At 39.3% G+C, this 114750-nt stretch overlaps 2 protein-coding genes across 2 annotated transcripts in view; one reads left to right on the forward strand and one right to left on the reverse strand.

Annotated features, from left to right (window-relative positions):
- Positions 1–488: 488 nt before the first annotated feature.
- On the reverse strand, positions 489–90666 carry LOC134645424 (NALCN channel auxiliary factor 1). The gene is made up of 3 exons (XM_063498851.1): positions 89243–90666; positions 8250–8421; positions 489–5954 (listed from the first exon to the last, which is right to left on the reverse strand). The coding sequence occupies exons 1-3, from the start codon at positions 89966–89968 to the stop codon at positions 5653–5655; spliced, it is 1200 nt and encodes a 399-aa protein (XP_063354921.1). The 5' UTR covers positions 89969–90666; the 3' UTR covers positions 489–5652.
- A 23452-nt stretch (positions 90667–114118) lies between these two features.
- Positions 114119–114750, forward strand: part of abhd13 (abhydrolase domain containing 13) — a 5463-nt gene continuing 4831 nt past the window's right edge. Inside the window, exon 1 of the mRNA XM_063499872.1 lies at positions 114119–114373. The gene's annotated coding sequence lies outside the window, so the exon portion shown is untranslated. The remainder of the gene's footprint in view (positions 114374–114750) is intronic.

Here is a 114750-nt window from a genome sequence, read left to right on the forward strand (position 1 = left end):
TAATGAAAGATCTTATACATTTTGGTGGATTAACCATTACAGAAACATAAAAACAATTTTGAAAATTACTGATGCTGTTCATTTAGGGCAGCTGTAGCATTAACTTACAATGGTTGGTCTAATTAATCTGTTAAGCAGTGTACATATCCTTTGCTGCACACATCAGCAGAGTGCTTTATTAGACGCCACAGTTAGCTGCTGTCAGCACTGTTACTTTCCAGCGAAGTTCTGTTATTGCAGCCAGTGTCGTCAGCTTAAAGGTTGTGGAAACTGCCTGTTCAGAGATCATTTTAGATGTTAACTCGTGTTTTTTGCTTCTCCTACTGTCCTTGCTTTTTCAAACATGTCTTTATGTCTTTATGAAACCCTAAATATGAGTTTTGTATGGTTAGTGCGTCGTGTTCACCACTACTTTTGTACATTGATCGGAAGCAAGTCACATCATGCAAAAGCACCACAGAGGAACAGATTATATGTCTGTATTTATTTTCATCAGAACACAATTTTAATCATTGTAGCAGTAGTTTTCATACTTTTCGAAAAGATCATGACTTGTGAGACTGTTTTATAAATCATTTCATCAAAGTTGTTTGTAGAAAAATTAAAGAAGTTACTTGAACTAAAGCATCTATAATATTACAATATACTGGTAGTATAATAGTAATAATAATAATCATAATCGCAATGATATTTCTATATGCCTTTGAACCTTTTTCATCTCTATAATCATAAATCATTCACTTATGCACACACAAAGCCACAACCTTTCACAATAAGGTTGCAAAGCTGAGGACAAGTCTATTGGTTAAACCTCACCACACTCTCTTTTAACATCAATGATCTGAGACGCTTAAATAAAAAAAGGATCAGAAGTAGAAGAAGGAGAAGAAGAAGAAGAAAGTAACAGCATGACATCAACTCAAAGTACACAAGGAGAGACATACATTGTTCAGCATACTAGGGAACATATTTACAACCAAAAAAGGAATGGGCTTCTGCATAGATCCACAGGATAGAGAACAGAACTATTGTGAAAACAGAGAGAGGCTGAGAAAGAGTGAAAGAGGGCAATATTTGTGTACATATTATTTAGTGGTGGGTGCACAGGGTGGTAAGGGCAAGAGGCATAAATACTCTATATGTGCAGGGGTAAAACACAAAATTTGATTTTGTACGTCAGTGTGTAATGGAACGTGACAGACCGTAACCTATGATCGCTACAGACCATTGTCTGGGATCTAGTCTGAATCTATAAGACCCTACACAATTTCTTCTCATTATAATGCAGTAAAAAATTTGACGAACCAATACATACAAAAAAATTAAATTATCACAGAGTAACTGTTGCGTGCAAGCCTGCATTACCAACAAAAGTCAAATCAGAGATTTACATCAGTCAAATCTAATTCTTTTTTTGTTTGTTTTTGGAAGTAATCTTGCACAGAAATGTCCATACTTGGTGCAAACATGTGTGAAGGCGTGTGATGGATAACACATATGCACAGCATTCGCACCCATGCAACCACAGTCAGGATGCTCTGCTGCGTGTAAAGCAAACATGCTCTCTGCGTGACTTCTGAAAGCAGGTTTATCGAATAGGCGTGTCCGCCGGTTGGCTTTTGGTGGCTGTTGGTTCGCAGCATGACCGCCGGCCATTAACGGCAGGATGAAATCACAATCTGCTGAACATATTACACTTCAAGGTGGACCCATCTCTTACCTGTGCTTGTGACAAGGCTTGCATGACACTTGCGGGGCAATCTATGTATTGCTAGCATTTCTTGCAGACCCTGTATTCCTTCTTATGTCCATTATGTGTCATTATGAAAAGCACTATGTCATGCTGTATTTTAAATTTTATTTATTTATGCTTGGGCACCATTAACCGCTGCCTGGCCTTGTCTGCACATCCTCTACTGCATTTCATGTTATGGAAATTTGGGGGAAATATTTCCTTAAGACGAGAAAGGAAAAATACAAATAATACAGAGTCTGTTTTGGAGCAATGACACAGTTATTACACACTCTACTGTGCAATCACTGTACTGATTTCACACTAAAATGCATGCTTCAGGACTGCAGCTAATATCAGATAGGTAATGTTGCAAGACCCTGTGTGGTGAAAGACAGCTGCGGTTTGCCACATCTGTCCCACTGCCACGAGGTCATTTAAACACAAATGAGCTCTCCAAAGAGACTCAGAGACATTAACCTACATCTATGTATAAGAACAAAAGAAGAGCACACAGCAGCAGCACACATGGGCCCGAGCCAGTTTTTTCAAGAGCTCTGCCTTCCTGGTTTCCGTGTATCTGTCAGACCTTTTGTGGTAGGTCTTTAGCAGAAGTGTCAGTGGAAATGAATAAATCTATTGCCATCTAGTGGTGGCCAATGGTATAGCAGCATTGTTCTGAAACCGGAAGCAGTCATTTATGATGGGCATGGGTGTGCCGTGCCACATGACCATGAAACAGTTATGTATGCATTTCATGCAAGCAGCAATGGTAATGAGACTGGGGCAGGGTCTAAACAGTAAGTGCCAAAATAAGCCAATATACTTATTATATAGAAATTGTGTGAATAATGATGAATTTTAAATCCTCATATAAGGTTAATAATAAAAGTGTTGACATCAGATATCAGACTGGACATCTCATATAAGTAATAAACATATTCGAGAGTGGGGGGGAAAAATTCATCCAGCAAAAGCTGTTTATCTGCTCATCTTTACCAGGTACCTGATCTCACAGCCTTGTTCATCAAAGAGACAAAAAATAAAACCAGAAACAAAAGAAGAAGTCAGCCCTTAAGGTCAAACCATTCCTCTCTTTTCACACACAGGTCAACATTTATAAATCAAAGTGTCAGCGGACCTAGATGATCACAGATAATGCGATTGGTGCAAACACAAACAATGGCATGCTCCTCTCTCTGTGTTTGTTTCTGTTTCTGCTTTCCAGTATCAGCTGGCGGAATACCTTTGTACTGAAACCGCATGAGTTCAAAATAATAACAATAACAGTAATAATAAATGAGCCAGGTTTTTACCTTTTGTCTACTAACAATTTGGATGCAACCTTTTTGAATGTGCTTGATGTCTGTTTTGATGGCGTTTGATCTGTATATCTTAATAAGCCCTTTACTTAATGAGACAGGAGTTTGACGTGTCAGGAGAAAAAGTACAAGACAGTGGGCATGCTACAGGAGCCGATTTGGGATAAGATGTGGTGCATTCAGGGAGTGGGGCTGAAGACAATCAACAAAAGAGGCTTTCATAACCTTGCAGCGCCTCCACATGCAGTTCATGTAATACACATTTGGATTCAACAGAAACGTCAGAACTGCGCTGTGCTAATCAGATGGGGAATGTCAGTCTGTGTGTTGTATGGGACCAGCTCAGCACAAGGGGCCGGGGAGCAGGAATACAGTGTAAGAAACCGGAGTAGCTGCAGGTAGTGAGCTACCGTGCCTAATGAGATGTTGACATTTTATCCTTTTTATAATTGCATGGGAATTATAGTTTACAAATTACGAAAGGTCATTAAAGGTAACATCCAGTCACTGTGTTTCCTTTGAATAAAAAGCCTGAGGTTAGGTTTTGGTTCAGGGGCAAACAGCAAATTGAGTTTTTGTTTTCAAGTAGTATTCAAAGCATAGTGATTTATTAGTCATATTTCTGTTACATTTTTATTATGAACCCACGTCAAGGTGAAGAAGCTGATCCAAGGCTTAAGGGGAAAGGAGCGGCCTTCAGAATAAATGCTGTTTGTATGCTGCAGACACTATTTGACTGGATGGCACCTTAAAAAAGAGCAAGTCTTTTTATGTCTGGTTTAACAGTGCTAAATATACTGATCTAATGTTTTTTTTATCCCAGCATCAGCCAGCTTTGCTCAGCCATGCTGCTGACAAGTGGAGTATGTTTAGAATAAGAAATAATATCCTTGATTAAGACAAGCATAGGCTTAATTTCATTTGGTGAGATAAAATTGCCCGAGCTCTGAATCTTACAGTTTTGTGTGTACTAACAAAGGTGATCATTTTTCCAGGTATAATAATTCATCAGGTTTACATCCACTATAAAAAGCTGACAAAAATGAACTTTTCACTCGCCACCCTGCTTTACTTGAATCACCATTGTCATTTTCACACATTAACTCCAGACAATGTTACGGCAGGTTAAAAACTATTTAATGAGGACATCTGCATTCTGCATGCAGCCCAGTAACCGGATGTCCAGAGAAGTTCATCGCTGCAGTGAAAGTGTGAAAACAGCTCATGTTTACTTAATATTTTCCCTGCATTAAAAACATGATGATTTTAAATCCAGTGATCCAAAATCCTGGAAGTAACCCATAAAAAACTTTTAACCTTTTAAAATTCTAATCATTTGTAAATTTTGTCCACATGGCTCAGCCCTGTCACAATAGGAACCTAAAGCTTTCATCTGGCACACCACAAAATGGATTTCATTTTTGTAGTTTTGACAGTCGGTTCTATTTGTCAAGATGACACTTAGTAGTAATGATGCTACAACATTCGCTGAGGTAACAAAGACAATGGAGAGCAGATAAGCACATTTTCTAATCCATTTCTTTGGCACCTGAAGTCTTCATGACAGTTACCTAAATGCAAAGAACCATGCATACACATATGGCCTAAATTTTACATTTTATATTTGATCAAACCTATTAGACTGAATAGTCAAAAATAAGGAATTATGGTCAAAGCTAGTAAAAAGACCCACGTTGTATTAAAAAGAGCTCATCTGAGATTTAAAGCATTGGAAAAACAGAACGGGCCCTGGTTTCTAATGCCAGGTTTTGCTATTTTGGATTTAAAAGCAATATTAATGGGTCAATGTTATCTCACAAAACAAATTAAGGGGAAACTGTAAACCTGCGTTAAACACTGTATTTATTATGGACATCAGAACCACATTCAAAAAAGTCAGTGATGTTTGATGAGATTGTGGCCATCAAAACACCATGGCAGAGCTAAGTGACATCTGAGGGGGCCTCCATAAAAAATATCTGCTGTACCAGCCTGTTAGGTAGACTTTTGTGTCCGCAACACACACTCATTCTCTTACACACACATGCTCACACGCACACAAGTAAATCTAGAAAACGCACACACAGACAAACTTGCAAGATATTCCTCTTTTTCTTTACACGTTGTCTGTCTTATTTCAAGGCAGACACATTTCCTTCCTCTATGAGAGACTCAGAAACAAAGACAAAGGATGAACATTAAAAAGTGAATATGATTGTGTTATTCCATAGTTAGCCAGTGCAACAGAAACCAATAATTGGAACACAGTGTAAAAAAGCGTAGTGAGAGAAACTCAGCCACGAGGAAGCTGACCTTCCCTCTCAACAAAGGCTGTGGCATTGTCCCCTTTCCCTACAGAAGGGACTGTTTGAACCCCGCGGTATGTCTGTTTGTTTAGTTATTCATTTGTCTTGATTGATTCCTGTGTCTTTTAATATCAAAGCGTCCCACATTTTCCATTTGCCAGAAAGCGTTGCAGGATGTCCACAGGCGTACAGCTCCAGCCGCTCGCACAGCTGTGGCTGTATTTTTCCACATCGGTTGCCATGGTGAGGGAATCCCCCACCCCAACAACCTCACCTTCTCCTGGCAGCTCTATCACTCCTCGTTGGCAGGGCTCTCCTCCAGAGGCGTGATGGTGGGGAGGCCCAGTCCTGTTGCATTGTGGGATGCTGTGAGGCTGGCAACAGTGTGTAGGAGGACAAGGACCAGCAGGCAGAGTTTGAGCCGGCTGTTACACAGTCTGCAGGCTGCTGAGGAGCTGAGGGAGGTACGGTGCTGGCATGGTGGGTGAGTTCTTTTCAGGGTCCCCCGGGAACGGTTGTCTGCTTTCAAGTACCACCGTACGTCACAGCACTCTGCATCTGGGTCCACACCTGATGGATAGTCTTCCAGCAGCCCTGGAGGTTGTTTTTGGGGTGGGAGGGGTGTAAAGAAAAAAAGAGTGAGAAATGCACTTTTCTGTGTAGCATTTTTAATAAATTCATACTTGTTTTTGCTTTTTTTTTTAAAAAAAAAAAAGCAAAAGAAAGAAAAAAATGTTTGCTGCTTCCTGTCTACAACCTACCTGCAAGAAGAGGAACAATGTAGTTACTGCCTGTCTCTGACAAAGCCCCCATTTTTGGATTACAGTTGACACACATATGCATATACAATGCAAAGACACAGCAGATAAAACTGAAAGAGCTCCAGAAGCTATAACCCTCTCACTCACTTATTTATGAACTCCCATAATCAGTCACTCCCGCTGTACAGAGCACATATTTAATTTGCTGCCTCTGGTAAGAAAAAAAGTCCATAAACTCTTCTGGATCCATAAATACTCATTAGTGCAAAAAATGCAGTTATTAACCAGTATCCAAAAATATTTACTGAATGTGTATTATTAACTTTTAATTTATTAAGCCACAAATAAATAGATGAATAAATAAATAAATGAATACAGTTCCCAGCTGTTTGAGGAGCATACTACTTTCTTTTTAACAGATATGTAAAGTATATTTATAAAAATTTCTCCAAATAAATTGTTTTAGAAGGGGACGAGAAAAAAATGGAGCGAGGCTTTTTATAAGACACATTGACAATGAAAAGAAAAGAATACTGGTTTGAATTTACTGTGAAAAAAACGGCCATATTGATTGTTCTTTATAATCATATATGTCTCAGTAAAAACTGGCACAAACTGGCAACTGATTCATCACATCTTATTCGTCTCTGTTGTAAAGTAACCTCATGCTCAACATGACCACCAGAGGGCAGCATCAACATATGATGCCAGTGGGGACTCAACCCACATAGAGTTGTGTTCAAAGAAAAGTGCATCATGCTTTAATCCTCTGAACTTTTGGCATCTTGGGGCATCTGTCACTCGTCACAGAGAAGAATCAGAAACTACTGGTTGATTATCTTCAGTATTTGTTCCTGTCAATACCTCAACATTATGCTGCTGTCATGGGAACCAGAGGTGATTTGACTAAAAATTAGGTTGTGCTTGGTTAATTTTTGATTGGGTTTTCTAGTTAAACTGAAGCAACTCGAGGGCTTCTGGTTAGGTTTCAGTCATTAGTTTTATGTAAACCACTATTGGTGTGTCAAGGCTGCAAGATCCCTGTTAGCTCTTAGATAGCTTGACCTTAAATATCCATGCAGATCTTCAGTTTATATTTGCATTAACATAATATACACAAGTTAGTGAAATAAAAGGTTCCGATTTAAAATTCTTACAAAATGCACTTTTGTTGAACAGCAGTATGTGGGGAAAAAGTGCTATTTTAACATGGTTAGCTATTATATTATGATTTAGAGCAGTGCATTAATAAAAAGTGCATTCGGTATTGACACACACTAGTGATAAACGTGTTTTTCCCCCCACTAGAATCTTCTCAGGAACTCTGTCTTTCTAACAGAATAAACAGGCTCTCAGTTTCTGGTGAGACAGTTCCTGTGCCTACTCAGGAGGTAGCAGTTTCTGAAGGATGAGAGACTGTCGGTGATTGGTCAAGTAAGCACTCTCATACATCTGCTGTTTTTTTAAACCCTGCTGCTGCAAACACCGATCAGGACCAGTAAACAGAATCCGGCATTTTTTCCAGTGGACGACATTTTGAAACATCAGACTTTTGATATACAGCAGCGTGCTTTGCTTTAAAATCCCAAAGACATGGAAATGCAAATCACTTTTATCCCTTCGGATGACTCCGGTACATTCACGTCTCACAAATGAAAGCACCTTAAACTTCCACTGAGAAGCATTTAAAGCGCCTTGTATTGTTCAGGACAGACGGAGCATATGGACCTATTGTCTCAGTGCTGTAACGTGCAGCTGCCTCGTGGAGCTATGAGTAATTGGCAGCAATTTGTTGTTATGGTGTATCTCCCTGTCAGTCTGATGATTAGTCAGAACATCCTGTAAGTGTAAATTCATACGTGTTTTCTGCCTGTTCTTCTGCGGTTGTGTGCCTGAAGGATTACTGAGTGAAACGCTAAGCACATGTGCTTACTCATTGTAATCAGGCTGAGAGCGTGGCCTGCGGTAAATGAAGTAGGTGGGAGGTTAAAGGAAATTGATGTGTGGCTTTGAATCCCAGAATAGCAATACCTTAGCCCGAAATTTCACTGAGCACCTTAAAGCTTAAGCACACAGGATAAAATTACAAACACCACAATATATCAAATGCACAATGATTATTTTGTACCTGTGCATATAAAACTGGGGCTGCCTCCGTGAATGAGATCATCATTGTCGGGCAGGACAAAGGGGCACCGCTGTTGCACCTCCAGGCAGTACTGACCACAGGGGATTCGATTGCTGCAGTGCATCTGGGTGGTCTGGAAGTACTGAGAACACAGCCAAGGCTTATAAACCATCTAGGTGGAAGACAAAGAGGTGAGAGGATATTGATGAGTTAGTAAGGCTTTTGCTGGATGACACACACACACACATACACACACACATGCTCACACGCTTGCATTGATGTGAATCATCATGACCTCCACATCTACTGATCCACACGGGAATGAGCAGATATCCTGGCGATCCTGATATCCACTGTTTGTGCTGAATTTAGTTGTTGCTGGGCAGTCATCACTTTGTCAGTCAATACTGAGATTTGTCCAGTTATGTTGAAATTGAGTATTGCTCTGCACTGAAACTGCACCTTTTACTGCTCTTATGCGAGCGGTCTTTAAGTAGAGCAACACAGGACAGCAGACAAATGAATACCTTTTAAAATATTTGAGCTCCATTAAAAACAAAAAAGATAACATGCATGCTTAAATTCAAATATTGTGCCAACAAATTACTGTAGGACCATCACCAGCAAACTTTAACACAAAATAGCATGGCTATTATCACTACCTGTACAATATTTGGATTGGGAACACCATGTGTCTGTTTATAGTACTGACTATATAAAAGCCTTTTTTTACAGTTCAAGAAATTCAAGTGGGCTAAATGTGAACTGCACTGAAAAAGAATAATAATATAACATTTTTTTAAAGATAAATTTGCTTTGTTACACCTAACGCTGGATGAAAATGGTGGGTCTGCTTTGCATTTACCTGTTGCTATGGCGAACTGTAATGATGGAGCTCCTTTGATAATAACGTTTTTCATTCGCCATGCACGCACTTAACCCAGAGAGAGTATAATCAGGGTTGATTTAACTGACTCTGATCAGTCGCTCTGCAGCCAAAAACTGGTATTATTTGTAAACACGGTCGATAGAAATCAGTTCGCAAACACTCGATAACGCAAATACTCCTGTTTTCGAGCCACAGTGTAAAGTAGTCATCTTCTCGGGTTAGCTCAAATACATGGAATCTGGTCAAAGCCTTATATTACATAATGCTTTTGCATTGGCATTGGTAAAAATGTTCTCGCCCATTTTCTCAGCTCAACAAGTGCACAAGTGGGGAAAAATGATTTACCTAGCACATTATTTTATCTTTTTTTTCACGTGATAAGTCGGTCGCCTCATTGTGTGGTATTATCACCTGCAGCAATTAGATGGTATTTCCTGCAGCACCACTCCAGGGACTATGAGGCAAGCTAGCACCTGCTGTGCACTAATCATCACACCTAAAAGCAGTGCACCAAAGCACAGATCATATCACTTGTCCATGCGGACAGAATATTTACATGTTGCCAGTATGTATGTGTGTGTGTGTGTGTGTGTGTCTGTGTCTGTCTGCCTGTATGTATAGGTGTAGGTATAGGTGTAGGTATACATGTGTGTTTGTGATATATCCAGATTAACAGTAAAGAGTGTGTTGTGAATAACAAGAAAATATACCTAATATGACTAATATCTGCTTTACAAAAGTGATATTAGCTAATATACTGTTAATTAGATATACAGATGAACACTAGTCAGTTAAAATGTCCTTTTCAGTCCAATCAGGAACAATACTGCTGGCTGAAAAACATTTGCCGTTTTGTTCCACTACATTGTATTTTTTTACAGAAAGACCTGGTTTCCCAGCTGAATAACAGTATTGTAGATCAAGCATGCCCAGCCCCAGTGGGAATGGCACTCCCTGACAGCAGCATCCTCCCTCAGCAGGACAGTGCACCATGACACACTCAGAATGATTCGAAGAAAGATTCACAAAGACCCAGAGCCTGATGTGCACAGGACCAAAAGGATCTGCTGCTAACATCCTGTGTCCAGACAGCTAAGGACATTCTCAGAGTGTCCAGTGTTCGTGCCCTGACAGGCCATGCTGTTGGCTTCAATTAAGGGGCTGCCTGAGGTAACTGCTAAACCTGAATAATATTTTACAAATTTGGTGTGAATATTAATATAAATTCAAGATAAATAAATAAAAAAACAACAAAAGGAAAAACATGCGCCAACATTGCCCTTGTTTAAATAAAGCTAGCAAATATTTCATACTTGGGGTGGGGGGATTAGCGTCAGTCTGAATGTCACATTTGTTGTGAGAAGAGATTATTTTGTTTGCTGCTCAAATATTCTTTTAAGTTAAAACATACAATCTGCAATATAATGATGTTGAATCAGAAATAACATGATTAAAAAAGCCCGGATGGTTCCACCATTTGCAATGCATATTTCAGACTGAGATATAAGTATTGGTGAATATGTTCACATTCATAGACACTATGCAGTAAACTTCTCTGCACTAATACTTATATTTACAGCATGAGGCTTTTCATTGATACCACACACACTATTAAACACACACACACACACACACACACACTGTCCTTCTCTGTAACCTGGTAGGGCAGCAAAAATATGGGCACGTGACCTTGAGTCCTATCTTGCACACATTAAGCTAATATTTCTAATATAATAACACATTTTATGCAAATTTATGTGCATTTAAATGAATGTGCATATTTTTTTGTACAGTTTAGATTTGCTTACACACTAAAGTCATGAAGGTCTATCTTCAGAGAAAAGAAGAACAAAGAGTCCAGTGACAGATGGTACAGCCCCCGGAGAGACCTGATGTCAACATCATCAAGCCAGTCATGGATTGCATTAGAAGACACAAACAGTTGAGACAGCCTAAATTGAAAGAACAACCTTAGAAGAACCTTTAGTTGTTCATCCTGTAGCTGTCAGTGTGGAGAGATAAAGATAAACTGGATGCCAGGTTGCCTCTCATTCAGCGATGTATCACATTACATTAACAATGTAAGAGGCAATGACTGATAAGCAGTGTCTCTTTTGGTATTCATGATACATTTTCCCTACTCAGTAGAATCTGAAAAAACAATGTTAAAGTCAAGGTCTGTCTGGTCATTTGCACTGCATCCCAAACATGAAGCGAAATCAAAAACTAAAGAATGTATAGCACCAGCGAAGGAGCGACACCATCTGAAGTGCCTTCAGAAGAAAAGTATATTAAGTATAGTATAAAGTATAGTATGGTAAAACAGACTCAGTGAGTAGTGATGCTTATTTGTAAGACAAAGGACAGCAGTGTAGGTTAGATCTAGGTGATACCAACACATACATGGAGACCTCTAAACACATCAGTCAGCAGAACAGCTGCCAGAAACGCAGGAGATGTGACAAATGTGGTGTAAGGACTACAGCACGCTTTGGCCCTTTGCCACACAGTTATGTCCGTTTGCACTCAGTCCCAGTTAGAGCAGCCTACTGCTGTTGCTGCATGTGAGAGCTCTACTCCCTCAACTATGAATCTGCAGTGGAGCTTTGACTGGTAATTTATCATGTCAAATCGCAGAGTGGAAGTTAGACACAGAAAGTGAAAGCGATAAGGAGAGCAGTGTCTTAATACAGACGGTGGTAGGATGGACTCTTTCTGTCCTTTATATAACTTTTGTGTTCTCTCAGTCCCCTTGGGGAGCGAATAAAATACAGCCTTCTCTTCAATCACAGGCTGTTAGTTAGAGGTCAGCCAGCTGGCTCTCAAATTTTTACGCTCCTTTTTTTCCATCACTTTGCACATGCTTTACATCTCTTATTCAAGACTGTTTTAATGGTTTTCACTGCGTCATCTCCCTTTGAGCAAGTGTCTCATACAGTCTCACAACACACACGTCATGGTATACGTTTACAAAAAACATAGCTGGACTATTGCAATTCATGAATATCAGGTTGTTCTAAAGGTTCTCTGAAAAGCCTTTAGTTGATCCTCAATGCTGCAGAAAGAGGACTGACAGGGACTAAAATGAGAGGACATATTTCCCATATGAACTTCTCCTTAGTGGTTTCCTGTTAAATCTAAAATCAATTTTAAAGTCCTTCTCCTCGCATACAAGGGCTCGAATAATCAAGATAATCTGATCTTAAAGACCTCATAGCACCGTATCACCCCAATACAGCACTTCGCTCTGAGACTGCAGGCTTACTTGTGGTTCCAAGGATATTTTAAACGAATAAAGTCAAAATCAAGTAGATGAAGAAATAGAAGAAGAAGCAAGTGAAAAGAAATACACTCAGTGTCCACAATTTTTAATAACAAAGGTAAGTAATCACGCTCTACTTTTTCAAAACAAACTAAATCCAGCTAGTTAATTATAATGCTGCTGGCCTAATGGCAACAACACTCCACCTCCTAGAGGCAGAAAGTATCATAAAATGAAGCAAAATAAGACAAAATATGACTCTGAATATTTCTTTGTAATTAAAAAAATAAACATTAAAGGGACTTGAGTTACAAACGATAGTATGAGAACTGAGGCATTACAGCAAAAGTTAGCTGTGTTTCTTTCCTTAAGTAGTCAAAGCAGGCTGAAGATTGGCTTCTAGAATTTGAAAAAGAAACTATAGTAGATTCAGTGATTTTGCCCTTCATCTCTGCAAATACGACTCAACTATTTTTAAAGAGAAAGAACCATGCCGATCCCTCCCCTCCACTGTTTTACTTGCCTGTTGGTGATCTGCAGAGTTGAGACTCAGCTGTCTCCTGAATTGAATTATTTCATTACGATTAGTCTAATAAGGTTGTAATTGATGGAAGGCCTTATAGCCTGCCCCGTGGTATTGGTTTTAAGTGGCCCCGGATGGCCCTGCCTTGTCAGTGCCTTGTCTTTAATGTTTTATCTGGACTTGTGGTTGCAGCTGAACTGCTGACAAGGAGACTCGGGGAGCTTGTAGCAACAAACCAACTTGCTGCAACACATTCCTCTTTAAGCAGCAGTGCAATGCAGCAGATACCCACACAAACATATTTGGGGTCTCATGAGCAGCTTTGTCACTCAACTACCAGCTTTACACTGGTTCATTCCATTTAGGCTCTCTCATTTTATCCTCTCTTCTGCTTCGTTTACTTTAAATGATCCTCATCTTCAATAATAGAACAGTTGAGGACAGTATAATAGCTTATAATTGGATTATTTTCATGTTCGATCAAACTGGGAGCACAGGAGTACAGTAAATAGCACAAAGAATCTTTTTCTCTTTCTTTTGCACTGGTTTTAATTGATTGTCATCCAGATTTTGTCTCCAGTTTTCTGTACAAAGAGTGCAGAAAGAAAACACAAATGCACCATATTCCCTTTGGATATGTTAGAAAAACTAGAGCTTAAGTTTAAATGGAATAAAACTATATACCGCATACAGACCACACAAAAAATCCCATATCCTGTAAATTCAAGCACATTTTCTACTTTAGTATGCTTTCCACATTGTTGTATGAAATGAGCAGTCCATTCAAGAAGTGACACTGAGGCAGTCAGAGCCATAAAGGGTCAAATAGAGGATATTCTTTAGTAGGAGCTAGCGTGTAAGCTATTCCCTTAGTTCCTGCAGCAGCAGCAGAAGCAGCAGCAATGCCTCATGGGACTCCCATGATAACATGGAGCTGAAGGGTAAAACAGCAAAGGTTATGCCAAATATAATCTGTTAAACAACATGTAACACAGTGTAAAGCAAACCAGTGGTCTCTGCAAAGAAAGAAAGCGCATCTATGATCAGTCTAATATGACTGCATTCCTATTATGCTACAGTATGTGCATTTCCTTGTATGTGCACTGATTTAATTCATGCATGCATACTGACTAGCCTGCGGCGTCTCTACATGGCAAGCATAGAAACTATGTCAGCTGCAGCTATGTAGAGAAAATATAACGTAACTAATGATCTGAACGACAAGACATTAAATAAACAGACACGGTTAGCAAAGGCGTTAGAGGAGCCAACAAGAATGTGACACAAAAGCACAAACAAGGCAGGCAGCAGACTGAAGCCCCATCACAATCAGTTGATTAAAACCAAGTAGAAAGCACTCACACAACTCAAAGAGAGTAGGCTATTCAATTACGTTCATGCTACATTTGAATGGCTGTGCGGACACTTAAGGGCCGGTTTCTTAACGATCTGCTTGTTGTTTTCGGCGGGCCCACTACGGTACAAGCACATTTTCACATCCACACAGGCACACACACACACAAACTTCACCACCTCATGTCTTTTAAATATGGGCTGCTCGTTTAGAAGACTGCAGTGCTAACGTAATTACCACACAGCAAGGGTGTACAGTATTACATTAAGGGAGGTTTGGTTTTTAAAAGGAAGAATAAAGACACTCGAACAAAGAGAAAGAGAGGGCAGCTGAGGTAAAAAAAAAAAAGGGGGGGGAAAAGGAAACTACAGACGGTACAAAGTTCACCAGGCTGCTATGCTAAGGAAGTTTGATAAGCCATATTTCAATGCAAGCGTTATGCTCAGTGAAAAGGGAAAACTACAACACACATTATGAGCGCTGAATCATAAAACAGCAGTACTACAGGGTTGTATGAAAAATGAATGAATGAAAGGTACGGTCATGGCAGTGTCTGAATTAATAATGACAGAATTTATTCCATGCAGGAGGTGTCACTGACTTCAAGAGTGTGTCAGGTGCTGCTCTGCACCTTCCGAGCGTCCCAGTTGATCCCGTTCAGGTGGTTTATCGGGGTGTCGCCGCGTCTGGACAACTTGATAAATTTATCTCCAAGCTTCCAGCACACACATCGTAAATAAGAACAGTGCTAGAAATTGTGATAATTTTTTGAGCAGAGTCTTTCGTTGTAAGTGTGTTAAGGTGATAACTGCATTAGGTTTGCTAGTCTCCCTCTCTGTCTGCTGTAGCTGTGCTTGCTGTGACCCAATGGGAAATGGAAAGAAAAGCAATCAGAGTAATTTATGTCTCAGCCTATTTAACTAGGTTCACTATCAAGCTATTTTTTCTTTCTTCTTTTCATTTGGAACCTTTCCACTCACAGGTTTGCGTTAACGTTTTAGGTTTTTTTTGCATTGTTTGCACGTACACATTTCTGACTACTCTGCATCCAAACGTCATTAAGATTGAATTTATTGCTACTTTTTCTCTATTATTTTCTTTGTGTGCTACATTTTGTACTATTCCTTTGCTTTTATTTACCAAATGCTGATCTTGATCTCTGACCCACCTACAATCAACACAACAAACAAAACAGTTACATAGATTTAATTCATTACATATAGGTACCTAAAACAGAACCAGAATTGCCGCTTTCTGTGTTTATGCTGCCAACTCTATTGGGTTGCAAAGAAAGGACAGCAGTGAATGCAGTATAATGTAAGTAGTGAAGATTTTGAAGGAATTTAATTGGGTGAGCAAAGTTGATGTAAAAAGATATAAAAGACATTAGTTGTGGCATGCAAGGACTACCAGGAAAGTGCTTTCACAGAGTGTTATGATTGCAGACTGAGGTTGGACTTTCCTTTTTAATATAAAATGTCACCAATTCATCTTTTTACCCTATTAAAGTTGAAAGTGTGAAAATTGTCGATAGCAATTAAATGAATTCTTGAGTTCTTGAGAGGCCTTTGACTATTGAACCAAATCAGTTTGTCACTGAGTCCAAATGATCATTTGGACCAAATAAGTAGACATTTCTAGAGATTTTCTCACGGCACGAGAAAGAAAATGACAATTTTGCTAATGTCTACCTAAGCACAAAGTTGCTTTGACTTAAGAGTCAAGATTAGTAAGCTGAGAATAAGCAGCATGGTGCTGTAGTGGTTAGAACTGTTGCCTCATGGCAAAAGGGTACTGGATTTGAATATGCCAGTTGGCTGGGGTCTTCCTGTGTGGAGTCTGAATGTTCTTCCTGTGCCTACATAGGTTATCTGCCAGTGCTTTGGCTTGTTCCCATGCTCCAAACACATTAATGTACAAGTATGTCATACGAGTATGTCCAGGGTCTACCTTGCCTTTTACCCTATGACAGCTGAGATATGCCTCTAGCACCCTTCACTGGAAAAAGGTGAATAAATGGATGGATGGTGGTATGCTACCATGCTAGTTTACCATATCCGCCTTCTTTGTTTAGTGTGCTAGCAGGGTACTCATTCAACCCAGTCATCAATAGATGGAAGGCAGTTCACCCATCAGAAGTTTACCTGTGCCATTTTAAAATCATCAGTTGACAAGTTAATGTAACATGTATGTCTTTGGACTGTGAGAAGAAACCAGAGCACCCTTAGAGAATTGAATCAGGCACAGGGAAAACACCTATTGGACAAAAAAAGGAATGTCAGTGGATCACCACTCGTGAGACATATATAGGCAGTGTTCCTGTGTACTGTACACAATTTCAATGCAATTCATCCAGTAATTGCTCAGGTATTTCAGAATGGACAAAAGCTTTCACAAATTGTACCTACTATGAGCAGACAGCAGCGGTCTTAGAAAGAGATGGTAAGAGCAAAAATCTATGAAAATAAAATAAGTTGAGACAGTGGTGGAGGGGGGTAGGCTATGAGAAATTGTGGATGTGACGAGATAAAGATGGATGGAAATTTGAGAAGACATTTTCCACAGGGAGGACATCCATATGCAAAAAGCATTTGCCCAAAAACTCATTTTGTTGATTAATCAAGGTTATCTGGATGTAATTCATCGGCACTGTCATGCTGACACTTACACTGATAATTAACTTGACAAAGATAATTATCAGCAAGATGGGCCTACTGCGAGTGAAAGTGATGAATCAACACCCACTGCAGTTATGCAGCCTGCTGTTGGCTCTAGCAGACCATGCTTGCATGCTTGTGTATGTACCTGTAACTCAGTTATGAAGTCTCTCTGTCTCTGTGGTGGCCCATTACTGTATCAGCACCCATGCAGAGTTCTTAAATAATCCCAGTAAACAATATCAGAACAGCAAGGTGTCACAACAAAAACTTTTTTTTCTGTTGCAACACCGCAGTCTCTCCTGCTGATATCCATGCAACCTCTTACCATATCCTATTCAACTCTACCCCTCTTGCTTCCCTTTGCAGTGTGTACTGCAGCAGCCGGATGAAAAATGGCCTGGAAGGGGTGGCTGGTGCGAGGCTGCCAACAGAGACATAGCCGATATATGCACACTCACCTTCAGACACACGCTGTCTAACCAGCTTTGCCGTGCTATTTCTCTGCCTTGCTCTTATCAGACACACACAGTCAGGTAGAAGGGTTGAAAAAGTATGAATGAGAGAACAGTTTTAGAGAAAGACATTGAGAAATGGCGGTGTCATATAATAAACTACAGTTGTCAGCAGCTTGCTATGAGAGTGCTGTCCACCTACAGGTGCTACTGACCCTACCAGACCATGTCAGGCTTTTGGAGAGGGTTGGCTAAAAATGAAGCCAAGGTTAAGCTTCTATTCTTACAGCTAAAGCTCTGTTGATTTAAATGAACAGAAATCAGACAGACACACACAGTGTATATGCAAGTATCCTACTTGACACATATAAAAGCACACTTGTGTTTTCCGTGTTTTCCTGTGCATACCTGAACACAAAGCCACTGCTTTAGCAACTAAATGAGAGGTATTGCAAGTCGCATTTGCATAAAAACTAATCCATTTCATCCATGTTCATCTGTCACAGACTTAAGAGATAAAGTCATAAAGATAGGAGAGAGTAATCTTCAGAAGTGGTACTGAATCTTATCTGTACATTTGGTTGGGGGAGGGGGAATCAAGGCTTTCTTCAAAGCAACCAAGGAGAAAAAAATACAGCTTTTAATTAAATGCAACTATAAAGGTAGGGGTTGACTGAAGAAAAATAAGGTAAAGGAAAATGTTGAGACATCTGCACAAGTTATCAGAAACGCTGGCTATTACTCTGCAGAAATGTAAATGAAGAGGCAACATGACACAACAACTCTAAGCAGAGAGTTGGAGGGGATAAAACCCCCATCATATCTAAAAATGAAGATATCCTGCTCCTTCTGTTAAATATGCCCTTTATAGCAGGCAGTTCCCATCAGACCTACAGAGCTTTAGAGAAAGAAAAACGCCGCCTGCTCAGCACATCTGTGAATGCAGAAAAAAAGCTTGTGCCCATTTGCAGTGCTACTGAGCCACTGAGAGCCAGTAAAGACAACTCAGAAAATTCTTAGTGGTTCAAACCCAATTTTGGAAATAACCAAATTATACGTTTTATCTCACTTTTTTAAATCACAAATTAGCCGCTTGCATTATGGTTGCAGGCTTTTTAGACCAAGGTGTAATAATGGTCCTGAAGAGGAAAGATCCACCTGCGGCGCATCATTCACACTAGAGCAGGGCGGTATGACCAAAAATTTGAAAATTTGCGATAACGATATAACTGACGATATAATTGACACTAGACAAAACACTTTACAACTCCACAACTTTATTAGTGCAAAAAAACCCAACCATATTTTCACTTAAACAAGCAGCTTTTTGTATGTGCATTAAAGTTATAAAAATTTAACCGTGCAAATGTAAATTCCTTGCTGGCAGTTTAACCAAAAGGCATTTCCAGTGGAAATTGGCCGACATATCCTCAGCATAACCACGTATAATATCCACAAAACTTAAAAAGAGGTTATACACACACAATACGGTAATATTATGTTGAAGCACAGTACGTATCACTCCGCGAGGCTCCTGCCTACGATAGCAGTAATGCTCCGACAATCCATCAAGCGGTGTGGGTTCGTAGCTTAGCAAAGTTGTACTAAAACATTTGACAGATTTTCGAGCGCTGTGTACCACATAAAATCGTTTCGAGGTCAGTAAACACAACCAGAATTCATACATAAGGCACACGAGATTATAAGGGGCACTGTTGATTTTCAGAAAAATCAAAGGATTGATTTTAAGTGTGCCGTATTTACCAAAGAACACGGTAATAACAACGGCCCACTAGCATGCTCTACCAAAAATAGTGCTTTGTTGTGTATCTGACGGACGAAAGCTAAACCAGTTCCACACCACTGAAGTTGCAGCATTTTTACAAACCAATTCTGGTTCATCTGTTTCATTCAACGATCCGCTTTTGCCCTTCTCATTCTCCGTCGCCGTCATGCACATATGAAAACAAAGGCACTGCGCATGTGCGTTTTACCCATATTCTATTGCGATATTTCATTTTCTTATCGTTGCCCAACATTATACCGGTATTACCGTGAACGGTATGATATGGCCCAGCCCTAATTCACACAAGGACCAATCAAGTTCTTCCCTTGTCACCTTACTGCATAATGACTGAAGTTAAAGGAACTGAATTTGTTTTAAATCTTTAGTGATGATGATTTCAGAGAGGACATTATGAAGAGCACAGCAGCAGTTAAGAGATGCTTTTCACCTCATTGCTAGATAACTTATAGCATAGACAATGGATACACAGTAAAAAATAACATTTTACAGTAATTACGTTGGAGTACTGCTTCATGGTGCTGCTGTTTTTGTTTTGGCTGCACAGGTAATGATGTGGTGATTAAGTATACTGTAGTAGTAATAATATTTTACATCTGTCCATTAAGAGTCCATCACTGTCCCGTGCACCTCTGGACCATTTTGGGTTGGACTGCATTTTTATTTAGATTTTCCAGTCGCAGTCCCATTATGCCCTCTTTCTCTGGCGCGTCCTTGATTGAATCAGCTCCTGTGTGTCAACATGACATCCCTTCCACTTGATTTTCATTTTCATTTTCAAGTTAAAGGGAACCAAATCTGTTGAGTGGCCCACATGGGACGCGATTACATTTGTGTGACCAAAAAATAAAAAATACAAAAATCTTGCATTTGTAATGCATTCTGAGCCATCATAAAAAGGCATAGTGGCACCCACCACAGTTCACATATTTTCCACAGAATTTTCTCCCTTACCTCAGGATGTTACTGTAGAGCAGTGTTCATGGTGCACAACTCGATGGAAGTTAAGAATGCCGCCTTCAGGCATGGAAACTGTGGTGTCTTTAACTGAAAACAGCTGAGATCTGCTCAGTCATAGAGGCAGACCCAACTCTTATCACAGTCAGTTTGAAAAACAAGTTGACTTTTGTCCTCTGCACAAGCTTGAGATGTGTAAAGCAACATAAAAACCGAAGTTATACAGATAAAGGCTTGGCAGGTTTGCTTTTTACTTTGCAAACTCAATAATCAGCAATGACATTTTATAGTTATTTGCACAGCAAAGCACTTGTGTAATGTAGTTTGTTCACATTCTCATAAGGAGGCACTAAGTGAAAAGTGGCACAGATATGGAGTAGTTAGCACTAGGACCTCAGCTTGGCTCTCCAGGTCAGCTGCAACCTTTTTATATGGGGTTTGCAGGTTCTCCATGTGCCACTGTGGGTTTTCTGTGGGTCGTCCGGGTTCTGTCCAGAGACGTCCATGCTATGTTAACTGGTTTACCCTGAATTGGCAATAGTTCTGGAATTAAGGCAGATAAGGAGCTTAAGTATAAATATACATGAGTAGGTGAAAGCAGTTCATAGTGCAAACATCTTTAATTAGTCAGAATGATTAGATTGATGAAGACAATTTTGAAGTGAAGGTCTTATATGCATACACAGACACACACACAAGCACACACATGTACAGCGTCTCTTGGTACACAGCAGATAATCAGAACCATCCACTGTTTAATTAGCAGCTGACCAGCTAACACAGTCGAGAAGCTGTTATTATTGGACGTCTTGTCTGGGCTGGTCTAGTCATAACCTGCTGTGAAACCAAGACTTGCTGTTAAAGTACATCACACAGACACAAACACACCATGTGCTGAGGCCAGCCACACTGACAGCAGGTTTGCCCCTTAAGTTTGCTAACCCTTGTGTTGTCCTCGGGATTCCCTTGTTTGCCATACACCTAGGGGTCATTTTTGACCCGAGGACAAAACAAATTCAAGGCTGCTGACACAAAACAAAGAGTTTAGGTAATTGTCCAGGATAAAATCCAACCCTTTTAGCATATTTTCAGCACTGTTTATATAAAGCTTAGAGTGTTTTTGATAATGTCACTGAGGTAAGTCAGTTGAGGTTAAAGCATTGTATAGGACCTCAGTCTGCAAATGCCACTTTTGGCATTAGATATGATCAAGCTTTAATCAAGCAAAAATAAAAAAAACAATCTTAAACCCCCACTATAAGATAAAAACTATATATATATCTATCTATATATATATAGATAGATATATATAGATATATATAGATATATATATATATATATATATGTATATGTTTCTTGTTGATTTGTTACATAATTTTAAGATGTACTTGAATATTTACATGCAAACACAGAGTAGAGGAAGTAAACATTTACAAATTCAGGTACACCTTTTTACACTCAGAGGTGAAAAGAATGATAGATTAAACAAGGTTTTAATTAAAAAAGCCAGCAAATTAAAGGGTGAATTAAATAAAATGCTATCATATTGAACGTTGAATGAAATTAAAATGCAATTAAACTAAATACTGATGTGATAGAACCACTTATCCAAATTATGTAATTTCACAGTGTTAAAATGAACTCATTAACAAATCATTTCATGATTAGATTTGATCAGCCTGACATTTATTTATTTACAAAAAGTCTAAAAAGACTAAAAAAAGTTGATTTAGTGAAATTTTACTGATTTTTAAAACTCACTGCTGCATTTCATTTTATACATCTTATTTAAATATGAGCTCAGTTCTGTGGGTATCTTACCGCTTTTCACTGTTCACATGCAGTGAGAAGAAAATCAGGCAATGGAAAATGTGATGGAAGTGTTATCATGCACACACAGGTTCACATCTAAAATATGGCAGTGATGGAAAGTCCAGGGAAAACTAGCATCTTTAGCAGCATGACAAACCGTATGGACAAACCAGTGAGGCGGACTAATTCTTTAAACTTTTGTGCTTTTGGCAGGGCTCAAAGCTAAAGTGAAATATGATGTAAGTGCTGGTGACTTTCACTAGCCTCGCAGGATTAATTTAATCATAACATCTGATACTGATCCAAATATCTGATTATATACTTGATAGTACAGACACATTCGGACCAAACCTTGGCTACTTTGAGCTCTTATAGCTCAGATACATGTGGCCTGATTGTAACTATGCATCTGCATCTGCTTCATATAAAAAGGACACGTGGGTGGATGAGTTATGGCAAATGTAAATGTAGGCAAAACATTCATTACAGGAGTTAGCCCATAGGTTTAAAAATTGGCCCATTTTTATTAAACACTTAAGATGTGGTTGGGGTGTAGATTTCCATCTTTAATTCAAGGGATTTAACAAATTTATTGCATCAACCTTTAAGAAGTTACAGCCATTAATACATAGTACCCCATTTTCAGTGGGACAAAAGTAATTGGACAATTGGCTGACAAGTAGTTCCTTGGTGAGATCGCAGGTGAAGTGAGACCTGTTGTCTCATTATTTCATGAAAAATCAAACGGATATAAAATCTGGAGTTGATTCCATGAGTTTGCTTGTCATTTTGTTTTTTCCCCACTCTCAATATGAGTTGCAGAGATGTCGATGCAAATGAAAGATGCAAGAGGCAACTCAAACAAACCTACCGAAGAGGTATCAAAAACTTTAGGGTTGACCAAATCAACAGTCTGGAATGCCCCGGCCAACTCAGCAACACCAAAATGCCTTTCAGTGTCAATCGTCATTCAACTGGCTATTTTATTCTCAGTGCAAAACAGCATGCTCTTGCAAACCACGATGAATTAGCAGTGACATATCAATACATGGATTTGTCACTCTCCAAATAGTTATGGATCTAACTGCATATGGTAATTAGCATATAAAGCCCATGTCCTTGTAACAAGAGGCCTTTTTTTTGTTTGTTTTTTTTTATACTGTCATTTCAAAATCTAGGCAAAACCCTGATACTCAACCTCTGGACACTAACAAGGTTAATTACTTGTGTATCCACATTCATTGATAGTTATATGCATGAACACAGTATTGAAACAGCCAACTGTAATTTATAAAATGAAACCTAAACAAAGTGGAGGCAGGGAAATTGGGTCACTGTGTGTACTTGTGTTTTTAATACAGTGCATACCCGACTCTGTAGGCTCGTAGTTTCAGAGTAACATACATGTGCACAACTAATCCTCTGTTAACAAACCCTATTGTATTTGTGCAGGTTTATGAATGAACACACAGTTACACAAGCATACATGTGTGGAGCAGATTTTTGCACCTTTTCTTGCTGTCTGGGGATTTGCGTCTAGTGGTGGAGGGTCTTAACGGAGCAAAGGTTCAACAGTGGCTGTTTGTACTTTAGTTATTCATGAACTTGATCTGCAACACCCTTATTCCTTTTGCAAACCATTCTCATCTGTAGTGTGCCATCTGCTAAAACATCACTGACTTTTTTTTCTCTTTCACACATTATCCTCATCCACAGCCTCCACACATGTATTGGCTCGCACATACAGTAGGCAGTTCTCTGTCTATAACATTCTTACCCATCTTCCTCTCCATCACTGCTCTCCATCGTTTTATGTTCTTTCAGATGGCATTGTTTTATCACACATATGGACAGGAAATTGGGCCAGGATTTGGACAGCATTTGAAAAGCGGGCCAAAATTAGAAAAGGAAAGGCAGAATCCGATGGGGTCGCATCGTCTGGGCCAAGCCTTAGACGTAGCTGCTTTGCTTCTCCCAATTAGACTAAAAAGTACGGGGAGAAAGTCAGTCTGATATATTCAACCAGGCCACATTCCACCCCTGTGCTTCTATCTGTCAGCGAAAGAAAGGAAGTGGGAGAGCAAGAGAGAAATGGGGAGATGCAAACATTAGAAGAGGAGGAAGGAGAGAGTGAAGATAAATTGGTCAGCCCTCCCCCCACCTCCCTCCTTCTCTCTGCCTCTCTCTCAGGACTACTGTGTGCGAGACTGCAGATAGATTCTGATGTTCTCATTTATGTCTTAATGATTGGGTTAGTATGCAGCTTGTGCTCTGCAATGCTGTGCTTAGACAGAAAGCAGGATCACAGAGGCACACAAGCATACATGGATACTCATGCACACATACACGCCAGATGAAAGGATTAACGCTGAAATTTAATGCATGCATTGGCAAATGTGCACATGTATGTTTCAGTGAAAGAGCGGAGATGACAGTGCATACCTCAGAACACCTCAGCATACATTATCATAATAAATTTTAAGCGATGCATCAGTTAAAATCTCCCAAGATGATTCTGAACTATAGCATAACTGGGGGAATGTACAGGGGTGTTACACCGTGTGTGTAGCAGGGATTCAGGGCATGAATTAAAAACAGACAGAGACTGTATTCTTGTAATGACATGTCATATCATCAAGGGTGGTTAATGCTTGAAATTCCAAAATGAGTATCCTTTTAGCAAACAGCCGTATCATTTGAATATTTCATTGAGGCCAATTACTAGCTTGTTTACTTATTAATCTGATTGCTGCTGCCAGAATGAGCTCCAGCCCTGTATCAAGGAGAGAATGAGAGTTTGTGCAAAGCAGAGGAGAGCAGAACAAAGCAGCCCCCACATTGCTTTTAGGTCTACTGCAGGGGAAAGCACTGAGTTTACAATGAATTCTAATGATAGCTTAGAGAATATCATCATGAAAGAGTTAAGCATTCAAGGTCCTGGAAGCGTCCAAATGCATATTTCTGTGAACAGCTGAAATAAGATAAAACACACTTTATTTATTCCAGGTTTGACACAAAATTACACAAATTAAACAGATATTTTTGCTTAAACCCGTGAATGTTGATTGTCCAGTTGTAGTTTAATCTTCATAAACTGTTTAGCAGCTTTTTTGAGCTCCAACTATGTCAGAGAGGTGAGTGTGGATTTTTTTTTTCATCAGTATAACTTTTCCTTTTTTTAAAGATCAGTTTTATGCTGTTTTTATCCTGATTTGATACAGATGCTCACTACTGCATTAAAAACCCAAATGAGAGAACATCTTTCAAACAATGGAGTTTGAATCCTTCGGCAGAGCTACCAGACTTGTAGGATCATTGCCAAAGCACACTGAATATGTTCTGGTGGCTCAAGGCAGTTGTAAACGTGGAACATATGCTCAGTGACAGGTCCATTAATCTATACTATATATCCCATAACAACAGGCTATCTGTGAACATAGTCGGGTCCCGTTCTCTTCTGGCTTATTACAACTCAAGGGCCCACTCAAATATCTTGCCAGTCATCTTATAGCGGCCTCTTCTTTGGTATCGCATCTACTAAACCAAACATGTATCTCACACTTACATGTGGTGCTTATGGGAGCAAAACAGAGACAATCGAGTGGCAGAAGAAGACACACTAAGCTGTTTTCTTTCGAGCCATCCTTATTCACAACCAATATTTGTCTGAATTTGAACATGGCTCTAATTCCATTGGGCTGTGATGACAAAATGGACCATCTAATAGCTTCATTGGCTAGACGGGAGCTCGCCTCGGGGCCCAGTTCACCACTGCTTACAAAAGTTGATATATGAGAGGATGAGAGGAGAGCAGAAGGGAGGAGAGCACCTCAGGGGCAGTAGCAGTTTCCTATTATGGCAACACTGCAGTACCTGCAATACCCACGAACACTACCTAGAGTGTGCAACGCAGGTGCATAAGAATAACAGATTGTCCATCAATAGGTTGGGTGGAGCATGTTTGTAGTGCTGTATGCTTATGTGCACCTGCACAGGCTCTTTGTAATCCAGAGATTTTCCTCTCCGTTGAGTCCATTGTGAGAAAGAGTGAACACAGGAACTTCTCGTGAACTCGGCTCCACTCCCAAACATATTATCCATCTAACAAATGCTAATACTACACTTCAGCCTCATCAAGTATATGTGTCCTCTCTTCAGTGCTAATCACTGTCACCCACTCATAGTGGTCCTGCTTAATGAAGAACATTTTCACCAACTGTCTGTTATGACAAAAGTACAACACAGCAATAATAGATAACCCATATCACACTTCAATAATTGATAGACTATATCTCATTGCAGTTCAGGGCCCGCTCAGCGCTCAGGGCCCTCTCACATAAATCTTCTACGAAAATGGGTTAGTGCCAGGCTGTAGTAGGATTATAGTTCCAGCCATATGACCAAACTCAGTTCAGACTTCACTTTGCCTTGGAGGATAAGTCTTGTGATATTCTATTATTGTTCCTGAAATATGGTGAAAAGACCAAAATCTTTCCTTACTTTTCTGTGGCATTTATCTCTTCTGGAGATGACCACGGGTGTCCTCACTCCCAAGTTGTAAAACAGGAGGAACATGGTAATTAAAGGGATACTCTTTTTTTGTTTCATTTTTAAGTAGGGTAATCCAATAGCGTCATAGGAGTACCTCAAAAAAAGAAAATGTCAAAAAGTAAAGTAAAAGTGAATGTCTGCCATCCCACCTGTCTCCTAACACAATTTTTCTTCTTCTCCTCAGGCAAAATGATATCTGGGAGCAGTATGAAAGGACAATGTCACCAATTTTCATCACAGGGTGTCAAAAACTGTGTTTCTGACAAATACCACTGCTCAAAATTATGCGCAAGGTGTCACATGGCATCTGCAACAGGAAGAGATGGCCACAGAAATATTGGCCACCCGGAATTAATGAGTCTCTTTTAGAGAGCTAAAAGTCCACATTGTTAGTTTGGACTGAGTTTGTCACTATAGCGACTGTCTCAATGGGCAACTTTGTATTTAGCACTTTGTTTTCATTTACTGCGTTTTTACTTTTGGCTTGAACTCACTGGTTACATTTAGACACCAAAAAGTACCAGGCAGAGTTTAGGTAAATACTGAGCTTTAGTTCACAACACTGACCCTGCACATGAAGAGGTGAAAAATAATGCATACCCATATTCGTGCAACACACTGCACAGAGAAGTTTTAAAAAACTGCTATATTTTGTGGTAATGACAAAAATCTAAAAAGTCATTCTGGAAGTGAGAATGTGTTAATAAATAGTAAATAGCTTATAGTTTGTCACAATTTTGAGTTGTGGGTTTGAGGCAAACAAGTTAACATCCTCTGCCACAGTTGCTGCCTTTAAGAATTACACGAAATCTGATCAGTTACTTAGACTGTAAGGGTTTGATTAGTTATTAAGACCTTTAATAATCCTTGTAGGAACTGTGGTAGGCACGATGCTATGCTACCTGTAAGGCTAATGTTCTGACTCCAGACAATCGATTAAAAATTAGCCTTCTGGGCCTGATACTGTCAAAGGTGCTGTGGCGGCAGACCTTATATTTTTTTAACAGACCCAAAAGCAGACACGCAAGTCAGGGACAGGGTTTAAACAAAAGGCAAACCGTTTATTAGGCTGGAGAAAATAACTAAGACAAGTAGGAAAACGCCAAGGCAAAGCATAACTAGAGATACACTGGGAAAAACTAAATGCTGAACTCAAGGAACATAGAACATCGAAAGATTTCCAGAACGTTGAGACCAGGAAACATGGAAGCTAGGGAACTTGACATGAATACAACAGATGACTCGACAACGAATGATAGAAAACTCACACACTAAATACACAGAGAGGAGACGAGGGGAGTGGCAACACCTGGGGAGGAAATGAACGCAACGGCACATGGGAAGCAAAACTTAACGCACAGAACATGGACACGAGACTATCAAAATAAAACAGGAAACACTATGAGACGTGGACTGGTACATGAACTTGACACAGGAGGAAAGGCAGACAAGAGAAGGGGCAAGGGAACACGAGAGAGCATGCACGAAAGCGCAACACAACAACGACGCGACACGGAAGACAGACTCAAAAAATGACACAGGGATAAGTAAACAAAGGCTAAGAGTAATATTAACTAAACATGAAAACCAAGAACTAAACTAATGACATTTTTCAAAGAAATCAGGAAAACCTCACAAACTCACAATGCTGGGTCAAATGGCGCAGAAGCATGCCAAATACGCTGTAATGTACATTCAGCAAATTGCAATTAGTTGTCTGAGTGTGTGTGTGTGCTGATGACTTTTCTGGGTTTGTTACTCTGACCGTGTGTCATCTCCTTCTTGTTTTCCTGTGTTTCCTTTTCTCACTCACTCCCATAAGCTGCAACTTCATTCAGTTCTACAAATAAAAGTGGGCATAAGTATGACAAATTCTGTGGGGCTGAGGAGCATTTGAGTATTGAGATATGGCTTGCTTAGTCACGATGTGTTTTATGAAACTCAAAATATGGGGGAAGGTTCTTCATTGTCACAATCCCCAGTGCTATTTTATTTCATCATATAAATGAGTCTGTGAGAGTTACCACTGGGAGTTTATGAAAGAGTGAGATATGCTTATAAATACCATACATACACCTATTCTGTGCCCCACACTGGGTTTAGAAGCTGTACGCAGTGATAGAGTTGCCATGACATTATGAATGAACAATAGCCAGCAGTGTTTAAAAATGCCGCACATATTGCTATTACCACTAAAACAATGCTGACCTTATTGAGGTCATTCTCTTGCAGATGTAATGATCCCACCACATCTTGCCCTTAAGATATTACTAGCAATAACCAATAATAGGTAATACACTGGGGCTCTTAATGTTGCTGTGTGCACAATCCACTTCCCTCTGTTCTTAGTATCTCTGCACATGTTTAGATGCTCGCATTTCCAAAATTTGTATTTAAATTGAAAACAGACTAAGTAATTCCTTATTTCCCTGAGTAATCACAGTCCCAGTGACCCGCCCACTCCACAGTGTCCTCCCACACACACATCTACAAGAACAGAACAATCTTTTCCTGGATACCACTGTTCGCTTGACACCTCCTCTTCCTCCCCCACATGCAATTCACAAAAGGGTGCACATACATGTGTGCACATGCAAGAACACAAACAGACTGGACACACTGGTTCACAAAAGCAAAGCCATGTCAGGAGAGGATCTGTGCTGTTTTTAGGGGGAACGCAAGGACTCCTGGAGTACTGTATAGTCTTTTCTTTCCTGGTCATGGCATTGTTATGTGGGCAGAGGGTCTGAGCACTACCTTTGTCCCTGAATTTCATCAGCCAGGGAAATTATGTGAAAGCATCATTAACTGAGATATTAAATGTTTTTGATATGTTACCTGGTAAACTGATACATATGACCACTCAAAGCAATGTGCCTTTTGAGTCAGGCATTAAATATGGTGCACTTTAGATAGGAGGTCACCTGTCACCTGTGTATTAATCAATCTTTATGCAATTTAAACTTGTAACGATATATTTCACATGTAGTCACTTTAAGGAAAGGAGAAGGAGAAAATACAAATGAATGGACAAATAACTTAGTCATTAAAGAGAAGTAAAGCTATTATTTGTGGTGAAGTGTGAAGGATGAGTTCAGCAGTCTCACAGCCTGAGGAAATAAACTGCTCTGAAGTCTGGTGGTGCAGCAGCAGATACTTCTGTATCACATGCCAGATGGCAGCAGGGTGAACATGCTGTGGCTGTGGTGGAGTATTTTTCTTTAGTATCCTTTGGAAAGACCAATATCCCTGATGCTGGTATAAATGGGTGGTGGTGATGTTGACGTCAATTTCAGTCACCAACTGCATAGCTTTTCAGTTTATATGAGGCACATACGATACCCAGGATGTTTTCTTTAGTCCTTTTTGTTCTTAGTGTCTTGGAGTAACTGTTACCACCATAATTTCCTCTGGTAATGATAAAGTATTCAGATTCTATAAAATTATCTCGAGTTTCCTTAAAAAGTACAATAATTTCTGAGTTGCCTTGAGCTAAGTTGAAATGTGCGCTTGCCACAAAGGTTTTCTGTGATATTTATTCCAGACACCCTAATCTTGTTTACCTTCTAAACTCTAAAATCAGCTCCTCATTTGTTTATGCTGGGCCGTTCCCTGAGCACCACACTGGTGATTTCCTCCTGACATTAACACTCACCATTATTTGTAATCCTGCAGATAATGGTGATGTAGTCACAAAGTTCACAACAGAGGTCTAACCATGTCTGGGAACAGAATCATGTGTGTACCACGTGTAACGGGGGGGATTAGCACACAGGAGCAGTAGAGAGGAGGAGGTGTGACTGCCAACCTGAACTGTCTGAGCTTTGCTTGGTTGATAGTCTAATATGAAGCTGCAGAGTGTTGTACTCCCATCCAAAGTTCACCATCAAGTTTCATGGATTTGTACTGAACGCTGAGCTCGAAGCTCTCACATGGATAAAACACACATTATTATATGGATCTGTGACTGAAGGGTCAGTTTTGAGTGGAGTGGGCTTGTGACATAATTCTTTTAATTCTCACTGGGACACCAAAAATATGAAGAACATGTTTGAAAGCATGCATATTGGCTGCCTCAGGTGTCGCATGGCCTTAAATCTTCCACAGTTTACAAGGAGTTACATAACATATAAATAAACCATCTCCATGCCTGCTGGTCTTTACCAGTGCTAGCTTAGTGGTATGGCAGGTTGTGTCATCTGTATGTGATTCACTATCACTGTCCGACCTGCAGGCCTACTGATCAGCATACTGGAGAATAAACACCAACAGGCTGTGCTGCCCTATTGTTTAATGGCACAACCACGCTGCATCTTATCCTCTGACTTACCATCATATTATACAGCATATGTGCAAGAGATGCCTGAGATATCTGAGATCCCTTCAGACTCAATGTATTTCCACCAGTCTGACAAAACACATACTGAACAGATGTATATGATTTAAGTAGGATGCGAAAGCCGACAGTAACTTAAAACAAAACAAAAAAACAACACTGAATTATTTTTTATCCATAATTGAGCTTCTTTTTTTTTTACAGCACCCAGTGCTGACTGTATAATAATAGAGAAAACAAACATGTCTCTTGAGGATCCCCTCTACTTCTCTACATTAGTCAGGTGGATATTATGACATTTTTTTTCTGCCAGCTTACAAACATGTCTTAATGTCTTCATCATCTAAATAAGGTCCCCTGACTCCCTCCTCAGCTAAATGTCATCAGCATGCGAATGCAAGTAACCGCAAACCGCCCATAAGTGGCTTCTGCCTCTAAACTTTGAAGGAAAAGGTTTCCAGCCTTAATATTCTTAGTAAAGATGAGCGCCCCAGCCTGTATCACTTATTAATAAAGCAGCTAAGAGGTCAACTCTCTGAGGTATTGGTCAATGCTGAATCGCTTAATGTGCTTTAGTATGCCTGTGGTTGTTCATGTCCTTAGCCTGTAGATGTTCATGTCTGTATATGAATATCTGTGGGCTGTATGTTTATGCTTACTGGTTCAAATATAAATATATATAAAACAGAAATATATTACAGAAATAGAAATAACCTGTGATAACTTCAATAATCATATTTAAAGGTATATTCTCTACTCCAGTCTTTCAGTTTAAGTTTAAAATATTAGATTTACATTTTTAATGCAGTTTCATTATATTTGTTTTTTTATTATGTGGTTTTGCACCTTGTAATGTTGGTTTTAAAGTGCTTTACAAATAAATGTAATATTAATAATAATAATAATAATCATCATCATCATCACCATCGTAAAAATTTTAAAGGGAAATAGAAAAGAAGTATGTAATGGGTATAAAAGGAAGAATCTGGCAGGTGAATCTAATCAGAATCACTGGTTTAGATTTAAGTTGATGTCTGATACAAACACTGACCCACCACAGCCACATACAATGCCATAGTGTAACTTCACCACAGTACTGCAAACTAACAAGTTTACTGTGCACTGAACTGTCTAGTACAGTATTTTCATGCCACATTTCGAAAAAACAAAATTATTATACCTGACTTTGTTTTGCAATATGGATTCAAAGGGGGGAAAATGCATCAAAGAAATGATATACGCTGAAGGTGTAAGCAAGACCGTGGGATGTCATTTTCTCATTACGGACCAACTATACGCATCCTGTCAAGCGTGCATATATGCTGGAAGTAATACCAGGCTGCATACATGAAAAAATATTTCACTCAACACTATAATCTCTCTGTCAGATTTAATTACTCATTTATTAAAGGTGCTGGAACTCTGTTCGTGAGAGCCCACTTAAACCACTGTCTATATGTATACACACACAGACACACACATACAGGGCCGATACTGATTCATCAGTACCAGTGAACATTTAGAAAGTAAAGATGAGACAACCTTCAGCCCTGTTATGAGCATTGATTTTGTATTGATTTTGTAGAGTGTGTACACCAAAGGGCACTTTGCAAATTCCCTGTTGACAAAACTCATGTATGTACAACACCATAAATGTACATAAAGGGATATCTAATCTAAATCAGCAAATGTGGGTGAAGCTATTTTTGGCTGCTTCCTCACTGCGACAGCAGTCATTTGCCAAGTTAACTACTACACCATTGGAGGCACAATTAAAATCACAGAATGTCGGTATCCTGTGTCAGTCAAGCTGCATTAATTTGCTACCAAAAAGATTCTTTTGGGTTTAATCTCCACACTTAAATCTTGTTTAAAGCACTGCAATAATGAGGGTTGTTATAGGAAGTCTGTAAATCATTACTTCCTTAACCCCATCACATCACTGATAGCATGTCCTAACTTTCTCTTTGGTGCTGTCAGTTATTCTGGTGCATAAACACTGGTTGTGCTTCCACAAATACACTGTAAACAATAAAGTTGTTTTTATTCTTTCTTCACAGTAAAAATATGTGTATTGTGTGTTTTAGAATTTTTTTTATGCATGGATCAGATTTTGTTAACCTCTTTGTAAAAGACATTACACAGTTTACTTTGGAACAGTCTATTCCTTTGTGTTTCTTTATAAAGTGCTTTATCATTTATTTTCTAATTTCTTTTAACAACCATCCCAAGGTTCTGTTTTTTTAACTCATGGCTGTTATTTTTTGCTTGTTTCGCTTTATTCACGCTGGGAAGGAAAATAGCATAATAGCTTCAAAAAGTTGGCTTGATGAATTTCTTCATAAACAACAAGCAGTGTTGGGAAGGTTACTTTTAAAATGTATTCCACTACAGATTACAGAATACATGCCCCAAAATGTATTCTGTAACGTATTCCGTTACGTTACTCAATGACAGTAACGTATTCTGAATACTTTGGATTACTTAATATATTATCATGCTTTTTACAACTACGTGAATGTACTATTGCTGTGTGATTTATTACTGTTACTGAAGGTCCGCGGCTCCGAACCGTAGTAAAGGGACCTCTGACTAATACGAGTTCCGTGTCGGGCTCGTAGCCGAAAAATAGCTTTACTTTGTTGTCTGGGTCAACTTTGCTTGCGAGAGACAGAGAAAGGCGTTGAAAGGCTGCTCCAACGGAACTTATTGTTTCGGAGGAAAACACGAACACAGTGTACAGTCGAGTATTAATAGTGTACTTACAACTGGGCTCCTCAGGCACTCTTCTTGGCTGCAGTGGTTATTATTATATTTACATGCTTCCAGCTCCCGTTTTTGCTCGATGACAGCTCGTACTTTTCCACTCTCCTTTTTCTCTCTCCTCGCGCTCACAGACACATAACGGGTATGGCAGTCCATTCTCCCTGCAGCACGGACTACACTGCCCATGAGGCTACATGCTTTAGAGCAGTAGCATTCTGTCTATTAGCTTAGCACAACAACAACAAAAAGGCGTTCTCTCACCCAGGAAACACGCAGAGAGAGAGAGAGCGTCACCGTGTAACCATGGCAACCGTAACGCTGCCGCCTGGAACAACAGAGCGTAGCTGTCAAACAAAACCCAAACACTATGAATATGAAACAGGGAAGTACCGCCGTGTAACCCATTTATTTCAACAAAGTAACTGTATTCTAAATACCACCTTTTTAAACGGTAACTGTAACGGAATACAGTTACTCATATTTTGTATTTTAAATACTTAACGGCGGTACATGTATTCCGTTACTCCCCAACACTGACAACAAGGCAACAATTTTTTCATAAAGGATGTTAACTGAAGCTAAATTTTTATACTTCCAGATTTTTAATTTAGCAAAAACAAAAAAAAAAGAATTTTTAAGGCTATGTTACACCCATTCAAAAAAAAGGCTATATGTCTCTTAACCACTACTACACTAAAGATAACAACTTTTGAGAAGTAGAGAGTGGTGTGATGTGGATGAGAAGAGACTAAAGAACCAGCACGGTGGAGGTAAATAAACCCACGGGTGTGTTTAGCTGACAAAGAGACCAGCTGCTGCGAAGACGTCTTTTCGCCAAAAAAAACCCACCTCAGGTGAAATTTGACCATTCATTTTCTCAGTGTAAGCTGCAGCTGGAGCTGTTTTAGAAATGTTGCCAGCAGGTTATCGCTCCCTTGGCACAAATAAACAAACCAACATCACAGGCCAGCATGATGCGAGTAAGCTACATTGCTTCCAGCTCCTGAAGGTGTGCAAATGTGTGTTTGTGTATTAGCAAACTAGGTCTGTTTGGATGCTTTGAATCCCAGTTTCTTGATCCATCTTATAAAATTCTTCGCCAATTTATTGTGATATTTATTTTATATATTTACGAGTTTACTTCTAGGAACAAAATAGTTAAAAAACAGTTTGAAATTGTCACTGTGTTATGAAAGAAAATTAATTTTTTATGTTTACTTGTGTGAATTTTCAAACAGCACTTATAGCCCTGAAAAAAAAGAAAGAAAAAGGAAAAACAGGCAGCAGTTGCTCATCTGCTGCCTCTTTGTCTCGGAGCTGAGATGAAAACAAGCAAACAAATACAGATCATGGTTCCTGGAACAATATTTGTACAAGTGTGTTTTTTCTGTTATTTTGTGACTTTCTGTGTCCCAGTTCTCTCGTGTCATTGTTGGTCAAAGCTACTATGACTACACTACAGTCTCACTTTGGGTTTACCTTGGTTGGTAAAACATTTGCTTACCAGAGCAGCTCCTCAGTTGATGTGCAGAATCCAAAATATCCCAAATAAAAGGTCAAATTTAGCTTGAACCTGGTAAAGTTTCTTCAAATACCCGCTTCTTCTTCTCAAAATAATACAAAAAGGTGTTTCTCTTCATTTGTGCTTAATGGAAGACCGCATTGCCACACTTTGTAGTACAGTAATCCTGTGTATGTTGGTCATGTAAAGATTTCTCAGCATCAGAGTCCTCTAAATAAAAAGATTCTTCATGACTGTAAGATGTTTGTTGTTTTATGGCATTTTCATAAGGTGAATAAATAAAGAAACAAAATCCCGGGACAGATTGTCTTTGTAGACATGTATCTCAAGAGTAAGAGCTTTTTCTTTTTTTCCAGAACATTACTGACAACCGTGAAGACACAAAGAAGGTGTTTGTTTGTTTTTTCCTGCTTAACAAAATTACTCACACAGAACAGCGTTTATGACAGCCACTCTATGGCAGGTTTTGTCTAAGCCACATTTTGCTTAGCTATCCTAAACACTGATATGCAAGCAAAAGAGAAACTTTTGGTATTTGGCAGGTTTACCTAAGCTAACAATGTGGCTCTAGGAATGGTGACTAAAATATCTAATTTGACACATTTCCATAAAGGTCACTTAAAACTTAAAAGTTGTCCTTGCAATAGCACAATCATCAGATCAAAGTTCCAGATCTAATGCATATAATCATTTGAAAAAAGAAAGTTTTCACAAGACTGTTTGGTCATGTGAAAAACTAGGTACAACCCATAATTGAATATCTGGTAGAACCAAGTTTAGTGGCACTAACTTGAGTAATAATTTTCTATATAACATTGTTGGAGAAATTCTGGCCCACTCTTCTTTACAACTTTCGAGTTTTGCAGGCATTCATTCATGCACAGCTCTGTTAAGATCTCTCCACAGCATGCCATTTTTGGTTGAGTGCTGGACTTTGACTGAATCTTTGCAACACCTTGATTATTTTCCTCTCCATTGTATATTTGCTGCTGTGCTTGGGATCATTACCCTGTTACATGGCCCAATTTTGGCAAAACTTTAGCTGTCAGACAGATGGCCTCACACTGACGCGAGAATACTTTGGTATACAAACGAGGTCCTGTGGCTATAAAACAAGCCAAATCATCACCCTTCCACTACTGTGCCTGACAGCTGGTATGAGGTGTGTGTGCTGATATGCTGTGTTTGGTTTTCTCCACACATGGCACTGTGTATTATGGTCAAATATTTCCACTTTGGTCTCATCTGTCCTAAGGATGTTGTTCCAGAAGTCTTGTGGTTTGCTCTGATGAAGCTTTCCAAACCTAATCCATCCTGCCATATTTTTTTGAGAATAAAAGGCTTTCTCCTTGCACCCCTGACAAACAAGCCATACTTTTTCAGTATTTTTCTAATTTTACTGTCATGAACTTTTAACATTTATCTTTCTAACATGCTAGGCCTTGAGTTTCTTTTCTTTTTTTTGAGCCTTGGGGTGAATCGTTGGGGCCAGCACATGAATGCTTCTTGTCCTCTCAATTTCTATGGAAACAGTAAGGGTGCACTCAGTTTTTCACACATATTCTTGTCTTGTCAAACTTTCTTTTTTCACATGACTACACATGACATTTGCAACAGTGCCGGCAAATTTTTGGGTTAACAACTAGTTATTACCCTGCCACATGCTAAGACAGTGACACTTGTAAATTAATATGCCTGCTCTTAACTAACTTAAAAGTACTGCGTCATGGGCAAATTAGCCTGATGGACACAGAACCCAGCTGGGGGGGTAGTATGGATGTAAACCAGGGGTGTCAAAAATTGGGGTCCAAGGCTTATTAGACAGTTTTGAAATGTCTGTGGAGAGCACAAATTTTAGACTTTTAACTGTATTTTCACAATTCCTTTTCCTAATGTTAAAGATTTCCTCCATGGCCATTCATACTGACCAAAGTAATTAAAAAATAAATAAACAATTAAATTACCTATAATAGAAAAATAGTAAAAATTAAAAAAAAAACAAAGGAGCATTTCTTTATCATGTAGAAAAACTAAGATGCATCATTGAAATTGCATGTATTTTCCTTATACTAAATATCTCAGGTAGGTAGTACATGTATAGTTGAACTTCTTTACACCACCAAAAAAAAGGCGCATCACTGGTCCGACCCCCTTAAGATCACAGTGAGCTATATGTGGCCCAAAGTGTAAAATGAGTTTCACATCCCTGCTGCATACTTAGTTTAAAGAGTGATACCAAACATTGGCACTAGTGTTGTCAAAAGAGAGATTGGCATCATGATTAGCTGACATACTGACAAATCAGTTATAATAATATTCACAAAAATAAGGGTATTGAAACAATGAATCTTTCAAATATTGTCTCTGCTCAGTAATCACTTTGTGTGCTTCCCTGTGTGCTTGGGCTTGTTTTATGCATTGCCTTGCTGTGTACCAAAGCGGAGTATGAGTGGGGATAATAAGTCTGATGCCCTGAAGAGTGAGAGAGAGACAGAGAGACATACAGAGGCTGAGAGAGAGGAAGAGAGAGAGGGATTGAGGGTTAGCTCTCACAGAATGCACAATGGAGCAAGCAATGAGACAGGAATGTCAATATACCCTGTGAGCACTGCCTGGAATACCTAAACGTGCTGCCACTGTAGAGACACAGTAGGACAGTCTCTGCCTTGAGGTAGTGTGTTTGTGTTGGAGGGTGTGTTGCAGTAGTGTGTTTTCTCCCTGTATATGTCAAGAGCTACTAGAAGCCATTCCTGGACTCTCAGAAGTCACCTGTACGTGCACAAAGATGGAGGAACATCCAGGACTCTCCCAGAAGCTCGCAAGGTCAACTATCAATTTCGTCTTCATCAAGTTGTAACAGATTCAAACTGCAGGACAAACTGTATTAAAGAAGTGCTGAACAAAAAGAGTTTATGCTGATAAACACACACACACACTCAAATCGAAACACGCATGTGCAGCGCTTGTGTAATGACTGAGTGAGGGAGACAGATGGTGACTCATACCCCACTTTAGATTGCCAGCACTACATTTCCCATGAGGCCACTCGTAACGCCTGCTGTCAGAGGCAATGTTCTTCCTGTTTTTCTGTGATTGGAGTGCAGCCTCATGGGGAAAGGTCAGATGTCAGAGCTAAAGAGGGTGACCAGAAGCAATACGTCACAGAAGAAGATTACAAATAGCATCAGCTTCCTGTGTTCTCTGGGGTCCAGATGATGTTTCAGACTTAATAATCTGCTGTATTTTTACTGTCGGCATTTCTAAGAATGATTTTCATTAACTTCTAAAGAAAGATTGCTGCACTTTGATGTGTTTAACTGTGAATTTGATCCGCTTTAGATACATTTTTTGTTAAGAAATCAGACATTTATAACTACTTAGCAATTGTATTCTTTTCATAAATACATACATAAATAGGATAAGCCTCAGATCTTAATTAGAATATTTGTCCAGAAAAGCAAAGGTCATGGGTCATGGGTAAATCATTTTAAGATGCCCTTCAACAAAGCTGTCAAAGGATAGCTCAGGATCACGTCCTTATTCATGATGAATTTGTCCCTGCTGAAGTGTTTATGTTCTTTATTTTTATTCCTTTTTATTCTATATTTAACTATTTTTTGGAGTTCTTGAAGTCTTAGTTATCTGTTTTGAGTTTGATCCTTTGCATTATTACCAAAGTCTTTGGTTCCTATGTTTTCTGTATTTTAGCAATGACTTTTTGTTTGTTTTTTTCATCCATATTATTATTACTTTCCCCACTGTTCCTGTCTGTGTTCCCCTGTCCCTGACTTCTTGCTGGTTTTTCCCATTTTACTTTGAAGGTTAATTTTCTGCTGTCTCCTGTGTCAGTTTGGCTTCCTGTCTGTTCTCCCTTGATTCCCTGATTTTTTTTCACCTGTAAATTGCTTTCACCTGCATCTTGTTCCTCATCTGTTTATCTTCCCCAATAACTTCTCAGTATATTTATAGTCCTGCCTCCCTTTGTGACTTTGTCAGACTGTCTGCTCTTCTGCCTCTGGTTTCCCTCGCAGCTCTGGTTCCCATCTTTTGTTAGTTTTGGCAGTTGTGGATTATTGTTATGTTGTTGCTTTTGTAATAAAGCTTGCCTTAATTTGGATCTACTTGTGAACTGAAATCGTAACAATATTTTAATGTTGGTCACCAGCTAATGATGATTACCACTGCAAAATGAACTGCTGGGTATATTTCGTTCTGTACTTCCTGTCACATTGACAGTTAAAGACATGCAGCGAAGTCTGCAAGCTGGTTTCAGGCAGACGTGAGCTGGGCACATGCCTCTCTCTCCTTATGTCATATACCAAACACACCCTTCCAATTTGGCAGTCTAATTATGCTGCAGAATCTCCCATCTCTCCTTGTCAGTGCTGCCGCTGCCCTGCATTTCTGCTTTATGTTTTAACTCCTACACCACCTCAGTGTCACGCACCAATTTTTATATGTAACATATTTGGGGAGCGATTAGACTGGAACTATTTTGCTGCTTTAAAAAAAATCCAATTTGGATTTTGTGACTGAAATCAATCGTGCAAAACAAAGAAAAACAGCAACAGTGACAAACGTCTGACTTTTATTCTTAAACTGTTTCCAATTATTAAACCTGGAAAAGAACATCTCAATACTCTGTTACTTAATTAAACCAGGAAAACAGATTGTAACATATTACCTACAAACAAGTGGGTTATCATGCTGCCTAAAAACATTAAATAACGTCTAAATTAAAGACAGCATATTAGCATTATTTCTCTGATGTCAGTCTTCTTTGAAAATGTAACATCTTTAAGATGCTCTTATGATTAACTGCAGCATTTCTTTGAAAACAATAAAATCAGCTACAAATGTGAAGTTTCTGTCTTTTTGTGCTGTAATGTTGTCTTCAAGTTTCTTTTCATATCATTTGCCCATTTTCTTTCATGCCACAGCACACTGTATTGCGCTGTAGAACAGTTTCCTCAAAGTCTTATGTTATCACTCTGCACTTCTGCCTGTTATGAAAGAGAATCCAGCAAACAACATCATCCAGTGGCTTTTTTTTTGTTGTTGTTGTTGCCAGCGTTACAATCGTAAAAGTGAGGCATCCATTTCGAACCATTTATATTCTCATGTTTTAGCCTATGGAATCATACTGACATGTTGGCCATGGAGAGGCTGAAGGCAGCCTGAAAGGCCTTTCTAACCACTTTGTAAAGCTCAAAGCGAAAGCCCTGAGGGTATAGCTTAGAGCTTAGACAGACAGATCTTCACCTTCAGAACTAAGAGCTGACAGCTGCTGGTCAGATACTGTGAGCACTGAAGACAGACATCATGTCTACCTCTATTAAAGAAAGCGAGCCAGCTTGAGACAGGAGAAAAAGCTTCTACAATAACCAACAGAATCAGAGCCGTGCAGCTAGAGCTCATCCAAATTCATGTGTGTTTAAAATTCACTGCCGATTTAGTCTCATATTTCATATTTGGCCCATTTCCAGTCGATTGAGCTGAAATGTCCGAGGGGAGAGCAAACAGGAAGCAGTCATACATCACCCGGCATGAATAGAGTGGTTCCTATGGCAACCGCAGACCCATTTCCACCAACATTGCTTGTTAAGTCTGAGTGTAACCACATTCTCCATGGTTACGTGCTAAATTTCTAAATATAGATGTGGATATAGCAAAAGAGATATTTTTGGTTTCATTATGATGTTCTGTGAACTTTCATCCATTGAGCTCAAGACTTCCAGCTTTCACACGGTTGACACTTTTCACACGCTTTCACGCAGCACATCTATTTTCTCTTGCAGTGAGAAACAAATTCAAAATTAACAATAACGAAAAGGCAGCACGTTGCTCAGACCAGTGTGAGAAAAAAGAAATCAAATATGTAGAATACGTTATATATATACATATATATATATATATATATATTATATACACTTTTAAAAGTGTAGAGCTATAAAAACTCCCTCCCAGTTGTTTTCTTGCACTGCGCAAACTCAGCATTTGCTCTGTGTATGGCACACCGCTTTATTTATTTATTTTTCTTTCATACTTGGGATACCGACTTATACCGACTTCCCACACATTGTGAGCACAGAATGCAGTGATTTCATCTGCCAAGAAAAATACAAACCATTTCAATCACCAAAAAGTGAATATGTGCGCAAATACTCTGTGGCAGTCATACAACCGGAATTCCTGCAATCTGAGTAAAGTTTGGAAAAGATCAGTGAAAGAGAGGTTTCGCTTGGCTCAGTTCTAAAAACAAACAACTATATTATGACAGGAGATTTTCTAACAGATTCACAGAATGTATTCTTTCTTTGTGCTGTAAATTAGATGCAGTCAACCATGTGCCACAGTGAGACCACGGCCTGCAAGCTTTCTTTCCTGAAAAGGGGAGACGTTGTCAGGTGATTACTGGGTAAGCACTGCTCACTGCCATTGCAATATATATATATATATATATATATATATATATATATATATATATATATATATATATATATGTATATATACATTAGATAGACAGATAGACAGATAGATAGACAGATAGACAGATAGACAGATAGATAGATAGATAGATAGATAAGAAGACAAACTTGAAATATCTCCAAGGAAAGGGTGTATAGGTGCAAATATCAGCTGCTGGCTGGCCTCAAATAACCAGAGTATTGGGTAATCAAACTCTGACCATTATTCTTACTACCAAACCCCTCCACTACATGCAGCATATGGGGAGCATACATTATACTATATTGCTATGTTGCTATTGTATGACACATTATATTATGACGCACTACTTTCATATGACATCCCATTCAATACTTTGCATTCAGCGCTCAACTGAACTCTCAAATGTATATAAATATATATATATGTATTTATATAAATGATTGTGTGATTTGTATGAACTATTTGTATATAACATATAGATTTTGGCAGTCACAGTTCTATAGGCAATGTTAATACAAGCTTTCATCAAGGTTGCTTCACTCGTTTGCTTTTGTTATTATAGTATGAGGAGCGTGCTATCTAATGTCCCTTTTTACACTATTCTACTGGTCAAATGACTGTTAGGCTTCAAGGAGGATACAAAAACAGAATTAGAGAAGAAGACCGCTTGCCTGGATAAACGTGAAATTTCTATTTTGTTCAGGCTACATCCTCTAAGAGCTGTAGCTGTTGGGTTTATCCCCTTGTGCATACGGCATGTTCTGTTATCAGAGGTCCCCCTTGGGAGAGCTACATCGCACATTTCACTGTGCCCATAGACACATCTCTCTCCAGCTGTGAAGGAATGTGCCAATCCAAAGTTGTTGGAGGGAGGTTAAAAAAAAAGAAATCTACACAAACTGTAGTTGTCCATGATTTTGATGGTTTTTAAACACTTTGCTCTGGTTTTCACAGACATAGTAAAATCTGACTACATTAAACATTATGAAGGAGGTAGTACATTGTATGGTCAATACAATGGTAATAGCCAGGAGCCTCCTGCTGTAGTCTCACAAACACAGCCTCTCCATCAGAGCGGTGTACATCCCAGGAGCACAGAACCTTGCAGCGGAATTGATGTCTCACGGGGGTCCAACTCAGTGGAAGCTGAATCCCATGCTCTTGCAGATGTTGACGGACAAATTTAAAAGGGCAGCGGTGGATCTGTTCACCTCACTAGAGATAAGGAATGTTTTCCATGAGCACATGACACAAATCTCCACAGGGATTGGAGCAGAGTGAAATCTAGGATGATGTGAGCAATCAGTTTATCAGACACTACTGTTATTTTGAAACACAAGAATACACAGAGAAGTAAACGCATACAAACACACAAGCACACCCTGTTGAGATGCAACTGAACTTGTAGAGCTCAAATAGTCTAAAGTGGGTCTGATGAAGACTCAGTGCGTATTTCTGTTGTGAGTGAGCCAAATAAATAAGAAAATGCATTTTTGTCCTCATAGGTTAACTGAACTGAACTAAATTCCCATTTTTATACCCCAACTTGGGCTGACACACTGGGCTGTGTCAGCAAATTAATCAAGGATAACATTAGACCAGTATTTTTTGTGTTTAGGAATGGAAGTAAATAATATATTTGGCATTTTAATGAAAAAATAATAATGTGTTTTATTATTATTATTATTATTTTGTGAAATAGTACATTTGAAACAGTACTTAGAATTTGGCATTGAAAAATGTTATTTTGATTAAAGAGCGTGTACATTCTGGTAAAATAACCATTACAGAAACATAAAAAAAATATTTTGGTAATTATCAATGCTGTTAATTTAGAGCAGCTTACATTGGGTGGAGGTCTGTGCATGATAAAACTTTATCTTTTATTCATTTGATGAAATGTTGTAAATTGTATTGCTACTTCACGCTTTCTACAGCAAACTTAGCAACTCAAACAGATTTACAGTTATGATATTGTGCATGTCTGTTAATGAGCCTGATTCCCTTGCAGATCAGAATTAAAAAGATAATGCCAATAATGTTAATATCCTGCCACACTAATGAAAAGTAATGGGGATTTGTTTGTTAGGGACAAGCTTACTTTTATGGTGTGAATTAGGGGCGTCTGGCGCGTTTTCGTTCGCGTCTATCGCGTTGAGACACATGGTAGTGGAAAATAAGGAAAAACATATAAAAGAAAAAAGTTACTGGAATCAAACTTAAACTGAGCACCTAGAAATTCAGCGATTTCACCACAGAAACATTTTTGCATGTTATGTGAAAAGCTTTTCTAAAACACTGACAAGCCTGTGGTTACAGTATTTAATGTTTCATCTTATACTTGAGGACACAACTCCTCAGAAGTACTCTGAAAATACTTATTAACACTGCAATTAGAAAAGGGATCATTTGTAGTGAATGAATCCCTCAGCTGGAGCCTCGTGGCATTTTGGTTTTACTCTCTCTGCTCTCTCCTCTCAGCTACAGTAACCAAACAGCAGAGTCAACGACTGCATGGCAAACATGAAGCAGCATGTTACTGTACATAGTGTTAATGAAGAGTTAGCAAAAAACAGAAACAGCTATGTCATTGCTGTGCTCATCACATATACGGTCAGGTACATAAGCGTTTGGTGATGAAGTTTCTGTCATTTTAACCACAGCTGATTTTAAATATGCTAGATGGGATTCTAGAGCAGACTTATAGCTTTAATTTAGGAGATAAGAAAAATGATTGTGTTACTGTTTAAGACTTAAAGCCATTTTTGCACATAAAGATCCTGATTTCCAGAGGCTCAAAACCAGATGAGTCTCTGAAAATAGCATCATGTCCAGGTGAGGCCTGTTCCCTTGTTATTCCATTAGAAAGTAAACAGATAAAAGATCTGTACTCAGGCAAAAGTTCCGGAAGTTGTTTGATTATCTAAATACCTATGGACCTGACCGTACCTAAAGTCGTTAAGCCTTTATCACCATTCTCATCTCCTCGTCCTCTCTGACACACACAGGTCTGCGGTGAGTTCTGCTGGGAAGCTTTCACTTGTTGCCGTTTCTGCCAGTCTTTTGCTCCCCAGGTTTTTGCCTGTTTTGTCACTCATTTACTTCCTCCAATGCTAAAAGCCGCACACAGTTGCAGACAGAGGGAGGAAAAGGCTCGGCGAGAGTACGAGCAGGACTGTCAAATTAAGGCGAGCTATTTCCTGCAGTGTTTATGTAAAACAAGGGCTGAATCGAACTTTAAATTAAATCAAAAGAAAATGTAGCATTTCAATTAGAGGGATGAAATAATTCCGCGTCTGTTGGAAGTGAGCAATTAAAAACAAGAAAAGTCACACTGACGCCCAATGAAAGCTCATCATCTCCAACCAAAAGCAGATTTTGTTTTCACCCTAACTGCCTCGTTCATTTGCTTTAGAAATTCAATTTGTTGAATAGAAAAAAGAAGAAAAAAAAAACACATGCGGATAAACTACACACGGACAAACACAAATTCACCCAAGTGCACACAGGTGCTCTAACCGGTAAATGATTGAATTTACAGCAGCCTAAGCCTGGTGAGCGGAGCTGAGAGAGCATCCATGGCGTGTGTTTAGCGGTCCCCCAGGACTATTAAATCAGCCTAGAGTGGATCAGGAAGTCATTGCCATAGAGACGGGGTCTGATTTATCGAGGTCCCGCTAAATGCTGTAAACAAATCATGACCAATCATGACACACAGATACACATCTGGGTCTTTTTGCTCTTTCTCCACTTGGCCATTTAAATCCTGGGGTTGACGGTGAAGCTGGGTTCTGTTCTGTTCAAAGCTCTTGAGGAGCAGTCAGTATTCTGTCACGCTTCAGCAGCTGAGGGGAGTGGCGTCTACTTACTTCCAGAAGCAGGCCAAGACCTTCTGTTACAGAGCAGGCTGAACAACATTGTATATTTCATGGTATCACTGGTGCTAAGAGGGGCTAGGATATGTCAGTAATTTCAGCAGTTTAAAGAAGAAGGTCCACCAGTCTGATCTTTTGATCGTCTTAATGATCCAGAAAACAGCTTATATTACTCAATGCATATTACAAAAAATCTATTATAATCTACTCGGGTTTCTTAAGATTAAATAAAAGCCCTGCATGGAGGTCTGTGTCAATATACAGGTCATATTCCAATGTTAGATGTCTTGCTTCCATCAAGAATGTGTGCTTAGCATTGGGGTTGTTCTATAATTAAATTCTTAGTAGTGTTTTCTCTGAGGTTATGCAACATTTCTTTTTCCACTACTGTAAGCAGCATAACAGATTAATTTGCTGATGTTAAAAGGCATCTCAAAGTGACCAAAAAACAGTACCACAAATAATTTTACTGTTATTATTTTTTTGTTTTGTTTTAGTTACCAACAGCATGTTTTTTCTGGAATGGCCATCCCTTATACTTTATGCCCTTACCAAAGTGAAACTTAAGGAACTTGAACAACAAAGCATTATCTGCAGTTCTATCAAACTGATGCCAGCTTAGTATATCACTGTAACCAGTTCACATTAAGCTTGTAAAGCCGAAACCATGAAAGAATTGCTAGAAATGTCACATTTTTTTAACTACATTGCTACATTCAGCATTTTTGTGCAATTTATTGCTCACAGTAGCGCTGCGTGTGTCTGACTGTACTGTACATCAGGTTTTCCAGGGAAAGACAATAACACTGATGATGTAGAGGTCTCAAAAACTAATGTATCTAATATGATATGCTCTCAATAGAGATACATGGATCATAGAAATTGCAGTCTATATTAGGGCTGTTCGATATAACGATATATATCGGATGACGATATAAAAACATCTATCGTTTCATTTTACGCTATCGTTTGTTTCGTGGTGTCGCAAAATAAACTGTTTACGGCAATATTTTTTCATTGTTTTGATGGTCACTGTAGTGGCTATATTAATTTCTTAAAGTTCTCTCTTTCTCTTATATTTAATATAACCACACTACAGACGGACAAGCTCTGTTTTTATACCTTGTCATTAGCAACAACGACGGTAAAACCATCGCGTGTCTGCTTTGTTTATTTTCCACATAAACCTTTCACAATAAAGCTCAAGATCCTGTTGAGACTTTTCAAAATAAACTGAATCGCGTGAAAGAGTATGCAGAGTATTTACGGATGAGAAGTAAAAAAGAGCCGTCAGGTGCTAAAAAATAAACCTTAGACTCAAACGTTAGAACAGGCTTTTACCCGCAGCACGCCGTGTAATAAATACTCACAAAGAAAACGGCGGCCGTTACAACTTATGTCTAAAAATGTATAGTTTCATACATCGGTTAAAACTCCAGGTACACAACGCCCAGCTGGAAACACTTCACGCAAGTCGAGCTGCCCGAGATTCACAGAATTTACAGAAAATGTTAAATTTTTGTGATTTATATAGTTATCAGGACAATAGATGTCTTATATCGGGATATGAGATTTTGGTCATATCGCACAGCCCTAGTCTATCCATTTTTGCTTTGGACTATGTCAGAAGAATGTGCACAGTTGTGCTGTCTCAAAGGCAGCAAACAACATGAGATCTGTTTCAGATCGCTCTAGCTGCTTGAAATACAAGTGCTGCCTGGTTAGAGCATGCAGCAGTACAGAGGACATCCATTTGCTTGCTCTGAATTCACCACATTATTACCAAATCTATTTACAACTGGGTTAAAAGGGGCATTACATGATCTGCCTAATATGGAACTGGTAAGGTTAAAGACTATTCAACATGACAATTGTGTTCTTACATTGCTTACAACTATGCAGCGAATATTTGAAAATGGCTTATTTGTCACTGAGATTGGTGTTATCTGTGATCGTTCATTAAAATATATTTACAAAGCAAAGCAGCTGTCAAGTACATGTATTTTAATAGCACCTCACTTTTAAATATTGGAATAAGCAACAGGTCACACTCCTCCATCTCTAATTGACTACTTTTTTTAACAACATGAACTTGTTGAGCTGCCCTGTTTCAGACTGTCCTATTAAACCTCCCTTTCCCCTTCCAGTAGAGCAGTATGTTTTAGAATTGTTGCTAACGGGAGGACCATCATCCTTCATCTGTAAGCCCACACTTGAGCACACGTGAATCAACCCTGCAGTGTTTACAGAGAGGGAGAGAGATTGAGGGACAGAGGGAGGGAGGTGGGAGGACTCTAGAGTACCGAATCTATAGGACAGGAGGAGATGTTAAGTTGGAGGTGAGAAATAACTGGTGCAATGCAGGTGAGTGTAGAAGCGGTTTAACGGGAGGTAGTGTGGGGGTGGGGGGGGAGGTGTGTGCGAGAGGAGCAAAAGTCGGGCCTCTGCAGTGGTTTGCTGTGGGAGAACATCAATCCAGAGCCCACTTAGCTGCCATCTCTGCCTTCGGACTCCAATGGGAGCTCATATCGAGAGAAGAGGAAGGACATGATCTGGCCCTGCAGCCCTGTATACCACAAACGGTACTATGCAGCAGCATAATTCATTCTCATTATTGACCCCATGTGTGCATTGCAGTAAATACAATTATCTTGTGTTCACTCCCTTAATCACCCTTCAGGTTTATGCAAGCACTATCAAATCTACTATGCTGTGACAAGGGTAAAAAAAAAAAAAGCAAGAAAGAAAGGAAGAAAAAACGTGACTATGCTCAGTATTTCTCTCAAAATGTTGGCACAGGATTTTTATCAACTTATCATCCTGACAAATCACTTTCTTCTTTATTTTGTTTAATTGCGTTTAACCGTTTCTGCTGTAATGACACTCTGAGTCCTGCCCTCCCCCGGAGATCAAGCTTTAGCATTCATAATCGCATTACAGCCGGCACAGCCTCTCTACACTAAAGCAACAATGCTGAAATGTGTCAAAAAGGAGAAGTCCATTCTAGCCGTCTAGCACAGATCGTGTAAAACTGGATTTATTTGAGCACAACTCACATTACCCCTGTACGCCCAAAAATGGCCCAATATGCATTTATCTCTTGCTTGTGTATATTCTCGTCCCATTCCCTCTGTGATGTTTAGTTTGCCGCCCATTAGTGTTGACAGACAGTGGATGCTCCATGCTGTGGAGATGCAGAGAGCGTAGGAGTTGATGGCCAGGATTATGCCAAACAGCGCAGTAGATGCCTGATTTCTCACATTCAACCATTATTGGGAATGAATCTCAAAGAATTCTGTGTGCAGCAAAATGTGTTTCCTTTTCATATTATCGTTTTAATTTGTGATTTAAAACACTAACAGAGATAACAGTAACAAACAGATTTATCTATATTTATCTGCAAAATGAAATTATTGGAAAGCCACCGATATAAGACGTGAAAGTTCTGTTTAATATGCATTTACTATTTTTGTCTGATAATATTGCTTTTTTTTTTTTGATGCAATCTTGTTCAGTCTCATTTAGCTTTTTGGTCTCTTTTTTTTTTTTTTTTACAGTTGCTAACTTTCAGAACGATACAAAGCAAAACATCTGTGCATTCATGCCTTTCTTAGTTTCGCCTCATACAGTATAGAGCTTCTCTCTATTTCTCCTTAGCTCCCACACTGCAGATTAAGTGAAGCTTAACTTAGCCATTCTCTCTGTTTTGCCTCCTTTGTGTTTTTGCCCTCTCCTCTCCCCTTGCTTTTAATTTATTTTTGACTGTCTTAAACAACACTCAAATTTGATTGAATGCTATTAGTCTGCTGATGAATCATATACAGTATCTATAGGCTACTGAACTGCAAATAGCTAACCTGCAGTGAGGTTTTAGTTTCTCTTTAATAGCCTCATGTTGTTTTTCTGACCTAACAGATACATCTTTATTCTCACACACACATTATTTGGGGTGTTTTCTTATATAAGTTACCATTTTATTTTATTATATTTAGAACTTTTGAATAATGTTGTGTCCTCCTCTTTTCTCATGTTTTTACAAGCCAGTTTGTCACACATTACTTAGCTTAGCTTTAAGATGTAATATGCTTTCTTTGCTTCCTGTATCAGCAGTACTGAAAGAAATCAGCTTGTCCAATTTGTTGCAAAAACAAGGTCAGTTTTCCTTCTCCTAACTAAATTATCAGTAATCAATAGTGATTATGGGGTGGAGCTGCATTGGCCTATAGCTGCCTTGCGTCTGCCAGGAGTCAATAATCACTAGAGTGGAGAGTTTGAGAGGGCCACAGCCTTTTCTCAGCCAAATAATCCTACTGCCAGGTCATCACTGTGTAGTACAACAGCAGAAATCATCCCATTTACACCAGTGCACACAAGTATGAACGCGCACGCATACACGGTAACATTGTATTATGCAAATATCTTATGTTAGCCATATACTGGGGCACATTTACATTTAAATGTATATATGTAAGTATCACATATTGATTATATTCTGTTGCAGCAGTGCGGGCCAAAGTTCTTTCAAGTCAGATGTGCAATGTCTTGTGACTTCAAGACCAAGAGGACATAATGTCATTCTTCAGCTCATCACTCTATGCTTTCTAGAGAAATGTGTATTCACAGACTCCTAGATTTTACTCGCATACTGTGGATCACATGATACACCTGAGAGCAAAGGTATGATCTATAAATAAAGTATAAACTTGATCTACCACTTAAGGTTATTTTCTGATACCCTTGAGGGTCCCTTTATGCCATGAAGACAATTAGAAGTCCTGAGTCATCGCTGGCTAGAACCAGGAGTGTAGGAGTGAAAGCTGCTAAAAACAGTAGCAACAACACCCTGATGTGAGAGTGAAAGCTACTGTAGAATGTTAATTTTTTTTTATGTGAAACACATTGTGCTCAGCAAAACACTGCAGGTAGAAAACGAGAAGTTGCCTGCCTAGATCTGGGTGGAAATGTATTTCAAGTGCAAACCGGGCTAAAGTTTATGCAGTTGCAGCCATTTAAAATGTTGAAAGTATGATGTATATGAAAGTGTTGCCTGGGATACTGTAACAGTATGGTGACTGGGTTGCATAATGCACTAAAATGTCTCACAGAAACCATGCAATGAATTTTCTTTGAGCGCAGCCACTGTATGCACTTGAGGCTCACATCAGAACAACACAGAAGCTTAGAGAATAACTCAGTCTGCCACCCAGCCACACCAAATGTTTTAAAGTCACCACTGGATTTAGTTAAACAATGAAATATTAAAATCTGATTTATTTTTTTAACAGCGATGATTTAAAAATTGACTTGCACATTAGCTAAGTGAGGAAAACACAGCTTTGTAATGACACTATTTCATGCAGATGAAAAACGGGAATGAAAAACTGGTAATAGTGTTCAATCACGAAAGAGAAGTTAAACATCACTATAAGAAAAACAGACACTTATTTCCTGAACAAAACAGAAGTCAGATAAGTATCAAACAAGCAGGTTTTATTCTTTAGTACTATAACAATATTTTAGCCCACCTAAGCCCATGTCTTGAAGTGCTGACAACCTTCAGCTTTTAACCTCAAGTTGGTTTATTCTGGGGCTAACTACCTATATGCACATAAAGTGTGTTTAAGCAAAAGTGCATCAGTGTTTGTTGTTCTCATTGTCTTTTTTTTTCTTTCTGTTTTCTTTAATGCCTGGACGTGTAGGAAGAAGCTGGAGTACCATAAACTCAGTCCAGGGTCCTTAGTCACCAGAAACAATAAAGCTATGCTGCTAATATGGATTTTACGGAAGAGGACTAGGGCCACTGAAAAAAAAAAGTGGGCAGGTCTTTTTTTTTCTTCTTTTCCAGAATTCTGATGAAAAAGTCAGAATTCTGAGATAAAGGTCAGAATTCTGACTTTTTCATCAGAATTCTTTTTTCTCAGAATTCTGAGATTAAAGTCAGAATTCTAACTGTTATGACATGCATAGGTTCTTTCTCTTCAGCACCGTCTGCTGGTCATAGTGAGAATACTCACAAGCTTATATTTTGGTGGGGGTTTTTGTGTTCCTGTGGGTAGAGGAAACAGGAAGCTGGTTGCTTGTTAGCCTGCAGAATATGCTGTTTGTCGCCTTAGATGCTCTTTAAAACATTTCTGCCTTGGAGAGTTATTGCTTTTTTACGGGAAGAAAAGGATATAAATCATTGAACTATTGACGAAGTAAAAAGACTTAAACTTAAACTATGTTGGCTTGAAATGAAATATCTCACTCTGCTGGTACTGCAGCTTACTGCACCTTTTACATACGAGTCCATTTCAGGTTTTGCATGTTTTGCCTAAAACGTGGGTTGCCCAGTCTAGCCTTACATGGTGAAGAAGATAAAGACATCCTCAAAAACATCAAAAAAAAAAAAAAAACTTTAAATGGAAGATAGCAACCTGTGCAACTGCTACAATAATTCGACACTAATTTGACGATAACAGAGTCTTTAATTTTTTAAATGGTTATTTTTTATTGCTTTTTAAAATTTGTTTTCTAATGTGGTTTTGCATTGCCTCGTTTACCTCTTTTAATTTTCTAATATATCTTTATTGTGATGATTAATCATGGTTTTTATTGTACCCTCTTTGTAACAATGTCTGTTAAAACCACTTTATAAATGCACTTTACTTACTTTCTAACTACTTATTACACAGTTTGTAAAAGACAATGTACTATTGTGCTTTTCAGTCTTCAGACTTCATTAGGACATTTTAGCAAAATTAGCCAATTTTAGCAATTTAGCAAAGCACCTAAAAGACCAGCATACACGTGTATTAAAAAAATGCAAGTTAAATAAGTTTCAGTTTATATTACCAACATTCATCCTTCTGTAATTCCATAGACTGCAATGTTAGAAATTAGCTAATGTTAAATGCTTAAGCTATTGTAATGTAACTAACACTATTACTCGCATAAACATTGGTAGACAACCAAACGTTTCAGGCAATGGCCTATCAGTAAAATGAGGTTAACAGTTTCTGTCTGCACTGTTGTTGCTTTTATTTACAGAAATTATGTTTTGAAACATTTTTTTAAAAGAACTTTATGTTTAAGTACGTATACATGTTTTTATATAACAGTGTAATTTTATTAAATCTTTGTATTGTAAGATCCCTGATGCTGCCCTCTGTTATTTTCTCTATTCATGCACTGAGAAGAGAAGAGTATGAGATTCAGTTTCCAGTTTCCCATCTAGGTTGACAGGCTCAATAAATTCCAAAAGCTCATCAGTCTCTCTCACATCTGCTAACATGGAACATGGAAAACTTTGGTCAATAACTTTCAAGATGTTTTTACAGAGTGGACTTGCAAGTGAAGACAAAGATTTGTGTGTGTACAGTGTCCACACAGCCAGGACTTCCTATTTAAAGCAAAGTATTTTGAAACCTCACATGTACCCTCTGTTGTGATATCTATGAGTCATTGAGAGATTGAGATCTCTGTATCTTTTTTTGGATGCAGAGTGACATTCTCACATCATAAAACACCTGTTAGAAAGACAAATTCTCACCTCTGTTTAAGATCTATTCCTGAAATAGCAATGAGACTTAATTAAGAACAAGTAAATGTTAAACATTTAAAAAAAAAGCTTTTTTTTATTGTCTTTTTTAGCATCTGCGTCTCCTCCACATGTTTCTCTCTGCCTGTCTGTCTGTCTCACACAATTTCACCGTCTTCTCTCTTTCAGTGCTCTTCCCCAGAGGCCTGAGGTAACTTGTGGCATTTCTATGGTTTCTCTCAGAGGAAGCCAACGTCTCCCACTGCTTTCCTCTGTGCTGCCCTTCTGTCCTTGATTACCCGTACCACATGTCCTCACTTTCTCCCTACTTGGTTCTCTAGGCTGTGTGTTTGCTTTACCAGGCAATGTATTTCTTTTTTTTTTTCTTCATTTCAGATGCTTTGTAGCAAGGAATGGATCACTTCCAGTGGCACATTGCATTTCTAGCATAATGTACAATTGTGCTTCAACCACATTCTCAAAACAGGTAATCATTCTCTCGTGTGACTTGGAGTATCACCAGAGGTTTCAATAGGACCTTCTCTGTGACAAACTACATAATACTATAAAACAGTATCCTGAAGTTACTACAATTTGAAAGAAGTGCTCTTTTCCAAAACTCTATAGTTATATCCTAAGTTAAAATTGAATTTTATGCAAATATATTCAGGTTTTAATGGGTAATGTATTGCTGTAAGCTACTGTCCAGTGTTCCTGAGTGACTCTTTCAGTCAGGGTGCTCTGGCAAGGTCAAGAATTAAAAATAAATAAATAAATCATACATCCTCAACAAATCCATCCATTTCCTAAACTGCTTATTCAGAACTTGACAGGTAACCAGTCTATGACAGGCCTAGTACAGAGGTCTAGATAACCATCAATTATTCTCAAACAGGGATGCCAGGTGGCAACTGTTGCCTTATCTTTTGCCCAGTGTCAACTGGGATGCTGTCTAGCACTTACACAACCCTAAGCTGGACAATCAGTTAAGAAGACGGATGGATGGATAGATGGATAGCATACCTCATTGTATGCATGCAAACTCTGCAAATTCTGGTATAATTCCAATAAATATTCTACTAGTACAAGGCATTTGGCAATAACACAGAAAGTAGCATCATTTTGGTGTTAAGCAGACAGCGGTAATGTGAGTCGCCAGTGTGAAATCAGTGCATCTCTAATCAAAAAGTGACATAATCTCCTCCTTAAGATGCAGTTAATATTGGTGCTGTACATTTACTGTGGTTTTGAATCTCCTGCACAGCAAATTCCCAATTTTCTTAAATGGAAATTTGTGTTGATTAGGATTGGGACAACACTTCTTCTAAAAGACCTGAAATGACAGCATGGCTTTTTGCATGCTTTCTGACAGTCCATAAAAATACATGCACCACATTTCACATGCTTTCCAACTTAAGCCATTTGTAGAACAAAGATACTAATAGTGCACCATGAATTACAAGCAATACTTTAGGCTTTTGCCCTCATTTTGTTTGTCTGACTGCAAAAGTTTTGCTCTAGTCTCAGTACTGTATTTGTTGTGAAGCAGAGGCTATCGGAAATAGGCTGGTACAGTAAGTGATGACTATGCCAGCCACAATGACACCCAGGAGCCTAGAGCTACAGCACACGCTCAGAACATAGCACAGTCTCTAATTAACTAATGAAATATTAACCACCTCTTCATTTTCCTTCTATTCTGTCTGCCTCCTTCCACACATTTCTCTGTGTTTCTTATTACCCATCCTCTTTACCCCCATTTTTCATAACTGTCTCATGTCCGTTCATGCCGTATGGATGAAGTCATACCACTGCAAAATGAGGAAAAGATCAAAGATAACGGTGTATTCCCTGCTCTCATTTTCCATGATATTGATTTAACATCCCAATGTCATTATTTAGAAGGAATAAATCATGACATTTAAAAATGCGAGGCAGAAGCAAGAAGAAAACAGATGGAAAATGAAAAACGAATTGACATAGACTGTTGTTCATTGACTATACTATTTGACTATCCCATGTTAGGCTCATGAATGTGATACAAACATGGAGCATCTGTATGTATTTCTCACAGTTAAACCCCATGAGGCACTTTTTAACAAAGATGGAAAACAAATACACACCAAGAAAAACGTAAAGGTGCCACAATACAGAGACTTTTCCCAGTGCACTAAGAATCCCACACATACACAACACACACTACACGACAGCTTCTAGGTCTGTGTGCTGCTGTGATATTGGCAACTCGGCTCGGTGCCTATCAATAAAGCTCTGGAACAGGCCAGAGGGCCAAGATCCCATGCTGGTCTCCCAGGTGCCCGATCTATATTAAGGTGGGTTTCCAGACCAGCTAAGCCAGCAGGGGGTGCACAGCGAGTGGAGATAAGGCAGCCTGAACAGTAGTTGGCTACCTCCTGCCATGACTCTCTCAAAGGAAAGCACTTATTAGCCACACAGACACAAAAGAGCAAGTGGGTTAACAGATACAGTCTAAAAATGTCACTTCTTGTGACAGTGGTTTGGCAAGCATGCAGATCCTTTGAGTTGTGTAAGTGGCAAGGTGGAGATCAAACTTGTTCAAGCACATCATAGCCTCCTAACACCCTGTCACCAGTTCTTAGATTGTCTATTTCAGTGTACTCGCCACTGTTCCATTTCAGAAAGATGCTCCGACCCATCTGGTCATAACAATTTGGACCTAATCTGATTCTTTACACCTGCCCATTTCTCCCACGTCTAACATGCTTACAACAAGACTGTTTACTTGCCATCCAATATATCCTTGATGTTGCCATGCACCATTATTGAACTATTTGTTATTTTGAGTTCTTACCCATGTACACATGTTTTTTTCCTTGAGATGTGCTCATGCCTATGTTTAAGTAATGCTATTTTAACCTTTATTATCCTGTATCACCTTGCATTTAAAGCTCAAGTTTTGTGTCTCCCTCTCTCTCCCCATTGCACCTTTTTCTGGAAAAATCACTATCAGCGGCAGAGTACTGTCCAGGGACTTTTCACTTTTAACATCATCAGGATTTGATTAAATGCAGATTAATTCCTGCTGGTAAACAAGCAGCATCAGAGGAGCTCGAGATCATATGTATGTTAAATATTCTATTTCCTAATATTCTGCTTTCCTTTATCGTTTCTTTATATTTGTCCTTATCATGCATGCTCCTAATCACATGACTGTATACTAGTGGCATTTCTTCAGGACAAGCAAGGCAAGCGGTGCTTGCCGCTGCAGCTGGCTCTGCCTTCAGAGTCTGATATCACACATCTGCACTTTGGGTGGAAACACAGCTAGCATTGGCAAGTACATTAGCTTCAGTGATTTATCATCATAACCACCATACTAACCACCGTGGCTAATGCGTGACATAGAGAAGATGGAGTGTAAAAAAGTTTTTAACTCATTTAATACATTAGAAGGAAATGTCTGATGATAAAGGATGATGATAGATGAGGGGGGACACAATTCTTACTGTGTCCGGTCTAATGAAACAGGTAAGTTGACCAGGTGCAGGCTCAGCCAGCACATTCGTGACTGAATGTGCTGGCTGAGCCTCAATGTAATAAATTCAACCAGCCAATTTGACGACACTGCAACTACATTTTTCAATAACATTTTTAATACCCCCTGTAGATACTGACAGTAAATACTTTATTTATAAAATAAAGTATTTAAAATGAGCTCAATCTTAAACATATGCAGCAGTAGTATTAATTTGTTCAACGGTGATGGGAGAGTAATTATTTTCACTTTTGATATTTTATTCCATTTTTCGGTAATACGTGTACAGTAATGAGGTGTCTTCACAGTGGGGGGTTTTGTGCTTCCACAGGATACTGCTGTATACTTCCAGAAAGGCCAACGCAATGCAATTCCTGTTATATGTAGGACAACCACTTCATATCAGGTAGCAAAGCTTGTGCTTCCTTTTCATTAAATACTGAGAGCACTATATCTTAGTTGGATTTGGTTTATGAATGAGAAACAGTTTGATTAAATAAAAATACAAATATTGACATTACCATATTGTCAAACAACATGACATTTACTGATAGCTATCTTTGTGGAACAAAAACTGGAAAGGCAATAACAATCCCAGATTTACCCGTTGTACTTGTGAACCATAAAGCAGACTCTAAAAGTTCTCACTAATTTAGTATTAAGCAAAAACCAAAAAAAAAATAAATAAATAAATAAATAAAAATCCCTCAGTAAATGTTTGCTTAAAAGCAGAATTTAACCATTATTGTGATTTGCCTAAAACACAAAATGTGTCCTGTGTCTATAATTCCCTTGGGAGCTGCAGAATTGGTTTTGTTCAATTTTTTAAGTGCTAATAAGTACATTAACTCACACAGTACATGCATGTAATTTACTATAATTCTATATAAAAGATGTCTGTAAATACTCAGGAAAGCCGGCACTTAATTGCACACCCAAACATCTGGTGTCTTCAAGGTAAAATTAATTAGCAGTGGTCATGGTTCTTACTGAATCAATCACTTCAAACAGTGAAAGAGTGAAAGCACCAACATGTAGTGTTTCCTCTACTTATCCTCAAATGATTCATCCTCCTCATTATAATTTTGCTCTTTATCCTCAGAAAACCGTGCACGTTTGCGTGGTTTTTTTACACACCGTCACTGTGTGATGCTATAAACAACTGGGCAGGCCGGTGAGCAGCACAATACAAAGGCTCTCTGCCACCTCTCAGGACACCGGGTTTATATTAGGTAAAACCCCCCCTGCTGAATATTCAGTGATACTCCCATGCCACTGTGAGGGATTATACTTGAAATGAGAAAGCTGTAAGGAAGAAAAGGACCATATGCCACTGTAGTGCTGGAACATACTGTTTGTGAACAAACATAACCGGTAATTTTCATGTAGCTATACTGGTTATAGTGCTGTTTACCCTTTTATTTCAATATTAACCAAGTCTTAAATAGAAAAAAAAAAGTATACAGCTGTTTTCACTTTAACGGGAAATTTTCTACTGTTAGGGTGTCGCAGAGGGTATCTTATAACATCTAGCACTTAGTAATTTAAAATCAAAAGGAGGCAATTTTCCCATTTAAAAAAAACAACCAATAGTTTAAGCAATCGATATATGTACAAGTGTAATAAGTTGTGTTTTATTAAGTTCAGTAAATGTCCCAGAACAAATCTGTTTACATTCACGTGCGAAAGCTCTCCAGCGGCCATGGCAATTATGACACAAGCAAAGAGGAAAGTAAGGTGATGACAAAGTGAATCATTGCACTTGGGATACGGGTGCTGCTTCCACTTTCAGACAATCAGTATACTCTCTTTGACCACGACTTCCATAACCCCTACCATGTTTTTATCATTGTAACCATAGCTACAAAGGTCCTCTGAAACAAGGTACTAATTTTATCCCAAACCCAGATCCTTCACAAAACCACATTAGACTGTTTTGTACCTAAACCTGAACAACGAGCAGTATAATTATGTTTATATGTGTGAGTTTATATTCTCTCATATGAGCTATAATTAATCAGTAACCAAAAATTAGGCTAATTAAGATTACATTAGTCAATCTTTAGCCACAAGGTGCCTCATTATCATGGTGGCCATTGAAGGCACTTAGTCCTGTGAGAGATTATACAAAAGCCTGGTAATAAATCCAGAGGGATTTCAAATTTGATTCAAATACATGCCTACACTTCAAGTCAAATTTGCATGAAATAGCTTTTTAACAGGCCAGTCACCAATGTTCAGCAAGGTCCGTGGAGAAATAGTCAAACCTTTTACTCTCTCTCTCACCCTTTCTCTCTCTCTCTCTATCTAGCTCTACCATGCACACCTGGAAAGTACAAAATCCACCTTTCATCACAAGAGGTTGATAACATCAGGCTTCACAGAGGCCACACTGACACGGGACAAAACATATACAGGTGCACAGCTGACACAGGTTCCCTCTCTGTCTGCCTTGGAAACTTGCAAAGCAACAAACACAAGAACACAATGCACAAAACCCACACACGGGCACCTACAGGGGCAAATCTCGGACAGGTAACAGCAGGTGTGATATGCACAGCTGTCGTAATCCTGTGGAACAGTAGTATGTACACTCTAAGGTAAGTATGGGGTCATAATGTAAACTAAATTAAAGACATTCAAAAACCTGACAATGTTTCACACTGAAAATTATTCATGCTATATGCAAAACTGAGTTGAGTTAAAGTCATTTAGTTGACTTTAGAAATTCAACTTCATACTCATAGAAATCTCAACTATAACAGTGCTCTTAGATTTACACTTGAACTCGGCCTTAAGGCCTTAACTTGTATGATTTGGTGGACTCAGTGTTGTGTGGACACACAAAGCCAATGTAGTGAATAAGGTATGGCAGCTGCAAAGTTCAACAAAACCTTGCACACATATCACAAACTGAAGTGTTCCTGCATAAACTAGACAAAAGGCAATTATGTCATGTTAGAGTAAGATTTTATCAAAGGATTTACAAACTGATAGGGCAACTGTTTCTGCAATTTCGTTTTCAGTAGCTGTTGGTTAGGTGCAAACTAACTGCTTAGCTGGGATTAACAAGCTCATGGTTTGGACTGAAGATCAGCAGAAGCTAAAATACACCCATCTACACAAAGCTTCTTCCTCTTCATTACCACATCACTATCACAAAAGCAACCACAACAGCAGAAAACATATGGTTACCAACTCATGTGGCCTATTTTAAACATTCAGGAATTCTAATGGAATTACTTGCAAATTGAAAGCTGACACTAAAGGGATACCCAGTGTGTTAAATTGTGATGCCATGGGATTCTGGCTATGTGCAGTATGTCACGTGCTGGGAATGAGACTGCCTGGTAGCAGCAGGTGGAAGCTACAGTTATTATTGTAGCAATTAACTTTTGAGTAAAATAGACCAAATATAATATTTTCAATTTAGAAAAAACAATAGAGAAGTTGAACCAAAGCCATACAAAAGGTTTTTAAACTAAGAGTTTTAGCTTGGATAATTCCCTTTTGGACTTACTGTACAGACTTGCCAGGTGTGCTCACTGCTAAGGTTCCTCAGTGTTCTTCATGTACCACAGTCAAACAGTTGTCCTCCAGCCTTTTAGCTTATTCATCCATGAAAATTATTCCAGATTCCTGCTGTCTGCAGACTTTAAAGAGAATAGCTGCAGAGGTTTAGTTAAGTAACACATTTTTAGGGTCCTTTAAAGTTTAAATCCAAATACACTACACGGAACATTAAATATATAGAATTAGTCTGATATGTGATTTACTTGGTCTTTACAACATTCTACCTTCTATCCAGAAGGTAGAAGTGAGTTACGCAAACCTGTTAAAAGACTATTTATGCTATTTGCACACTCACAAAGGGCACATTATGTGTTACTGAAAGCTGTGCCTGTCTTATTTTTGGGTCACTGGTTCTTAAGGTTTTACTGGCTGAGTGTCAATTTAGAAAGCCACAAGAAAATGCACTTTTGGTGTTCACAATGTTGTTTTATGATGGTAACCTTTTTACTAGTTTATACATTTTCTTTTCCAGTTAGTGATGTTTTAGTTGCTTCGTGCCTCCTTCAGTTTGATTCTGTGGTGCTTTGCAAACAGTATGAAATGAGCTTCGGATGAATCCTTGGGAATCCTAGCTTTAGATTCATCCAGACGGACTGAGTTTTTAGTTATAGCAATGAAATTCACAGCAACAGGTTCACCCACTTTGACTTCAACAACACATCACACACTGAATAATGCACAGTGTGCATTAGTCAAAGTCTGCTGATAGTGTCAAGCAGCAGATTACTGCGTGGATCATCATTGCAGCTCTGTCTCACAGAAATGATCTTTCCACAAATAACAAATTTTGTCACAGGTAATACATTTTAAAGGTAACAACAGAGAACTGTTCAAACTGCAGACAAATTGTTGGAGGTTGACTCACTGTCAGCTCCTGTCTGCAATTTTTGCAACCCCAGTGGTTAATTTGTATCACAGATACATAACTAGGTTAGTTATACTCCCTGTAAACAGTGCACTATAATTAACCCTAAGTCGACACTATATAACATAATCAGGATAAAAGGCATACTGTATGTATTAAACTGTGTCCACGATGAAGTCATATAACAATTTCTGAGTTTAAAAAACTAGTTTAAAAAAAGAGAACAAAAGTGTTGTCTTTTTGCCTTATGCAATTTGTAAAGGAAAAACAGCTTTCAAGTTTATAAAGGGAAGCAGCTAAATAATAACAACATTTGCAAGATCACAATAAGAAGAGTAGGGATGGGAATCAAGAACCAGTTCCCAGTTGTTCAGTTCCTGCCTAATGATATACATCATACATTTGTATATTTAATTCCCTAACTCAATGAGAATAGATTAGAGAATCGATAAGGAACTGAATCAATACGTGATATTGATAATGGAATCGGTATCGCTAAAGTCTTATCAATTCCCATCCCTAAACTAGAGATTCCATCTTGTCAGGCTTTAAGGTATGTGCCGGTAGCCCAACCCTTTCATTTTGGATCGATTAGCAGTTAGACTGGCCACTTAGACTGCAACTATTGGTGTATTTTACAATAGATGGTTTATCTAATGGCCTGCCAAGTATTTTGTGAATGTACCTGCCCGCTTGCAAACCGTTTCCGAGGATGACTTAACAGATGGTACTGTTTAACAATCATCCGGGACATCTGGGAAATAAAGTTTCCTTAAATTGATTTAGCTTGAAAAGCTCAGAAAGTTGTTGTTGAGTGTTTATCTAATTCCTGTATATGCAGTAATAGATTCACACTCACGTCCCCTCTCTCTGTGGATATTACAGAAAATAATGTAGAACACAAATTGTTGTCGACCAACGTCGGATATTTCGCTGATGCTGACCAGGTGAACGGATCTAAACATTTATAGAAGTCTTAAGGAAAATGCAGCACTGTGTTAGGTCTTATAAACAATACATTTATTTATATCTAACCATTGTCTTTTTTTAATCTTAGTCAAATAGTTTTGATTGCTAACCTAAACCTAACCATAGTTAGGAGTCTGCCTGCACACCTTGGTCTGAAATGTAAGAGTGCTTTGCAGACTCACAATCTACCCTGAAAAATATTACACTGGCTGCACAACATACTGTATATGGGAAGATATTTTGTACAATTCTACACAAACACAAAGCATACGTTCATTCTAAATTTTCAGCAAAGCTTGACTTTTATATATTTCAAATAAGATTCCACTTCGACTGGAAAATCATGGGGTGTCTTGTCGATGAAATCAATTTTACCACTCCTGACATGGCCCACAGCCTTTTCAGAAATCCACTGGGGGAGAATGAATGGAGTTTCGACACTGGAATCAGATGGAAAGGAAAGTCACATTCACTGCAGTTACAGCAAAAAGGCATTACCAGTCATGTAGTTTCAATACCCTTCAGCTAGGATGATCACTGGTTTATCCCAGGTGCCTCTGTTGGGCAGATAATGAAAAACTCAGACCTGGTGTAAGCTGGAAATTAGGATGGTTATTTTCTTCCCGAACTTACACTGAAAGAGACTTACTTGATCAAATATTTTCTTAGGATGTTAATCTGACACAACAGGAGAAATAATGCTTGTTACTAGTGACTTAGATCATGTCCATTTCCCACTTTACCCACTGGGTTTATCCATCAATGACAGGAAATTTAGAAGCTAGTTCTCTCTCTGCGTGTCTGCTTGTAATAATAAAGTGGTGGGGGAATAAGAATAAAATGTTTTACTTCTTGAAAGATCAGATTTGCTAAAGCACAGAAAGACCATTTACAATTTTACTACATTTTCTGCATGAAATATTGATGAAGCTGATATCAGCCATAGTGAACGTTCAACCAAATGCTCTTGTATTGTGGGATTAAGTGTTCCTGTCTTGACTGCATTAACGTTTATTAATTAAGCAAACGTTTTTCGGGGGTCCATTTATAGACCCACTGTGACTGGATTCGCTTAAAAATTGCTGGTTAAAAATTCAAAAAGCCATAGAAAAAGCACAGATTTAATGAACTCTATGTATTTTATCGAAAGCATTTTTCTTTGTATGGTAATATCATGACACGCTTCTTGTATAAAACATCATCTTTGAGGAACACATTAAGTACGCCTTCATTAAATATGTTATTGTAGAAATCCCATAGGTTCTGTTTTTATAAATAAGGTCATTTAAGCTCAGTTGTGCAGTAAGTGTGCCAAGGCAAATTTACCAAGTTTCGTTAAATTTTATTGTAAGGTACAGGAAATGGCGTTGTCAGTAAATGTGAGTGTGTGCACGCTTAACTTAAATGGTAAAGCTTAAGTGTAATACGCTGCTGTGACAAGAGCACCACTCAGCAAGCGGGAACAGTAATACAAACACTGCAGCTGCCATCATATTAGCTCTGCATGACTGAGTAAACCTGTCAGCTCCCTCATTTACGACTACAACAGGAGAACATTATTTCATATCATTAAGCTTTTTATAACTACCTGCTACTCGACAAGATCTGTCTGTTTCACAGAATGGCCAACTGTCTTTTATGTAGCCATAAAGTCTTCACTCCTTTTCCATAATTATTGACTGGTTTCAATTTCATCCTTTGATCTCAGCTAAAACTCTCTGAAACTCTAAAACTTAAACTGCCGACTTTCATTTCCCTTTGATTCACACATATTCACCCACATATGCAAAAAATACATATACACATCATCAACAACAAAAATAGCTGATGATAGATAAAAACATCTATCAACAGCAATACCAAGTCAAGCTCTTGTTCTATAATGAAACAAATGTTAAGCTGCGAGTTTTTAATTTTGCACTTTGCAGCAGCAGTGCTACCATTGCAGCTAGCATGCTGCATAATATAAATGAGAGACCCCATTTCCTCCAGAAAAGAAAAACTACTTCAGCAGCCAAGTCCCACGGCAGGTGCCGAACGTTCGCTCCCTGAGCCACAGTGTTTGTCTCAGCCCCTGACCCTCGAAATGTATTCTCTCTATCTGTCTCTGTCGCTCACTCGCTGTTGTTCCCGCTGCAGAAAAACTGCAGACCTGCGTCACCAAGGACACAAGAGACAAGTCTGATGGATCTGTTATCACTCTCTCCACTCCTTTCCAAGCTTTCAGTTTTTCTGCCTTTTTTCACCAAACCTGCCCTTTTCAAGAAAAAAAGCAGAGAAAACTGTCCTCAGCCACAAGATACAGTATGCTTTAAGTTAGTTATTAATACAGTTGTTAATGGCAAAATGGCAATACCTGATTTGCATGGTGATGTTGGTTACTAGTACAGTAGCATATAAGGGTGATTTGAAGAGCACAATATGCTCAATAGGATTTCATTTCTGCACACAGAAATTATTTCTATATTAAAAAAAACCCTTTTGCTTGCTTTAAATTAAAGTACTGAAACTGGCTATGATTCAGGCAGTTTCGAAGCTTTGCTTTGAATTAATAGAAATCAATCAAGTTAAATGATTAAAACAATCAATGTTCCTCTAAGAAATTCAAATATTATTATGGTTATTATATTTCATTATTTTTTGTCATTTTTACATGTTCAACTCTTTTTTTGGAAGAGAGCTGACTGATGTTGAGAAAGAATGAGTTTGATCAGCTGATAGTAGCTGGGTGTCAGCGACTGAATTTTTAAGAGTTTCACTATTAACTCAATGATAGATGCTGCTATTCTTTTGAATAAATAAAAAGAAATTAAAAAGCCCCCAAAAAGTTGCACAATATAAATTACCTGAGTGACACACACAAATGAAGTCTGTGTGTTAGTAACATTGCTAATGCTGTGTCCAACTACTTTGGAAGTCCGAGCTCTTAGCTGGATGCCACTCTGGAGCTGACAGTGTCCTAGTAGTAGAAGAAAAGCAAGAAAAACAGGATTTGTTTGGCTGCTATTGAAATACAGCACACCTATTTTTTTTGCACCTAAAAACATTTACTGCAGCACATTCATGGATAGATCCTGGTCAGTTATCTGTGTGCGGCCTATTTAGTGAGTCACAAATATACAATAGCCATTTGGATTAAAAGTTATATACTTTTATTGCTTTTTATGTGCGCTGCTGCCATACTGGACTGTTAATTCAGGATGCTGGAAGGTAGTGTAATTATTTACATCTGCTTATAAACAGAAAAGCTTAAATTTACATCACTGCATGTAATGTACAATAATAACGTTGCTCACAAAATGCTGCATACTGCTGATGCATGCTGACTGGCTGGCCGATAACTTCGACAGATGTTAGGAGTGAAACAAAAAGTAAACTTACATGTGAGTAAAATGAGCATCTGTGACTGTGGCTGCTATCAGGTGGATGCTGCTAGAAATTTCCTGCAGCTGCTCCTTTGCTCTTCTATCCGAAACAAATGGACGTTACATTTTTGGGTCACAGCTCTGTAGGGCCACATTCATTCTGGACTGTCTTGTGAGCACTCCATATGAAATCAGACATTCAGAGAGTGTGAGCACTCTTCTTTAGAGATTCTCTGGCATTATCCTCTCCTACAGAACAACTTGTAGTGTAGCTCGCTTCTGTCAGTATGCTAGATGAAGTGAGGATGCTAAGTGTTAGGGGATGATTAGCTGGGATGTGTGAAATCAGACAGAACCGGCCTGAGTGCAGACACCCATATCCCCCCCTGACCCACTTCTTTCACTCGCTCTGGTTATGTGACTTAATGTGCTTGCTGCGACAAATAACACAAACTTAGCGCAGAGTGCTTATTTAAACAGCATGCAGAGGAGGGTTAAGGGATGAGTATAGAAATAGCAATGCTAATATGCGGATGATGAGGAGAAATTTACGCAGCACTTCAAACTGTGTGTGATTACAACAGCAGCGCCACAACTTGCTGTGTCTTCTGGCCACTTTAATGTGATGTCAACTCAGTAAAATTATCTAAACATCTCATAGTCTTTTCCAACCCATTTCCTGTTACCATAGCAACCTCTCTTCCTTCTCCCGTACTATTCCTTCTTTCCACCTCCTTGTTATCATCCATCCAGCCTTACTTAGTTGATTTATTGAGAATTCGGTGCAGCAAGATGTGCTTCCTCTCACTTGGTGAAAGTTTTTAATAGTCCATTCTGTTTAACAAAGTACTCGTGCTCTGTTTTATCTAATTTTGCCTCCGTGATGAGATCAACAGCACATTGACAATGACTAAGAAAAGAAAATGAGAGAATGGGTGCGAGAAATCATTCAAACTGTTAAGCTTTTACACTCTCTCTCCCTCTCTCTCACACGCACAGACACACACACACACCGTGGATGTGTCGTTGGTGTCTTCACAGTGACACTGGTGCTGAGTTACAGTGCTAATGAGAACTTTAATGTCACCCACACACAGAATCCTAGCAGACAGATTAGAGACGTGATTTTTACCGAGCTCCCAGAACACACAGAAACACAACACACATAGAGACATGCACACGGCACAAAACGCACGTGCCCCAGTCACATGTCAACAAACAAACATAAATGGGGTTGAAGTTTCACGAGTACAAGCCTCATCTAGCCTCTCCACCTGCAATTTTCTTCTTTCTATTAATGCTTCTGTTGCAGGGTCCAGTGCAAAAGTAGCATGCGTAGAAACAGAGGTTCGGATTTCAATGCATGATTGAAAACATGTGGCTCAAGCAGCTAGCGCTAGCATTCGGTGATAGCTTTCCAAATCCAAATATGGTCACGTCACCTTTTAAAAAAATCAAAACGGCGATGGCCAAAATGCTAATCCCAGTGCTTCAGAAAGATGGGGGAGTGGAAGTCACAGGGGCTACATCAATCTTAGATATGCAGTCAGTACATATTCAGATTCAGCAACTGTTGTTTAAAACATTACTTCGAAGCTTTGCTGCTTAACATGCCAGTTTTAATCCGTGCGGGGGAGGGGGACAGAGCACTGCACAGGTGAAGAGGTTTCAGAAAGAGATATAGAAGCATGTAATTATGGCAGAGGGAATCCCCGCTGCTGAAAAACAGCAGCTCAGTGCTGTTTGTCAGGTCTGTCACAACAACAACTTCTATACAGCACTATCTTTGTGTGTTGGAAAAGAAAATGATGTTTCTTTTGTCACGAGGTTGACACACTAAATAGCACTATTTTACAGCCTTTTTTTAAACAAAAGGAATATGAAGACTATTATTAATAGCGTTTGATCTATGTTTTTGGTTGGAAAGTATAGATCACTGGATTCCTAAAAGAAAAATACAGAAGTGGCTGAGTTGATACAGCATGCGGGGACAGGGAGATGATGGTATGGTGAGCTAGAAGAGGCGAAGATTGGCCTGATGAAGACAAAGAAAGAAAGAAAGATTATTCCATCAGAAATAGTTCTGCCATCCTGTGTGAATCATTTGAAGCTCATCATCCCTTCTTAATCAGTCACCATCATTTAGAGTTGTGCTGCTAATATCTGCACGTTTGACTGAAAGCATCACACTCAGAGGTGATGAGGGGAGGGTGTAAAGTCAAGGCCGTTACCCTTTTGTCTACCAGCTCTCCACTAGTTTGACTCTGTTTCTTGTACATAATATTGAAGCATTCCACCAAATTAACAATCATATCAGATGTTTATCCTGTCCTGTTTGAAACAGCCAGTGTTTCTGAAGCATACACCAACACATAAACACCACCCGTCTAATACAGGGTAGGTCCACCAACGAAAAAGCATGTTGCAAGAGGAAGCTTCTTCAGCCTTTGGAGTGTGCCATTGTCAAGGTGGGCTGTAACAATCATAAAAATACATATAATTATACACTCACCAAACACTTTATTAGCAATAACTGTTCAACTCCTTTTTTACACAGTTATCTAATCAGCCAATTACAGGGACTTAATGCATTTAGGCACATAGACAGGCTCAAGAGAACCTGCTGAAGTTCAAACTGAGCATCACAAAAGAGAAGAAAGGTGATTTAATTGAATTTAAATGTGGCATGGTTGTTGGTGCCAGACAGGCTCATCTGAGTATTTCAGAAACTGCTGGGGTTTTCCCACACAAGCATCTCTAGGGTTTACAGAGAATGGTCCAAAAAAGAGAAAATATCCAGTGAGCGGCAGTTCTCTGGGTAAAAATGCCTTGTGGATGCCAGATGTCAGAGGAGAATTCCCAGACTGCTTTGAGCTGATAAAAAAGCAACAGTAACTTGTTACAGTGGCATACAAAAGAAGATCTCTGAATGCACAAGACATCAATCCTTGAAGCACATGGGATACATCAGCAGAGGAACTGAGGCTACAGCTCACGTGGGCTCACCAAAATTGTACAAGATGGTTTGATGAGACTTATTCATTCATCTCTGCTGCAATATGCGGATGCAAGCTTTAGAATTTGGCGTAAACAAAATGAAAACATGGATCCATCCTGCCTGCTGGATGTATAATGCAGTGGGGGATATTTACCTGGCACACTCTGGGTCTCTCAGTACCAACTGAGCATCGTTTAAATACCACAGCCCACCTGAGTTTTGTTGCCAACCATGTCCATCCATTTATCAGATCAAGGTCACAAAAGCTCAAATGAGCTCAAACTGGTTTGTTTACATATGTCAAGAACATGTCAGTGAGTTCACTATTTGTTTACTGATTTACAAAAAGTACAGCTATTTTATCTGTGGTCCATATTAGACTAACCTCTGTAAAAAACAGACGAGGATGACATAAATTTTACTGCCCAAAAGTCACTTGCCGAGTGATAGTGACTAAACCCAGAACTTACAAGTTTATTACTAAAAGTCTGTGCCATAGACTTCACAAAAGCTCTGTGCACAAAAAACAAAAGACATGCCTTTAATTTATGATCAACAGTAAGCCAAAATTATTATTTATGCATCTCACACACCAGTGCAGCAGCTCTGCATGAGATGCAGTTTTTTGTGTGTGTGTATGTTGTGTATGCAATTGGTTGCGGTAGTAGGGAACCATCGAACCACGATCTTTCCAGTTCTTAGACACCTTCTACCTTCTAGGGCACAGCCACCCCAGAAAACTGCATTTTAATGAGATGATCAGTTTAACGTCATGGCTGATCCTCGTATAGGAGAGGCTATTTTAGATGGTAAAGGCACATACACACATTTCTTTCAACCAGAAGTCTCATCTGAGACTATTTTAACTTGTGGTTCGATCGTTGTTTATTAGGTGCAAAAGCCACCTTGTGAGAGTTAATAAAAGATCACAGCTTGCATTAAAATAGACAATAAATGTTTTGCAAAGTTCCACTTTCTAGATCACCAGGGTGCCATCTTCTGCCCCATTTAAAGGTAAAAACACCAACTTCCACTTTCACATATTCACATGGCTGCTAGAGATTGCTTGACTTTATACTGTAGCTTTAGGCTATAAAGCCTAACAGCTTTGCACTAATGACCCATGAGGTTGTTTTCTGTTGGAGAACAGTGTTGTCTCAAACATCATCTGTATTATTCTGTTGACAATCTGGTACCCACCACCCACCTCTTATTTACTTTCCACCTCATCTCTTCTTTTTTTTTTCCAACGACTCCACCTCCCAATCTATCCCACCCCGAACCATACCCCTACCTTAAAATTGAAAATCAATAAGTCAGTTTATGAAAGTCGCCCTCATTCTCACTGACACTTTTTCGCTTACTCACAGTCACAGACACATACACACGTAGTCTCATAAAATTTGTCTTACAAACTGAACCCCAAAAAGCTCGAAAATAAACAAGTCATTAAAGCCTGAAATAAAGAAATTCAGAAAATCTAAAAAAAAAAAATTATGTTTTTATATTTTTTTTTATCCATATCAAAAAAAAAACTTGAAAGACGATAATGTGGTTGAATCTGCTGTATTGTAGAGTATACTATATGTCTGGTCCAAGTCACAGAAACACCAGTGTGCCACAAAATCTTTCCATTCCCATCTTTCAAACACCCAACATTAATTTTGTTTTCTTTTTAACCAACTAGAATTATAATTAACCCTTTCATATAGTAGTTATATGAAATATAGCGGGATTTCTTTCTGCTATGCAACTGGATTTTATGCTCTCAGAAGAGCATGACCTGGCAACAGTGGAAGCTACCATAAGAGCGCTAAAAGGGGGGATGTGAAGGGGGTACTGCTGTAAATCCTGCCATAAAGAGAAAGGATGGAAGACAGCTTTATCCAGCTAAGAGCCTGCATAGAGGATTAGGGCTACATGGAGCAAGATACGGAGAGAAGGGGGGTGGGGGGTGACAAATGTGAGCATTTGTGTGACGGGTAACCACCTTGATAAAAATGGAAAGAGGAATGGAATAAATGTATAAAGGAAATGTAGTGGGGGGAGGGGGGTTGACAGTGTGGAGAACAAAATGTCAGTGTAGAGGTCAGACTGTATAAGATTACAGTGGAACTTCGATATCTTCACCAAAACACATGCATGCCCTCCAGGTTAGAATAAAGCTAACACACACAAAAAGTGCCAGTCTGGTCACTATAAATAGCTTAATTTTAAGGAAACCTCATCCCTACCAGCTAAATCCTCAACTGCAGTCTCAGCTGTGCTCTGTCAGATTCAGGACATGAGGCTATGTGCAAAAAAGACGAGACTTTGGTTTATGGAACATGAATTTCGACTCATCAAGCTCACCAAAAATGTGCATTTCTGATATGTCTTCATATGTATGCTTCAATTTCCTTAATAGCTTAAGACCAGACATGAATAGTCAAAGAAAAAAAAGCATCAACTATGTTCAATATGTAATGTTTAATTCTTTTATTGCATTGTCTGTGATTTTTGTTGCTGAAAGAAAACGCTCTGCGGTATAAAGGAAGATTAAAGATAATGATGCCTGTTTCCAAAGCAGAGATCTCCCCAGTGATTTTTTTACTCTGCTTTAGCATCTAAGCACAGTGAAAGAGCTTAGGTTTCTCTAAATTTAGCCTTGTATTTCTGCAGTTCTCTGAGTATCACAACTGTCATTTGAACATCGATAACGTTTAAATTCTAGTTCAAAGCTCATTATTGATATCACATAAACCAAGATTCTGCATAGCAGTCAGAGGAAAAAAATCAGTAGTAAGAATAAACCTGACATTTTCTAGGAGTTACTGCTTTTGAAGGACAGGAAAGAGAAAACAAAACCTCTTTTGTTTCTTATAATCAATGTTCGTCTTGAAAATCAAACTTCTTTTTTCCACTTCAGTAGTCCTGATTTGCAGTTGGGAATAGAGTTTATTTCACCTGTCATAGAGCAAGAAGAAGAAGAAGGCTACATGCTGGACACATAATGAATGAATCAGTGACCGACCATTCACACCTACAGTCAATTTACCCACTAACCACTAACCACAATGCCATCCTTGTCTTCAAGTGATTTCTGAATTCCTAGAAAGGTTTCAGCTACTTAAAGAGCCAAAGGAATACCTGAAAATATGCTTCTTCCTAACTTTGTGTGTTTTAGCTTGGATGCACTAGCATGCTTTACATGGGAAATGTTTAGCCAGTCAGCTGCCTGCATGTATAACCTTGGTCTGCAACACAAATACAAAAAGTGAGGTACAGAAGTGTTGCACTTCCTCCTTCAAGCCTTTGAAAAGTCAGTGATGAATAAATAATTTACAGAGTCACTGAAGAGCTGTCAGTGCCACTGTAAAAAATACAATACAACAAAAAAGACATCATGGTCTAAAGCATGCAGCCAAAGTAGGAAAAAAGAGAAGCTGAAGAAAAATAAAGCAGAACAGCGACGGTAGAGTAAAAAGGTGAAGAAGGGGTGATGCAGTTGCAGTCGAGAAATGGCGGGTGTGGGTTGGGGACAAATGCACAAACAGATGTTAGGTAAAGACGGGGAACTTCAGTCGGCGTTCACCCCCCGACCCCCACCCCCATAACTGCTCCACCATCTACTTCATCCACATACACATACAGCAGGTGCAAAAAGCATTACGAAGATGTGCTGATACGACCCCTCATCATCAGGTCAAGCTCCACTCCATCCCTCTTCTGTCTTGCTTTGTTCCTTTTCCATGTTCTGCCTGTAACCATCAATAACTCCTCTCTCCCCGCTCCATCCAAAACCACTCTGTCAAACCAGAGGAAGTGTGGGGAGGAGGAGATCAGTTTCAGCCCACTTACTGAATCCTCAATCGGACCTCCAAACTTAAGTCTGACATACTTACGTTCAAGCTTTTGTCACGCAACATAAAAGGCTCCTCGGTGGTGAGGTGGTTGCTAGGTGCCACTGGAGTAATGATGTGAATAATCAGCCTCTTAGGCTTCACAATGAGGGCTGTTCAGAGGACAACACAAACTCATTTGCATCAGTTTTAATGGAGGCGTTTAGTGTAATATGGTCTAAATGCTGTTTTGGAGGCTTTTCAAACCCACCTGGAAAACATTTAGATCAAAGCGTCCTTTTCTTTATTCCACAAGCAATAACAGCTGCATCAGTGACCCCCTACCTGTTGTTAATGTCTAGAAACGTTTTACTTTGACTACAAGTTATTTGATCATTGGCTACTCTTTAGATAATAGATTTTTTTTATTCAAGGGAAAAAAATCCTATATTTAAGCTGTGACATTTTGGATATTTTTTGTTTGTTTTTTGGAATTTGAAGAATTAAACCAGCTGTGTAGATGTTTCAAACAAGTAAAATGGCGAAACAATCAGCCCACGGGATATGATAAAGAATAGGAATGAGTTGCAAACTAGGAAAATTAAAGTGTTTCGCTTTTCAGTTTTCCATCAATAGAAAATATGTTAAAGCAAAGTTGCAAAGTTAAAAACAACAAAAATAATCTAGATTTGAGGAAATATGAATAATTAAAATGAGAAAACTCAAAACTTTAGCAAATTCCAATATTTCTGTGAGTTTAACAATAAAATTCTAGCTGTAATGGCATGTATTACTAGCTTTAAAAAAATCCTACTGAGTAAAGTTGAACACTAACATGCAAAACTGGCTTTGTGTTTCCTCCCAGTTGCAAATCAGGGATATTTCACTTCTTAGGCAAACGTGTTAACCACTGCGCTATAGAAATACATTTTGTTTCAGCTAACTTACAGCTGTGTCCTCGTCATTTTTTATTCAGCATTCCTTATATCTATATACAGCTACATAAACATCCTTGAAAGGTTAACATATTTCCATACTGTAGGCGTTAGCACGTTTCCCTAACACATGAAATAAAGATCCACAGTTAGTACCTATGAGGAAACACAACCACAGCCTCATGGGTGTGGGTCACACGCAGTGTTGGGTAAAATGTGCTCTAGAGTAATTACCTTAAATTTTTCAGTAATGGAGCAATATAACATGTTACTCTATGTTGTATGTATGTAAGTATGTTGTCATTTATGTTACAAAGGTTCTTCTGTTTGCACGACAGGCAGACACTTGTGCTACAATCAGTTCATGTTTCTGTGCAGGGAGGAGGACAGTGGTGAAGCAGTCTATAACTTTTGAGGCGTGGCGATATGGACATTAGGTTTCTTTTCATTGCACAAAAGGGCAAGAGCACAATGACAAAGAGCAATTTGCATTCACAAAAGAAATAACTGCATTATACTGCCATCACAACACACTGGCTCTTTGCAAGCATTTAAACAGACAGAGTGCTAAGAGAAAGCTACCTGTACAAGTTTCTACAGCAGAAATAGTATGGCGATCACGTTGACATCATATCATGGTGTAGTGTGAAAGTAAGAATGTGTTTAATATATTACTTTATTATGCATTACTTTCTTCTGCGGTGCTGCATTACTTTTAAGAAATGTAATGAGTAACGTGTAATAGAGTGGTGCTTGGTAACTTGCATAAAAAGGCAGGTAGAGACACTTACACCCCACTCCCAGTTTAAAACATCTCATTTGTGCCGCATGTCTGCACTCTAAATAGACATCTTCACCTTTTTGCACTCTTTCCTGAAATGCCTACGATAATTTTACTTTCACATTTAAATAAACATGTAGCATTTTACTAAGAATTGCTCACTATTACTTGACAATGACAAGTGGTGGAGGAATTTTCAAACCATTCCCTTGGGAAAAGAAGCAATAAAACACTATGAAAAACCTCACTACAAACAAAACTGTATTACTAGATCAAAAGTCAAAATATTTATTCTGCAGAAAAATGTTCTCCATCAACGTTAAATTGATTAATATTACTGCTGTATATATTCAAATTTAAGCTCATTTTAAATACTTTATATTCTGTTTAATGTCCAGTATCATATTCTATAAACCATATGTGCATAATGACTGTCCTGTGAGGACCACATATCCAATAAAAATAATTCTTCATGGGTTCAGAAACACCTGTATCTCAATTTTTTTTTAATTTATATTAAAATAATTATTAATAATTAAAACTATTAATGAGAAATGAAGGTGGAGTGTTGGCAGAATAGCTGGTTAAATTTATTACATTCATTCAACCAAGTCATTTTTCATAGATGCTAATCTGAAAGTGCTGGCTGAGCTTGCACCTGGTCAACTTTTCAGTTTTATTAGATCGCACACAGTAAGAGCTCCATCACCATAGCTTTCCTCACTAATGTATTAAAGGAGTTATTAAAACAATTTTTTACATTCCATCGTCTCTACATCACACACATTGGCCAAGTTGGTTAGCAAGCAGAAACTCATCCGTTACATTGATGAATCACTGAAGCTGCTTTACTTGGAATGCTAGCTAGTTTCCACACAGCCTGAAACAACCTGGTCTCCCATCAGCTTAACCTGAATGACCAGACGTTTATCCACAATAAAAACTACTAGGAAAACACTGCTGGACTCTCATCTTACCCAGCTTAAGTAATTGTTTGCAGGATACAAACAAGCCCATGAAATAGAAACAACTACAGTTTCCTATGACTACAAAAAGCAGAGATTTTAGCAACAATAGCCAACTGCAAAATGGCCACCAGATGGCAGTAATGCAAATGGCTGGATGCAAACAGGCCAGGAGCTTTTTAACAATGCTGTTTGACAGGAAAGGAGAGTGATTGCTTCACTTTGGCCCATTTTAATTTATGTCTATTTTTAGCTTTATTTACTTTGCTTGTTCTCACAAAAAGTGTTGGAGTAACGACCCCAACACTGGTCACAAGCTCGTGTACTCTCACTGCTGGTCCAAGATGAATGGGAGGGTTCCTTTAGGAATGTAGTCTAGTTTAAAACTCTGTGCCAAACCAAAAATGTTATTGTTACTGTCAAAACAATAATGTAAACAGATGGACAAGAAAATTCAAGTTGCCAGAATTCCTGTAAAGTCAACAATCAAGTCATAAATGATGAAAATTTCCTGCTGATTTGATAGTTTGAGTTTTCCCAACTTTTTATTTTCTAGTGTGGAGTAATCCCATAACACAACACAGCTGGTTCCCACACGGTGCTTCCGCGTGTGACTACTAAAATACGCGAATGATCATCAAGCTGCAGCTTCCTACTCATCAGACAGTCCTGAGGTCAGTATCGATCTTCAGCCGAACTCTTCAAAGTAAGGAAAGTTCATTTCAAATTTCACCTCTAAAGCTATTTTCATTCAGTGACTCTGAAAACAATTACTGCACAGCATCCCACTGTGCCGCTACGCCCTAATGCAAACACACTCCACAACTGCATACGCACTCATTCAGTGAGAGAAATGCTGGTCTGATTAAAATGGAAAGGATTATGGGGGACTAGGTGCTCAAATCAATTGTTTGTACAAAAACCCAGGGAAAATACAGTATGTCAGGGGATGTCAGGGATGTCTGACACAATCCCATCAAGCTGCACACATCATTGGTGTTTCCTCCAATCTAACCGTTCATTTGTCATTCTGTCTCCATGTCCAACCCTCTTACATTTGCTTCTGTCACCTGCTGGCTGTGAGCCTCTCTCCCATGCATGTTTTGTCGGTTGTGCTACATTATATGCGTGCTCGTACTGTGTGCGCACACCACAGTGCAATTTTATACACATTAGACTGCGTGTACATGTATCTATCCTCCTTCACTGTTTCTGCTATGCTGTCTCTGAATCAGGACATGCTGTGAGCTACTGATGATGGTGATGAGTCAGTAATGTGAGAATGTCACCAGAGTCTGGGAACTGTGACTGCTTTCTGTCTCTCTGCTCAGACTGTAGATTTCTCAGCTCACTTTACTATTGCTGCCATGAGTTTATTTTTTCTTCCTCTCCTCTCTTATCTTGGACCCCACTTGTCCAATACAGATGTAGTTTCATTGCACTTCAGGCAGCTCAGATAGGCAACAAATGAAGAAGTCCATAACACCCTTTTAATGTATCTCAATTCAAGTAATCTGAGTGGAAACTGGAAGCTCTACCTGCTCTGGGTTCTGTTTTGAGGCTCTGGCCTATTGTCTCAGGTCAGATCAGGTAAATAATATGAAGAGCCTCAACCGTTTGTTTAGCTAGTAGGAAGTATTTGCTCCTCCGATGAGAGCGGATAGGAACAGAGAGTAGAGTGCTTCGGAAGGAGAACTGTCTGTTTTCCACTTCTGGCGTCTGTAGCTGTAAACCCACCATTAACCATTAACCACTAGGCTGGCTGTAGCATTCAGTCAAAATTCAGTCATTTGACAATCTAAAAACAGAACGATGTACAAATAGAACAAAAAATGTCAGTCCCATTTCTAACCTCTGATTAAATAGGCAGCTCTAACGTCTGCTTAAACTGACTACTTTTCATTTTCAAGAATCTCAATGATGCAATGAAGCAGACAGACCCCTTCGCTTGTGCACACACAGTCCCACTGCTTGTGGAAACGTTATACACACAAGCACATAACCTGCTCTAATTTGCGTGTTGAACTCAACATTAGCAATTATGGACAAATTCTCAGTTTCTTTGTATTTCATTTTTTGTGTCAGGTATTACGTGCTTAAAACATCAGGAGGACATAATCCTCAATCCTAACTCCTTGCTACAGCTACACCTTCCTCACCCACCTTTTATTTCTGCAGGCTTACTTCCAATATAGAGAGGTAACACCAGCCCCAAGTCTTTCCAAGCTACATGCAATTTATAGTTAGTCCTGCTTATGTCTATAGGCAGATATAATGTACCTAAAGGTAAACACCACAACAATACTAAGCTATGTACTTGAGAATGCTTAAAACTTTAGCAGTCTAGCAAGGTGAGAAAGGACTTTGCTTAAAGTAGTGCAAACACACTGATGACCCACATTCAAGAACTTGCAAGAAAAAAGTTTTGCTCCTCATTGCGGTTACCCTGTTGCATATAACACACTCCATGCTCTTATTTCATTATGCTCCTTTGGCTGCTGTATAGTAAGAAAATGTGTCAGTCAGTCACCATCAATAAGCTAAACTTGCATGAGTTCAGCAGGTTCAAACCCCAGCTATTCCAATCCACATGCTGAAGTATCCTTGGATCCTTGAGCCTTACGTTGCCCCTTAGGCATCCATGTGTATATAAATGTTAGACAAGGTGCTTAAGTATAGGAAAAAAGCACTTTTAAGAATGTGTGTATGAATGAGTAGAAAAGCTTTATTTGAGTACCAGTCGGTTTATAGCAATACTACTTATCTGTCAATAATTAAAATAAGATCGTAACAGTAATTTAGGTCCAATCCTTACATGTAAATGGCTGATAGTCTAAGGAGAATGTAAGCTATTTGAATGCAGGACTTTAAAAATATGGCTAAACGTATGCAGACCAAATACAGATCGTTGAGTGGTTGCACTTATAAGGCATCCTGTATAGGATTAGGGATTATGTTTCCTGTGTGACCTTATATGTGAAAATCACTATCCTGCTTTCTTTTTGTTGCTTTCACTGTGACAGTAACCATAACGGTCAATTTCAGTTTCATTTCAGCTGAGGGAATAGACCTTAGCTACTTCGATGTTCCGCTTACTGATGCACTTTGGGAGGACAAAAGCTTTCAAGTGTTTTGGAAAGACAACCCCATTAACACTTTTTCTGGCATTTTGTTAGAATGATTTCATGATCACCTCTTCCAGTTATATGTAGATAATCTGATACATGTCAGTAGTTTGAAAAAACGCCCATACATGTATATCTACCAACCTTCAAATTGTTATGTTTGGGTTTATCTTTTGGGTATAACCTAAAGGAAGCTAAAGATAGGATAAAGATAGGGGGTTGAGGTTGTTTTTTTTCCTCATAAGTTATGTGCTACCTCAAAAGCTAAGGGTAAACTAGCATGCTATCCATGCATGGACAGATAGTTGGATCATTAAAGATGAATTCTTGTCTGGAGAGAGAATGAGCCTGTGACTGCAGCCTGGGGGAGGTGACAAAAAGCTGCAGTCAGCTTGGATACTGTCCAGCTGTAGGGAATCACATACACATGTATCAGACTGAATAAAACAGTATTTATCTGTCTATTATATCCATATTCAGCTGACACCAAAAATGTGATTTTCCTCGATCCTAAATAAAGCAGCATTGTGATAATTATGTGTATATCATTTTTAGCCTTCCACGGTCCTTCACTAAATTATTTAGTCCACCTTTCTACCTTAATTCTATTCATAATTCATGTGTTTTTGTATGTAAAGAATAATTTATGTCCTGTTCTATTATGTATTACACCACTGCAGCTTATTGATATAACTCTAAAATCACGTCAGAGTAGAACAGACTACCACTCCCTGCTTTACAATTAACTGCAACAGAGCAACATTAATACAGTTATTATTGAATATATTCTATTTTTTTCATTTAGATAAGCCTGTTTCACTTTCTATCACACAAACAAATCTGGGTTTATAAACCATTGTCAAGCTTACGCACAGGGGCTGAGTTAACATGTACTGTACATCCCAGGACAAAGAAGAACATCACTGACTGGTCACAGCAGCACTTGAGCATAGTGAGATCCCTTCCCTGTCTACAATGTTGTCCATGTGGTATATTTTTTTAAGACTATCTGATGGGACTGTAACATTTCAACCCAAAAACCAAGATCTCTTCCTTTGGTGTGACAGAAACTTTGGTCTACGAGACCAGATTTTAGTCTCTTAAGTGAAAGTCCCGTGACTAACACAACTAACACCACTGCTGTTCATTGAATCTGGAAATACTACAAAAGCTATTTCACAAATTGCAATCAGACTGTGTTGCACACATTTTTAACAGAAATCAATAAACGAATTCAGTGACAGTTTGGCAAACTGCCGAGTATGTTTCTGTCTCAGAGGGTTTGTGTTTTAAAATCAAGCTTGTAACATTGATTTTAGTTCATCCATTTGTCATCTTCCTTCGTAAAACGTACACAGACAAATCCTGGACACAAGTACAAAGTCTTCCCATATACATACAGATCTTTTCTGGTATACTGATGATTTGGATAGATATGGGATGTTAGACACTTCAAAAGTATTGTTATCATGAACAAATAAGTTCTTGATGTTTGCAGACTTTATATCTCCAATGTTTAATGCATTTCATACAGTTATCAATTTATTTCCACTCTCTCTTGTCCTTTTTCTCTTTTCACTTTGTCACAGAAAATCAAACATAACACATCACCCACTCGCCAACTCATTCAACCAAGCATACCAGTGAAAGAGAGGAGAGGAGAGACAGATAGCCAAGTGTGCATTTGTAAAAGTCCTGATTAGTTTATGACATGCATATCACTGAATTGAGGACAGTGAAAGAATGAATTTGCAACTTTTATCTCATTATTTGTCAAGTTAGGCTATCGCCTAAAGCAGTTGGCTGAACACGTGTGGTTTGCACACAACAGTTTGCACACAACAGGCACAAAAGACCATGAGACACATCTGCACGTGCATGCATACAGCCCTACACTTGACTTTTTGAAACAGGGGATGAATTATTAGAAAACCTCTGCCAGAGCAGTGGTCCAGGGAAGGAAATAAAGAAAATATATGAAAAAAAAAAGTTGTGGATGTGTTGATTGGAGCTGAGGCTCCAGGCAGTGAAGGAGGGAACTGTATGGTCTCATTGTGTTGTGTAGACAGGGAATTGAGGATGATGAGGAGGCGTTTCCATGGGAGTGCTGCTGTGTTCTTCTTAAACAGACACATTCCCTTATCTCCTGCCTGGGGAGAAACAAACACTGGCAGCTCATATGAAGGGGAGTTTCCCTGCATCTATTTGAGCTGTGCAGAAAAGCAACAGAGCCCTGATTAAATTTGAGAGACAAAAGTGGAGGACATCCACTAGGCCCATGCTGTCTGTGTTGATAGCAGAACCATCTGTACGTTATGTGCCTTGACAAAGCCTTCGTTCATTTAATTTATATAAAAAGCTGTTAATTTCATCAAACAACAGCTTATCTCATAGCATACATCTCTATTAAAATAAAAGGTGTTAACAGAAGCACATGCTGAATCGGTTTGCCTTTTTAAAGCTTCACTACCAGTGACCGCCCAGAGATCCCAGACTCAGTATATGAATGGGATGGGCAATATGGTAAACGTTTGAAACCTATCACCATAATGGCAGACTGCACTCATTTTGCTTTAAATCAGGGCTGTGGAACATAGATGAAATAATCGAATTAAGGACAACTTGCAGTTTTTAAATGAACAAACACTTGGGCATAAAATATGGTCGGAAATGATCACAATACAAAACCTCTGATGTGTGATGGTGAGAGTAAAAGACTAGTAACATGCAGGTTAGCTTAGCATGTGCTCTGTGATACAGCACATGCTAGTTCTTTATTCAGCAGTCTTTGATGGGATTTCTACTACTCTTTGTCTCTGGATCAACAGAGGAAAAAGAACTGAAAGGTGATTATTTACAGAGTTCCACTATGCATACCGCTAAAATCAAACAATATTCACCTTTAAAGTTTTTATATATAAATATATGTATCCGCTCTGTCACGCTGAAGAGAAATATCAGGACAAAAGGTATATTGCATGCACACAGAGAGCTCTTGTAATAGACTCCATATAGTTCAGCTGAAGCTTTCTTTGGCAGAGGTAATGTTTTCATTGCCATTTGTTGGTTTGTTTGTCTGTGTGAAAGCAGGATTAGGCAAACACTGCCCGGCTGCTTTACATGAAACTTGGCAGAGAGGTGGAGCACGTGAAAAGAAAGGACCTATTAAATTTTTGTGTGGCTCTGGATCACCTTCTTCTTTTAATTCCGAGTTTGTTTTGATTTTTTCAAAATAGTGGGGTGCATTTTGGTTGGGTATGATTATCATTACACAGACTACTGTAAAATGTTACAAAAATGTTGTCTAATGACCCATGCTGATTACTTGGTTCTCAGTAGGATCAGTTCCAGTTCTTGGATATTAGAGATGGCATGATTCCACTTTTTTATGTCCAATACCGATATCATAAATTTGGATCTTTACCGATACCAATATGAATCCAATATAGTGTATTTTTTAATCAATAAAACTGTTTTTTTTTAATATCTTGCTGCATTTTGTATAAATTCATACTCAAGTTAAGAAAAAAAACACTAAAGCTATTCTAGGGCTGTTCGATATAACGATATATATCGGATGACGATAGAAAAACGTCTATTGTTTCATTTTACGCTATCGTTTGTTTCGTGGTGTCGCAAAATAAACTGTTTACGGCAATATTTTTTCATCATTTTGATGGTCACTGTAGCAGCTATATTAATTTCCTAAAGTTCTCTCTTTCTCTTATATTTAATATAACCACACTACGGACGGACAAGCGCTTGTTTTTTATGCGTTTTCGTTAGCAACAACGACGGTAAAACCACGGCGTGTCCACTGTTTTATTTTCTACATAAACCTTTCACAATAAAGCTCAAGATCCTGTTGAGGCTTTTCAAAATAAAACGAGTCGCGTGAAAGATGCAAAGTATTTACGGATGAGAAGCAAAAAAGAGCCGCCAGGTGCTAAAAAATAAACCTTAGACTCAAACGTTAGAACAGACTTTTCTCCGCAGCACGCCGTGTAATAAATACTCACAAAGAAAACGGCGGCCGTTACAACTTATGTCTAAAAATGTATCGTTTCATGCATCAGTTAAAACACTCCAGGTACACGACGCCCAGCTGGAAACACTTCACGCAAGACGAGATGCCCGAGATTCACAGAATTTACAGGAAATGTTACATTTTTGCAATTTATATCGTTATATCGACGATAGATGTCTTAATATCGGGATATGAGATTTTGGTCATATCGCACAGCCCTAAGCTATTCTGTTATACATGTATGCAAAAAATACACTGTCCCCAAAAATATTTCATAGTTCAGCAATACTGATCAGTCTAATAAACTTAAACTTACACCATCCTTCCTATTCCTGTATTTTAAAGAGTACATAGCGGAAATATTAAGCAACCTAACTAATAGGGTTGCCAACTCCCAGCAAAAAAAAAATAGGGAACCAGCCCCACCCTCCACCTCGTGATGCTTAATCGACGTAATCAACTTAAATTTAATGCACATGTAAAAAATAAAAAAAATGCACAGAAATCAATTATTTTTCCACAATAATTAAATAGATTCAACATCTTTCTTCAACGGAATTGCAGACTGCACAGATGGTACCTTCCCAAAGGAAAAAGTACTATAGCTTACTAGAGTATGTTCAACTTAATAGTTACTATATACAGTAATGGACTTCTATACATTTTACATCAGATTAAAACTTTGGGTGTAAGATTCAGATAATTATTTATTAAAAGCTAGACATTTTAAATGAGAATAAGAAAGAAAAGTATGTCTTTGTGCCCCCCTTTTCCCTGCTAATGCCCTACCGCCCCTCTGGCAAAACTTTGCTAGACCCGCCCCTGCACAGTTACCAGCCGTCAACTACGTAGAAAAGGATCCTGGTGTAGAAAGTAATATTAAATAAATTCTGACAACAGCTTATCAAGCATAAACATGCTGCTGTTGTTCAGCCGCTGGTTTCCTCTTTCTGGTGCAAAGTGGGCCAAAAAAAAACAAGAGAGACGGAGTCGCGACAGAAAAGCCGATCAGCCGATCATTGATCAGTTTCATGACTGAAGTAGCAACAGGAGAAGGAGGGAGAGAGAAGAGGCAGTCGCAACATATATCGGTTGTTAAGCTTAACGTGGGAATGCTTTACAAACATTCAGAGATGAACTTACACACTTGCTTTACTTCTCTCTCGGATAACTTTCTAGGAGATGAAATGCCGGTTTGGCAGCACGTAGCGAGGCTCCAAATGCTCAATCAGACCGCCGACAGGTCTCGCACGCCACAGCCGCTCTATCACGTGACGCATACTGCTCCGATGTGCTAAGGTTACAAGCTGAGTTACGCCATGTCGCAAGTTTTGTGAGGTGCTTTCGTGATATTTAATGGATCAGTTTACATTTTTTATTTCTCTCCGATATCCGAGCCAGTAATTTAGGTGAGTATCAGACTGATACCGATACGTAATATCGGATCAGTCCATCTCTATTGGATATACCAAATAAAATCTCAAACCATTATTAATACCTGCTATTGCAGCTTTTGTTTAGATGACACTACTAACCAAAATATGGGAAAGTCTGATGTTCTCTGAAAAATATCCCATATCCACAGTTCTATCACAAATGGGCAATTCCCACCCATAAGTAAGCTCAAACTATACAGAAATTCCAGTTTTTAATGGAATTTGTTGTGTTATTGCCTCCCTAAGGAGAGAAATAAACTTTAAAACTCAAATATTGGATGTCTTAACAAGAAAACTGGTAAAAAACATTAAAGCTTCCTTCAGAAAAAAACTGTATTCGTGCTGATGGTGATTCTCCGACTTCGCGGATACAGTTTTATTGTCTCATTACTTCAGTTTACCTAAGACATTATGACCACATGCTTGATAAACTAACAACACCGGTTTCCACAAGCCGTGGCTGTTTTGTGTGTTTAGTGCCTCTGTGGAAGCACATAAACCTAAACAACTAAATGAAATGAGGGCTCAGCTGAAGAGTCTTGTTGAAACAGAAAGCAATAGATTAGAAAAGGTGATTAAGTAAGCAAAGGACCAGACAGGCATGGAGGAGGAGCATACAGAGTGATCTATGTGGACAGGCCTGTAATTGAAGGGAAGGAAAGGACCTTAGCCTAGATGAGTATCTACCACTCGAGCAGCTCAACACCCACATGTTTCCAGAAAGGCAGAGGGAAAGCGAGAACAAGGCCCCCAGATGGACGACAAAAGTCTACGAGGATGAGAGAGAGAGGGGTGGAGGTAACGTAGAGACAGATGCTGGACATGTATGTGTGATGTTGGTTCCTCAAAGCTCTGACACAGATGGGAGGAAGACAAAGAGAGAGAGGATGTGAAAGTAAGACAGAGACAGATATAGGGAGAAAGGAGATCAACATGTTGAGACAGAGCCCTGGAGACACAGCCACCAGAGAAGCAGAGAATTATGGGAGTGCAAATTAAATTACACCGGAAGGGACAGTCAGGTCTGGACCTGCAGGAAACACTGCTCATGGGGCTCTTGTGTGTGTGTGTGTGTGTGTGTGTGTGTGTGTGTGTGTGTGTGTGTGTGTGTGTGTGTGTGTGTGTGTGTGTGTGTGTGTGTGCGCGCGCACCGATGTTTATGTAAACAAATAGAGTTTGGCTGTTTATGAATGTTTCATGTTCTTTTGTCTCTCTAGAAAAACAAATCTTATTCTCAGCGTCTCAGTGACACAACCTGATTAAAGCTTATGTACGTGTGCATGTGCGCATGTACGATTGTTAAGTAACCAGATACATTCAACATCAAAAGGTTTGAAAAACATAAATGGGTTAAGGAATAAAAGCAACACAAGAATAGGCAGCGGGTGGGCAAAGGACACACACACAACACATACACAAATATACATTAAACATTTATGTACACAGTGAAATAGCTGTGCTGCCTCCTCAATTATGTTGTATGTCATACATGAAATCCCGATTCGTCACTTTAAATGCAGGTTATGCTAATTTTTGTCTGTGCAGACAGATACTGTAGCAAAAAAAAAAAAAATCATTTCATGCTACATGCTCAGATGAAGATCATGCATAGACAGCCCTCACACAAGTATTGAGTTTTTGAGTGAATTTATTGCAGTGCTTGATTTTTTCCATTGTAAGTGCCTTAAACTGCTTTCTTGTGTTGTGGTGTCATTGGGGGTTTTTTTTTCGTGCATATTCATATGGAAGTTCAGCTTTCTGATGAAGCTGAAAGAAGCTTTTTGCTGAACCTGAGCAGAGAGGATAGCCCTGTACACTTCATGAATTCATGAATTCATCTGCTACTTCTCTCATCAATAAACTCTAGCCATACTGTAAACGTCCATGCCATAACATTGCCTCCACCATGTTTGACAGATGATGTGGAATGATTCGGCTCATTTCTCGCCTTCTCCATACTCTTATTTTCCCATCCTTCTGGTGCAAGTTCCCCTCGGTTTCATCTATCCAAAGAATTTGCTTCAGACCTTTGCAGCCACTTTTTTTGTTTTCTGTGAAATTCTAATTTGCCACTCCTGCTCTCAAGTGTAACCAGTGGTTTGCATTTTGTTGTACACTCTCCATTCATGAAGACATCTTTCGGTTGACTGTCTCTTGATGATATGTCTTCCCCATTGAGAATCTTCTTCACTTGAATAGATGTGAAGCTGTTTTTTTCTGTTTTTTTAACCATTGAAAGAATTCTGTCATCATGCACTTTAATCAATCTGGCCATTCCTAATGATGGCCCTCTTCAGTTCCACTGACACCTCTTTGGGTCTCATATTTAAAATTATAGTGAAAAGATTTAAAATACAAAAATCGACTTCAGTCATAAAATAGCAAGGGAACAGGTTGCCTCAACTCACCGTGAAACTGTTTATCAGTTAATTATCCAATTACTTTTGAGCACACAAAATGGGGGAACTAGTTATAAAAATCTTTTTAATTCTTAAACCATTTACAGAGAAAGCCCCTTGAATTAAAGCTGAAAGTCTGCATTCAATCACATGTTGACTGTTTTATTTCAAATCAAATGTGGTGGTGTACAAAACTACAAGTAAACTACAAAAAAATGATGCCTTTGTCCAAACAATAATGGAGCTAACTATCATTTTTACGTTTCATTTCATGTTGCCTGTCTTTCACTTCAGTTTGAGTATTTGAAAAGAAAAGAAAAGAAAAGAAAAGAAAAGAAAAGAGAAGTATATGTTAGCACTTTCTAAGACTGACATATAATCCTCAGAAATTACTTGTCAAAGTTGGAACATAATATATCCACCATAGCTGCTGATGAGGATTCAGCCATCATCTATTTTATTGTTTATATCTGTGCTACAGTCACATGTCATCAGATTTGGAAGAAAAAAGCAGCCTCAGACATCGCTCAGGTTTAAATAACATTAAAGCAGGATAATGATGACTTTCACCTGGGGCTGCTAATTTAGCAAATTAGTTGGGTTTTATAGAGACGTTCACGACGCAGACTCTGAGTGTTACCTTAGTCAAAGACTACATCTCATACTGACATTGTAATGCCAATGTGCTATCTATTAATATCTCCAGGGCCATTTTTTCCTTTTAAAAAGGTATTTTTTAAACAAGATGTTACATAAAGGTTTTTATTTTGAAAACAAATATTAATAAATATTGGCTCTTTAATTGATAAATACACAATTGTTGCACTAAGGAGTATTTATAGCATTTACCAGACAAAGTATTACCAACCTTGTCTTTTTAATAGAAGATATTTATAACTTAGATCAATAAGAGGGGCATTTCTAAATGTCAGCACTAATAATGGATTTCATGAAAAATACTTTTTGCCTCTGTATTCTTTTTTATTTTTAGCACTGACACTGGAGGACTGACCATGCACCCGTCTGTTCTGACTCACAGATACTAAACTAACACGAATACTTCTCATTCTTTTGCAAATATCTCTCTTCGCTTCACCATGTAAAGTTGAGTTATACTCTAATGTTGACCTTGTGAAATATAATATATGTTTTTTTCTGTTGCTACACATGTACATACTGCAGCTAAATTGATGACAGGCCACTGTTAAGTTTGCTCATGATTAGCCGGCTAGTTATGAACGTATATGTATATTGATATTGTTCCAGTTATGATATTTCTCCATCTTCAAGCCAGTTATCTTTCTGTTACCTCCTGCAAATTTACCTTTCAACCTTACATCACTGATTCTACCATATCGCCATTCTTTCATCTACTTAACTTGCACAGCACTGACAATGCACACATCAAGCACTTATAAACACTATGTGTTAAAATGTCAATTCACTAAATGTTAAGTCTTTGCAGGATTGGGAGACCCGGGTATACAGAAATAAGACAGATAAGTATGAGTAGTAATAATTATTGTTTCAAGCTGCCTAAAGTCTTTTTATTGTCCAGCAGAGTGATTCTTCAAGGAACTGTAGCTTGTGATGCAGGCCTGGGGTACTGTGCTTTCACAAAGGTCACTGAAGCAGATTAGCAATTCAAATTGGGATAAAGGGGCTAAAAGGCTGCTGTAGCCCTGCCTGAGTCTTATTACATTAGCAAAGAGTAGGAGTGCAAAGGCACACTCCTGATTAGATGACATAATAGGGAAGAAGCTTGAAGATATCATAGCAAGTACATAGTACCATGCACTTACTGTACATACTGTACCCATGCATCCACACACTCTTTGACAAACATTACTCACAATATGCTATTTACATACTACAGAGTACGATTTTATTGTGGTGGTTTATCACTGGTATAGCTCCACTAACTATTCCTGTTTACACGCATGGATTATAAGCACAGCCAGCATTCTGGCCATCTGCCCTCGTACAACATCCATCTTGCACAAATGAGCTTGGGATGCAGAAGAATTTTGACAGCAGTTTGAATGCAAGATTTCCTGCTTTTCAAGGTTAATTTCCCCACCTTTGTTATAGTTCTGTTGTAGTGATTATGCAGCCTGCCTGGCATTAGACACATTTGACAATGACTGCTGTTACAATTTTTCAAAACTTCAGTGTTCAGCATGAGAAAATTGCTCAGACTGTGGTGCATGAAACACACACAGAAATACACACAGAAACAAGCTACAAATACAGTGCCTGTAGGCTAATGGTGCGTGCACTGTACCCTCTACCAGATACAGTACACGCAAGGCTAACATCATAAATCCCTTCTGTCCTTGTCAAGCCTTCCTCTCACATCTCCAGTGTCATTTACCATATTCTATACTTTCAACACTGCTGGTTCTCAATCCAGCTCATGGAAGACCCAACAGTAAATAATTAATATTTCTCAGGGGTGTTAGCCGAAAATGAAGGTGGTCAGTTTTGGATTGACTTGACAGAGACTGGATATATCCTATCCCAAGAGTCCAAGAAATTAGGTTGGCAATGGTCTATGTGACATTACAGTTAACTACATAGTCAAAATAAATACAATCGCTGAAGAAAATGGATACATCCTGTGAAAGGCCTTTGTTTTGTTTCAGCACCATGGACAGTGAACACAGCCTCATGCACAGCTGATGCAGAGACAATCCTCTGCAACAGTCCAGTGCACAACAAATGAAACAGGTTGAAGTGTAATTTAACCGATGTGTCCTCAGCTCGTTTTTCATTGTTCAACACGGCTGCCTTGGATACCAAAGCTAACACAAGGCAAAGTGTCTGTGTGTGCAGACGATTATACAGACCTCAATATACTCTGCTGTTTACTTGCACAACCCGGATGCAAGTCAAATGCCTGAGATACGTGCTCTGGGGCTGCTGTGCTATTGGGACAACAAGTAAACTGGGGACAATGCAAAGCCTGGATTAGGTACAGAAATCACTGGAGTGCTATTAACGATATTGAAACGAGCACCACTCAGAGGCCCTCCCTTCTATTCACAGAGCTGTGTTACAAGTGTGAACCTTTGTCCAAATGTCAAATCGTCACTGCCCCAGCCTTAGGAAGCCTTTAACAGGGCAGGAGTGGTAGAGAAGGAGAAACTAGGAGGATTGATGGAGAATGATTGACTGCAGCAGTGTCTGTGGAGCTGTGCTCTAGTCCCCCCCCCCCCCCCCCCCCCAATGCTGTTTCATGATGAACAGCTGACAGGCTAAGAGATGCTGTGGAGACACTGGTAACCTAACGGTAATATGACCTCTGAAAAATAAATGCCAATATACTGACAGATATGCTCAACGGTTGCCATGACTACTGTGAACCCACCCCCTTAAATGCACTGTGTGTGTTGTGTGTGTGTGTGTGTGTGTGTGTGTGTGTGTGTGTGTGTGTGTGTGTGTGTGTGTGTGTGAGTGAGATAGCCGGGCCTCATCAGTCCTACCTTGCACTCCTCCATGCACGTCCTAACCGAGTATGCATCTGTCTCGTATTTCTGAACCAGCAGTTCAAACTCGTGGTATCTGTCCTCCGCCTCCTGGTCAAGACGCTGATAAGCCTGGACACACTCACTGCATCCCAGCACATCCACCCCAGTGGCCATATCCAGGGTGCAGTTCATATCGTCCAGACTCGTAAACCCGTAAAACAAATCCAAAAGTGAGTAGGAATTACAAAAAGAAAGGTACAAATCGCTCAGATTCACGTACGCCAACTGTGTCCCGTTTTCCCCTCTACCAGAGAGGCCCCGGCACACGGTCTCCGCGTCCGTGAAAGTAAAGCAGTCTTTGGACAGGCTGTCGGGGTGACAGGTGTCCATTCGCCACAGAGGTTTGGTAGAATTCCCTAGAAAAATAACATCTTGCTCTCTGGCGAGACGCTGGGGGTCAGGTGATGTTTGGATGTGGTGTCGGTAGTTTGGGTACTCGCCCATGTCTGTAATTGCAAGCCCCTCGCCCGACCGCTTGTCTCGGGTTCGCGTCAGTTTTGCCTCGGCACAGAACCACAAGTGATCAGAGAGGAGGACGGTGATGAAGAGCAGAGAGGCCAGCGACAGTCGCCATCTCTGGGCCCTCTCCGACTCGGTAAATGGCTTCTCGTTCTCTCGGGGTGCAAACCAGTATTTTAAACCTTCGTCATGCTGCCGACGCATCCAAGCACCCCTGGTCATATTTTAGGAAAGTGCTGCCCTGGCCGACTCCACCGCGGGGGCTGCTCTGCCACAATACTCATTGACTTGTTGGGGGATGGACTCCGGTTGGTTCTCCTCTGTATATCGGTGGGGTGCCGTGCCTCCGCCGGTCCAGGGCGCTCCACTATCGCGCCCGCAGCTCTCGGAGCTATTCCGATCCAATTAGCGAGCCCGCACAGATTAAGCCTCGCGCTGCCGCATCCCGGTTCTCCATGGCTCTCCGGGGGGAAACGGCGTCCTCTTTGACCGCATGCCCCCCTCTCCCTACCGTCTCTCCCCGGGTTTGTTCTTTCGGCGGGGGTGCAGGGAGACCAGCTGTTGCGAGCCTCTCGGTGCTGATGCTGCGCGTCTGCCGCCGTTCGCTTTGCAGATTCACTTAAAGGAGAGCAACGAGCCCGTTTGATGCAGGCAGGCTAGTTTCTCTGTCCCGTACCTGGGCGAAAAACCTAGAATCCTTTCTCCTGTTGGCCATTGTCATCTTGGACCGCGGTTAAGTTGCCGCCATGTTCGTCTTGAAACACTTTTTCGGAGAGCTGGGTCTGTTTGCGTCATCTCCATCGTTGCGATAGCTCCATCGTTGCGCAGTGGCGGAGCAGCTTATTACCTATATGCACACCACATACGCTCGCTCGCGCGCTCACACACACACACCCAAGCGCGCGGAGGGTGAGGGAGAGACCACAGGCACAGAAGGGTAGTTGGTGTTGTTTTGGCTATCTGTTCAGGTCTTCGTGAGTAACAGTCGCCAAATATTGTCCCAGCGGGGAGCAAAAACAAAGAGTCGTGGCGACATCTTTCTTTTGGTGCAGGATAGACGCGTTTCTTTCACATTGAGAAGCATGCAGTTAAGCGGTCGCGTTCACTGTTTGCATATAATCATTAAGATTCATTTATCCCGTCCGTTTCACAGGCCAGGTAAGTTGTGCTGTAAGCCGAACCACAAGCTGAAAATAAAAAGGGTCAAAGTAAAGAAAAGCTTTGAGCAGATTACAGAAAATTAGTCATGCTTGACTCGCTGAGGTAGAAAGCAGCTGAACAAGCAGCAGGTCTGTGCTTGCAGGATTTACAATACTGTTTGTTCCCTTCTATCGGGTCCCGTCCTGCGTTGTGTTTGACCGGTGGGTTTCCAACAAGCACATGGCTTGCAGTGCAGCTTTACATGCAATGGCCCTGCGTGTGTGACAGACAGGAAAAGCGAGAGGGATGGAGAGATAGATGGTAGTTGCTCTTTAGGGCGCGGAAAGTAAATTACAGTATTTATCCTCATCCTTAAAGCTACTAATCATTGTCAGCGTGTATGGCTTGGAGTGCTACCAAAGAGACAAGAGAGTGTTGCTAAATGTTAATGGGCTGCATATAGTGGAGAAGACAAGATATGATTACCTGATTAATTTGTGCTCTGAGGCCAGGCGGGAGGCAGCTTATTGTACAATTTGTTGTTGAAGGGGAGAAAGTTCTTTCAGTCCAATTAGTTTTAGTGCAGCTAGCCTCCCTTTGCCAGAAAATATGAAAAAAAGTGAAAATGTGAAATAATTCTGGGAATTAAATCAGAATTTTCCTTATTGTTGGAAAACTTCCAGCAACCTTAATTCAGCTTCACAGACAGCTCACCACTCCACCACTGTCCTCCCTGTAGGAAGCATTAAATAGGTTCATTACAACTGCTACCAACACAATGAAAATATGTGATTATTCCTGTGTGTGTGTGTGTGTGTGTGTGTGTGTGTGTGTGTGTGTGTGTGTGTGTGTGTGTGTGTGTGTGTGCTGGTTTAAGCTTATAAAAAAATCACCTGAACTTATCACATAACAAAACTGTATCTGACAAGGTGTTTTTGTTCAACAACCCCACGAGGATCAAGGCAGTAGTAAAAGCTGCTTCTGTCATGTTGTCAGTAACACAGTTATTTGATTTAATACCAAAATGTCACACACTGAGTTTCAATTTGCTTTATGTTTCTGAACCCCTGTTTGTGTGAGTCACATTAAGATGTAATGCCAGCTAAAGTTCAATTTTCTGGGCCCAGAGTTTGGTTGACTCATTAGCTAGAAATTTAAACCACACATAGTGATTTGCCAAACATCTGTTGTATCATAGCTAATTGAATGCCCCTTCATCACTCACTGCACTCACGTATTACTGCATGGGCCTGTGATGTTCATTGTGGGGGATAGATGTCCTAATTTGGCTGGGATTGTCTCTACCCTTGCATAATTTTATGCTCTGTCTTTGACCCTAACTGTGTACTGTGTCTCTCTGTGTACAGTGTATAGTACCATAGTACTGTGCAAAAGTCTTGAGTGGCCCCTTGTTTCTTTCTATTTTGTAATGAACATGGGAAACAAGAGTAGTGATTTACTGAAATGTGCAAACATACATGGAAATTCAGTATATAAGCCCAAAAAAAAAGAGTTTGCACAATTCTAATGAGCTTGACAGTCACCATTTTTGATGACCACCTTCATTCTTCAACACAGCCTGAGCTCTGTTAGACAAGCTTTCTTGAAATCTCTTTAAGTAGTCATCAGGAATAGTTCTCCAGGCGTCTTGAAGGACATTCAAAGCTCTACTTTGGATGTTGGCTGCCTTTTGTTTAGTTCTCTGTCAAGATTATCCCACACTGCCTAAATAATGTTAATGTCCAGGCTCCGGGAGTGGGGGAGCTGTTGCCAATCAGATGCTTTCCAGATGGATCAAATTGTGATTGTACTTTTCTGCATTCATAACAACGTAATTTATGACAAGATCTCCAACACCAGTGATTAAAATACAATGCCAAGCATGGCAGAGCTATCACCATATTTTACTGTAGACACTCACTGTAACTTTCTTTTGACCACCTATGTATATCCTTAAAAGTTGTTTTTTGACAGCCACCCTTTCATTGCAACCATTTCTGATGAGGCTTCAGTGAACTGTAGATGGATCAACTGAGGGGTCAGATGCTTCTCTCAGGTCCTGTGTCTCATCTTTTTCCCTATTTCTTAAGGACATTTAAGGACTTTCTGACTGTCCTCCACTTGTCCAGTGTCCTCATATTCTTTAATAACACACTGCAGAGCGTGTTGAGATATGCCAAGTTTTTTCTAGTAGCTCTTTGGGAATCACCTTGTTGATGCAAAAATAGTATTTCATGCCTGTCACACCATGTTATCTTTGCAGATTGTAGATTCAGTGAAGGAAATGGGAGCAACTGTTGTGTTTTTGCAATAGCCTACAAGCAAAAAAGTGGCTAAAGATAGCATTTAAATTTGTTTCTTTGCTAAGTTGTCTGTTGTGTTTAGACACAACACTGGTTCATCCCCTGAGTTAGGTGCCTTTTTATGCTGGAGTGATTCATAGGTCAGTGTTAAGAGGCTTAATAAAAGAAAAAAAATCATTTGAAAATAGGGTACAGGGAGTGAAAATGAGTGGGAAAGATGCCTGGAGAACTACTGCTTATGAACACCTTTTGTTTTTAAATAACAACAAAGTCTGGCTCCTTGGAGGGAAAAATAAAGAGATGAGATTTGCACAGTACTAAGTATATAAACTGTATATAGCATTTCCATGAATATGTCAGGTCCTAAGACAAGACTGATCAACAACATATGGGGCGTGTGTGTTTGGCACAGCAGAGAGGTGTCAGCTTCTTCCCACTCCCAGTGTTTTTCTACCTGTGTGTTTATGTGTGTGTGTGAAGGAGACAGAAATAGTGCCAGGGCAAGAGTGAGACAGAGTATACAAACAGAGACAGAGGGGAAAGAGAGAGAGAAAAGGAGCGAGTCTGTGAAATGAATGCAGATTGCTGGCCCTTAAATCTGGAGCCATCACAGTAACAGTAAGGGCTGGCAGACATGACTCATCCACTATTCATGCTGGGGGATGTGTGTGTTAGTGTGTGTGTATGTTTTCTGTGAAACAACTGTAGCCTATATACATGTGTAAAATTGACTGCACTGTCACCTTATAATGATGCTGCTCTTGTTACATCAAAGGTAATTTACACAGCTACCCGTTTTTACATTAAAGTTTCTAGGGCATCAAAAGTAGTCAATAAGCAATAAGTCATTCAATATCAAAAAGTCTTTTTATATCTATTCGTACATTACTGCCTTGTCTGGCTTGTCAAAGGCATCATCGTGCAGACAAAGCTGAACAAAATCTATTTATAAATGTCTATTTAAAACCATTTAATAAACAAATCGAAACCACCCAAGTGGAGCGTTCAGTGCTTTTCACTGGTGTCTTTGATTCTTTTTCAGCTATTTTGATTTCGACTACAAAAAAGTAATCACATCCTATATTGTTTTCATGAGTCATACAAGGAGATTAAACTGATGCTTTTTATAACTGATGCTGAGAGTGATGGTTCTTTAAAAACCTGCGTTTAACGAGAAGTCTGTCTAGTAATTGCCTTTTTTTGTGTGCGCCCTGAAGTTCACTGCTGCTTACATCAGATAACTGTACATGTGGCCGTTTGCCAAAGGTTGTCATATTTGGAGCATTCAGACATTCTGTGAACTATATCAGCACTGAAATGAACATCTTAACCTACACTCATTGTATCTCTTCTTATTCTTTGTCTGCTGTTTATTGTGGGCTTTTAGATGCATGTCCCTTTTCCTTTCTTTTTTCCCCCCTGATCTTAGTGATCTGTCAGCATTTCAATCCTCTTTTCTACTACCATCATCCGTCTTCTTCCTTCTCTCCCTTCTTTTACTTAGTAAACCCTGTAGGGTTATTCTCATGTGCACCCTTCTTATTTCTCAGTTACCACCAGCCTCTCTTCCTCTTTTCCTCTCTCTCCATCTTTCTTGCCTTTTATCTGCCTGACGTCAGACAGGAAAAAGAGACAGGCTCAGCATCTGTGATTGGCCAGAGAAGACAACGCCCTCAGCCCAGGCTCACATCCTGAGTGGATGTTACAAATATGATATAATGTTCATGCTTAAACTGTATTTTTTATTTCATGGAAGAATTATCATTTGAATAGAAAAAATATATAGTTAGTCATAAATACCTTTAAATCTTTATTACAGACAGTGCTGTAGGAGGAAGACAGATCCTCTCTGACCCCAGCCATCCTAGACGCAGACTCTTCCCACTCCTGCTGTTAGACAAGTGGTACTGGATGGATGCAGACCTGCAACAGCAGCTTAAGAGACAGATTCTACCTGCAAACCATGAGGCTACTGAAATGCTGAAAACTTAAATACATTCCACAATCAACAGAATTACATCCCTGCCCCCTTAACCTCTACAATAGAATGTACATATTCATGTGTTTTTATATAAGTACATATATATGTGCTCAACCCCAATTCCAAAGAAAAAAAAAACTTGCGACGGTGCAAAATTTAAATAATTGGAGAATGCAATGATTTGCAACTCTCCTAAAGCTGTATTTTTGTCACAATAGATCACAGAAAAAAATATCAAATGTTTAAACCGGGGAAGTTATAGACCATGATATGTATAGCAAAAGAGTGCCTCCAGTATCTTACAAATCCAGTGTTTTTGCACATTTAGTTTATAGCTACACTTACATGCACTGATACACGCAGTGGCTATTTTATTAGTTAGACACATAAAGCTGAAATCATCCCAGTGTAGCAACCATGATTTAGTCAGTGATGGTGTTCTACTTGACTGTATTATACTGAGTGCTTCAAGTATTCTATGCCCTCATGAATGCAAATAAGAGTGACAAAATGTAGCCATACTGACAGTTTTCTAGAATTTTTTTTATTATTATTATTTTCCTGATAGCCAGTAGGCTCCATATATTTATAAAGAGTGAAAATCAATTAAGGTATTCTCAAGATTTGATCAAGTCACTATACCTTTGAATTACAACACTGAAAACTTAAAGTATTATATTTTCTTTAGTATTTTCCATCACTGCTTCTGATACTTTTCAAGTAATCTGCAGCTCTTCAGAACTATGACTTTAAGGGAAAAATGCATACGTGGTATACAGTACACTGTGATGGATTGCACAACTAAAGAAATTCTCAAGAGTCAACCAATTGATTTTCAACCATACAGAGGTGGATGGAAACCAATATCTGCCTAGAAGGTGAGAAAAAAATCAATTTAAAACACTGAAATAGTACATCAGTATTTACATAATAGCCCACAAAGACGCAAAGTGTTTGTGTCGTTAAGACTATAAAATGGCTTAATGGTATAATCCTTGCATGTGGTTTGGGGATGATGGGTCTGTTTTACTACATTTTGACTTATCCTATTATGAAAAGCATAGCTGTAATAATTATGGCCCCATTCCACTCCAGAAAGGTCCTAATTCTGTGTATGCTGGTTCACCATAAGGGATTTTGGGGATGCTTAATTTAACTTGCATCTTCTATTTTGTGGGGAAAAAAAGGTCTTTTGGTAAAACAAATGTACATTCTCTAGAGTGCTCAAGTCCTCATTGGACTTGAGGGAGATTAGAGCATTGATGGAGATGCAATCATGTTGTACAAGCTCCCACCCCACCCGGCACCACCTCTCCTCAGCCTCAGGGTTTTACTCCTGTGATCGATTGGTTCACCACATTTCCATTCCAAGAATCCCTAAGCGGCTTATCAACACAGCTCACTTTCCCAAGGACACTGCCCATTCCCATATTCATGTTCCTGGATTCCTGGCCTATATTCCCAGTATGCAATCGGGATCTGGAAGCCTCAAGCTTCAAAGGAAATGTTTCTGTCAGGGAAGACAGCTTTTACCCTGGCAAAGAAACATACAGAATACTAATATGTAGTACAAAGGATTGTTTTTATTGGTTCTTGCATTTGTATGTGCATTATCAATATTCTGTGACAAAGAATACAAGGAGATTATTTACACCCCATTAATACCTTTTATGCTTCACATCTTATTTTAAGCATTGTGCAGTGTACAATAGTGATATGCATACAGTCATTGTTCGGTGCATTCACTGTGTGTTATAAGATTAAATGCCTTTCTGTATGTATGACAGTGTGTTTGTCTTCATCCTGTCTTACACAGATGTTGCATCATTGATGGCCTGAAACTGTATCCTGGGGCTCTCAGAGTCTTGACAGAAACCTTCGTAGGGGGAATGATTTCACTTGCTGGGAAAAGACAAGAAGGTAGCAGAGATGATCACAGTACGGTACCACAGCACTTCTTTAGTTCTAAGACTATCATGAGATGGAGCAAGTAAGATGTGTACATATTATAATGTGAAATAACCTTTTAATTGCATAAAATTACACAGATAATTCCTTTAAGTTTATGATGGTTCGAACTCATCAGGGAATAATATAATTTTATTATCATTCAGGTTTGATTTTGATACATAGATGTTTTAATTTAGGTCATTCTAGCCTCTTTTCTGCAAGAAAAGCATGAAGTCAGTCTGCCAAAGTAACTTTGCCATCAAGACAAATACTGCAGTAAGTCAATAAAAACTGGATGGATTATGATTCCCTGATAATAAAGTCTAACTATGGTTATCATCAGACTACTCTTTTTATAGTAATCTAATCTATTAATCTAATCATAAGCTCAAATTTGCCCATTACTTTGGTTTTATGATGCAATTCTAGTAAAAGTAATAACATTTACATCAGCCTCAGATTTACTTTGTTGATATTTCTTTTTACCAAATGTTGCTATGCTAACATTGCCACAATCTACTGGACTGAAAAATGAAGGCCCTCCAGAAGTGCAAAGCTGTTTCTTGAATAGCCACTTACAGCTTAATCCAAAAGTGAGTCAGCAACCATATGCTCCAATTTTGAAATGCCTAACTTCAGAGCAGAAGAGAAACGTGTTTACAGCCTGCCACCAAAGAAAAAGAAAAATCCTTATATTTTATTGCATTGTTATTAACACTAATTAGCAGCTGTCTGTGTGATCTACGCTTAAAGTCTATGAAAGTACCTTTCCAAACTGGATTGAACACTTTGCCCAATAACTTAGCAGTCTTCCTTTTGTACAAACATAGGCACTTAGGTGATGTCAACAGTCATAATAGTTGAAGGCTTGAAATGCTTCAAGAAGCCAGTGCACAAACTATAAACCATGGGCATGCAGTGAGGAGAAGCAGGGCAAGCAATGCATCAGTTTATTATTTACAAAAGTCAATGTGAGCTCTCTCTGTATGTGCTCTGCTTTGTAAAAGATCTCTTACTGTCTGTTTACATCCATCCTGGAAATAGTGAATCTTGTACCCACAGTTGCCTGTGGAAGGTAGCATGCTGGTCTGCTGCTAAATCTCATAGGTGTGGCAGTGTCACATCAGTGAAGGCTCAGAGGTCCTCATCAGCTTGATGTTTTGAATCTGAGTGTGGTGACGAATCACTTGCTAATAATTTATCAGTAAGAAATTGTTAGCCAGTGAACATGTCCTGGATAGTCCTGTTTAGTGGCACTTAGAATGACTAAAATTAGCAACATTGACTTTACATGTTATTTAGTTTGACCTGAAATGAGTGACTAAGCCGGTTAACTCAGTGTTTATCTTGTGTGACGTGAGCTTACAGAGGTCCCATTTTCCCATAGACATCCATTGGACTGGGAGGCTTTCCATAATCATACCTATTATCTCCTGGTGGCCTCTGTGTTGGCTTTGCTATATGTAAAATTGTACATCTTTTATATACAGTCTGTGCTTACCATGCTTAAATAAGAGCATGAATATGTCATAAATATACTGTATTTGCTTAATGTCATGTATTGTTGTTGTGAGCAGGTCAGCCTACTGATATAAGTTCAAAGAAGAGCATTACAGTGTTCCTACTGTGGCTATAGATATGGTGACTATTTTACAGGGGCTCATATTGTCACATTTTAAAATTTGGCTTGAAATTTGACTTAAAGAAAATAATGATTAAGCAAAGCAAGTATGTTTGCTGTGTTTCAATAATGCACAGATACACAGCCTACAGATTGCTGAGGAGATCTCCAGGTGGGGAGAATGGCTCCCTGAAACATCAGCTTTAGCCTAAGTGTAAACAACAGAAGGCAGGGTTTACAGGAACTCCAAATCCCACGGTGAGGCTCCACACTCCAGCTGAGAAAGTTGAGGCCAAGCCCAGAGTGTTTATGTCACCAAGTACCCCTAATGTCATAAGCAACCTGAGCATGAAGTAAAGTAACTAATTTCATCTCAATGCCTCCCATCAGTCCTTGCTTGCTAGTCTTCTCCCTTCACTTTAATTTAAACTTTCTTAATAGAGATCAAACAAATGTGAAGTGGCTGTCTTTCTGCACCTGCACAGAGCTGCTGGCATCATTTCAATTCAGTATACCTTGTGTGACGTGAGCTTACATACATTTTTTATATGCTGAATTTAATAGGACAACAGTTAGAAGACCTTGGATGAACCATTTATTAATGCAAAGCATTAAAAAGACTCAGTGTGTGAGCAATGAAATGAGCCTTACATTTCAAAATGCTTTTGCCTCTCACTAATCTGTGCTGTCAGAGAAAAGCACCTTCTGATGAAAGGAATATGTCTGCCCCTAGATCCAACAGGAAAGTAGGGGGGAAATGCGTATTTCAGCCTTTGAAGAACTGGGAGTGAAGTCAAATCCTGGCTAACATGGATGATGAGTAGCATCCAGTGGCAAGATCCAGTCACCTCTCATCCTGTAGGAGTTGTATGTTCACAGAATAAGCATACAGCTACCCAGATTGCGCTTTGGATGGATCTGGAGGAAGGCCAGTTTTCGCTCTACTGCAATCCCCCAGCTTCATCTCTCTTTCCCTTTCCTCCACTCTCTTCTGTTTTGGAGTATTTACTGTGCTGAGCCTCAGAACATCACCAAGCAGCCACTGCCACTGTGGTCTCACTGGTCCCACTAAAGCCACCACTGCAATTTCCAAGATGATCTGCAATGAAAAATGCTGAAATCAGCATGCATATCTATCTATCTATCTATATATATATATACACACACACACACACACACACACATACACATACTCACTACATTTATTCACACTGCAATAAGAGCTTTGAACTGGTACATGCATATGGACTGCAGCACAATGAAGGCTCTTGTAAACTGTGTTCACACTATAATTTACTAAAGCACGGCATTGCCTTCAAAGTAACGTTTTATTTGATTCAAGTGGAGTAGGAAGGTACTTATTCATCAGTGTGTGGTAGAGCAGGTCATGCTCTAAATGAATCCCGCTGCACTGTGTTGCAAATAAAGACTAATAGCCCAGTTGGGGGCAAATAAGTCTACTAACACCAAACATTCCTTCTTAGTCACTACAGGCTTAACAATAAGGCATCCACTTAAAACCTTGCAGCCAACTCACTGGACAGTCTGACTGGCTTTGATGAAAAGTAAATGATCTGGGAGTAACTTAAGTAGACAATGTGATTTTCAGAAGGTGAAATACTTAATTATACACAGTCAATCTTTGATGTTGAAAAGGTTGCAAGAAGGTTAAGTGAGGAAGGGCAAAAGTAAGCAAGGATGACTGAAAGTGGAAAGCCACAATCATGCCCTTGTAAAGATAGTACCATATGCACCAAGCATCCTATAGCTCTCCTTTTTTCAGTTATATGAAGATCTATATAGTAAGCATATCCAATATCTTTAGTTTGGGCAACCTTGTGATACAATGATAAGAGTTTAAAGCTGTGAATCTAAATAATATCACATTGCCTTCCCTTCTCACCTTGCCCTTTTATTTTCACAACTGTCTGTCTTAAAACTACCTTCCACCCACACACACACACACACACACACACACACACACACACACACACACACACACACACACACACACACACACACACACACACACACACACACACACACACACATAAACATAGACCCATGTACACACTCCCAGGCACTTCCCCTCCTCACCCCTGGGGCCAACACAATAAGAGCTTAATGAAAAGGTACTTTACACTGGCATCTGTGCACTGGGATATAGCTTTGAATGTCACTGTTAATGGGAGGAATTAATAGAGAGCAGACTGTTCTGTATCTGTATGTGAAGATGTGCATCCCGATGGCAGCATATAATACTTGGTCAAATGAGTCACTGCTCTTTTTTTATATTTATATATACTGTGCTAGTCCACCAACAAGCAGTGTATAGCTGCAGTTCATCCAGCTGATTTATGGTCCCCAGCACTCAGCTCAGTGGACCCTGGCTTGATTACAGTGTATGACTGCAGCTCCAGCCATGACCCCCCTGTGACCCAATAAATTAGCCCCACTGTATGAAGGAAACTCAGATGATACCGATCTACTTGAGCTGATTGATTTAACTACAGATATAATTTCAGTATATCAGGTATGCTACCCTGCTCTTTTCCTTCAAATCGAACATCTCGGTGGTGCAATCCATCACCGTTCCAGTGAGCCTAGAGGACCAGATGAAGATGATTGATGTTCTTTCATACGTCACCACTGAGAGACTCTGTTTAATGGTTACTGTAATGGTTCAAATGCTTGACAGAAAGGTGTAGAAAAATGTAGGCAGATCATGTTGCCGCTCTCTTATAACCTTAGCGGTAGTGCTAGAAAAGTAGCCACATTCTTAACTCTGGTTTTATATTGAAACAGGGTGGACCAAACCAGTGCAGAATTTATCATTTTTGACCTTTTCTTGATCTTTACTCTGTCTGTGGCAGATATTTACAGAGTGTCACAGAGAGAAGCATGACTGATGGAGGGAGAGAAATAAGTGTTGTAGAGAGAAAAGAATTTTTTTGTACGAAACTTTGCTGAGATGGCCAGCTTCTTCCACAACAAATGCGCTTTTAAGGAGCAGTTTGCAGAGCTGCAAATGGGCCACTAACATAATTTACAGTGACATAATCATTGTGTTTACCGTCACCCCGGGCTAAATGAGTTTACAGTGATGCATGTTTAAAAAAAAGACATGTGAACTGCCACTAATGGTGGTATTCTTTCCTGACTGTCTCACTTAGGCTTAGATTTTAGATTGCCAGGACAAGCACAGATGTGTGCAGTGATCAGAAGTAGAGCAAGCCACCACAGGGGGAGAGGGAGGGAATCGCACGTGACTGGTAGACTGCAGAGTATGTCTGCAAAGTCATCTGAGGTCGGTCAGTCTGTGTGATGAGATAAATGACGCAGAGTTAGGGCCCAGGCTGAGTACAACACAGTGATGCACAGGCCAAGGGTTTGCGCTTTGCATAGCAGAACAGATAACAATTGAACCTTGGCTCTGTTTACAGACAAGAAAGCCACACAGAGAGTTTAAAGTGAGAAAGAAAAACTGGATTTATATCACTGCATTAAGCTACACAATTAGGCTACAGCACTGGCGGAGCTTCCACCTGGAGTCTGTAAGTGATAGAAATGGCTTCTTGTGTTTCCCATACACACTTCTCGAGTCAGTGGAATCTATTCAGATAAAAAATTGGGGTAAAAGTTGTGCCTCTGGCAAAGCCATTACTCCAACCTTCTTCTCACCACCATCACCATGTAAGAATAACGTGAACACTGCGAGTTACAAGCATTTTGGGATTGGTTTTGGTCTAGTCTAGTTGGTCTAGTTTATGCAATAATGGTGGTGTAGCTGGGGTGGCTATAGCTCAAGACGTAGAGCAGGTTGGTGGTTCAATTACTGGCTCCTCCAGACTCCATTGTGCATACCTGATTATCCTTGGGCAAGACACTCTGATGCATTCATTAGAGTACAAATGTTAAATAGAAAGCACTTAAGCATATAATAAAGTTCTTGTGTGAATGAGGCATGTTGTGTATAGTTCTTTGAGCGTTCAAGTAGAGTAGAAAAGTGCTACATAACAATAAATGTTGGGTCAAGGAAACGTCACATTTGGCTGGTGAACATGCTTGTAATTGTCTAAAGATTAAAAATAAGTGAAAGGAGCGTGTTTCTTCAAAATCCTTTGAATGCTTTATATTTAAATCTGGACCAAAGTGGTGCATTTAATAACTAACAATCTGAGTGCCTAATATCAGTTTCTAGCACAGCTAAAAATAACAGGTCATATATAACTTATATATTAGTTATATATTAGTTTTATTAGTTAAGTGAACTAATAAAAAAAAAACTAATAAAAAGAACTAATAAAAAAAATGCATGAATACTAAAGAAATAAACCAAACAAAAATTAGAACTAAAACTCCTCTCTGGTTATTATTAACCGGACGAGACTTGAACATGACCCCTGGAACTTACACACGACACACAGCTAACATGGAGAGCACAACAACAAACAGGCAAAGACTGAAGACTTAAATACACAGGCAGGTTAACGAGAGGATGGGGAACAGGTGGAAACACAGCTGGGACTAATCTGACATAACGAGACAAAGAGGAAGCAAAACTGAATACACTAACATAGGACAAAGTAAAACATTAGACATGCACAGACACGGGCCATTTCTCAATTCTCAAGTACGCGAGTCCGCACTCGCGTTCTTGCTAGTCTGGACTTCATAAGTTCACATGGGACATCTTAAGCGCTTTGGCAAAATTTGCTTTTACGTATCATCTGTTTCAAATGATTAATAAGCTTCATATTGTTAAGCACAATCACTGCATGACTGAAACACAAGCTTAATCTCTGTATTAATAAAAATAGTATACATGTATGCCTGTAAACAGGTGACATGTTAGAATGCTTTCATTTTTATTTTAGTAAACAGTCAAAACTTACAATAGACAGCTGGGATTTGGGAGAGAATTGAACAAATATTTCAAATACAATCTGATCATTTTTGGAGCAGCCTTCAGGATCTCCATGTATTAACGTGCTGTTTTTGCTCCTGGTGAAAATGTTTCCTCCTGAATTTAAATATTTTTAATGTTAGATTTAATTCAGAGTCTGCTGTTTAAATAAGAACAGAACATTTTACATCAGGGGATATGACAGATGAAACTCAAAATATACTGACAGCTTTCCAAGTAAGACTTCAATATTAAACAGTCCAGTTATGAAGCTTAACTTTAATCTCATCCAAACCAATTTACTCAGGAACACTGAAATAAACCAAACATACACATTTAGAAGTTATCTAAGTGACTTATATATCATAATTAACCTGAGTAGCGAAAGACCGCGGTGGGGTTGAAAACGATGTGCCGTGAGTCCGCTGTTCTCGCCAGCTCTAGTGAGCCTTGACTTCCCAGTCTGCTATCAAGCTGGAGGGTAACAGACGTCTCCAAAAGCATGCACTTTTCCAAATATGTGATGTCTTGATAAATCGAGCTGATATTTGAAGTTTACACAGCTAGATTCTCGCCTGAAAATATCTTAAAAGTGTATTTTGTGACCAGAAAGACTAATATTTCAAACTTTTTAGCCCCTCTGCCATTGCTGCATTTGACTTTTGGACAAAATGCATTCTGGGATATTTGTCTGCACCAAGTCCACACAAGTCACCACCGATGCATGCTCAATAAAATGGGAGGAGCAAGAACACATCCAGGAATTTTGAGTGTACTTGGCTCGATGCGTACCTTGATTTGGAACAGTACTTGGTCTGTGACTGATGACGTATCATAAGTCCAAAAGAACTCAAGTACACACAAGTACGCATATTGAGAAACAGCCATGGGCTAGACACTGAGACAAGGAGACATGACTAACTGGGGAGACAGAGGGAACATATTGTGGACACGGGAGCTGCACAAACAAAGAGACAAGAGTGACTGGTCATGAAACGTGGAACACAGGGAAGTCACGGTGACCGAAACTAAAGAGTAGGACAACAAATATAACATGAGCAGAAAACAATCAAGAGAACCAAAACCACAACTGACACTAAACCAAGGAATATTAACAAAACTCAAAAACAAATGAACACTGGGTCACCAGACCCAGAACCATAACACTCTATATCAGAGGTTCCCAAAATGGGGTGCGGTATTTATTTTTTTTATTTATTTTTTTTAAATACTTGGACACTGCTATCATAATGGACAAGTTTTTGACGGGGCTCCCACACAAACGCAAAGCAGAAGATGAAGCATATGTTTCCAAACCAACTTCCTTCCAAGCCAAATACTAGAAAATATGATGAAGCATATCTTGCCTTTGGCTTCACCTGCCCAAGTGCCAATGTAGGTATGTCTGACAGAATTTGTTTCCCCTGCGTCGGGAGCAAGCGCTGGGCTGTCCAAATCACGGACAAACAGTAACAGTTCACAAACACTTCTTATAATGACTAACTACTCCTGACATTTTGGAGATGTTAGCTCTTTATACAGTAAAGTTACAGTGGGATACAAATAATATCAGGCTGATCCTGCCACAATTTGTTCCCCCTGTCCAAATCACGGACAAACAGTATCCCACAGTTGTTTATGTTTTTAAACCTATTTTGCACAGAGAGGCATTTTTTGAAAAATGTACTGATAGCCTTTCTAAATGGAGGGACGGTAACTGCATGTTTATATGTAAGTGTGTAAAAACTGCAGATAGTCAGATTAACAGTAACAGTATTTTGTTTCTATCTGACATTGTAGAAATTTTCTTGTAAAACAAAGGTGAGCTTAGCAAAAAAGGTTTGGGAACCACTGCTCTATATCATTACTCTAGACACCATTGGCTGGCAGTCATGACACCTCTGTCAAGGAGCAGCTATCCTCCCCCCTTATAAAAGGGTGTTATGCAGCTACACTGTCTTTCAAAATAAGCTCACCTTTTACTCACTTTGTGCAAGGAGGGTGATCTGGTGAGACACCTCACTCATGTTTTCAGAGAACAGGGGTTACGGAACAGATAACCCCAAGTTCTCTTTCAAACATTGGCTTCAGTGTGTCACTATGGGGATACTTCCGTAGACTTCCGTATTCCCAGACAAGCTCATCTTAAGAACTGCCTGTTCTCTTAGGAGGTCAGGCAGTTCCCAAAAGGTTACTAGTAGAATGAGCACAACGCCCCCTGGGGGGTGCAGACCCATGCTGGAATAAGCCAATTGGATTGATTCCACAATCCAATGGGAAATGCGTTGCTTGCTAACAGGCTTGCCAACATGTGTTTTAGCCCAGGAAACAAACGGCTGATCAGACCTCCTGAAAGCCCCTGTTCTCTCAATATAGGTACTTAAAGCCCTAACTGGACCGAGAGCATGGGGCTGCAACCTGTGGAGCTGGGTGGCAAGGGATTTTAAATCTCGACACACCGAGATTTAATGGCCGGTGACCTGGGCAGAGGTGAGGGCGGAGCCTGGGTCTTCCCAGGAAACTCGAGCAGGTAGGGTACCTTGCTTTTCTCCCCAAGAGATCTAACAAATTCAATCATCTTCCACTCTCCTGGAGGACTGTGATGTTGAGAGCTCTGCCTGCCGCCTACACTGCTGCTCTAGTGAGCTGGAGACACTGGTTCATAACAAAACCCAACTCTTTCCACAGCTCACTAGCATCGGAGTTCTCACCTGCCTGGTCCTGGAGCTGTGCTGAAATAAAGGAGAAAGGTATCTTTGACCAGAGGGGGGAAAAGAAAATGTCCTCATCCTCATCCAAAATGAGATGTTCTGTCCTCCCTCAGAGGATTTGCTGAGTAACTCCTTATTAGCCTTGAGTGAATCAGATATCACAGCTTCGCAGTTGATAGCTATGGTGAGCTAGGATGACCTGGCTAGTATGGTGGCTAGCGCTTGTGCTACTTGGCTTGGTGACTGTGTGCAACTAAGACAGTTAGCTTGGTCCGCTAGCTGTTATGCTAGGTGAGTGGTGGAAGCTCACTGTCTCCAACCTGCTTAAACCAGCACTCAGATTAGACTCAAGGTTTCTAAGAAGCAAGAAGAGGAATATGAATGATGGGTGATGCTGCGTCCCACCCTTTTATAGGGAGGAAGGTGGCCCCTCCTTGAAGCAGGCATCATGCTGGCAGCCAGTGATGGCTGGAGTAATAATATAGAGGCTTCTGTGGACAAAGAGAGTGTGAGAGAGTGTTCCCCAAACCGACACACCGAAGGGAATGTTTAAAAGAGAGCATCATTATCTGCTTTGTTTCATTTTGCACAAACATACACACACAAACACACACTTATTAAATGAGAAATGAGAAATGAAAGATGGCCTTTCCATCCCCACAGGATAAAACAGTAACCTTTAATCTGGACCACAACCCTGTCTGTTTCTACTGGCGACCAGACTCTACATGTCCTCTGGTATCAGCTTAGTCGGGAATGTTCTCCCAAAACAACTCAACCAATCACTTATTGCTGGTCTGACTGCTCTTCCTGAAGTTACTGAGCTTTCTCTAAATCAATTGAATTTAGTCTTTAAGTAGATAGTGGTTACCAACAAGGCCCCATGCACACTAACATTTTTACAGTTTACCTCACCTTTAAAAACCTCTTGACTTCACTCAGACAATGTAGCTGCATTTTCAAGGACAGTGGGTTCTCAGCAGAGGCTGAAGTCTCCACAGGTTAAATCGAACACATTGTAATTACAGCATGCCCTTCATATTGCACTTTTTTTTTAAAATGGCCTTGCTGCTGACATTATTTCATGGTTGCACTTCCTTCACAGAGAGAATGCCCTTCACAGAGAAACATGCTTTGGTTTTTCCCAGTGTAATGATTTCTATGCTCAAGATGTCTCTTAAGTAACTGTAATTAGGATTAATATCAACGGTAATGACTACAATCATTACTGCTGTAAAGTAAATTGCAATGTTTTTCATATAAGGACATGATTCTTTTTTAAATGTCTGTTGCAATGTCTGAAAATTAGGTAAAAACTCCAAATGAACAACACATAGCACATTAGACTGTGGCATTATTTTATCAAAATTGAGCTAGAATGCAAAAACAGTGCATGAAAAATAAATTACACCCTCACTGATCCCAAAAGAAATACATTTTCTTGATGAATTGATTCTCAGCAAGTGTAAGTACCTCCGTGAAAGTAGAAGTTTTGCAGTTTGCTCATTTGGAGCAACCAGGTGTGTGTTAAGACAATGCCAAGGTGGTAAGTCATTTGCAATGATCTTAAAGCAATTGCTGCTGCCCATCAAGCTGCCCATCAAGGGTTATAATTGCATTTCCAAACAATATGAAGTCTGTCATTCTACAGTGAGAGTTTATTCAGAAGTAGAAAACATTTAGAGAGTTGCCAATTTTCCCAGGACTGTCATTTTCAGTTAATTCATCCTAAGGCCAGAATCTGCAATGCTCAGAAAAAAATTATATGTCTCAGACACTACAGGCCTCAGCTAGCACTTTAACACGTTAAATGTTAAAGTTCAAGACTGAACAAATACAGCTTGTCTCGAAGGGTTGCCAGTAAAAAAAACAAACAAACAAACAAACAAACAAACAAAAAACCTCTTCACTTTAAATTTAAAAAAACATGAAAGCATGATTTATGTTTTCAAGGCTGCATCTAAACAAATGAAAACAATGTGCTTAGACAGATGAGACCAAAGTGGAGCTACATGGCATGTTTGCCAAAAAGCAAACACAGCTCACCCGAAACCCTGGCTGATTGTGACCCACACCCGTTTTCACACCTTGGCTCACGTGATTAGGTAGAGGATCATCAGGGGGTCCTTTTGTCCCTCTTTGGGGGGATACTCCCACGCCGACTCTCCACCATTTGACCCTAGAACTGAAGAAGCTTCTTGGATGAGAGGTGAAATGTCTTCAAGCAACCTAAAGAAGTCCAGACCCTTTTCTTTCCAAGCTCCTTAGACAGCATATCAGGACAAACACCCCATACCAACTCTCAGCATGGTGGTGGAGGAGTGATGATTTGTGCTTGTTTTACACGGGACATTGGCACTTTGCAGTCAATGAATCAAACACGTATTATGGTCAACAAGTATTCTAGAGTCAAACGTGAAGCCATCTGACCAAATCTGGGTCATCCAACAAGACAATGATCCCAAGCACAGCAGCGATTCAACAACAGAATGGCTGAAAAAGAAAAGAATCAAGTTCGTGCCCAAGTCCAAGTGCAGACCTCCACCTGATTGAAATGCTCTCTTTTTAATGACTGTAGTTATTACCTTAAAGGAATTGTTTATTTATTTATTTTTAGTTTGATGAACTAAGATTGCTTTGTTACTAAGACTTAACCAAGAAGGTCAAGAGCATTCTCACAACTTTTTGTGATTAAACAGCCATTAAAGTGGCATCAATCTTCTTATTTGGTCTCATCAAGACAGCAGATCAAAAAATTTAAAGCATTATTTAATGCCGCAATAACTTTAAGTTCAATTTAAAAAAAAAAAAAAAAACACAGTAAATTACAAAAGGTGCAGTTTTCATTTCGCTCTAATAAATGTGAAAAAATATACTTCTATGCATTGAATTACTTTTAAGGCAGCTTGATTTAGAAACTGTGGCAAGTAATGTTACAGCTGAAGAGGATTTTCAAGTGTCTTGAGAGCTGAAGAACGTGTTCTCTCAAAGTCATCTTTTCATTTTTATTTTTGGCACAATGGCCAAATGTGCTAATTATCTTTTTCTACCATCAGAGGAGGTTAGGCAAAGACCAGAAGAGGGATGATGGCTTAGATAACATCATTCTCACTCTAAAGATCTTGATAGGGGGCTTTTTTAGGGAAAATTGTGACTACTTTCCCTTTTTTTGTAAAAATGGTGACCACTTCATGCCTCACTTGTCATAGTCAGAGAGTGAGGAATAAAAAGTGTGAAATTCATTGCACAAAACCCCACCGATCACACTTAAAGCCACACTAATTAGTAAATCATGTCCCATTACCATGTAATTACCCACAATATTGTGGTTACTCCTTTATTACTTCACTACATGCTGCTGTTTTAAACTCAGCTCATCACCACTGCCTGTACTTAAGCACACACACACACACACACACACACATAAACAAATGCACACACAAACTTATATCAGCAGGTTAATTAGAATGATTGATATCATCATAGGTATGACAGAAGGTTTATTTGCATGGGAAATGAGGGAAATGCAGCCTTTATTAAAAGTCTACCTCCTTGCCACAGGAGGCCTCCTAATTGCTGCCTGAGACATACTGCAATTTCCACCCAATTTACTTCTGGCAGGCATAGTGTATAGGGCACTCTTTGCTGCATGCCCACAATGCCAAGCAGCCTGCTCTATTTCATGTCAATGTAGCATAAAACTGTACAATGTACAGTCTCATTGAATCTTGTTTAGTGCCTTACAGTAAAACAATAAGCACTACAGTACCTCGTGTGTTCTTAATTATATACAGATGTGAACAGAAGTTTGCATACACTCATGTGTCGAAGTAATTTTGGGCTTTTAATGATTACTTTGAACTGTTGTTTTTCCAGGGTGGAATGACTTAATGACTTCAAAAGAAAACAAGAATTGGGCGCACAAGTGTGTGTGTGTGTGTGTGTGTGTGTGTGTGTGTGTGTGTGTGTGTGTACGGGTTCGTACTATCCTGGTGGGGACCAAAATCTGACTTTTACTATCCTGGTGGGGACTTTCTGCACCGTGGGGACCAAAATCCAGGTCCCCTCGGGGTTGAAAGCAATTTTCACACTCAAAATGCGGTTTTACTGTCAGGGTTACAATTAGGTTATGGTTAGGTTTAGGGTAAGGGTTAGGGTTAGGCATTCATTTTTAATGGTTAGGGTTAGGGTAAGGGGCTAGGGAAAGCATTATGTCAATGGGATGTCCCCACGAGGATAGCAAACCAGACATGTGTGTGTGTGTGTGTGTGTGTGTGTGTGTGTGTGTGTGTGTGTGTAAAATAAAGACTTGGTATTATGTAGCTGTCCTCTCTTACTCAAAGGAATACTCTGTCTCCAAGGTGACACTTTTACATTGTAGTCATGGACACAACCATCTATCATTCTATGCATGGCATGCTGAGAAATCAACAAATCAAAGAGGTGTTGCATGTTAGTATGGAACAAGCCAAACTATGTCCAAACGCAGCATGGCACAAAGACAATGATGGCAACTCTTATACGAAAAAAGTTAAAAACCTAGTGTCCGGTGAAAAAAAAGTGCTAACTGACTAAATATCCCTGCGCTTAAATGGCTTGACATCTGCTGTGGAAGTTGTGTTATTGTTTTTTATTTTATCAATGGGAACCACGGGTCCCTTGTAGAAATGTATTCTATGGTTCTGGAGGCTCTAGAAGGCCACATGGTGCATGGAGTGAGGTGAATGATAAGCATGTCCCCTTGGCTTGATGATATGATATTCCCAGCTGGGTCGCCACAGTTTTGCTTCGTCCTTCTTTCAGCTCTGACTGCGAGTTATTGAGCTTGGGCCCTCCAGCTGTTTAGAGTGCTATATTTCAAGTAATTGAGTCGTGGGATACGAGAGCTGCAGAGTAAGAAAGAGTGAGCGAGTGTGTGTGTAGTAGATGTTTTGACTGACATGTCAAAGGTAATTGAGTCATAGGTAAGAGGGAGTGAAGCTGCCAGCTGTCAGTCTCTTATAGGCTGAATGCAGCACTCACCATCACCTAAAGAGACAAGGTGTAGGTGTGTACGTGCGTGTGTGCGTGCATTTGTGTGTGTGTGTGCACTCATCCACTATGCATTCTGCTGCATAGATACAATAAGCACCTCTAGCAGGTAGGGTCACTGCCAATGACATGGCTACTACACTAGTTAGATTCTGGTATAGTAGATTTCCCTTTTTATTATTCAGTTTGAATAATGAATGGAGTTTGAACATGGTCATAATCTTAAAGTCAATCTGTTCAAGCTGGAAAAAAAAAAAAAACAGCTTCTCATTTGTAAGTCTGATTCAGTTCAAAGAGCACTTTCCTTTGTAAATACTTGTTTAAAAATGAGCACAGCATTTAACTAAGGAAAAAATGAAATAAAAAAATACTAAACACAAATGTTTTTAATTTTTATATGTTGCTCATTGTTATGACATAAATAACACTACAGCAACAAACCAACTAATCAATCCATAAATTCAAAGAAACTGCTGACTTGCAGAACAGGTCATGGGCAGTTACACAGCATGTGGACACTACTTCACAACCATTTTCTCCTCAACAGCCTCCACAGTGCGACTTTAAAGTTTCAGCAAAAACTTGTGTCAGCACCTCTTACTCCAGCAATAATTAATACACTGTAATCGACAATGAGCTTTCATGTGCTGGCTGTATTTTTGGTGTATTCTTTTATGAGAAGATTTGCATAGCTTATGAAGCCGCTGCTGACTCAAACAACACGGAATCAAATCAGCGAACCCCAAGGAGAGAGGTGAACAGCCAACAGCTGTGCTGGTCTGCACATAATCTGTCTCCTCCAAGGTCACACTGAGTATCACCAACTAATCAATACCAATGGGCAACTCAGAATGGAAATATTAACATATACTATTAAAATTAGAAACCCCTTTGCAGCACAACTTATACTGTGTTGATCACCATGAAATTTGAAAAGTCACAAGCACGTACGACATGCAACATCATCCAGGTCCAAGTCAAATTCTCAGTTATTTTAACTTTTGTTGTTTTGTTGGCTTTAACTAATAAAAGGCAGCAAGGTTGAGCTGTTCTTTCTTTGAGGGATTTTTTTTCAAGGACAGTCCCTTCAGCAGCCACAGCAGTGTTATGTTTCTCACACCTACAAGTGACCCATTTTTCGAAGCTTTGAGATGTGTCAGTTTTGACTCCACCAACACATAAAAAACTGTTCTTTATAGTCTGCTGTTGAGATCACAGCAGTAGGCTCTCATACATTTTCAAGTTATAAGAGACTCATTCTTGGGAACTGAATAGATTAAAACCATCTGTAACTTTGAGATCATGTTTTCAAAGAATGTAACTTGTTAGTGGATAGCCTATATCACTGTCTAAAATATGCATAGAAATTATAATTTCCTGCAATAGTTTTGTGTCATTAATGAAAAGCAAGTCACAATACTCTGCCATTTTGTGCATATGAGGTTATTTTATTTCAATCTAACAAGTCAGTCAATAGTAATTGTTTTTCTTTCTTCTTCTTTTCTTTCTGTCTGCTCCCTTTAGTGGTCACCACAATGGATCATCTGCCTCCATCTCATCTATCCCTAACATCCTCTTCTGTCACACCAGCCATCTGCATGTCCTCCTTCACTTCCTCTTTTCCCTCCTGCCTAGCAGCTTCATTTTCAACATCCTTTGTCCAATATATCCACTATCGCTCTCCTGTAGAGATGCTCAATCTAAGCTGGCCCTATGATGTACTCATTTCTAATCTTGTCCATCCTGTCCAATGAAAATCTTAGCATCTCCATCTCTGTCTCCTATCTTCAAATTATATATCATAGCAGGCCTCACTACCATCTTGTAAACCTTCCCTCTGGCTCTTGCTGCTATTCTTCTGACACAAATCACCCCAAGCATTGGTCTCGGTCAGCTCTACCCTGCCTAGATTCTCTTCTTCACTGCTCTTGTGCACTGTATGTTGCTTTGGATGGTTGAACCCAGGCATCTGAACTTGTTCACCTTCACTAGTCCCTGCAACATCACTATTACGCGATCTCCTCTTACTCACACACAAGTATTCTGACTTGATTCTACTGACTTTCATTAATCTTCTCTTCAAAGGATACCTCCACTTCTCCAGGTAATCTTCCAGACCTTTCCTACTCTCATTACTGATCACACTGTCATCAGCAAACATCATAGTCCACAGAGACTCCTGCCTGTCCTCATCTGTCAACCTGTAAATACCATGGCAAACAAGAACAGGCTCTGATGTCCCACCCCCCACCCTGAACTCAACTCTAACTCCTACCACATACCTTACAACTATTTCACTATTCTCATACATGACTTTATTCTCTGTCACTTCTGACTTCCTTATACAGAACCGTTATTATTATTATTAGTAGTAATAATAATAATAATAATAATAATAATAATAACAAAAATTAAAAATGTAAATAAAGTAAACAAGTAACAACGCTGCATCGGTCACTGCATCCTTAAGAATTATTTTTTAATCAGTTTGCTTTTAGGCCCTGGAATGCTGTATATTCTATCTAATAGCAACACCTGGTGGTTGAAAATTAAATAGCACACGCATAGGCGTGAGCTCGGCCAATACATCGTATTTAATATTCTGCACGTCCTTACTACGGCGGCGTGCTATGCATTACACGCTTTAAGTATCACCTGATCGATACCTAAATTAGCACTTGAAGTACTTTAGTGCTTTGTCACGCTGAAACGCAGTTTATATTGATGTGCGAGGACTGCAGCTTTACAGGAACCAATTTTCTTATTCTAAGCTCTACACGGAACTGAAAAAGGTTACACCAGTAATGCTAACCAGCTGTGCAGCTAGTGTCACCGGTGTTGTCGCTGACAGCCTGTCACTTACCTTGCTGCTGTAACTGTAATCTTGTTAGTAGATACAGAGTTGAATGACAGTGGCTGTGTTGCCTGTGCGTTAGTGTTTTACTAAAATTTCGTGGAGCTGAGACGCTGAAAATGAGAGAAGGGTAAGTAGATGGCTCCGTAGCTAACATTGACGAGTTAGCTAGGTGGCTAACTTAAAAAGCTACATATAAGACTGCTAACAGCACTAGCAAGGTAAGGACAGCTTAGTAGTTAGCATTTCAGTTACTCAGCTAACTCGGCTGCAGCGAGTGGTCATTTAATGAGGTTAAACTCGTTTGTATAGCCAGTAAATTCAAAGCATGGTGTGTCAGTCGTGACTGATTTGACAGCTTCTTTTGACAGGCCAAAAAAATACTGAGTGATGACTGGCTACTCTTAACGATCGACGATCAGTTAAATTAGATACCAACTGCCAAAGCTCTGCTAACACCAGTCGTATGAGCTTTTCACCAGGCTGACAGCAGCTGTCAATGCTTTT

This window comes from Pelmatolapia mariae, linkage group LG16_19 (assembly GCF_036321145.2).
Source record: "Pelmatolapia mariae isolate MD_Pm_ZW linkage group LG16_19, Pm_UMD_F_2, whole genome shotgun sequence".
Taxonomy (NCBI): domain Eukaryota; kingdom Metazoa; phylum Chordata; class Actinopteri; order Cichliformes; family Cichlidae; genus Pelmatolapia; species Pelmatolapia mariae.

Coding starts and splice junctions, on each gene's coding strand:
- LOC134645424 (XM_063498851.1), bottom strand. CDS start 89,968: ATGACCAGGGGTGCTTGGATGCGTCGGCAGCATGACGAAGGTTTAAAA. Junction 8,422..89,242: donor CGTGCATGGAGGAGTGCAAG/GTAGGACTGATG, acceptor TCTTCCACCTAG/ATGGTTTATAAGCCTTGGCT. Junction 5,955..8,249: donor CCCCAGTTTTATATGCACAG/GTACAAAATAAT, acceptor AACAACCTCCAG/GGCTGCTGGAAGACTATCCA.